The 142,857-nt window shown below is 48.4% G+C and overlaps 1 protein-coding gene across 1 annotated transcript; it reads left to right on the top strand.

The window, feature by feature from the left end:
• The first annotated feature begins 64,985 nt into the window (after positions 1-64,985).
• CMKLR1 (chemerin chemokine-like receptor 1) lies at positions 64,986-99,089 on the top strand. Its single transcript, XM_054996584.1, has 3 exons — positions 64,986-65,252; positions 73,091-73,283; positions 97,681-99,089. Exons 2-3 carry the CDS (start codon positions 73,251-73,253, stop codon positions 98,779-98,781), a joined length of 1,134 nt encoding a protein of 377 aa, XP_054852559.1. The 5' UTR covers positions 64,986-65,252; positions 73,091-73,250; the 3' UTR covers positions 98,782-99,089.
• Positions 99,090-142,857: the final 43,768 nt, after the last annotated feature.

The raw sequence follows: 142,857 nt of genomic DNA, 5'->3' as shown, positions 1-142,857 counted from the left end.
CCCTGGCAAAGGAAGCCTGCCTCTTCATTTTTTCCCCATAGGAAATAATGAAGAAAGATGAGCAGCAGCATGCTAACAATATGCTGCTCCTTCGCTTTCTTATGGGAGGATGGGGGGACCTGCTTTGGGGGGCCATAACATGGCCCCCCAAAGTCCAATCTGTCTGAAACTTGGGTGGTTGTTAGAGAAGGGTTAGAGGAAGGTCCCCACCAATTTTGGGCTTATTCGGTGGGAAAATGCCTCCCCCAGACGTCCGGGAAGACGGAGGCATTTTCCCATTGAAAAGCCGAAAGAAAGCCGAAAGAATCCCGAAACGTTTCGGCTTTTTTCTTTCGGCTACCCGAAACGTTTCGGCATTCCCCGAAACGTTTCGGCATTCCCCGAAAGAAGCCGAAACACTTTTGTTTCGGCATTCTTTCGGCATTCTGAATGCCGAAACGCACATCCCTACTCAAGACGTCACACAACAGAAACTGAGAAGGGAAGCTGCAAAGAGCACATAGTTTAATTTCAAACCACTTGGATTTACCCAGGCCTGCTACGCCCATACCTGAAACTGCTCATTCATTTTTAAATTTTTTTTGAAAAGATTATCAAACAGGACACAAAACCTTGAGAAGCATTTCTACCCTGTGCACTTTGGGTGAAAATCCACTCCTCTGGGCCTATCATTATAAGGCCCTGTTAGCTTGCTTAAATTCTATTCATCGATTTTTAAAGTTTTCAGTAGCGCTCTGTCTATAACTATGGAACTGGGATTGCCAGTTCCCTCATAGTCCAAACTAGAGGACAGGGGGTGTCTGGGTGGGGGTGCTCTTGGGGGGGGGGAATACTTACTCTGGAGCCTTCATTGTCATGCTGGGAATGACGTCATTCTTTTTTTTTAAATTAATATTTAATAAATTTTATTTCACCAAAAGACATACATATTAACAAAGTTATAAAATCTAACATACAACTCTAACATTCCGAGTGAATAGCGTATACATTATCCCATAACAGGGAACTATGACCTTGTCCAATTACCAAATATAAATGCAGGGTCCATCTATCGCAATTCAAATTGTGTTTACAATCAAAGTCACAATCAAAGGTTCATTCATATAAATATAACAATTTCCTATAGATTGTATTGAGAGGGATAATATTTTGTTCAGCCATGTATTTCAAAACAGGAAGCGAGGTGGGTTTTAAATCCGATTGATAATCTTCGTAGTCTGATCGTTTCAGATTATCATTTATATTTTCCATAACAATCTGATCCCAAATTTTCCCGTGCCAATCATCTAAAGCAGCGATGGCGAACCTATGGCATGTGTGCCACAGCTGGCACGCAGAGTTCTCTCTGTGGGCATGCGAGCCAAGTCACCGATCGCTAGGTCCAGGGCTCATTTGGAGGGGGAACGCCTGGAACGGCATTCCAGTAACTCTGAGCAGAGATTACATGGGTTTTTTGGCCCTGCCCACGTGATTTCTTTTCCTCAAGGCTGCCTCCCTGCTGCCCATCTCTTTAGCAGCAGGAAGCGGAGTCAACAGCGAGGCTGCTGGGGCTGGCTTTCTAAAGAAGAGTAAACTGCTTTGATTTAACTTGCTTTACTTTCAGTCGTGGCTCTTGAGCGAGAGTGAGAGAGAGAGAAAGAGGAGTGCTTGCAAGCAGGGCTGCTGGTCTAAAGAAGGGCAAACTGCTTTGATTTAACTTGCTTTACTTTCATTTGTGGCTCCTGAGTGAGTGAGTGAGAGAGGGGGGGGAGAGAGAGAGAGAGAGAGAGATGTTAATTAGTTCGGACAACTGAATGAGTTGTTTTTTCTTAACTAAAACCTCAGTATTCAGGTTTAATTGCAGTGTTGGCACTTTGAAATAAATAAGTTGGTTTTGTGTTGCAGTTTGGGCACTTGGGCTCAAAAAGGTTCGCCATCACTGATCTAAAGTTAGCGGGCGGTTAGATTTCCACTGAGAAAAAATAGTTAACTGGACAGCTCCCAGCAGAATAGCAATAAGGTTCCTTTTTTGTTTCATTATTTTAAAATTTTGCTAGCAATGAAGTAGCATTGATTCTACTTCAATGATGTCATTCCTGGTGCGACAATGAATAGAAGCCCCCCCCCAGTGGGGGTGTTACCGGAATGGGTCTCCTTGCACTAAAGGAATTGGGGGGGGGATTAGCAAGCAAGGAAGACAGCTATGCGAGAGACCGGTAACCGTGGGGTTTTTATGGGGTCCCTTTCTTTATAACAAACGAGGCTGGTGCTTAGAGTCAAACAATGATTTTTATTAAAGAAAAAGACTTCATGCATATACACACAGAATTGCCGGGTAAGATAGTTACACACACACAGAGTCCTAGGAAGCTAGCCAGAAGTTGGGAATAGAGCGAGGGAAGCAAGTATATCTTCCTATCCAAAGAGTAGTCCAGTCTGCGGGAGGAGAGAGTAGCTTCAAATGTCCAGCGTTCTCGGCCAGAGGGGGGGGCAAGAGGCTTAGGGCAAACCTCCAGGGAACAGCGCTTTGGATCTGGTAAGCATGTACGAAGAGAGAGAGGCTTATGGAAGCAACCCTAAGGGAGCAGCCAGGAAGTGTACACGATAGGTAAAACGTGCCCTGAGGTGGGGGAACCCAACCTAGCCATTAGAACAAAGACTCCAATGGTCAGTTCCTGGGATTGACAAAAGGTTTGATTACCTTGATTGGTAGCTGCCGAGATGTGTGAAAGTAAATGCAAAATTTGTTCTAGCGCTGCACAAAGGGATAGTTTGTTAATGAAGTTCACCGGAGCTAAGTTGATGAATTTAGTTGGAGGAATGTACCTTCCCAGGAACACTGTAAATACTTATGAATGTCATTTGATTAGCTCCTCAATGAAGGACATGAGATCTCATCACGGAAGGAAGGAAAGGAATGTGTTGAGTAGGGATGACTCTGCGAAACCTTTGTTGCACTGGATTCCTTAGGGGCTAGGGAGATTGCAAATCCAATCACCTCTAATCACTCCGTATTCCTTGGCGGCATTCCATTCATGCCGGGGTCTCCCAGGCGGGACTCAGCAACTGTTAGCTGGAGGCCCTCTGGTGGCTATACCAGCTGCCATTTTAAATCCAGAGCCCTGGTGACTTTTAATATCACAAGCAGCCATGTTAAAGTGGCTATTAAAGATGGCGGAGGCCGGGCTGACTGCTTACAGGGGTATTTTCTTTAAAATCGGCTGATTTGGGCTGATTTTAAGGAAAATGCCCCTGCATGGGGCCTTCCCTTCATTGTTGCATCAGGAATTATGTCGTTCCTGGTGTGACAGCGAAAGTTTTGGAGTGCCAAGGAGCATGCTCCAGAGCTCCCAGGCCCATTCCCTGCGCTCCCCCTCCACCTGCCAGGTAAGAGGCAGCGGGGGGCAGAGACTGGGGGTCTACTCCCACTGGGGGAGTGGGAACCCTGGAACATAGATTGAACAGGCATGGCTCACCTAGTGGAGGGAAACATCTGGCAGGTATAGGCAGCTTTTGAAAATAAGTTTTGGGGGTGTCAGAGGAAGAAACCCTGGCTGCAGTGCCAATCTGGAATGATAGTTTATGGATCTTGGTAGCTAATCGTCTATCTTTGCTGCAGTCCCCGACTGGAGAACAAGAACTCATGTTTGGAGTAGTTAATTGTGACTCAAATCTGACTGGATGAGCGTCTCTATAATAGCATTCTAGGATCAGACCAACATTTTACTGGACCTCGTAGAGTGAAAAGATGTAGAGGACAGAAATGACTCATTCTGCCCTATTTTGTTGCCAAGATCATTCCTACCACATTTTTTAATACACAAATTCTCGTCAAGGGAAATCAAGGTAGGGAAGTCTAATTTGTTCCCTGCATTAGTCTATACAATGATTAATAAACTGAGCTGCTTGCTGTTCATCTTTGCTGTCTCCAAACTTGGCCTTTTCTTGTGATGGCTGAGAATTTGCTTCCTGCCAGAGGTGGCCGGGGGAACTGTATTGTAGAACATTTTGTTGCCCTGAACAAGTCTAGCCCCCCTCCTCCAGTTTCCTGGCTCAACAGACTTACAGCCTGTGCATTTTGAAAACTCTTCCTGATATTTATTTACTAAATTTATGCCACATTTTTCTTCCCAGAGGGGACCCAAAGTGGCTTATATAATTCACCCTCCCTTATCCTCACAAAACAACCCTTTGAGGTAGGTTAGGCTTAAGGTTGCCAATCTGCAAATAGGGTCTGGAGATTTCTCAGGATTTCAACTGATCTTCAGACAACAGAGATCAGTTCCCTTGGAGAAAATGGATGCTTTGGATGCTGGACTGTATGGCATTATACCCCAGGCCTCCCCCTTCCCCCCAATTCCAGGAATTTCCCAACCTGGAGTCGGCAACCCTAGTTAGGCTAAAAATGAGTGACTGACTGGCCCAAGCTCACCCAGCAAGCTTCCATGGCAAAGCAAGAATTGGAACTTGGGTCTCCAATGCTCTAGCCACTAGAAAACACTGCTCTCAAAGGTTCTCGAGCCAGGCAGGTGTCGAACGTATAATCTTCTGATTCGTAGCCAGATGTGTTATCTGAAAGAACAGCCCCAACCAGCCTTCGTAAGCCAGACAATGTCCGCTAAAAGCAACACATCCCGTCCAGTTGCATCTTCCTGGCTGCTCCTCTGGTGCAGTACATTTGTTGTAATGCCGCATGGTTATTTCCACCAGGACAGCTCTGCAAATATCTGGCCACAGCCATTTTCCCCTTGCATGGAGGAGAAGTATATAAGTAATTATTGGATTTGGTTCCTGTGTGCTAAAAGAAAGATGATGCTTCTGTGCGACATGTGGCAGAACCAAGAGTTGGAAATCTGCTTTCTATTCCATAATGAGGAGTTGCTTTGGGTGCTGATTGTACGAAGGCAAGCAGATTACAGGAGTTCTACATCCTGTATTTTACCAGCTAACGCTAAGCTTTGCAGCAAGGGCTTGTTCATCTCCCCTGAGACAAATGGAAGCCCATTCTTTTGCTGTCGGGGGCAGTGGGTGCCATGTCAGACCTATACTTGCATGCATAAATCCAGGAAGTAGGAAGTCATCATGCCGAATAACTGACACCAGAAGACAGCCCAGTCCTGCTGAGCTGCCCAGCAAAGAAGCCCTCCTAGATTCTGAGCTGCATTTTGGGAGGTCTGCCCCCACCAGGGGCTCAGATTTCCTGCTTGTCATGCTCTGGAGGTGTCCTGAGCTGATAGATGGCTGCACCCTTCAGTAACCTGGCTATCCACGTGGGTGCAGCAACTCTCCGAGCACCACTCCATGTCACTCAGGAATTATAGATCTGCTTGGTAGCAACCCCTAGAAAATAATTGGATTGTTTGGTCCTGGGGCCTGAGAAATTCAAAACGGAATTAAGGTTTTTCTCCCTTTGTTTGCTTTAGACTGACTTGTCAGGTAAAAGAAAAGAACAGGTTTTGATTTCCAGCGGCTAGGCCAATAGGCTGGGAGACTCCATCTCTTTCTCTCCGGATCTCTGATTAGGGTGAGGCCCACAATGCATGGGATCTTGCCACCTGGTCTACCCACACAGAGTGCACAGAGTGGAGGGGGACTGTTGCTTGAGGGGGGCCATAAAATCTGTTTTGTGTTGATTGTGTGAGACGACCTTTCCTGGCCTTGACGGCTCCAGCTTTGTGGAGGTCTGGGACCTGTCCTGGGCTGGCTGTTGATCCTCTGCTCTTATCCTTTCAAACGTCTATGATTATGAAACATCTTTGAAGGTCTCAGGAGCTTCTACTAGTAGTGCCTGTCTTCACTGAAGGAAATCAGCCTTACAAAGGCTACTGCAACCTCCTCACTAATCGGCAAAGGATGTGTGTCTTGGTGTCAGTCTATGGAAGACAGGAGTCGTTGAAGGTGACTCTCAACCCTTGCAGTAAGAAATCCAAGCTCTCTTGAGTAAATGGGTCTTTATTGAGATATCATAGGCTTCTCCATACATACGTCCATGGGTTACACAGAAGCAATCAAAGCCGTCTGGCTGTACACAGGTCTCTTGTTAAGAATGACGCATTGAGGACACGATACATTATATCAGCCCTTCCCCATGTCCCCCACCCCTCCAGTTCTCCCAGCCGAACACAATCAGTAGCGGAACGGGAAGGAGTCGTCCCAAGGCCACTGCAGCGAGCCATCCGAGATAAAGGATCGCCAGTCCTGGAATCTGGAAAGCAACAGGGGGACAGGTGCTGGAGGCTATTGCAACATATTATGAGCTGGATAACAATATGGAGGGACAGTGAGCAACAGACATAACACTTGGTCTGTTGTGCTTCCTTCTGATTTCCTGTCCATTTATGGTGTTTTCAGAGTGCTTCATTCATAAGAAGAACCTCCCCTTCTGAATCAGACCCGGTCAATCTAGCTCAGCATCCTGTCTCACACGATAGCCAACAGTAGGGCACAGAAGCGGAGGCCTTCCCCTGAGGTTGCCTCCTGGCCCCGGGATTCAGAGGCTGACTGAATGCGGAGGTTCCCTTGAGTCGCCGTGGACAAGCATTTCTAGAGATGGGGCACCCCTTCACCTCCCCAAGGAGCCTATTCCATAAAGCGGGAGCAACCATGGAAAAAGCAGGGGCGGTGGCCAATGCCAGTCAGGCTTCCCTGAGCCGGGAAATGACCGGTAGGTGGCAACTGATGACTGTAGCTGGCACACAGGGACAAGTGGGAAGGGGCGCTCCTTTAGCTATGGGGCCATGGAGGGCTTTAAAGGCCATAATCCGTACCTTGCTTTGAAGTAGGAAAGAGAATGGCAGCCCACGTGGCTATTTTAAAATAGGTGAGATGTGTTCCCGTTGTGTATCCCTTGACAACTGGGCTGCGACATACTGAACTAACTGCCATTTCCAGATCATCTTCAAGGGAAGCCCCATGTCGAATGAGTTAGGGTTATCCAGCTGTGAGGGTACAAAGGCATGGATTAGCAGGACCAGATTGGCTGAGTCAAAGGAAGGGGAAACTGGGTGGACCAGATGCACTGGATCGAAAACTTTCCGTAGTGCTACCACACCAACCCGCTTCTCAAACAGCAAGGCTGGGCCCATGAGTGCTCCCAAGCTCTTAACCTCTTCTGCCAAAGCCAGCTCCACTCCGTCCAGGACAAATCAGTTAAATCCCTCCAAAGCGTCAGCCTTCCCTACCAGTATTACATTTGGATATAGCTGTAGCTTGTTCTGTCTTAGCTGCCTCAAAGCGCTGGCTCAGAACCAAGAGGGATGCCTCTGGAAAATGAAATATAGAGCGGGCCACCGACTGCATTTTAATCACACCCAACCCCAGAGGATCTCATTCAGTGACTTCATACAGATATTGAAGAGCGAAATGGACTGCTTTGCCCACTGATTCTGCTCCCCTGGGGAAACTCTCTGGGTCCACCCAGACCCCAAAGACCAAAACCACCAAAAGGCTATTCTTCCAATAGCCTCCCCGTATTCCACCAATGAATAAGGATCAAGTGGTCTCAGAGGCTGCTGATAAATCTAATTGTATCAACCGGGATGGCTGACATCTGTCCAGCTTTAAGGCACGATTGCCCTCCAATGCAACCAAAGCTGTCTTAGTTCCAAATCTGGGCCAGATACAAGATTTCAGTGGGACCTTCCTATTATTTGGTACATTGAGTGTCATGATCGTCTTTCTTCTTTCTTTGTGGACATTTTATTAAAAGGAAAACCTGTTTACCTGCCAGGATTACAGATCAGGATATAACCCAGGAGCTTGTGGAAGAAGTCATTTACATGCTTCTAATATCACCAGAAGCCTCAAGTCAGGCCAATCTTTCTAGGCCAAACCTTGCCAAGGGGTATCAGCACCTTGGACAGGGGATCTTGGTAACACAGCCTGTGCGATTGGTGTGATGCGTCTAATGGACTACGGTGTGTTCGAAAGGAGCATTGTGGAGCACGTGGATTTAATTTCTATATCTCGAAAACCTCCCACTCTGGTCCCTTTGGGAGTCTGCTACACTGAAGGCTCTAAAACACCACAATTTATGGAAAGAGCAGGCAATTCCTTGCTCTAGGTGTGTAGAACTTTATGCCCAGTAAAATTTGATGTGTTATCATAAATTACCTTTTGGCTGTGGATGCGGCTGGATATAAAGAGAGAGTAATTGTTCTTCCTACCCCTTTCAAATCAACAATGGCTTTCCCTCCAGATGTCAGCTCTGGCAAGGCACAAGTATGTGGCTTCTACCTGTTTATGGTTATTTTTATAGTACTATTGTTATTTCACAACATTGGGTATATACAGAAAGCACACACCAAGACTGAGAGATACAGTCACCCTTAAACGGAGTCTTTGACTCAGTGCTAGAACCCCTGCTTTGCAAGCAGATCCTGGATTCAGTTGGGTATGACCTTTCTCTGCCTGATGCTCTTGAGAGCCAGTATGAGCTAATCCTGTTGGCACTTATAGAATTTTGAAAGGGCATAGCCCTGGGGGCCAATCACAACGTGTCGAGAGGTTCCAAGCCAATGAGAGCAGCTATTTCCAAATAGGCACTCCCTACAGCCCCAAAGGGGATGCTTCCTGAAGTCTAGATTTGAAATCGGGGAAAGGGCAAGTAGGAAGCTGCGCTGCCAGCAGGCCATATGGATTCATAAACTGAAATCCTGCCAGAGAAGAGACTCAGTCTTACTGGCATTTGGAAAGGAAGGATCTTTTTATTACATGAAAGGGCAGACTTCCATCAGGATGGCAGCACATTATGCACTAATGCTACTCACAAGTTGCTCAAAATGCAGGCTTGATTTGGTTCCTGCAGTTCCAATAAAATTAAGAGGAGTTAGCCATGTTAGTCAGCAGTAGCAAAATAGCAAAGAGTCCAGTAGCACCTTTAAGACTAACCAACTTTATTATAGCATAAGCTTTCAAGAACCACAGCGCTCTTCATCAGATGCATCGTCAGCTTTGGAGAACCACAGCTGTCTTTGTCAGATGCATCATCAGCTTTCGAGAACCACAGCTCTCTTTATCAGATGCATTGTCAGCTTTCAAGAACCACTGGCGAAGAGAGCTGCGGTTCTTGAAAGCTGATGATGCATCTGACAAAGACAGCTGTGGCTCTCCAAAGCTTATTCTACAATAAAGCTGGTTAGTCTTGAAGGTGCTACTGGACTCTTTGCTATTTTGCCAATAAAATTAAGAGGGAGATTCAATTAGCCTGCAATTAGAATGTCAAGTGGAAGTCTTGGACCCTCCCTTGTCCTAAAGAAATGACACTCCTGTAGCTGATAAGTTGAGAGTAGGCACTAAGTTGTCCTGACGGGCAGTATGCTGTTATTATTATGTTATTATTGCCAGGGCTGCCAGTTGTCTCTTACCAAGACCACTCACCCCTCATTTAGTCAGTTTCTTGCCCACACCCAGGGTGGGGCCCGGTGAACTGGAACTACAGTTGATCTCCAGAGATCATTTCCCCTAGAGAAGGTGGCTGGTTTGGAAGGCTTGATTCCCCACTCTGCCTCTTGAAGCCAGCTGAGTGACCTTGGGTCTTTTGCAGCTCTCTCAGAGCTCTCTCAGCCCCACCTACCTCACAGGTTGATTGTCGTGAGGATAATAATAACACACTTTGTAAACTGCTTTTAGTGGGCACTAAGTATATAAATCGAATGTCATTGTTATTATTGTAGCAAAGAGTCCAGTAGCACCTCTAAGACTAACCAACTTTACTATAGCATAAGCTTTCGAGAGCCACAACTCTCTTTGTCAGATGCTACAATAAAGAAAAAGACCCCTGTATCTACTTTCTCCACTCCTTGCATAATTTTATAAACTTATGTCTCTCCTTAGCTACCCTTTTTATAGACTGACTCTTCAGCTTTTCCCCATAGGAAAGGTGCTCCAACTCCTTAGTTATCTTGGTTGCCATCTTTTGTACTTTTTTCCAGCTCTGCAATATTCTTTTTGAGACACAGCAACCAGAACTGCACACTGTACTCTGAATAAGGCCGCCTCATGCCTCTGTCCAACAGGATTACAATATTGGTTGCTTTATTTTCCTAATAATTCCTTGCACCGAGTTTGCCTTCTTCACCACTGCCTCACACTGAGTTGACATTTTAACCGAGCTTTCCACTACAACCCCAAGATCTCTATCTGTCTCAGCCAGTTCAGCCCCTGTCAACATATATTTAAAATTAGGGATTTTCAAAATTCCAGTATGCATCACCTTACCCTTACCCATGTTGAACTTTTATTTGCCACACAGTTGCTCATTCTCCCAATTTAAAGCGATCCTCCTATAGCTCTTCCACCTGGGTTCTCACCATCTTGAATAGTTTGGTATTGTCAGCAAACTTGGTTAATACACTTCCCATCCCCAATTCCCAACCATTCACAAATTAAAGAAGTCCCAATACCAATAAATAAATTCCAGTGTGGGACCCTACTGCTTGCATCCCTCCATTGCGAGAACTGTCCAGTCATTGGTTGTTGTGGGTTTTCCGGGCTGTATTGCCATGGTCTTGGCATTGTAGTTCCTGACGTTTCGCCAGCAGCTGTGGCTGGCATCTTCAGAGGTGTAGCACCAAAAGACAGAGATCTCTCAGTGTCACAGTGTGGAAAAGATGTAGGTATATCCTTACACTGCAAGCATGCAGTGTACATCTTTTCCACACTGTGACACTGAGAGATCTCTGTCTTTTGGTGCTACACCTCTGAAGATGCCAGCCACAGCTGCTGGCAAAACGTCAGGAACTACAATGCCAAGACCACGGCAATACAGCCCGGAAAACCCACAACAACCATCGTTCTCCGGCTGTGAAAGCCTTCGACAATACATTGTCCAGTCATTCCTTATCTCTGCTTCCTGGAATGTTAGAAGTGGATGTTTTCCTGGGGCTGGCAGGTTTAATTCGGGCCAGTTTTTGCCTCTGTTGACCCGTGCTGCCCAGACACTCATGTTTTTAGGGTTTGTGTTCCTATCTGTGGTTCTGTAGCCTGCTGTCTCTCACAGGTCCACAGGGAGTCAGTGCTGTATGTAAAGTGCAGGGAGAAGCACTGGACAGTTTGTTTGGGGAAGGTGGGGGTATACCTAGGGCCAGATGGCTTTACAAGGCTTACTGTGAAAAGGTCTGTGATTCCATGGCCACATGGTGCAGCAGGGAGCCCGGCTCACAGGGTCAGCTCACACTCAGCCTGAAGATGCCAGCTGCTAATGCGACCGCAAGCCCCTGCAGAAACTGGTTTTGGGCAACAGGGCCTTTGAAATATGACCTTCCTAGATAGCTGCCTGCCAGTTTCCTGCCTGCAAGATCCCTCCAGCAATTGGTTAAACGGGCCTGATGTCAGGGATTGTTTACAAGCATGCTTGCAGTGTAAGGATATACTAGCTGGAGGAATAAAGACCCCAGGGAGAGTAGCCCCCTCCCTCCCATGACGAACTTCATGCCAAGGAGAAGGCCAGCTTGACCCCTGCCGTTGTCCAGAGAAGAAGTAGAGGCAGAGAGCTTGCATCCCCTTCCTTTCCAGATAGGGTTGAGCTCTGACTTCCCACAAGACCATTGTGCTACTACTTCTGTTATGCACAAACTTGTGCCTTAGGTGTCCCTCTCACCAATCACAATAAGAGACACACACACCATGGAGTCCTGTAGAATGAAGCAATATATGATTGTTTAATTTAAACAATGGAGGAGCCCATTTTCACAGGAGTAGGTGGTCTCCTTGTGTCCAGAGCTCATCAAAATTACAATAGAAACACAGGCAATTAATACTTTCAGATAATCATAACAATATTACAGTATTCTAATATTTGATATCTTACTGGCTCGTAACATATCTAGGGTCAGTTCTGATTTGAAGATGCAATTCTGGGCTGGCCCCTCTATTTGGGGGAATTCCAGTCTTCACAGTTTTTTTCCCTCTGCCCTCATTTTGGAAGGACACTGTCTAACCTTTTATCTACTTTCTTCTGGGCATAATACTTTCAAGGGCGCCAATGAGTCTCAATCTGGTGCCTTGATATCTTCTGATAACTGAAATCTGTGGATAGGAAGGGATGTTTTCCTATTCGTGCCCTTTTCCCCAGTTTCTTCTCTGCTTTAAGGAAGATAATACCACAGGTGGCCAAAACCAGCTTGCTGCATCAAATCAGTTTTCTACAAAAGGCTCTCTGTTACTGATTTCTATTGGAATCTATAGAACAATATAACATATAAGTGCAGCCCTAAAAGCAGTATATCAGTTCTTACAGAGTTTCAAGTCTTCTTGTTTCAAGTGTCAAATTCTTACAGGTTACATTACAAGTACTACTTTGGCTCCTGAGCATAGAAAAAGTGCAAAGCATGTAATACTGAAAAAGCATAGGTTTAGTATATAAAAATAAGTATATAAAAAAACCTCCAAATCTATATCCATCAGCTTGACCCCTGCCATTGTCCAGAGAAGAGGCAGAGGCAGAGGCAGAGAGCTTGCATCCCCTTCCTTTCCAGATAGGGTTGAGCTCTGACTTCCCACAAGACCATTGTGCTACTACTTCCATCCAAGCAAGACCCCCAGGGAGGCTATCCGTTCTGTCGAGCTGTCAATCTCCCCTGTTCCCCCCTCCACTCCCCTTGCCTGCTGGGTCTTTCCCTTTTAGTTTGTAGATTTGCAGTCAGGATCTCTCCCTACTGATGTGAGCCACGTCATGAGACAAGGGTCTGGAAAGTGGGATATAAGTCAAATCAATAAAGGGCGCCCCCCCCACCATTGCAGTTGCGAGCAATAGGATGTAGGTGGGCCCATTTGTCCAGCAAAGTCAGAAGGAACCCCGTGTTGCTGGCTGAAGGTCTAAGAGAGGGGAAAGGAGGTCCAGGGGTCCTGGGGGCAGTGGACGGCAGAACCAAGGGGTAGTGCTGGGCACAGAACACAGGCTGGACTGGAGATATTGGTCAGAAATAAAAATGCAGCTCCAGGTCTCAGGTGTGAATACATTTGCATCAGTGTATCACTTCCGCTCTGCCGGCTTTTTGTTTGGCAGTTGCTCTGTCTGTATATTTTCCCCATGTACTGGAGTGAGTCATAGAAACTAAGTCCTCCATATCATGCATCAGTTAAGGTTTTCTCTGTACATGCAGGGCAGTTAATGGAATCAGGGAAAGTGCCTCTGCCCATGTGCACAGCACCCCCCATACACCTAATCACAGCAGCCAAGCCTCCCGTGCACAGGGAGCTTCCAGAGAGCTAGTTGATGTGCTGGTTGCCTCAACTACTATTGTTAGTGGTGTTTCATGATGAGCATGGCTGGGGTGCAGTGCTGATTCAGATCTTGCACGGCCACCAGCCTTGGGCAGGCTTCAGCCCCGTAGGATAGTGATGGGAAAACTGAAAGCTTGTTCAGGCATCTTTTGATATGGAGAGGACAGGATGCCTCTGCTGGAGAATGTTCTAACTCTCGAGATTCCACAGCACACTAAACCCCAAGGTCAGAGTTATCCTGGGACTCCATGGCAGAGCCAAAGAGGCCCTCCCAGCACCTCCAAATCTCTGGTGGTTTCTTTCTTCTCCAGACGAGAGAACTCGGGACCATTTGTTGCTCGGCTGCTCCCCCAGGCTAGCCCCATCTGTAGGAACTAACAGTGACTTCATAGTAAAGAGTCCAGTAGCACCTTTAAGACTAACCAACTTTACTGTAGCATAAGCTTTCGAGAACCACAGCTCTCTTCATCAGATGCATCTGTAGCATAAGCTTCCAGGAACCACAGCTCTCTTCGTCAGATGCATCTGTAGCATAAGCTTTCGAGAACCACAGCTCTCTTCGTCAGATGCATCTGTAGCATAAGCTTTCGAGAACCACAGCTCTCTTTGTCAGATGCATCTGTAGCATAAGCTTTCGAGAACCACAGCTCTCTTCATCAGATGCATCTGTAGCATAAGCTTTTGAGAACCACAGCTCTCTTCGTCAGATGCATCTGTAGCATAAGCTTTCGAGAACCACAGCTCTCTCCGTCAGATGCATCTGTAGCCTAAGCTTTCGAGAACCACAGCTCTCTTCGTCAGATGCATTTGGACTAGACTCTTTACTATTTTGCGACTACAGACTAACACGGCTGACTCCTCTGGATCAGTGACTTCATAGTTTACCAGCAAGGGGTGGGGGGAATGGCTCTCTCTTTTCTCATTTCAGAGGCCATCTGTTGTTCGCTGCCTTACTGGTGTTTTCTATTGTCAGTATCATTTTCATACAAAGCATCTGACAGCTGCGTTCACAGCAGGCATTAGGGAAACGTCCCAGCATCCATTAGATTACCTGCTTCCCCCGCCAGCAAGGGTGGGGGGTGGGGGATAGAGAACAGAATCCTCCGGGGTTCCATCATTCTCCCCACCCCCCTTTCTGCAGAGTGTTAAGTCAATGCTGAGCTGGAGGAGAATATGAGTTTTCAGGGTGGCTGCTGTTAAAATGTGTTAGCTGGGGAAAATCTCATTAGCGCCGGGGACTGTATCAGGAGACAGAGAATGGAGAATGCAATTTAGCCCTGTAGGTTCTTATTAAAAAGGAGTCCGTGGCATTGAAGGGGGCATGCAGACATTCAAACAGATCACCAACTGCAGCGAGGAATGACGGAGGCTGGAAGGGTGTGGAGTTCCCTGTTTTTGCTCATTCGTATGGGCGGGAGGAAGCAATGGAGGCAGAGATGGAGGAGGAGGAGAAGGTCCTGAGCGAGGGCGAGGAGGAGGCCAAGGGGAAGGAAGGAAGCTCTTCCCTGCTGGAGAGCGACAAAGCTGGGAGACAGCTTTGTGCAGTGGTTAGAAGGGCAGGCAAGGACTCAAGAGACCTGGGTTCAAATCTCCTCTCAGCCATGAAACTTGGACCACTCCTACATTCTCAGCCTACCTGGCCTCACAGAGTTGTAATGAAAATCAAGACAAGGAGGGGGGAGATTTTTGCCATGCCCTGAGCTCTGGGGAGGGAGGCGTAACCATTTAATAGGTAGAATTTTGGAATCTCAGAGCCGGCACCTTTGGAAAACCATTTTCTGCATTATTATTTTTTCATCGACCCCTAACCAGAAAGACTGGATGCACTTATGTTTTTCACTTCCTGGCTGCACTGGTAAATTCACTTACTAGCGAGCAAGTCCCATTGTACTCATTGTGGCAGGACATCTGAGTAAGTGGGCTGAAGCTCACATGGGATGACTGCAATATCAAGTGATGGCTCGAGTGAGTGAATAGCAAGTCTAAGCCCGTGAATGGAACTTTAATATATCCTCAAATGCAATGTTTTTTAATTTCACACATTCAAGTGTCAGGTCACCAAGTGAGGGGCATACACAGGTGAAGATCAACTGTTGGATTCTGGATTCTCTCATCTGTGCAACGCCCCAGAGAGGAGAAACATTCAACACCTGCCTCATCTAGGAGCTATCCATGGTCCTGCATGCTGCCATACTCCCCAAAACACCCCAAACTCCCCAGCCAGCCAGCCCAAGCCCAATCATGTGAGATTCTTCATGCATGGAATAGACTTGCCCTTTCTGTAAATGACCGGGTTCATTCCAGCCGCTGCCCCCCAAATGGCATTCTATTTTTCAGCCAGACGCTTTTGCTGTCTGGCATTCCATGAGGACAGAGAGAGTGAAGAACCCAAGAAGAGCTCTACAGGCTCTACCAAATGGCCCATAGAGCCTGCGCAGGGCTCAGAAGCAAGGCATCTAAGTCAAAGACCCCCGTTGACAGCCCCCAGCAACTGACATTCAAAGATAGACTGCTTGTGCACACAGAAGACCTGCTAGACTTCTGCTCTTCTCTCAAACAATGGAGAAGGGAAATCAGCATACTTTTTGGAACCCAGGGGTTTGTAGGGGGGTCCAGCTTACAGCTGTGGCTGTAAGCCCATTACCATGATATGGTTTATGTTGTGATTTATATAATTTTTGAATTAAAACAGATTTTTCCATGAGACCATACATATGGGATAGCAATGAGGGGGCATGTGGTTCCAGAGCCAGAGAAATTATACCTGGCTCTTCCCAGTACTGAGTACCATGCCCCTTTCCTCTGCTTGGGAAATTTGGTGAATTTAGCACTAAACTTTGTGGTCTCAAATGAAATCCATCTCCTTCCTGTTGGCTGGCAAACCCTTTCATCTTTATCCGCATGATTTTTTAAAAAAAAGCAGAAATAAAAGAACTTGAGTGAATCCCATACCAAAATTTCAAAGGCCCTGGTTTCCATGGCAACTGAAGTGACGCTCCATCTCTTAAGGCAGTATTTGTGGGCGAGAGAAAAAGCTGTGCCTTTAGCAGACCAGCAATCCCGTCTCTGATGGTGTCCCCAGTTTTGATATTGAATTATGCCTAGTCTGGACACAAGTGTGGGTCAGCAAGAATGGCTTTGTTAATGTAGGAACTCCGGCACTCAACCCCTGAGACTTAGTGAATCAGTCATTCTCTGTCTACATAGAGACTTTGTCTTTTATTCTTAGGCTCCTTTGGAAACTGATTTCTAAGTGCATTCACAGCTGTCATGCTGCATCTTCCAGTGGATGAAGTATCACTTTGTCCACGGCCTGTGCTGCTGCAACAGTGACTTGCAAGTGCAGAATTTGATACTGGGTGTTATCCAAATAGGAGGGTCTCCTTTCAAGTTGGGAGAATCAGCTTTCAAGGAGAGGCTGCAAGAGGTGGATAACTTAGCAAGGCCTCCACTGTGTATACAAGGATTGCCCCTACTAGAGAACTCTTTTAATAACAAAGCAGATGCTCAATCAAAAGGGGATTTTATTGAAAATAATAACGGTCAATAGCAGACCGTTAACTAGAGTTAACTAGAAAGCAGTGGGGAAAATTGGACAGAGTTGAGGTGTTGGGTGATATTTACCATCCAGAAGAGAGCATCTGGGAGAGAGAACATTGAGCGAGCAACGTGTCAATGCAGGAAGAGCTCAGACGGAAGTTTGATGTATCTGAGGGCGTGCATACAACTATAGTGGAGGGGTAGTTCAATTATACCATGGAACGTACCCTGGGGCAAGATTACATCCTCTGCCCCCAAAACAATGATCATTGTCTCCACGGTGAGAAAATAAGCTGGTGAGCTTCTCTAGGGTGAGACAATAAACTGGGGAAGTTTGATAAAGCCTTCCTGGGTGAAACTATGATTGACAACCCACGATGGATGGGTGCATAAGGCTAACAGAGCCCTGAATTACCTGAAAATGAGAGATTGGATAAGAGAAGATCGGAAGGGTGTGTCAAGGTGATTCATTCAGGAATTCTGGGAAGACCCCATTGTCTTAAGATCCTTGGACATCCCCAGGGTATGGGGGCTGAAAGCTGGTCTCGCCTGACATTTCACATGCTAGTAATTTTCTTTCTCTCAGCTGGGATCGGACTTCCATTTTCTGCCTTGCTTAGGTAGCATATCTGTGTTTAAACACATATAGAGGGGGGCTTATAATGTTGCCATATTCATAAGCCTTCTTTAATATCATGAAGGCAAGTCTGACCACTAACGTGGACATCTCAAAGAATCTCAGCATATTTTTTAAAAATCGAGTTTCTAGGTAAATTGGCTGCAAAGATACAGGTGAGAATGTTGGTGGCAGTGACTGGAAAGTCTCAAGAGCCACATGGGGGCTGAACAGAACTTCTAATTGCCGAGGCAACGTACAGGAGCAGGAAACAAATTATGCAAAATAAACAAAGATTCGCCATTTTGCATAATGGGCACAATTTATTCAAGGTACAGAATTTAGATTGTCTTGGCCAAGGTTCAGATTTTTTTAAGTGTGGGACGTGCTTAGTTGATTTGCTAGGAAATTGAACCAGGATTTCCCAACAGGAATTTGGATCCCCCACCCTCTATAATTAAAATTGCATTATTCATTTTTAGCAAATGCTTAGCAGGCAGCTATGTGTGTTATTGACAGATCTCCTGTGGCCTCTATTATCTTCCTTGTTTTAATTCAGCATCCTGCACAAATTCTGTCTAGCTACAAGCCTGGGGGTTTTAATAGCACCCCAAGCTGATATTAAGGTGCACATCCTTTCCCACCTAACAATAAAAAATGCTCAAAGGCCATCTGCATTTCTCCAGAGGAGATGCCCACAGCGTGTGTGCTTGCACACAGGTGCCCATTCCCTTGCTGGCCAGTTGCCTCCCCTATTTCAAACCACAAAGCTTCCTCTTCCAGGGAGGGGGAGTAACAGGCCGCTGGGAATAGCTCTTTAGACAATCCCCAGCTTTCCTGCAAGTCTCTCTCTTCATACTTCCCTGGCGTGACTTGCTGCTGATGGGAGTTAGTTTTCTGGGCTTCCAAACAGATCTGGAAAGCCGTGGAGAACTTCAGTTCTTATCAACCTCTGTAAGAAGTCGGGTTGGGGAATTTTGGAAAGAACATTTGGTAGAAAAGATAATGAGCTGTCTCTCATGGGCAAATCCTCTCCCCCTCCCCTTCAGAAAGAAAGTTGGCATCTTGGGAGAGGACTAGGGACCATGCCCCAACTCAGCAAGGATGCAGACTTTAACTCTGAAGCCTTCCTGCCTGAAATGTGTTGGCATCCCTAACCTGGAGGCTGCTAAGTGATGCCAGGCTTTGAGCTGAGGCCCTGTCCTTTTAAATCCATGTTGGCTCTCAGCGAAGAGGTGGGGGCTTGGCCACCCAGCTGGTCTGCTTTAGAGGCTCTGTCAAAGCAACGTCTGCCCTGTCTGGGAGCTCTCCAGGGTCCTGCAGTCCCTGCCCTCTGGCTCTTTCTTGCTCCGTCTTGCCAGAACCTGAGATTGGTTGTCAGACACCTGCTGATGGTTGCTGGATAACTTCAGCGCCAGCTGAGCCCCATTTAAGCCTTGCCCCACATTGCATTTCTTTAATCTCTGCAGTTGGGCAGGGAGGCTGGAGGTTTGAGCAAGGGCTTCATAGGAAACGGGTGGGGGGGGAGGTTGACAGAAAAGAGAGGGGTAGATCAGGAAAATCTTCCAGGAAGGATTTTCAAGCAAAGAGGGCACTGAGGGGGAATAGTCAGAGCCATTTGAGAGAGCAGGAATTGTCTGTCTAGTTTTTCCTCCATGCCAAAGAATCCCTCCCCCCCCCCCCACACACACTCACATTGGAGGGGGCTATGCTGCTTTTCTGCAGTTGCCCCTCGCATCCTTTTAGACTGCATCCATTTGTCGATTATTCCCTGGATCTTTTGAGGGTGGGTTGCACATGGTGTCAAGAGAGGCATGGCTCTGGGAACTGCGCTTGGGTCTCGGTGGACTCAGGGCCTCTTGAGTGGCAGACATCTGGATGCTCTCGCACTGGAAAGTCAGCCCAGCCTGCCAGATGCTGTCCAATATCACCATGATAAATCTTTGGAGCAGGACGGGGCCGTTGGTCTCTGCTGTAGTGGTTGTTGACCTTATGTAATCCAGTTAACTGTGCTTGCTTCTCCCCCTGGCCCCTGTAGCTCAACTAGAACTAATTCATTCAATAGCAAAAATTGATTTTGTCTCACAAGCCTGCTCAGCAGCTACTGCGGCTTGCTGAAAGAGCCAGCGAAGCACGTGCTCACCTACATCATGCAGCCATTAACTGTGGGACACAGGAATGTGCAAATGTGTAGAATGCTAGGCGAGAGCTGGACTGGACACATCTAGTGGAATTGCTTTTTAAAGAAAAGGTTCAATTGACAATTGTGCGTTATTTGTTATATTATAGTTCAGGGGTGGCCAAACTTGCTTAATGTAAGAGCCACACAGAATAAACGTCAGATGTTTGAGAGCCGCAAGACATGATGCACTGAAGTGACTTCAGAGGAAGAGGTGGGTTTGGGGGGAGTGTCCTGAATGTGACATCACAGGAACGGGTGGGGTTTTGGTGCAGTATGCTGGAAGTGACATCATCGGAAGTGGTGGAGCTTGGGGAGAGCCATCACCTGACCTCTGACTTGGAAGTGACATCACAAAAGTGATGTCACATCCTTGCTAGGCTTCACTCCCAAAGTCCCCAGGTATTTTCTGACTCAGACCTGGCAACCCCAACATTTTCAATGAAAATATGAAAGACAAAGAAAGAAAGAAGGAAGGAAGGAAAAAAGGAAAAAGGAGGGAAAGACATGGAAAGAAAGAAGGAAAAAAGGAAAAGGAGGGAGGAAAAGACATGGAAAGAAAGGAAGAAAGGGAGGGAAGGGAGAGAGGGAAATAAACTAAACTATACTAAAATTTATGGCCATGGCGATACTCAGGAACCTCTGGGAGCCGCACAATATGTCTAGAAGAGTCACATGTGGCTCCTGAGCCGCAGTTTGGCCACCCCGTTATAGTTATTTGCAGGGCTTTTTTTTCTGGGGAAAGAGGTGGTGGAACTCAGTGGGTTGTCCTTGGAGAAAATGGTCATATGGCTGGTGGCCCTGCCCCCTGATCTCCAGACAGAGGAGAGTTGAGATTGCCCTCCACGAGGACAATCTCAACTCCCCTCTGTCTGGAGATCAGGGGGCGGGGTCACCAGCCATGTGACCATTTTCAAGATGTTCCAGAACTCCGTTCCCCCGCGTTCCTGCTGGAAAAAAGCCCTGGTTATTTGTTTTGTACCCCCCCCTTTCTTCTGACCTAAACTTCACAGGAGGCACTGTCCGTGATCCGGAGCCTGCTCCGCTTTCGCAAGCTTGCTGCACCCAGGAGCCTTCCTCGCCATACCATGGTGTTCACCAGCCGTACGGCTGCTTCCTTGCCTCTAGAAAGAAGCGCACCCCGTCCATGCAAATAAAGAATTTCCATTCCATCCCATCCCACCTTCTTCAGCCCTGCTCTATCCTTCTTCAGAATGGAGGGACAGATACTGGGCAGGACGCTGTTGTTGCATGGGCTGCTCGTAGGAGCGGCGCTCCCCAGCTGAGAAACAGACCTGGTGGCATTCTGGAGCAGCTGACTTCTCTGCAAGATGAAAAGAGTTGGAGTTTAATAGAACAAGAACGCTGCAAGCTTCCCATTAATTAACAAATTAGTTCATTAACAGCACCCCTAATTTATCGATGATAAAACAGCTCCATTAATTAAAGAAGAAGGCAAGGGATAATTTGCCAGTGTAGTGGCACACCAAATTGATAAACGACTTCTTGAAAACAATGTCCCCCCCCCCCCCCGCAACTGTTCTGAAATGAGAGGAATTTCTGCTCTATATATCTAGGGATTAGGGTGCCCTGGGCTCCAGTGTCTCCTTCCCTGGACAGGGCAACGTCTGAGCACACTTGTGCAATTGTGCGCGTTGGTGCCTTGGGAGCTGTGTTGGTCCTGCAGAATGAGAAGACAATGGCAGGCACGAGGCAGCTAAGATTCCAAGGTGCCAATCATATAGCCTCTGGTCGAGACACCCCTTCTGCTGTGAGCTCCCTTTGTGGCCCCAGAGAAGCTGGCCTCGTGGTCTGCCCCTCCCTTCATTCGCCATCCGGGGCTAATAATCACCCATCAGAACAGCCCAGGAACAAGCTGGCCCTTGGGAGGTGTTAGCATCTCTAAGGCGCCTGGACTATGGGCTCACGGTCAGCACTGTTGCCCCTGCCCATCAGGGGCCTGCTGGGAACTCTCCCAGTCAGAGTAAAGGGCCAGTCCACACCTGATAATCTGGCCTACTTTGTAGGGCTGCTGAATTCAAGATGAATGTGACGACCGTATTTTCTTTCTCCAGTGCTCACGGTATTTACTGTTCCTCTTTCCAGGGTCGAATCCACATTCACCCATTACCCGCATGTTTATCGGATATCTTCCGTTTGCCTCCAATCCGCGATTTTTTCCTCTTCGTTCACTTTCCTGCTTCCAATCCGTCTTTCTCGCACGTCCCTCCAGTCACACGGCCCCTCGAAAACCGCTTTTTAGGGCGGGACCTTTTTTTCCCGCCCATTTTTTTTAAAAAAAATTTAGCGCACTTTTTCGTTATTTCGATCTTGCCTTATAAAGAAACATCATTGAAGATAATGATGCCTCTCTTTCCCTCACTGACAGCACTGATGGCTCTCTCCCGTTTCTTTTTTGGACATTTGGAAGCATGTGGGAAGCTTTCGTGGGCATTTCCTATGCAGGACAGTTCAGTGCCTGAATTTTACTGAAGTTTCACTTCCTTGGAGTGTCATTATTTCGATATTTCGTAATTTCGATATTACAGTAATATAAAATAAAAAAAAATAAAAAACAGTTAAAAAGGAAGTTTCGCGAGTCCGTTCTGAGGATGGATTCACCCCAAAATTGTAGGAATGACACGACACAGGGTTGCGATTCTGAGCATCAGTCTGCGAAGGCTAGTCTTCCCTAGCCAGGCAGTGGCTCCTTTATTTAAACACAGCATGCATACACCAGGACTGATGACCAAGGAAATAATGTTTATCTGTGCTGGCATCCAGTTAACCAGTTACTGACCTGGACGGCTGAAACCGCACGTTGCCTTGTTAAGCATTTACGAGGAGAGGGGATCAGAGTGCCCTTTCGATCAGGGTAGGCTTTCCTATCCGCTGACCTAAGGACCCACACAAAATGATTTTTCAAACTGCCAGATTTGATTCAGAAACAGCATAATCAATAAATCCAATGCTATGAAGTCAAAAACAGTCTTTTGCAGACTATGGAGCACTTGCAAGTTGAATCAGCCAATAGGAACTCTCGGAACGGCCGGAGAGACAGGAAGGGGGGTGGTTTTTTAAAAAACCGCGTAAATTGCGCATTGGCCCGTTCACGGCCACCGTGAAACTCCCGTTGAAAACCTGTGACCACATATTCGGGAGAAATGCAAATGAAATGCGTTTGTTTAATGAGGTAATGTGACCGGCACTCGTGATTGCGTGGGGAATGCGGGGAACATGCGACTTAGAATGAGTAATGTGGATTTGACCCAGATGTCCGGAGGGGTTAGCCATGTTAGTCTGTAGTAGCAAAATAGTAGAGTCCAGCAGCACCTTTAAGACTAATCAACTTTATTGTAGCATAAGCTTTTGAGAGCCACAGCTCTCTTTGTCAGATGCATCGTCAGCTTTCGAGAACCACAGCTCTCTTGGTCAGATGCATCTGATGAAGAGGGCTGTGGTACTCGAAAGCTGACGATGTATCTGACAGAGAGCTGTGACTCTCAAAAGTTTATGCTACAATAAAGTTGGTTAGTCTTAAAGGTGCTACTGGACTCTTTACTATTTTAAAATAATGTTTTCAGGGGCACTGTGTTTTTTATATTGTTGCTGTATAGCTGATCCTAAATAATTTCCTTGTTTTATTGTCTTATTCATAGTGGGGGCTTTCATTCTGTATCTTTGGAGGCTGCTTTGAAATGCTAAGAAAAGGCTTAGCAGCTTTGCAAATAAATATACCAGTGAATTTTCCTTGCTGATGGCATTTTCTTTATTTCTTGGCCCTCTTTTCTTTTTTATGAAATTCTGTGCTTGTGCTTTTACGGTACAAAATGCTGCTTTATTATCTGCTTTAATTGGAAATTTTGCTTCCTGCTGCAGGCAATTGATTTTTTTTTCTTATGCTGGTTTTTAATCGGTTTTATTGGTATGTGTTTTTAAAGATTATGTATCCATTTTAAAAGATCGTTCTGAGCCATTTAGGGTGGTTTTTTTTTCCCTTTAGCCAAGAGTATGACTTATAAAGATTTTAAATAAATCAGTGTTAAAATAAAATAATGTGCATGAAGCTCTCTGAAACTGCAAAAGGACGCTGCAAAAACGAAGGAGCAAAATGCCTGGCAAAGGTGTGTGTTTGGCCCGGGGGGGGGGGGGGAGGCAGTGTGATAGAACAGTTAAGATTGTCTGCTGAGGGCTCTGGAGAGCAGGGTCCAATCCCCATTCTGCCACCAAGGTCTCCCGAGGATGGGGTAATTCCCCAGAAAGACAGAAGAGCCTTTTCAGGTTCCTGTGGGCCTCCCTATAGAAGGCCTTGCAGGCTGAGCAGGGTGTGTCCTCAACCGCCTTCCCAAGTGCAAACTGAATTCACCAGGGGTGCACTTGGGGGTGCTCAACACCTCCTACCCGATTACCTCCTATGTGACCCCTTCAACGGGAGATGCTGCCGGAGACTGAACATCGCACATTCAGCTCTATCACTGAGCATCCCCACTCTCATTGCCCCCCTCGGAACCTTTTTCCGCTTGTCTAGCTCCTTTTAAAAGTATTTATTTATTATTTATTTTATTTATGTTATTTATAGTTTGCCTTTCTTAGTGAGACTCGAGGCAGATGACGCAGTGTGAGATTAGTGCAGTCAGTATCAAGAACATTTCCATAAACAATGCCATAGGGTAAAGAAATACAAGTTTACAAAGACAGAGCATTAGCAAGGATCCAACACAGAGCTGAAGAAATGCTGGAACAGAGCAGGAGCAATTCGAGGACTGATGTTAGACAACATAGAACTACCCAGTAGAATCATACTTGAAGCACAGGTAGCACATAGGGGTGTCAGTCCGTGGCAGTTAGGTCCCCAAGTTCTCCACGCTTAACACACAGGTGTTCCAGTTGAAGTAACTTTATTAGAGATCCATCCAGTACAAGGTGCATAGTCAGTGAAATTGGCATAAGTGATGTAGGTAAGGCTAGCAGTGTTAATTATAGGGCATATTCCCTATAATTCGATTTTGAATTGTTTGTGGAAAGCCAGGAGGGTAGACCAACCAGATACTCAGAATAGGCTGGTAGCTACATTATATATATTATTAGCAAACTTGGAAGTCAAAAGTACAGGGTATAAAGGTAGATGGGAGAGACATCTCTCGTGAAATATCCCAGAAGGTCAGTTTGAAGGAGGATCAGTTTACACAAGGGGGTCACAAAGACATCAGCTAACATTGGCATTAGAGACAATGTCCAACCTCCAGCACTTGAAGAACTATACCTGACCTGCTGGGTCTCACACACAGATTAAGCTTGGGTTGACACCCCCCCCCATTCAATCCAAACTGAAAAATATGGAGTGAAAAATGTTTACTTGAGCTCCCACTAAATCCACAGCAAAGCAAAATAGTAAAGAGTCCAGTAGCGCCTTTAAGACTAACCGACTTTATTGTAGCATAAGCTTTTGAGAACCACAGCTCTCTTCGTCAGATGCATCGTTAGCTTTTGAGAACCACAGCGCTCTTTGTCAGATGCATCTGATGAAGAGAGCTGTGGTTCTCGAAAGCTTATGCTACAATAAAGTTGGTTAGTTTTAAAGGTGCTACTGGATGCTTTACTATTTTGCAACTACAGACTAACATGGCTAGCTCCTCTGGATCTATGATAGCAAAGCAAGAGATTGATCTTGATTCTCCCACATTCTACCTAATGGAGGAGTGGAAAGAAAAAAACATACAATAGCTTTGTTGATTTTTCTCCCAAAGCCCCTGATTTGGGGCTTTCCAATGAACAGTTTGTTTGTTTGTTGTTCATACTTACTTCATTTATACACCACCTTTCTCTCCAATGGGGAGATTTCACCACCATTTTGCCTTATGTCCTATCTGTTGCTTTAAGTCATCTTCATATCAAATTCAAATTTATTATTATTACAGTCAAATGACCAGCAAGAAAAATATCACACAAACAAACCACAGTTCCTATCTACATAAGAAGAAAGGGAGAACACATTTAGTTAAAACTATTATCATACTCTGCAGATAATAAATCCTGAAAGGTAAAACTATCTTCAATCTCTCCTTTTGTTAAAAACTTCCGCTTGTTTATGACCAAAAAACAATATTTTGCTACTGTTGAGGATACAGTTTTCTTAGTATCTTCCAGCAAATATTTCAGTAGCACAGTATCTGCAGATTCCAAATGATTGTCCAAAGATTTAAACTTGGAGAGTAATGGATTTACTAACTGCTGCCTCTCTTCGGAATACAACTTACAATGTAAGAGAATATGAGCAACGGTTTCAACTTTCTTCTCTGGGCACATGCAACATCTTTGATGGACAGGTCTGAGAAGAAACCTTCCCTGAAACACATTAGAAGGGAAGGCATCGAAACGTGCTCTAGAAAAGCCCCATCTGTACTTTTGGTGCATCATGTTGGAGAGAGATGGGGCTGCTGCAAATCCAGACCGTGATTTAAGACTGCCGTACATACTAGGTAAGAGCGCTCCATCTGTTTGGGCCTCTGTCAACCAAGTGTTGTTGCTTTAAGTATGATCCTACTGCATAGTTCTATGTTGTCTAATGCCAATCCTAGAACTGCTTTTGCTCTCTTTCAGCATTTCTTCAACTCTGTATTGGATTTCTGCCAATGATATGCCTTTGTAAACTTGCATTTACTTACTCTATGGCATTATTTATGGAAATGTCCTTTATATGTACCCCGGAGAGTGCTTAGATCAGCAGGTAAGCACCTACTGGTGATCCCTGGCCCCTCGAGCAGAGCCAGGGCATTTTCGGTCCTGGCCCCGACCTGGTGGAACTCTCTGTCAGAGGATACCTGGACCCACCAAGATCTTGTACCCTTTTGGTGGAACTGTAAGACAGAGATGTTCCGCCAGGCATATGGCTGAGGCCGGCATTAGATCCATCAAATAAGCCTCCCTCCTGATCTTCTACTAGCAGGGGGGAGCCACACAGACATCTGCCCCCCACACGTGTGTAGTTACATAATACCAAGTCGCACCTCCACCCTTTTTTATGTATGGTGGGCAAGGAAGAATGAAGGGAGGCCCATCTTGGGATACTGAAACGTCTGACTGAAATGGATGTTTTTGAGATGGTGATTATTTCTTGTATTTTTATCTATTGCTGTTATCCACCCTGAGCCCGCTTGCAGGGAGCATGGGCTATAAATTAAATAATAATAGCAATAATAATAGTAATAATAGTAATATTGATTGTACTAATCTCACACTATGTAATCCCCCTTGAGTCTCAGTGAGAAAGATGGACTATAAATGACATAAATAATAACAATAAATAATTGTTCTCTGCGCACACTTTTTATCCTCATAACAACCCTGTGAGGTAGGTTGTCTGAGAGAGCTTTCACGGGAGAGTTGGGATTTGAACCTGGGGCTCCTGTATCCTAGTCTGACACTCTCATCTTTACACCACGCTTTAGAAAACAGTGAAAAGTCCAAGCCTTCCTTCGAACTTCTCCACCTTCCCACCCACAAAAGCAATGCGGAATCTGAATGGCGAATTTATGGGGGCTTCTGTCTGGGCTTTTCAATTTCGCTCTATTGATTTATAAGGTCTTTTCAATTACTGGAGTCTTCTTGGTGGTGGCGGTGGCAGAGTCCTGCTACGTGAGTGTCATGCTTTATGGAGTCCCACAGGCTTCTGACGAGGGTTGCTCTGCTCAGGAAGGGAGCCTGAGATTGATGAAGACCCAAATAATGAAGACTGTGCATACAACATTTATTAAAATGAATATCAGGAACTCGTTAAGAGGAAGAGCCGGTCTGGGAAGAAAGGAGGCAGATGAGAAAAGGGGGAGAAGAGCTGCAGTTACCATCACAAGCATAATAGAAGAAGCCATCTGGCCCACAGGAATGGCAATGTGGACCTTAACAGTAAAGAGTCCAGTAGCACCTTTAAGACCAAGCAACTTTATTGTAGCAGAAGCTTTCGAGAACCACAGCTCTCTTTGTCAGATGCCTCTGACGAAGAGGGCTGCAGTTCTCTAAAGCTGACGATGCATCTGACAAAGAGAGCTGTGGTTCTCGAAAGCTTCTGCTACAATAAAGTTGCTTAGTCTTAAAGGTGCTACTGGACTCTTTAGTATTTTACAACTACAGACTAATATGGCTAACTCCTCTGGACCTTCTCGCTGCAGAATCTTGCCCCCTTGCAATGAGTCCCCGGAGGGAGAAGGGACAAAAAAGGAAGAAGCTGCAAAAATGCTTTCTACAACCTCACTCTAGCCTGGAAGAGGGCTTCTCACCTTGACACGGCCAACCTGGCCACCTGGATCCATGCTATGGTAGCATCAAGACTTGACTGTTGTAATGCACTATACATTGATCTCCCATCTAAGTTAACTAGAAGACTCCAATTGGTGCAAAACATTGCAGTGCGACTGTTATCAGAAGCAAGTAGGAGCATGAACATCACTCCCATCCTGTAGTCACTTTATTGGCTACCCATTAGTTACTGTGCTCAGTTCAAGATATTGGTTATCACTTACAAAGCTCTTCATGGCCTTGGTCCAGCATCCCTACAGGACTGCCTCCCTTCTTATGCTCCTCCATGGCAGCTTGGCTCTTCCGAACAGGGTCTCCTGCAGGTGCCACCCTGCACATGGGTAAAATCGACAGCAACCCGTACACGGGCTTTCTCTGTGGTGGCCCCTGCCCTGTGGAATGGCCTTCTGGAGGAGGTCAGGAAGTGGCCTCTGGCTCATGAAAGCCCCTACTGGAGTCAACAGTGTTTCAGGTGTCTCTGAGCATCGGCTGTATTTTGCTGCAATAGAGTAATAGGTCTCCTGCAGGTGCCAGGCTGCACATGGGCAAACTCAACAGCAGCCCGTACACGGGCTTTCCTTGTGGTGGCCCCTACCCTGTGCAACGGCCTGCCTGAGGAGGTCAGGAGAACCCCCACTCTCCTGGCTTTCCACAAATAATGCAAAACCGAATTCAAAAAGATTTTTTACTCAGATGGGAGGGCTGTATTGTAGGGAGGGGATCTCAGATGTTTTGAGATAGGGAGATAGGGACCATAGACTTCTCCGCTATGTTGTACTCAGATGTTTTGAGATAGGGAGATAGGGACCATAGACTTCTCCGCTATGTTGTACTGGATTCCTGCTAATGCAATGTCTTTGTGAACTTGTATCTATTTACCCTACGGCATGATTTACAGAAATGTTCTTGATATTAACTATACTAATCTCACAGTGTGTGATCCTCCTTGAGTCTCAGTGAGAAAGGCAGACTATAAATAAATGTAGTTGAGGTCAAATTGAAGGAAGCCTTCAGTGTCCGTGTTATGTTTGCCTCTTCTTTTTAGCATCGCCCTCTAAGTTTGTAATCTAGCTTGATTACTCTGGGGGTTGCATGGAGTACTTCATGGCTAGGGTTGCCAACTCCAGTTGGAGAAACTCCTGGAGATTTTGAGAGTGGAGCCTGGAGAGGCCCGGGTTTGGGGAGGGGAGAGACCTCAGTGGGGTATAATACCTAGTCTTGTCAGCAGGAGAAGGCAGGCTGGCGAAAGGGGAGGGGAGACCCTTGTCTACACAGGATGGTGGCACTTCCAGGTTGCACCAGAAGTGACGTCATCTCACCGGGCCCAGTGCTGGTCTCATCTTGGTGCTTCTGCCAGAAACGGGAGCTCTCCTCAGAAGCCTCCCCCATTTGTTGCTGGCAGTGGCACAGAGACAAGGGTGCCGCCTCAAGCCCACTGGCTCGGACAGGGCTTCGGAGTGCCAAAGGGTCCTGCTCTGCCGCTCCCTCCTCCAGAAAGGTCTCTGTGCAAGAGGGAGAAGCACGCTTTATAGCTGGGCTGCCAGGGGCATCTTCTTCAGGGCCCTCCAAACCTGGAGCCAGATGCATAGGAACAGGTGGTCTCTGGTTCAACAGTCGCCTCCGTGAGGGTCTCACGTGGTGGAGTTAGGCCAGCCACCCTTCTTCTAGCCTCAAGTCATTGCTGACCTATGGCGACCTCCCCTGCAAGAGAGTAACAGAGGTGGCTTGCCCTTGCCTGCCTCTGCAACCCTCGTCTTCGCTGGAGGTCTCCCATCCAATTACTAACCAAGGCTGACCCTGCTTAGCTTCTGAGATCTGACAAGATCAGGATTGCCTGGGCTATCCAGGTCAGGGCTCATCTGCAGTAAGGGGATAATAATAACACTGCCCAATCTTGTAGAGTTGTTATGAGATTACTGGGGTAATGTATATGCAACCCAAAGCCTTTTGAAAGTAAAATGAAATGTATGGTTTTTACCTCTGGCATCCTTACTAATTGCGCGGAAGTGTCTTCTGGCAGGTTCCATTGGCTGCTAATGTCCCCTTTATGCTGGGCTTCACCCTCTGCCCACAGCAGTGCCCTCTTGCCTGCCAGACCTGGGGTCTTTTTAACTTTGATCCCAGGAGCTGCTTGAGCAGGGTCATTTCTCAAGCTGAGCCCACCCCCATGCCTGCTTGGGGGGGCACAAAGAGGAAGGTGCTGTGCCAATGCTCAAAGCCACCAGTGGTACATATAGAGATTGGCATCCCCTCTTGGGCCCACACTCCTGCCAGACGGGTGCAAGATGAACTCCTGGAGGGTGATCACATCTGCTGAACTGGCTCTGCTCTTGAGATGTGTTCCCTGCGGAAGATGAGAAGAGGAAGGGGAGAGCGGGCAATATTGCGCATGGCATCTTCCGCTGCAGAAACCATCTCTCAGGACCGTAATAATAGCAATCATCACCCGCCCTGTGCAGGAGAGAATAAATCCCATGTAACAAACCTCCAGGGGAGGAGGTGGGAGCTACAAAGTGCCTGCAAACCAGGTAATTTTACATTCTGTTGCTAGCTACCCTGTTGCAGTATTAATAATCTTTGGGTGTAAAATGACTGCATTTTAAAATTTCATTACATCTTTATGTCACGGGACATAAAGCAGAAGAAAACCTAATTAAATTACCAAAAATTATTGCCAAGGCTTCTTGCCAGCAGAGACAGGAAAACACAATAGGGAGTGGAGAGGAGGGGGGGTGAGTTTTGCAGCGCAGGTGCTGCCTCCCCTGGCCCCCGATCCGGCTCCTGCGTGGATCCCGGTGCTGCATCTCACTGATCTCTTTGATTCCTTGCTGGGATTCAGGCCATAGAGGCCCATCTCCCAGGCCAATGAGATGCGCTTCGGCCCAACCACAGTTTGATTGGCAGTTGTGTAGGAGGGCCCCGGGAGCTTTTCAGGCTGCAGGCTGTGGTTAGCTGCAAGCCAGAGTGAAGTGTGTGTGTGTATTGAAAAGCCACAGAGGGGGCAAAGGCATGTGAGGGAGTGGAGGCTGTGAAGGGATTCAAGTGCAGGATAAGTTTATGGCTGCCTCAAGATTTGAACCCCTGCCTTGCTGCCCTCCCATGATCCCTGCTGTGCTCCGTTGTTGATTTGCTGCTGCAAAAAATATCTGCCCTGAAAATGCCTCCTGGCCAGCTGGGATTTCAGGACTTACAGCCACACAGAACAATGCTTTGTAGTTCTTGGCTGCTGTTGCGCAGCCTGGAACTCGTTGCTCTCCAGAAGTCCTCCCGGGGAGTCTTCCTCCCTCCTCCAGCCCTGGAGCAGCAGGAACAGTGTGTGCTCTCCCCGCCCCCCCCCCCCGCCCGCCGCTGTGCCTTGGTAGGAACTGCTGTTCCAACCTGGCAGAATGCTGCGGCGGGAGATGGGGGGCTCCAGCGACACGTTTGCTGTGGTCATCAGGAGGGCTGATTCCATTTTTGGTCCCTGACCCGCTCTCAGGTCTTTGCTTTCATGCAGCCGGTAAGAGTTAGGACAGCTGACGGAGAACCTCACATTTCTCTTCTCCGCTTTCTTGACTTGTAAAGCCGCACTTCAATTTCAGTTCTGCAAACTGGAGCTGGGACCCATTCTTTTTGTGCCATTTTTGCAGGGAGGGTCGTTGCGCCACATTTTCCCTGTTAGATTTTTCCAGTTCTTTATGTGATTGCATATAAATGATTGAAATCAATGAGAGCTGTACCACGCAAAATGGCATCCGGAATCAAAAAGAAATGAACAAGGGCTGATGTGTAAATACCTTGGTGGACTCCTCCTTACCATCAAGTGGGCACCACCTCTCGTTGGGTTGCTGAGTTCTTCATTTCATACACACAGGCCGCTGTTGCTAGAAATGGTACTGAGGGAAGTGGGATTCTGTAACCATTCCTACAATGAACAAATTAATCCCCGAAGCCCCCACTTTATTGGCTGCCAGTCTTTTCATTCTTGGCTAACTGCCCCTAATCTGGATCTGTATAGAGGTATTCCCCCTTCCTTCACAGGAGCTGCACAGTTTGTCAGCATTCCATTGCTGATACTTTCATCACAAATAATCGAAACATTTGCAGTACTTGTTATAGCAATGGAAGCAAAAGCTGCTTTATTTATTTATCTATTTATAGTCCACTTTTCTCACTGAAACTCAAGGTGGATCACACAGTGTGAGATTAGTACAGTCAGTATCAAGGATCCAGAGGAGTTAGCCGTGTTAGTCTGTAGTAGCAAAATCAAAAAGAGTCCAGTAGCACCTTTAAGACTAACCAATAAAATTGGTTAGTCTTAAAGGTGCTACTGGACTCTTTTTGAGTATCAAGGATGTTTCCATAAACAATGCCAAAGGGTAAATAAATACAATTTTACAAAGACACAGCATTAATAAGAATCCAACACAGAATTGAAGAAATGCTGAAACAGAGCATAAGAAATTCTAGGGCTGACATTAGACCACATGAAGCACAGGCTAGAGGGCCTCGTAAGCGACAGGCCGGTAACAGTTGGTTTTTAGCCCATAAGGTTGCTTGTGGGTAAATCCCTGCCCCCCCCCCCGTCAAAATAAAAACGGCCCTCTGCTTCTGTTCTTTTCAAAGGGGTTTTCTGACCTGCTGTCCCTGCAGTGACAACCTTGACCCACTGCTGAGGGAAATGAGTTGTCAAGGGACCAAGCTGCTGAGGCGCCCGGTGTGGCGTGCCACCCATCGGCTACCTCACCCCTGCCAGGTGATATACGGCTGCAGGGGACATTCTGCTCTGTCTTTTTTGGGAGCTGATTCAACAGCCATTACAGAGAACACACAGCTCACAAGGAGGAGCTCCTCAACACCAAGGAATAAATTGATGGCTTAGGCACCCTGCTGTAGGGTTGCCAACTCCAAGTTGGGAAATTCCTGGAGATCTGGGGAGTGAAACCTGGAGAAAGCGAGGTTTGGGGAGGGAAAGGACTTTGGCATGGCATAATTCCATAGACTCCACCCCCCCAAAATAGCCATTTTCTCCTGGGCCGTTTCCACATGGCTTACCTTATTCTGCAAAATAGCGAAATCTCACGTGAAGATGCTGTTATTGCGTCTTCTCGCGGGATAACAGCGTCTTCTTGCGAGATTTCTCTATTTTGCAGAATAAGGTAAGCCGTGTGGAAACGGCCCAGGTGAACTGACCTCTGTGGCCTGGAGACCAGTTGTAATTCCGGGGGGTCTCCAGCCACTACCTGGAGGCTGGCAACCCTACCCTGCTGGTCCCCAAATGTCCATGGCGTGCCACGTCCTCTCACTTCAAGTTCCTAAAGCCCTCTTTCTTTCCCCACAAGGTTTTTTGCTTAAACCCTCATCCGCACTGGAAATAAACCTCCACTTCCCTCCCCCCGACACACACACACCTCACATCCCACCTTTTACTGTTGTCTTCTTTGCTCTCACGATTTTGTTTGTAATTTCCTCGTGGCAGAGACCAGCGTGGGGCAGTTTTAGTGATTCTGGGACCCCAGGCAAGACTTGAAGTTGGGGCCCCGGAATCACTGTGGGGAAGTATCCCCTGTCTTCCAAAGGAGGGAAGGAAGGAGGAAGAAAAAGCCACCCTCCTGCCTGTCCAGTCCTCCACTGCGCCCTGCCCTGGCACCTTCCTTGTGGTACAGCTTGGGACTTGGCAGGGCTAGGGGCACCGCTCCCTCCCCACATAGCTTGGGCAGCACCCTGCACACTCGGGCTGGTGGTGGGACATTGTCCCCTGCACCATCCTATGTTGATTGCCTCTCCCCTCCATGCTTCCTAAGTTTCAGGCAGCATGTGGGACCGCCACCTTCCTCTTGACCCAGCTACCACCACTGCGACTCCCCAGGGGGGGGGCGGGTCTTCAAGGTTGCTCGCTGCAGCATGCGGGTGTAGCAATGAGAGGCCCAGGGCAGTTGTTTGGATGCCCCATGCTTAAGACCACCCCTGAGCAGAGCGTGGTATAGTGGTTAGAATCATAGGGTCGGAAGGGACCTTCAGGGTCGTAGTTCAACCCCCTGCACAATGCAGGAAATTCACAACCATCTCCACACCCCACACCCCCAGTGACCCCTACTCCATGCCCAGAAAAAGGCAAAACACCGTCAGGCTCCCTAGCCAGGCTCCCTGACCCCAAGGTCGCGATCGGCCATACCCTGGGCATGTTAAGAAGGGGCCACGAGAACTAAGCACTGAATTAGGTTAGTGTCGGCCTAGGAGGGACACTCAGTGGGTAACCTTGGATCAGTCTCTCTTACTCTTAGCCTCACCTGCCTACTTCAGGGCATTGCTGTTGGGATAAAAAAGAGGGAAGAACTACATAGACCTCTCTGTGCCTTCCCCTATGCCCACCCCTTCTGCCGTGCCAGCTGGGCTTGACATTTCTTCAACTGAGTTTATAAAACAAATGTAAAACCACAATGCTCATTTGTATTACAAATGTCTCTCCACAGTCTCTCTGGCTTCCCCTGGTTCTGCTTCCTGAGCTCCTAGAATCAGAGGCCCTCAAGGCTGCGCCGGAGGATTCCTGCGTGCAAAATGTCTGCTGACCATTTAGCTCTGTGTCTTCATAACTTAGCCAACTACCAGGCAACCATCAAGGGTATCAAAATGATCCGGGGAGGGTGAAGGGAATGCCTGCTTCAGTTCGACAAGCCTCTTGGGGAGAGAGCAGCTGCCTGCCCCACTGGAAGGGAGGGAACATCAAATACCTCCCAGGGCACAGCTGAGAGCCTTTCTGATCTCTGCTGGCTGCCTGAGAGAGACGCAGCTGTAAAGAGGGGAAGCGAAGCAGCAGCAGATATTAAACACGAAAACACGGAAAGAGCCTCTGGGTCAACACTTGATCTCTTAATATGCTATTGCTTTACTGCTCAGCATGCAATAAGACCCAAATGGTAGCAGGCATGTAGGCAGGCAGCAGGGCGAAGCACAATTCTAACTAGCTCAGGGCCGTGAAACCCCTTCAGCCGGCTGTCAGGATCCTTCCTGTGAATGCTTTTGCTGTTGTGTGAGCAGTTCACACTCCAGTCCCCTAGAGAGACACGGTGGCCTGGAAATGACCCAGGATAGAGAGCGGAGAGCCCAGCCCGGAAGATGCTACGCTGCCCCAGACATCTGAGCATCGCTGCCTCTGTGTCTTGATTGGAGGAACAAGCCCCTAAAACCTCTCCCTGGGGGACTTGAGTGCTTTCTCACCTTGCTGTCAGCGGGAAGCCATCCGTCTCTTTCCAATGAGGACAGGTCCCCCCACCTTGTAGATTCCCCTTTAGATTGCCAGGCTCACATGAGGTGTGGGGGGGGGGGCCCTTAATCATAGGCACCTGGGCGAGGAACAGAACATGCTGTGACATTGCTGAATTACTTTTCTGTTGTCTCTTGATGGCGAGCCATAAATCACACCACTGAGTTTATAGAGACTTTATGTTTCCCAGTTTAGACAGAATAGAAAAAATATTCTGAAGGCTGGTGACAGATTAATCATAGAGTGCCCCGTGGGATTGAATTAGCAGAGGGTGCATGCCAGGAGATAGGTGGGTGGGTGCCTCGGGGTCTGGCAATCACTGTTTGGGAGCCAGGGGGACCACGGCATCCTAAACCTGCAAGCTTTGTGTGGAGGAAGGGATGGGGGGGGCACAGTTTTCCCCACCTGGCCACAAGACAAACACTGCCTTCCGGCTGGGAGGCAAACGCACCTGCCAGCATGACTTTTGCACGGATGCCTAACCAGCACAAAGCATTGCTCTGTGTGGGATGTGCATCCCTGCACAATATCCACAAGGGCTATGGATCTGTGGCATGCAAACTAGGCTAGGATTGGGTGGGCCTGGAGGTGGCATTAGGTGGGATCTGGGATTCCAACCGATCTCCAGACTACAGAGATCAGTTCCTCTGCAGAAAATGGCACCTCCAGAGGGCAGACTGTATATGACAGCACATCCTTGCTGAGCTGCCTCCCATCCCCAAAGCCTGCCTTTCCCAGCCTCCACCCCCAAATCTCCAGGAATTTCCCAACCCAGAGTTGGTAACCCTAAACTAAGCCCATGCAACTGCTTAGCACAGGTTGCAGTGCAGTTTCAGCCATGGCTTGTTGGACAGGGAGACTCTTCACATGTACACCCGATTTTACACAGGAAATGCCATGCTAGAACAGACGGCACCTCAACAGACTGCGGGGAGGGGGTGGCAGTTTTGAAGGTGCCTTTGCAGAGCAGCAAAACTAGCACCGCTGGGAAAAAGCTTCACCCCTGCTCCCACACACACACCTTTGCTTGCTGTGTTGATGTCCATTTGCAGGGAGGTTTTTGGTTTTTTTGCAGAACTGTGCATTCCACAGTGAATCCTCGGACACGAGACAGCCCTTCCTGTCCGCCTGTCACCAGTTGAGTCTCCTGCTGTATGTAGGAATCAGGCCTCTGGATTAAAGAGGCTTTGCCTCACTGAGCCTTTGCGTTACTTCGGCGGCCTTGTAAAGACTCCATCAGAGCATTTGCCGGTTAATTGATCTCATGAGACAGTGTGGGATATGATACAGTTGTATTGTACAGCCTTTGGGGTAGGTAAACAGAAAAACATTTCATCAGCAAAGCACAATCATTATTATTTAAAACACTGCAAAACGTCAGTTAGGAATTTTTTGAACTTCACAGTGAACAAGTTTGGAAGGCAAACATTCAACAGCCATGATTGTGCACGAGGCCAGCCTCAGATCTGTTCACCTTGTTACCATATAGTGACCCCCCCCCCTGGGATTTTCATTGCAAGAGACTAACAGAGGTGGTTTGCCATTGCCTGCCTCTGCAACCCTGGTCTTCATTGGAGGTCTCCCATCCAATTACTAACCAAGGCTGGCCCTGTTTAGCTTCTGAGAGCTGATGAAATCAGGCTCACCTGGGCTATCCACCAGGTCAGGGCCTTGAATTTGGTAGCTGCACCATAAGTGTTTCAGTTGCATTTCCTTCTGCCTTACAAGTCGTTATTGTAGATGAAATGGGTTCTCCTCCAGGATCATGGGTGGTTGGCTCAGGCAATTCAGTGACCTGTCTACAGCTCCCGTAAGACTGTGCAAAAACACACCTACATCCACGAAATAACTTCAACATGGTCTTCAACAAATGCTAAACATTAAGACTTTTTAAAAAAATGTATTCTTCTAATCATTGGGTGAATAATGAATTTAATATATTGTCGAAGGCTTTCACGGCTGGAGAATGATGGTTGTTGTGGATTTTCCGGAAAAAAACAACCAATAATGAATTTGTTCTCTATTTATTTATATGATGGACAGCAGCCACTACAGGTCCGAGTGGACTCTCATCCGCTTATGGTAACATGTGTACATGAAACGCGAAAGTAACCTGCCAAACAGGATTCAACTGCTGGTGAATAGCCTAACAGCCTGCTGAAAAACCAACTCCTTGCTCGCGATCAATGATCAGCACATGAGCTGAATGAACGGATGTTTGAGCAACCTTTAATTCTTGTTACATGTTTATGCTTTTAATTATTGTGTGTGTGTGTGTGTTTGTGTGTAGTTTTAAAAGTTAGTTTTAAAATGTTTTAAATTGTTCGCCACTTTGAGAGCCTGAATTGCATAGAAAGGCGGGGGGGGGGGAGTTTTAAATAATAAATATGTAAATATGGCTACTCTGTCATATAGGAAGTATGGGGAAGAGATGAGATCCTGCCCACTTGGAAGCACGAGGCAGAGGCTGGTGAGAACCAACCAGGTTATTCTCTTGGCCATGTTCAGCAATTTCATCTTTCGGCTGCCTCCTCTTGTGGCAACATTAACAGAGAAATGTAGTAGGTGAATCTTTCCCTTCACTTTATCTGTTCTCCGTTTCTGTGTTGTGATGCCAAGGATCACTGCCATTTATTTGTTCAGGTAGTGGTAATTTCTTGATAGAGGAAAATATTCTCTATCAATTAGTTTTTTATCTTGCTTTTCATCCTAGGGGCTCAAGGCAGTAGAAATGCTTCTCCACTGCTCTGTTGGAGCCTTCCCCAAACCCCGTGAGGCAGGCTACGAGGAAATGGCTGACCTGCCATCTAGTGAATTTTCCTGGCCACACAAGAATGTGAACCCAGGACTTGCCATTCCATGGCCTGCATTCTGACTCCATACACATCTGGCCCCGAGCTCAGTTCCGTAGCCTCTCCACTGCACCACTTTCACACACTGTCCATGGCTTCTCTCCTGTGAATACTGAGATAGTTTGATAATATTTGAAAAGAGTTCCCAAAGCCGCCCCCCCACACACACACTCTGGAAAGAAGATTGTCACATTTCTGTGGGGTGCCGTCAGCTGTGGAAGAAGTGCTGGAGGGAAGGAACTACTGCTAATAAATTCCTGTAACCAAGGATGGGGTGATATATTAAAAATCTCTGAATATTTATGGGAAGCTGTTTTTCTCCACGTTTCTGTTGCTGTCCCAAGGTGAAGACGGCATTAGTTATTCACCGTTAATCACGCGCAAGTGAACCCACGGAGTGGAGCCCATCTGGGGAGGCACATTAATTGATTGTGGCATTAGGAACGAGCATGTGTAGCTCATTAGGGAGAAAGCGGGATTGTTTTATGCGAGAAAGAGTGGTTGGGCTTTGTTTTATGACAAGATAAAGCCAACCGTGTGACTTCCAAGCGCCCGAGGCATTGCCTGGCATTGCCTTCTCAAGGTCATCCATCCGGAGGAGTTAGCCGTAGTAGCAAAATAGTAAAGAGTCCAGTAGCACCTTAAAGACTAACCAACTTTATTGTAGCATAAGCTTTCAAGATTCACAGTTCTCTTTGTCAGCATCTGACTATTTTGCTTCTCAAGGTCGTGTCTGTAATCATGAGGACTAGTAAGAACAGGCAGAAACTGTGAAGCTACCAGATTCCGCCATGCTATGCTATGCCCATGGACGGCGGCTTTGCAGAACGTGCCACATTCAGATGGAGCAACCTAACCTGTGGCACCAATGGCCACGGTGTCAAGATCTGTGGTACAGTATATGCTTCCTGCTGCTAAGATGATTGAACCGAGGGACTGTTTATCCCCTTCTCATAGCACTGGAACTTGAGGTTACTCGAGGGCAACAGGCTCAGGAAAGATCAAGGAAGGACTTAGACATGAAGTGTATATTTTGTTCATGAGACTTCTGGCTTAGACTATGGCAAAGGCTTTTAAAATGGCTGATCACAAACATACACGGAAAAGAGCAGGGCATTTGCTGGTTTTGATTTTCAGGTAAAAAATACCACATTTACATGGGAAGGGGTTCTAACTGCTCACCTTCCTCTCAACTATGTTTGTTGTTATTATTTCTCTTTTTCATGGAAACTTTGGTGGCATTTTTATTATTCAGATGACTAAGTGTTGCCAACTTGGAGATCTCTAGGAATTCCAACTGATCTCTAGACCATAGAGATCACCTGGACAAAATAGCTGTTTTGGAGGTTGGGCCATATGGCAATATACCACACTGAGATCCCTCCCCTCCCCAAACACAGCCATTCCCAGGCTCCGACCCAAAATCTCCAGGAATTTCCCAACCTGGAGTTGGTAACTCTAACATGACTGTATCCTCTTATTCCTGACCTAATTGTGTAAGCAATCCCAGCCTGTTAAGGATCACAAACCAATCAGATTTGACTGACAACGTTATTGAAGGCAAAGATCCAGAGGAGTTAGCCGTGTTAGTCTGTAGTAGCAAAATAATAAAGAGCCTGGTAGCACCTTTAACCAACTTTATTGTAGCATAAGCTTTCAAGAGCCACAGCTCTCTTCATCAGATGCATTGTCACCTTTAGAGAACCACAGCTCTCTTTGTCAGATTCATCTTCAGCTTTCGAGAACCAAAGGTCTCTTCATCAGCATCTGATGAAGAGAGCTGCGGTTCTCGAAAACTGACGATGCATCTGATGAACAGAGTTGTGGTTCTCAAAAGCTGACGATGCATCTGACAAAGAGAGCTGTGGTTCTCGAAAGCCTATGATACAGTAAAGTTGGTTAGTCTTAAAGGTGCTACTGGACTCTTTACTATTGAAGGCAAATGAAGTCTTTTGAGAGTGAGGGCAATATTTCTCGCACCAGTCACATGCTTGCAACGCCTTTCAAAGGAATCCTTGAACAATTGCTGAAGAAGCAAGGGGTCCTTTTCAAAACTGCTGATGTTAGCCCAAAGTGGTCTCCTTTTGGCTTAGGCTAGAAGAAAATCCTACCAGTTTCTATTCCTGTGCTATCTAAATGGAACTTCTGTGTTCAGAGGCAGTATACCTGTGAAAACTCCATTTGCAAGATCTTTTAAAGTGGTATAGCAGTAGGCTTTATTGTAGGGGGGAGGCGTTATGTAGGGTTATATACATTATTTTTAACATAGGAATTTGTAAGCTGCTTTGAGCTATGAGAAAGATCGCATATAAATATTTTAATAAAATAAATAAAAATAAAACACAATGGTTATGTTCTAGTAAACCATTATTTATTTAGAACATTTATATACTGCCTGTCCAGTGACTTGCTCAAGGTAGTTCACAAAGGAAACAGAATAAAAAATCACAAAACAGCATTCAATACTTAAAATTAGCAAACTATTAAAAATCCAGCCATTAACAACCGAGACAGAACACAAAAGGCATCAAGTGTCTAGCAAGCTGAAGTGATGTTTGTAAAAGATTCTTCAGGCTAGAAGCAGACTGTAAAAGCAATTTTGAAAAATCAAACCCCTTAGTTAAAAGCCTGGGTAGAAAGCAACATTTTGGCATGGCATCTAAAAGATAGTAAGACAGAGATCAGGCAAGTCTCAAGGGGAAAGGCATTCCGCAAGTGAGGTGCCACTATTGAAAAGGCCACGTCTCTGGTTGCCAGTGCCACCTGCCTCCCTTTGGCGCTTGGGGGTAGGGTTGCCAGCCTCCAGGTGGTGGCTGGAGATCTCCCAGAATTACAACTGATCTCCAGGTGACAGAGATCAGTTCCCCTGGAGAAAATGGCTGCCTTGGAAGGTGGACTCTGTAGCATTATACCATTCTGAAGCCCCTCTCCTCCCCAAACCCTGCCCTCTTGAGGATCCACCCCCCCTCCCAAAATCTCCAGGAATTTCCCAACCTGGACCTGGCAACCCTAATTGGGGAGCACATAGAGCATGGTTTGTGGGAAGATCTTAACTGGCAGATTGAACAATACAGAAGAAGGAGGTCCCTGTAAGCCCTTGGCTATCCACCCCTGGGCGCATTGCAGGGGTGGGGTCTGTGGGAATTGGCATTGTGTGATGCTCTAGGAAAGCCCCAAATTTCTATCGTTTTAACTCCTATTTCATTCCTGGTGCCCTACTGAGCAGCAGTGGAAGCCCAGAGGTTGGGCGAGGAGCCATCCATAGCAGGCAGCCTAACAACGCTATCCTTTAAATATCCTGATCCCAAGCTGTTTAGATCAATTCATGGAGGGCAGGGCTATCAGCTCTTATTAGCCATAATGGCTTTGAGTTGCCAGCCTCCAGGTGGTGTCTGGAGGTTCCCTGGAATCACAGCTGAACTCCAGGCCATAGATATCAGTTCCCCTGGAGAAAATGGCTGTGGACTTTATGGCATTACACCCTACTGAGGTCCCTCCCTCCCCAAACCCTGCCTTCTCCAGGCTCCACATCCCAAACCTCCAGGAATTTCCCCACTTGGAGCTGGCAACCCACAGGCACCAAACCCAGAGGGAGATTATGATGACCCATGTGCCTAGCTTGTGGGTTCTCAGAGGCCTCTGGCTGCCCGATGTACAAAACAGGATGCTGGACGAGATGGACCTTTGTTCTGATCCAGCAAACCCATCTGTATGTTCCATGGGCGGAAAAGAGGCCTTTGCATTTCACCAGCATGGCCTTTAGAGGGAGGCTGCCCTTTGCTTAGATTTACGATCTGCACTGCACTTGAACTTTCCGGCCTGCCCCGTGCTTCTCATTGACTGTTGTAACACAGCAAGTTCACCGTTATCTGTCTTGATCTGGAAGTGCTTTACAAATGGCAAGTGAGTCTCTTCCCTCATGATAAGGGAAATAATTTATTCTGGAGTATCTCCTGGAAATATTGAGGGAGTGGCGTCTTTTCGATTTATCCGTGATGGATCGTCTTTGTTTTTAATACAGTTCACGGCTGTGCTGTGAAAATCCTAGGAATTAAATTTGCTCATCTGAAAACCTTAGAAATTAAATTCGTTCATCTGAACAGGGTCTTCTGCAGATATCCCCCTGCGCATGGGCAAAAGCAACAGCCACCTGTACAGGTGCCTTCTCTGTGTTGGCCCCCACCCTATGGAATGGCCTGCCTAAAGAAGTCAGGAAAACTCCCACTCTTTTGGCTTTCCGCAAACTACGAAAAACGGAATTATTCAGGAGGGATTTTTCACTCAGATAACAGGGCTGTGCTGTATGAAATGGTGCAGAGAGATCCTTGGGTAAAAGGGCAGGGGTGGGTAGTGATTGTTGGTGTAGATGAGCTCCTACTGGTAGTTTCCGCGTCATTTAATATGTTACGTCAAATTACTTATGTTTTGTTTCACCATGCTTTGAATTTATGCTTCTTTTTAAATTTCTGCAATGCGCATCCTATTGTTTATGTAATCCACCTTGAATCTCAGTGAGAAAGGGAGAAAACTCTCTCTCTCTCTCTCTCTCTCTCTCTCTCTCTGGGGAATAGAGCCAAAGACACTGAAACAAACCCCTCTGCTTTCAAAGGCGCTGACTTCTGAGTCAACGCATCTGGGACAAATGTTTTATTCTATAAAACTGATCCCAAGTAAAACCAGAAGTGATTTGTGAAAAGGTGTACCTATGTATGCTTTCTCAGAAGTACAACCCCCAGTTTTCCACAGAATAGTAAAGAGTCCAGTAGCACCTTTAAAAATAACCAACTTTATTGTAGCATAAGCTTTCGAGAACCACAGCTCTCTTTATCAGATGCATGGCGTTTTCCACAGGGCTTCTTCACAATTAAATGTGCATAGGACTACAGCCTGCACAGGTAGAGGAATCAAACACCTTTTGATCTACTAAAAAGGTGACCTGAATCAATCAGGCAGGTTTTTTTTAAAAAAAATACTGCTTTTTATACAAGTATTTAGTAAAAACTATAGTGGAACCTCTGATGTTAGAAGCGACATCAGTGTTTGCCCTTCTTTTTCACACAGGACAGAATAATTGTTGTAAAAGGATGGTTGCTGGGACAAAAACATCACATAAAGGCCAGAAAAGAAGCCTTTTGCTAAAGAGGTATTCTTTACTCACATGCAAATGTAATTGATTGATTAACTAGCTAACATGTTGGCACTAAATATTCTTGTGTGAGAGAGCTGCTAGCTGTGTATTATATCTGCTTGTAATTTTATGGTATCTGCAGGGTTTCACAGTCTGGAGTTGGGACTAGAGGGTTTTTAAAGTATTTGTACTGTGTTATTTTATTGCAATTTTATTTAATATATTGTGTTTTGTATTGGTTTTCAACTGATGTAAGTATTTATGATGTGAACTGCTTTGAGCTATTAATTGAAGTGAAGTAGTATAAAAATCCAATAAATAAACAAAATAAATAACTGAGAAGCAGACCTGGAAAAAAGCACCAGGCTTCGGAGCAAGGAACGCCTCGCCCCTGAGCAGTTATTGAAAGAGGCAGCTCAGGAAAATCCAAAGAGAGTAGAATAGGCAGGACTTTGTTCTGAATAGGCAGGACTTTGTTCTGAATAGGCAGGGCTTTATTTGGGCAAATGAACCCCCAACAATTTCAGCTGTTGAGTTCTGTTGGATTTCCCCACCTAGTGAGAAGCGAGAAACACTGCGCTTCCCGCCTGCGTCTCATAGGCACTCCTGTCTGCCTTGTTTGCATAGCTCCTCCTCTCATTTGGGCACAGTATTTCTTGGCATTTATAATAGCCAGGAGATGAAATCTTGGCAAAGCCTCCATTTCAAAGGTGGTCTGAGGAGGGATGGGAAGGAAAACAAGAGGTGACACTGGGAAACATTCAGGGAAATGTCTGAAGATATGAGGGGCAGCAGGCCAGGGGAGAGTGGGTGGAGCCCTTTGGGGGGGGGCTTGTTGGAATTTCCTAGTTTCAAGAGTCAGGCCCTTTGTGCATGCTTTAAGGTATTTGCTTTATTATTTCACTTTCGTAGTTGGAAATGAGCTCTAAAAATAATTCTGGAGCTAAATTTAGACACACTGCGAAGGAGCTGTAATTTTTTCTGTGGGGCAAATCTGGGGTTGCGCCTCTGCTTTTCTATTTCTGTGCGTGTGTGTGTGTGGGGGGGGTGCATTTGTCAGTCCAAGCCACCATCAAAGAAGGATTATGGTTTCCCACCCTCTGGTGAGATTCCTTGCTTAAATCAACAAAGGAGGCCAAGCTGCAGGACGATTCAGCTGTGGGACAAAGCACACAGACAGCACCCTCCATGCCTTGGCCCAAATCCTCTTTCTGTGCTAGCTGACCCAGCTACACTCCGAAGAGACGGGTCATTAGAATCTTCCTGGGGGGATCACTCAAGTGGACACACTTGCTCTGGACACGGGTCACGCTTTGCTGGCTCTCCGGTTTTTTTGGGTGCATCCCAAAAGCTGCTGACTCCACAAAGTGCTCGGCTGCATCTGAGATGAACTTGGCTCGTTTTTGAAGAAGCAGAAACTGACACCGCTGCTGAAGGGAGAACTTTCCCCCGAAGCCCCAGACGTTGCTCAACGGGACCCTCTCGGATAGAATCTGAAGCTGTGAAAAGTAAGGAGGGTTCAGGGCCTGTGTTGGCCTCAGCATCTCACGTGGCAGATCCTTGGAAAGGCCTGGCTGTGACTGAGACCCTGGCGGGGCCGTGGCTGCCAGTCAGAGGAGACACTTGGGGGCTAGCAGTTCCATTCCCCTGACTCTGCAGAAAGCAGGTTCGAGTCCTTCTATTGCATTTAGTCTTCAAAGCACAATGTTCCTGCTGTCGATGCAAGAGAAGAGTTTCTGCTCCACGCTTCCCTTCCGAGGCGCCCTTTCTTCCGTTGCCTACATTTGGCCATCTCTAGCATTTGACCTTCCCGGGAAAGCAACCGTGCTGCCTGCTGAGGAAAAAGGCAGTGTCCCTCGACACTCGGTGAAGACTTGGGGCAGCTGTGAGGTTTCCTGACGTGCGGGCCACCTCAAAGGAATGGGGGGTGGGGGGGTTGCCAGTCCGTTCCTTCATACATCCTCTGATGTCATGCTCAGGTCAAAGGTTAGCTCCTCCCGCTCCTCCCATGTCTGTGAGCTCCTGTGAGATCACTTCCCCCATCAAAAATGAAAAATTGAAATTTCTGCCTTGGATCACTTCCCCCTCCTTTTAGTCCTGTCTTACGTCACTTGTATACAAAACCAAACTAAGAGAATCACGGAAGAACAAGGCCAGAAAAGCTCATAGAGCACCGTGATATGCTAACTAGTCACAATGAAACACAAATAAAGACATTGAATGTCATTAGTGGAAGCAAAACATCATAATACAGCTACAGCTGCCAATACAAATAAGGCACGGAAAACAGTCAATTGAATGACAATAAAGTGCAAAGCGCAAAAATACAATAAATGCAATTCAAAGTGACCGTGCCAGGTACAAATATATGAAAATCTAACAGTCAGACTGGAGATGTTCACAAATGGAGATATTCACAAGGTCCACTCAGGGTACAAATGAAGGTAAGTAAAAGAACATTGAGGCAATGCAAAGAACAATGATTGCAGTAACCACGACGAAGGTACCGGTGCGTCCACCCGTTTCCTGTTCTCTTTTTCCTGGCAGTTACCACCATGTAGCAGTTCTATTCAAAGTACACAGCATAACACATCATCTCCAAATGGTAAAGAATGAAGAGGCAGCACTGTTATGCTATGTACTTTGAATAGAACTGCTACATGGTGGTAACTGCCAGGAAGAAGAGAACAGGAAACGGGTGGACGCACCGGTACCTTCGTCTTGGTTACTGCAATCATTGTTCTTTGCATTGCCTCAATGTTCTTTTACTTACCTTCATTTGTACCCTGAGTGGACCTTGTGAATATCTCCATTTGTGAACATCTCCAGTCTGACTGTTACATTTTCATATATTTGTACCTGGCACGGTCACTTTGAATTGCATTTATTGTATTTTTGCGCTTTGCACTTTATTGTCATTCAATTGACTGTTTTTCCGTGCCTTATTTGTATTGGCAGCTGTAGCTGTATTATGATGCTTTGTTTGCACTAATGACAGTCAATGTCTTTATTTGTGTTTCATTGTGACTAGTTAGCATATCACCGTGCTCTATGAGCTTTTCTTGCCTTACATCACTTGTAGGCTTATGTGTTCTGCATGTCATACTAACCCTTTGATCCTAAATACTTTCACTGGTATCAAAGTCCTAGAGAACTCATGCTCTGTGGCCATTTGAGGGATTCTGCCATCTGAAGCTGCATTCCCTCTAGGGGAATTGGTTTCTGTAATCTGGAGATGAGTTGTCATTCTGGTAGGGTTCCAGAACCCAACGTGAGGTTGGTAATCCCAGGAACAAAATGTACTCTGAGTAAAGAGAAATGGAGCTGGTCAGGAAAATAACATTTTAAAGACATGTTTTTGCAAGAAATCCTAACTGGTTTAATTATCGTGGATTCTTCCTAAGGAATCCTGGGATTTATAATTGGGGGAGGGGATTATGAAGACCTGTAACAAGGAATTGTCTGTGTCCTCCCCACATTACCGTTCCAAGAGTTCCTCCGTGGGAAATGCTTGGAAGCTGAGTCAGTGTTGGCCGACTGCGGCTGGTTTCTCCCAAGAGATGAAAGCGCTTTGAAGAAAGGGCAGGTGCTTATGGGACCCTGTCCCCATCCCTTGGGGAACCGGTGTGTGGCAGGTTTGTGCGCTGTTGCAAAAACGTGCAAACCATTTTGGCTAGACAAAACTCTCTCTCTCTCTCTCTCTCTCTCTCTCTGAATATGAATGGGAAGCCCAGCCCCACCGAAGACCTTTTCAGCTCGCTTAAAAACAGTTGTCTGCCTCCAGCCAAATGTGGCCTTAGAAAGCTGCAGCCACCCTCTGGGTTCCAGATGTACTGACATGTTTTATAATCCTCTGTTTTTATGCAGCTGCATCCACCTACTAGGCTATAGAAAGGCAAGTTCTGGAACTGGTTTTTGGCAACGTCATCAGGATTGCAGACGTGCGTCTACTTGATTTCCGAGTCGTTTTGCTTGCTGAGCTGCTTTTTATAGGTTGCCGATTGCAACAGGGTTGGACAGTGATGCTCCACTGCCCCCCCCCTCACCCCAGCTGTGTGAAGTCAGCAAAACTGCCTCTTTCCTCCTGGCATGTGGACGTGTTTTCCTAATATGCTGATTTGGTGCTTAAGGCAATAGGGCCAATCCACAGGGCTGTTTTCATAAGGCGGCCTTGGGGGTGACGCTTTTTTGCAGAGATCTGTATGGAAGCTGTTTGGTTCCAGAGACAAGAACGGTCTTCTTGGATCAGAGAAATGGGTCCATCTAGTCCAGAGAGTCCTGTTGCCAAAAGCAGCTCAGAAGAAACCTGTGGGGGGGGGGCAGTTCCTCAGCCAAGGGGCTCCTTGGGGAAGGGGCTGAGGAATGCACTGCAGAGACTCTTTTCATTCCCCGGCATCGATGGTGCGGGAGGGGAGAGTGACTGGCGTTCCTCCCTGGGCCGGTGCTGTCTTGGGCCAGGTCCAAACCCAGCCTTTGTGCCATGGGACCTGTGTGGGGCAACAAAATAGTGTGAACCAGTCCTCCCTCTGGGCAGCTCAGCCAGAATCTGCTGCTGAGGTGCGTCTCCAACCTCTGCCCTCCTGTGCTATCCCGCCGCTGTGTGTTTAGCTACTTAGTAGGGCAGAACTCTTCCCTTTCCCCCTGCTTCCAAACTGATGCTGTCTCTGACCACCTTTCACCCATCTTGAGGACCCCTCCCCAACTCCCATCCCTCCCTACACTTTGACCAATTTGACCAGACAGAGGATACAGTTTGTGTTGTAGGTATGGGAGAAATTCTGTGCCCCGTGACCTGCCCTCCACCCATTCAGGCAGAGGGCAAACCTCTCTGGACGATGAACTTGCCAATGGTTATGAATGTTCCAGAAGGGAAACCGCAGCTGAGACCACACCCCTGGCCCCGATTGGCTGGCCTTGCCTGCAGGCCGATTTATTCCTTTATATATAGGAGTTGTGCAAGCAGGATCTACTAATCTGACTGCCAGCCATCTTATCTCCTCCTCCCGTTAATAGGAGAGGCGTAGGGCCAGGGTGTTAAAGTTAGCGTAGGGCAGTGTTAACTGTATCTAAGCCGCCAAGGGTCACTGGAAAAAATGCACTTGAGTGGGCTTGGTGCCCCCTAGGCATTTCAGGGGGCATGAGATGAGCTTGCGAAGGGGCACAGCCTGCTCTATATGTAGCTCCAATCCCTGCAAGCTCCATTTTAAGCAATGCCGTTTGCCAGATCTAGGAAAAAGCAGCTGAACGCCAGGACTGAGAGACTGCGGGCTGGGCTGACAGTCTGGCTCAGCAGGAAGCAATTCCAAGAATAAAAATCACCCTGTGACAGTTGGTCTCTGTTAAAGTTGCGGGCATTCTCTTTCTTGCAACAAAGCTGCCTGTACACCCACTCTTTTTCTGGAATTCTTTTCAGGATCGTTACCAAAGTTAACATTTGGGAGGATACAGTCCATCACCCAAACGAGAACAACGTGTGAAGCGTTGGAACGACATCAATCCCTGTTCCATCACTGTTGATATTCAATATTTTGACGTTTTCTGCAGAGCTGGAAAAAATAATGATTGTCAGTTTTGAAAACAGGGTGTTTTTCTTCCTTGGGAGAAAGAAGAGAGGAAACATCAACGCCACTGATGTGGTTGTTTCTGACCTCACGGGAATGAAGCACCTCTCCATGTGCTGTGTGTAGACCACAGTCTAAATAATTGCAGGGCATCGTTTGGTGTGGGAGTTCGATGTTTTCCGTCTGGTTCCATGGTTACCAAGATATTTTAGGGAGAAATGGGACTCATAGTTTCCCACTGGCCTCACCTCCCTTGTTACAGAGTCAGGGGTGGACTGCTAGATGCTGGCTCCTTATTAAGATGTCGTGGAGCCAGAATGGGCGCTTTGGATGGGCAGAATCTAAGCAGATGTGGTGGAGGCTGCAAGTATCCAAGGTACATCTGATGGGACTCTTTGTGACTTTCTGATTTCACTGAAGAGCTAGCAGGAGAAGGTTCACCGGCCTCATGGAAAACAGGAGGGCTCCCCCACTGCCTCCTCCCAATTTGGAAACCGGGGGGCTTTATGCTGCGCATCTGGCCTGCTGCCGCCCTGCTTTCCGGATGAACCGTATCACTAGAATGCTCTTTACGATTGTATCTGGAATCTGTCTGAAGCTTTCACTGGAACGTGTTGTTCTAGTTGCGCTGTTCATGGGCCTCACAGCTGTTTGGATTCCTCGTGGGACAAAAGATATGTATTCATTTCCAAATGAATGGGAGGGAGGGGGGACAAAAACAAAGAAACCCTAGTCATTATATTTGTTAGGGTAACAAAAATGAATGGGAATAGGAGAGAATGAACAAATACCGTGCATTCCATTCATTTCACTTGTGTGTGGAAGTTGGGTAAGAGAGTGCCAGGATGTCAGAAGGAAAGGAGAGAGGGAACTGACAAGGAAGTTTTCCAGTTGCCACAGGCAAACAGACTTTGCCACAGAAGAGAACTGAGCTGATAGGTCTTTCCCCACAGTTTTCACCAATCAGTGCTGGTGGGGGAGGGGATCTTAATTATTCAGCAACGGGAGTGGCTATATAGTTAGAGTAAGTTTATTTTAAAAGGTGAGCTTTTCTAGTTTTGTTGTGCTATTGATGTGACAATGCAAAGTCTTTTCCATTAGTGGTAGATGGTGCCTCAATGGGACCTAATTGTCAGGAGATGGTCCCCACTTGTAGATAGTGCCTCAATGGGACCTAATTGTCAGGAGATGGTCCCCACTTGTAGATAGTGCCTCAATGGGACCTAATTGTCAGGAGATGGTCCCCACTTGTAGATGGTGCCTCAATGGGACCTAATTGTCAGGAGATGGTCCCCACTTGTAGATAGTGCCTCAATGGGACCTAATTGTCAGGAGATGGTCCCCGCTGGTAGATGGTGCCTCAATGGGACCTAATTGTCAGGAGATGGTCCCCACTTGTAGATAGTGCCTCAATGGGACCTAATTGTCAGGAGATGGTCCCCGCTGGTAGATGGTGCCTCAATGGGACCTAATTGTCAGGAGATGGTCCCCGTTGGTAGATGGTGCCTCAATGGGACCTAATTGTCAGGAGATGGTCCCCACTTGTAGATGGTGCCTCAATGGGACCTAATTGTCAGGAGATGGTCCCCACTTGTAGATGGTGCCTCAATGGGACCTAATTGTCAGGAGATGGTCCCCACTTGTAGATGGTGCCTCAATGGGACCTAATTGTCAGGAGATGGTCCCCACTTGTAGATAGTGCCTCAATGGGACCTAATTGTCAGGAGATGGTCCCCGCTGGTAGATGGTGCCTCAATGGGACCTAATTGTCAGGAGATGGTCCCCACTGGTAGATGGTGCCTCAATGGGACCTAATTGTCAGGAGATGGTCCCCACTTGTAGATAGTGCCTCAATGGGACCTAATTGTCAGGAGATGGTCCCCACTTGTAGATAGTGCCTCAATGGGACCTAATTGTCAGGAGATGGTCCCCACTGGTAAATGGTGCCTCAATGGGACCTAAATGTCAGGAGATGGTCCCCACTGGTAGATGGTGCCTCAATGGGACCTAATTGTCAGGAGATGTTCCCCACTGGTAGATGGTGCCTCAATGGGACCTAATTGTCAGGATATGGTCCCCACTTGTAGATAGTGCCTCAATGGGACCTAATTGTCAGGAGATGGTCCCCACTTGTAGATAGTGCCTCAATGGGACCTAATTGTCAGGAGATGGTCCCCACTGGTAGATGGTGCCTCAATGGGACCTAAATGTCAGGAGATGGTCCCCACTGGTAGATGGTGCCTCAATGGGACCTAATTGTCAGGAGATGGTCCCCACTTGTAGATAGTGCCTCAATGGGACCTAATTGTCAGGAGATGGTCCCCACTTGTAGATGGTTCCTCAATGGGACCTAATTGTCAGGAGATGGTCCCCACTTGTAGATGGTGCCTCAATGGGACCTAATTGTCAGGAGATGGTCCCCACTTGTAGATGGTGCCTCAATGGGACCTAATTATCAGGAGATGGTCCCCGCTGGTAGATGGTGCCTCAATGGGACTTAATTGTCAGGAGATGGTCCCCACTTGTAGATGGTGCCTCAATGGGACCTAATTGTCAGGAGATGGTCCCCACTTGTAGATAGTGCCTCAATGGGACCTAATTGTCAGGAGATGGTCCCCGCTGGTAGATGGTGCCTCAATGGGACCTAATTGTCAGGAGATGGTCCCCACTTGTAGATAGTGCCTCAATGGGACCTAATTGTCAGGAGATGGTCCCCGCTGGTAGATGGTGCCTCAATGGGACCTAATTGTCAGGAGATGGTCCCCACTGGTAGATGGTGCCTCAATGGGACCTAATTGTCAGGAGATGGTCCCCACTTGTAGATAGTGCCTCAATGGGACCTAATTGTCAGGAGAAGGTCCCCACTTGTAGATGGTTCCTCAATGGGACCTAATTGTCAGGAGATGGTCCCCACTTGTAGATAGTGCCTCAATGGGACCTAATTGTCAGGAGATGGTCCCCACTTGTAGATGGTGCCTCAATGGGACCTAATTGTCAGGAGATGGTCCCCACTTGTAGATGGTGCCTCAATGGGACCTAATTGTCAGGAGATGGTCTCCACTGGTGACGGTGCCTCAATGGGACCTAATTGTCAGGAGATGGTCCCCACTGGTTCTTCAATGGGAGATAATTATTAGGAGATTGGGGATTTATTGGAGAAGATGCTACCCCTCCAGTTGAGAGGCAGGAGACAAAGGTGTGTGATTTTAAAGAAAACAGCAGTTTTGCAAGAGATGCGGAACTGACTGAAGAGGAGTCCCTTGGGTTGCAGAGTTCATCTGTATTGGGGATCTGCAGTGCTGCAAGAAACCTCTTAGCCTTTTCCTGCCTGCTGCTTGTATATTTGTACATAAAGCAAATGCCGCAGAGCTGCCACAAAACCAGGGACCTCGGCCCTGGGACCTCTTGTTTCTCAGGGACTGGAGAGCATGTGACAGCACCCCTGCCCTGCCGTCCCCTGGCCATGGTGCTCAGCCCTCTGCTCCCAATCGTTCAAACACGCTAAGCCAAGACTTGTCATGCAACTGAGGTCCTGCCCACCCTAATGTGATGTGATGGAAGCAACAGACCTTTAAATGTCAAAGCCGGGGTGATGCGGTTCTCAAAACAACAGAGTTTCTTGGAGGAAAAAAACGACTGAGAATTGTCCTTCTGCAAACAAGGGAAACGCTTCTCTTGTGCTTTGAGCTTGAGTGTTCTTCTCAAAGTGGAGTTTGAAGACTTTTATACTCCGAGACATTTTTCTACCTGTTTCTCTGCCTCTGTTTTGAGCCCCAAAGTACAGGGCTGAGCCATGAGCTATTCATGCACAGAAAGGCTTCTGCATTCCCTTGGCCCTGATGCAGCCCTTGTGGGGCTCAATGAGCCATTCTTGGAAAGTCCTAACTGAAGCTTCCTGCAGAAGAATAATCAGGGATGCCCTTAGCACAGGCTCTAGAATCATAGAATAACATCAAAGAATAACATCAAAGGTCTTCTTGGAGTGAGTTCTCCTTTTCTTTGATGTTATTCAACTGAAGACCATTCCCTCTTGATACAGCGACTCTAGAATCATAGAATCATAGGGTTGGAAGGTACCCCCAGGGTCATCTAGTCCAACCCCCTGCACAGTGCAGGAAATTCACAACTACTTCCCCCCCAACACACACACACAGACCCAGTGAACCCTGCTCCGTGCCCAGAAGATGGCAAAATAACATCAGGGTCCCTTGCCAAACTGGCCTGGGGGAAATTGCTACCTGACCCCCAAGGTGGTGATTGGCCTTACCCTGGGCATGTAAGAAGAGGCCACAAGAACCAAGCCCTGATGCAACCCTTCCTGTCCTCCCTCTCATGATCTGCCCAGGTTCACAGAATCAGCATTGCTGTTAGAAGGCCATCTAGCCTCTGCTTAAAAACCTCCAAAGAAGGTGAGCCCACCACCTCCCGAGCCCACCTCTTGCCCTCCAGCATCATAGTTGAGTCATGTACCTGAGGCTTTTTGCAACCTGTCAGGACTCCTGCTTGGGAGTGCATCAGACTGGGATGTTCTTAGCCCTTTGCTATACCCTTTGCGCCACAATAACTTGCCACCACCTGTGAGCATCTCTTTATGACCTCTGAACTGTGGCCACAGGTCAGCTTGCAACAGAGATGGGGTGTTGCAACAGAGAAGGAGGGAAGAAAGCAAATGGACTGATAGAAAGCAAAACCACGTTTCTGACTAAGCAGAACCCGCAGACAGGATATGACCTGCAAGCCCCCGACACAGCACTTTCTGCAGAGGTAGCCCTCCTGTGGTGTGCAGAAAGAGCCTTCTAAGAGAAGGTGAACCAATGGGTCCTACTAGCCGGTGGGCATAATCACAGCTAGGACACTTCCATTCCACATTCTCGGTCAATTAACCCCTGAATTGGCTAACAAGAAACAGGCAATCCTGTAATAACACTAAAGAGTCACAAAACAGTAAATATCCAGGGCTTTTAAAAAGGTACGACGAGATACAAACTGTGCCATTCTGGGTGGAAAACATGCTGTTCCTCCAAAGTCTGTGCAGTTCAAAAATTCAAGTCATGCAAAAGTTTGACTGTTGTCAAAAGTGACAATGAGAAATGTAAAGTGAGCTTTCTGGCCTTCTCTGGAGCCCCAGATCTGATCACTGCACCGTCCCCTCCAACATTCCGTGCAGACTCCACAGGTGTCTTGTAGAAGCACATTCTATGCGTACCAATGACAATAACTCACAGCACTGTGCAGTTACCAATGTTTCTTTTTAACAGCCCCAAATCTTAAACCACAACAGCAAAAAACATCAGCAATAGAACGATGAATCAGGCAGACAGTACGACGTTGTTGAAACCCATTTGCGGCATAAAACCAAAGTGAAATCAGAATAAAGCCCAGGCAGAAGAGCCGGAACAGGGCCAGTGTGAAAAACCAAAACAAAAGTCAGCCGGCACCTGTGGAGAGGGCATTCCAGAAGGAGGCACTGTGTCAGAGAAAGGCACTTCGCAAGCTGTCCCCCTCCCAGATGCTGTGAAGGGAGGGGCAGGCCCCTATGAGAGGAGGCAGCCCCATAAGGACCCAGCCCCTAGGCCAGCACCCTGAATGAACCACTAGGGAGTTGTTGTTGTTGTTGTTGTTGTTGTTTATTACATTTCTAACTCGCCCTTCCTGCAAGCGGGCTCAGGGCGAGGTACAGCAGTTATAAAAATATAATACAAATATTAAAACAATTTATAAAACAACAGTTCATCATAAAATCAACAAACGGATAATAACTGTCCCAAGATGGGGTCAATTCCAGATTCCTGTCCATCAGCATACAGGGGGAGGGAAGCGGACAGATAATGTACTGCAACCCATATGTGGGTCAGCTAACGAATGGGTACTACATAGCCCCGTGCTGTACCCATATGTTGGACAGCCGGCTGGTGGACACTGTATAACCCCACACTTAGTGGGGGACTGGTGGGAGGGTCAGTGAGGATCACATGCTGGCCTCAACCACACGCCTGGTGGAACATCTCCGCCTTACAGGCCCGCTGAAATGATAGAAGATCCTGACAGGCCCGGGTGTCCTCAGACAGAGCCACCAGGCTCAGCTTTTCCAGGGCTGGTGGGAAGAGTTCCCCATAGCTTGGAATGGGCAGTAGCCTTTCTTGCTCCCTTTTGCAACAATTGCTTCTCCAGAATTGTTTCTCCTTCAAAGGCAGCTCCAGGTAAAGCATTTTGCGATAGTTTATCTTGTCGATGTGATGGAGGCGTCATGATACCCCTCTGGGCAGGGCAGAAAGAAGCCCCCTTTTAAGGCAATGGGGATGGTGGATTCGGCTGGGGGAAAGTCTGGCAAGGTTAGCTGGCTGAGTTGGCCCTGCCAGGAAGCGCCTGCTCAGCTGGCCTCTCTTCCTGCTTGCTTCCCACTTTCAGCCTCGACATTTGTAAACACGAAGATCTTAGCAAAGATCTCTAGAGCTAATTTGCTTGGGCCAGCCTAGAAGCCACAGAAAGTGCTGCAGATTAACTGGGAATGAAAAGTCTGGCTGTCTCTAGAAATACAAAGGTTATGAAAATATCATGCACCACCAAATTATTGCCCGACACAACAGGATCTCATATCACATAACCACCAAAACAAGAGGCCACAGTCCATTGACGGTATGTGCTTCTAGCTTGGTATGCTGCTAGAGCAATTAATGGTGTCTTGTCTGTGGTATGCTTGTTCCAGTCAAATAACAAAAACTCTTTATCTGCCTAAAATCTGATATCCCTGGAGAAGTGCCCCAAACTTTTTTGGGGGAAGCAATGTTTGGAGGGTCAGATAGCAAAGTGGGGACAAAACCAGCAGTGCTCCCTCACCAGAACCTCATAAATGTTGGGTTGTGGAGACTTCTCGGGAGTCAACTCCCCAGTTAAGGAGATGGCATAAACTAGAGCCACAACCACAAGAAAACTTTTGCCAAGGAGTTTGAATGTAGTTGCTGGAGCTGTTTGTGCTGAACAGAACCAGCTTGGTGTATTGTCGAAGGCTTTCACGGCCGGAGAACGATGGTTGTTGTGGGTTTTCTGGGCTGTATTGCCGTGGTCTTGGCATTGTAGTTCCTGACGTTTCGCCAGCAGCTGTGGCTGGCGAAATGCCAAGACCACGGCAATACAGCCCGGAAAACCCACAACAACCATAGAACCAGCTTGATAAGACAAAACCGGAAGGCACGAGGAGTGCTGCGTTGGAGACCATCTCAGTGTCCTCTTTGGAGTTCCTAATGTGAATTTTGGGTGGAAATGAGGGTTTTGTTGTATTGCTATTCCACCTGTCTTCTGTAGCATTCCAGGGGACATCCATGAGGAATCCTTTCCCATCCAGGTACCACCCAGATCCAGACCTGCTCAGCAGCAACCAAGTGGTCTACCCATTTCCAGGGATTCATATCCTCGCTTTAACTTGGTAATATTTTTATACCTTATTTGTTGACTGGGATTGGCTCTCAAAGTGGCTTCTAACAATTAAAACCCCTTGAGCTGGTATAAACTACAGTTTAGTATCAGATTACAAGAGGCTTCTAAATACAGTTTTTAAAAAAAATTAAATTACAAGTTTTACATAACTGGTTAAAAATTAGGGTTGCAAATAGGTCAGGAGAAAAATATCCGGTCCTTTCAGTGGTGGAAAGTGCTGTCAAGTCATAGCTGATTTATGGCAATCCCTGCTGGGTTTTCAAGGCAAGAGACTAAGAGAGGAGGTTTGCTATTGCCTGCCTCTGCACAGTAACCCTGGACTTTCTTGGAGGTCTCCCACCCAATTACTAACCAAGGCTGACCCTATTAGGCTTCCGCAATCTGGCCAGGATCAGCCCTGCCAAGGCTATTCAGGTGAAGGCTAAATTGCAACTGATAACAAAGCTCAAGACGATACATCCCCCTGGACTGAATTGAGACATAGACTTCCTGTCTCATTACCGATGCTAATTTCTCCACACGCACTATGCCTCTGCATACCCCACCCTATACAATCACGCCTGCCATTGTCATTCACCGGCTATTACCATTCAGCTTCTGCAATCATTCCACTCTCCAAGAAATAAGGACAGATGTACTGACATTCTAACTGTATCTGAAGAAGTGAGCTGTGGCTCACGAAAGCTCATACCCTACTATTAATTCTGTTCGTCTTATAGGTGCTGCTGGGCTCTTGCTCTTTTCTGCTGCTACAGACCAACTAACACGGCTACCCATCTTGATCTGTCTTAAAGGGACACGACATTTCCCCCTGCAGACAGTTGTCCGTGCTATTAAAAACACGCACTATGCTATGCAACAACAACAACAACAACATTAGATTTAAATACTGCCCTTTAGGACAAGTTAATGCCCACTCAGAGCGGTTTACAAAGTATGTCATCATTATCCCCACAACAACAATCACCCTGTGAGGTGGGTGGGGCTGAGAGAGCTCTGAGAGAGCTGTGACTTGCCCAAGGTCACCCAGCTGGCTTCAAGTGGAGGAGTGGGGAGTCAAACTCGGCTCTCCAGATTAGAGTCCCACACTCTTAACCACTACACCAAACTGGCTCTCACTCCAAACTGGCTCTCACTGGCTCCCCCACTGCTGTGGGGCTTATTATGCTTCACATAGGTTAGGGCCTCAGTATGTCTTCACCTGGCCCCGTTAACAAAAACCAGGGCTCATTTCAAGGGGGGATGCGCCAGAACACAGTTCCGGCAGTTTCCCAAGAGGTCACGTGTCAGGTGGCCCCACCCACCTGACCCTCGGCCATTTTGGGCCCGTTTCAGCCTGGATTGGGGCCGAAACGGCCTGGATTGGGCCTCTGACAGGTGGTGGATCACTCTCCCACTCAGCAGTGGCCCGATCCTAACTATTTGGGGCCCCTTTTTGGCCATTTTCAGGCCCCTTTTGCCATTTTCGACCCAATTTCAGCCCTGAATGGCCAGGATTGGGTCCCAAACATCCAGAATAGGTGATGTCAGGGGTGTGTTGCATACGCAAATCAGTCATGCTAATGACACACTTCTGGCAATGGCAAGGGGTGTGGTACATGCTAATGAGTCATGCTAATGAGTTCCTCCAGCTCTTTTTCTACAAAATGACCCCTGACAAAAACTATCTGGGAGCTCCATGGCAGAGCTTAGACAGGAGCAATCCAAGAACAAACTCTTAATTTATTACAACATGTTTTGGGGCCTAGCTGCTCCTGTGTTCTGATTGCACCAGCTGAGCCTGCCTGGAAGTAGTACGCATCTTGCTGTAAAACTTCTGCATAATTGCTCCGGAGGAGTTAGTTGTGTTAGTCTGTAATTGCAAAATAGTAAAGAGTCCAGTAGCACCTTTAAGCCAAACCCACTTTATTGTAGCACAAGCTTTCGAGAACCACAGCTCTCTTCGTCAGATGCATCGTCAGCTTTTGAGAACCACAGCTCTCTTCATCAGAGGCATCATCTGATGAAGAGAGCTGTGGTTCTCGAAAGCTTATGCTACAATAAAGTGGGTTCGTCTTAAAGGTGCTGCTGGACTCTTTACTATTGTATAATTGCTGGAGCTCAGCAGCGCAGGCATGAAAGACTCTGCCATCAAGGGTCGTTGCAGCTGAAGAGACATCACAACATTCATGGATTGAAGAACCACCCACAGATTTTTGCATGGCCCTTGCAGCCAACTCTAACATCCTGCTTTGGTTTGAAAGGATGCCTGTTTGTCTGGAGCACCAAAGGTGAAATTCCTACTGTGCCTGCAGCTGAAAGGTTTTAGGCTTTGTCTTAGGAGTTGGGAAATAGCCGGAGATTTGGGGGAAGACCCTGGGGAGGGCAGGGACCTTCGTGGAGGGTAATGCTATCGAGTTCACCCTCCAAAGCAGCTGTTTTCTTCAGGGGAACTAATTTAATTCTGGGAGATCTCCAGGCCCCACTTGAAGGTTGGCAACTCTACCTAGTATTTAAAAATCCAGTGGGCAACATTCATCTTCATATTGGAAAAGATTGGGAATACAAACAAAATAATAACCTGGCCACAAAGGGTGCCCCCTTCCAAGTTTCATCTGACGAAGGGAGCTCTGACTCTCGAAAGCTCATCCCCTGGAAATCTAGTTGGTCTTTAAGGTGCTCTTAATGATGATGATAATTGAAAAATCTGTTGATTTCTGCCTCATGTAAATGTTAGACTCTGGTTCTCGGTTTTGTTTTTACCTTCCGGTTGTTTGCTTCATTTGCGATTTTTACCATTTTATTGTGACCTGTGTTTCCTAATTCTTGGTATAAGTTGGGGGTGCTTTAAAGGTTTCCACAAAGGCAGGAGACAATTTTTTAAAACAATTAAGTAACTACATTGGAGGAAGTAGATCTAGCTGGGCGGAACTGAAGAGACGAAGAAAAGTGAACTCCAGGCAGATATAGCCCTGTCTGCAGTTGTGGCCAGACATGGCGGTGGGGGAGATAGAGGGCTGTGCTTCTAAATGTTGAGAATACCCTATTCCCACTATAGTAAAGAGTCCAGCAGCACTATGGTTGTTGTGGGTTTTCCGGACTGTATTGCCGTGGTCTTGGCATTGTAGTTCCTGACGTTTCGCCAGCAGCTGTGGCTGGCATCTTCAGAGGTGTAGCACCAAAAGACAGAGATCTCTCAGTGTCACAGTGTTGAAAAGATGTTGGCAGGTCATTTGTATCTACTCAGGAAGGTGGGTTTGGGCTGAGTCATCCTGTAAGAGTTTCCCAGGGTGTGGAATGCTAATGCTTCACTGTATCCTGAGGAGGCTCTTTTGCATATGTGACACTGAGAGATCTCTGTCTTTTGGTGCTACATCTCTGAAGATGCCAGCCACAGCTGCTGGCGAAACGTCAGGAACTACAATGCCAAGACCACGGCAATACAGCCCGGAAAACCCCCAACAACCATCGTTCTCCGGCCGTGAAAGCCTTCGACAGTCCAGCAGCACTTTTAAGATGAACCAGTTTTATTGTAGCATAAGTTTTTAAGAACCATAGCTCTCTTCATCAGACTGTAGGTGACGACAGACGAACACAGCTAACTCCGCCGGACCTATTCCAATTAGAAGATTCCAGTTTCTGAGACCCAAGCTACAAGTGACGCCTGACACAGGTTGGACACTTGTCAGCTTCCCTCAAGTTTGGATGGGAAATGTAGGCATCCTGGTCTTGCAGCTGCAATGGAGAGCCAAGCTGTAAAACCAGGACGCCGCCTACATTTCCCATCAGAACTTGAGGGAAGCTGACAAGTGTCCAACCTGTGTCAGGCGTCACTTGTAGCTTGGCTCTAACTTGGCCAGTCCCTGGTGCGGAACTGCAGCCACCCCACTCTCAACCATCATGTCACTTTGGCTGGGAGCCAGCTGAGATTGTGCACCGCCACTTTCCTATTGCGATGCCCTGGCTGTGTCAAGCCGAGCCTTGGAGAGGCAGGGCTGCTGGCAGAGTCAGCAGAACTGAAAGGTCAAGGGAAGGCAAGAGGGGCGGGGCGCCAGAAGGCGGCTGGTGACTCATTTGCCTCGAGGACTGCAGAGGGTTTCCTCTCCGCCCCTGGGCACCTCAGGTGGAGGATGTGGGCTTAGTTGGAGGGGAAGAGTTTTGGCAAGCAGATGGAGTGGTGAGAAGATGGTGACCCCTGGACCATGACTGTGGCCTACGTCATACATGCAAGAGACCCGGGGGTGGGGGGTGGGCAGAGGTGGCACAGCCCTGAGGTTGTCAGACGGTCTGCACCACTGAAGACTGCCATTAGTGGGTAGCAGCTGGGGATAATCCTTTACAAACAGACCTCTGGTATAGCAGGGAGAAACATTCCGCTCCCCTCTCTTTGTTACGTTGGTTTTCTGTATGCAGGGAGTTTTTAGCATAAGGGGGCTTTCCAAACATGACCCCCTGCTTATCATCTGAAGAGGTCTCTCTCTTCCATTCTACTTCCTCATTCTTCTGTGTGTAAGGAATAGATCTAGGGTGAGATGGTAGGAGGTTGCCAGCCTCCAGGTAGTGGCTGGAGATCTCCTGGAATTACAACTGGTCTCCAGGCCACAGAGATCAGTTCACCTGGAGAAAATGGCTACTTTTGGAGGGTGGGCTCTATGGAATTATGCCATGCTGAGGTCCTTTCCCTCCCCAAACCCCACTTTCTTCAGGTTTCACGCCCCCCCCCCGCCCCGATCTCCAGGAATTTCTCGACTTGGAGCTGGCAAACCTATGAGATGGTGGGATGCTGATGGGCAGAATGGAAAGCGCTACAGGCTACAGATGGAGGATCACAATTCTTATGTTAAAAATGTCCAGTCAGTTTTTAAAAAGTCTCTCCAGAGTAGGCAGTGGGCTGAGCCTGCCTTTCCTCCCAGATGTGCTAACTTTCTATCTGCAGGGAGGGAGTCTTTACATGAGGGAACATTCAAAAGAGACACCACCTCCCCCGTAGATTCAAGCAGTACACCCCATTCTACCATCTCCTTTAGCTACGTGTGTAGTCCAGGCCTTAGTTTAGCTTTATCGGGGCCCGTATGCCACAGGAGCAAATCTATAGATGCCTGGTAACCAGAGCTGTATATTTCACAGTAAAAATAAAATCAAAGTTCTGAGCCTATTAACCCAAATTTTTCATCAGGAAGTAATGGAAATTTTGCAGACTGCATTATTATTTCTAGTGTTCTAAGCAAAGAGCCACCAAATGATGGAGACGGATCTGGCGTGGCTAAGCTGGCTGCCATTTGCCACCTGTAACCAACATCCATTTTTGACCCTTTGCGTCTAGGTCTGTCTAGGGTGGCAGTCTTTGCCCCTTTCCACAGCTTGAGGAGCTCTTGGCCTTTGTGGCATGCAAATAGGGCTGAGGTGAGAGTGGAGGTCGGGGTAAAGGTGGTGGATTTCAGCAAGGCACTGACGGACCCCTGACTCTGAGGCAGGGGGGAAACAGTGGGAATTGGGCTTGGAAGAAGGGGGAAATGTTGGACGTGAAGTGCTCCGTAATTTTTCTTTCTTTTAACTTTCTGGTGGAACCTGTCCCTCCCAAGTTGCTGCAAAAGAGGTGATGGCAGATGCAACAGATACATCAATGATAGTTATGGAAGTTATTTTAATGTGCCCCCTGCCCCTTTTTGGGTTCAGAAAGGATCTCCACGATTCTCTGTCTGTAACGCAGATCACAGCAGAGATCCAGAGGAGCTAGCTGTGTTAGTCTGTAGTTGCAAAATTGTAAAGAGTCCAGTAGCACCTTTAAGGCTAACCAACTTTGTTGTAGCATAAGCTTTCGAGAACCACATCTGCATCTGACGAAGAGAGCTGTGGTTCTTGAAAGCTTACGCGACAATAAAGTTGGTTAGTCTTAAAGATCAAATCAGTTCGCTCCTAGGCACTTATCTTGCAAAGAGGCCAGGTGGTTAGTGAGGAGGCAAGGGCCACCCTGCCAGGTGCAGAAGTTTCATTCCCTTATTGTTGGAGACGACAGCAGCTGTGTCACCCACACACTTTCTGGGATTGTGGAATGCCAACAGCCTGGAACATGACTTCATTCGGTGCCTGCTCAAGTCACAAAAGCCCAAGGAATTGTGAAACAGCAGCTTAATAGTCGAAGTGTTGTTGCTGTGGCCTGTGTGTGTGTGTGAGAGAGAGAGAGAGAGAGAGAGAGCGAGGCCCAGTTAGTTGACCCCAACTGCCAGGTTCTGGATTTTCTTTTCTGAGAATTAAAAACCTCTCTGTTACAAGTACCAGATGCCTTCAGCCAACAAAGCGTGCTAATGTAAGGGCCAGCCAACAAAGACGTATCTAGCTCTCAGCAATCCCAAAAGGTGCCGCTGATCATATGAGCTGATCACAGAGTCTGTTTGGTGTAGTGGTTACGAGCGTGGGACTCTAATCTGGAGAGCTGGGTTTGATTCCCCACTCCTCCGCTTGAAGCCAGCTGGGTGACCTTGGGCCAGTCACAGCTCTTTTGGAGCTCTCTCAGCCCCACCCACCGCACAGCATGTTTTGTTGTGGGGATAATAATGACATACTTTGTAAACCACTGAGTGGGCATTAAGTTGTCCTGAAGGGCGGTATATAAATCGAATATTATTATTATATTATTATGTGGCTAGTCCTCATGAACACCAATTGTTCTACACACAGAATGGCGGTAGTTAGAAACAGTCCAGCTGCTCCTCTGCATGCCAAAGACATACAACCCTTTGCTTTGTCCCCCAAGGCGATTGTTTGACTTCCTTGGTAGTGTCGACTACTGAACATGACAATTCCAGCGGCTGACAGCGTGGTCTGTGGCTCACAAGACTTCTGCCTCGATGAACATCATTAAAGCCACGCAACAGACCATGCAGCAGAGGGAGACGGTGGGGCCTCTGTGAGTGGCTCCGGGTGGTATGACTGGCCTAGCAGGACTGGTGAGTGTAAGGAAAGCCACTCTGCAGATTTTAAGGACTGCTACAAACACCCCACCCCAAATAAATATTGATAGGCAAATGCAGATGAAAGAGAGTTTCACAAGCCCTTGTTTCCCCGGCCAGCGCTCATCAGTTTCCTGGGGCTGCTCCCACGCTGCACACCCCAGCCCTGTGCTTTAGGTTGCCAACTTTGGCTTGGGAAATTCCTGGAAATTTGGGGGCGGTGCCTGGGGAGGGTGGAGTTTGGGAAAGGGAGGGAGCTCAGTGGGAAAAGGATGCCATAGAGTCCGCCTATGGTTGCCATCCTCCAGGTGGGTCCTGGAGATCTTCCTGAATTGCAACTAATCTCCAAATAGTAGAGTCCAGTAGCATCTTTAAGACTAACCAACTTTATTGTAGACTAACTAGCTTTCAAGAACCACAGCTCTCTTTGTCAGATGCATCTGTAGCATAAGCTTTCGAGAACCGCAGCTCTTTATCAGACTATGGAATCCCAGTTATCTAGAGTTCATCTCCCCCCTTCTGCAAGAAGCACAAAGTTTCTTGATTCCAAAAGGTTTATTGAAAGACAATGCTCGGGATACAGGTACCCATATTCCAAGGACTAGGAAAGCCTTGGCTGAACAAAAGCTTTGTTGAGAATGACACACAAAATGAAAGTAACAACACTTCAAACACCCCTTCCCAGCCTCCCCCCTTAGTCCTGTCTAGAAGGCCTGGGAAGGCGAGGACGTCAAGGTCGGCCGGAATGGGCTGATAAGAATTCTTCGGTCCCATGGATATAGGCGGCCTGGGCAGCACCTGGGCCTGGAGGGAGAGAACTAAACAACTATAGATTATAACACGAGAACATGGTGTAGTTTTGGCTTGAGAACTGACTAGCAAACTGACACTCTGACACTCTTTTAGTCAGATGCATCTGTAGCATAAGCTTTCGAGAACCACAGCGCTCTTCATCAGATGCATCTGACAATGCATCTGACGAAGAGAGCTGTGGTTCTTGAAAGCTTATGCTACAATAAAGTTGGTTAGTCTTAAAGGTGCTGCTGGACTCTTTACTATTTTGCAACCACAAACTAATATGGCTAACTACTCTGGAACTAATCTCCAGACTGCAGAGATCTGTTCCCCTAGAGAAAATGGCAGCTTCAGAAGGGAGACTCTGTCTATGGCATCACGTCTGTGCTCAGCTCCCTTCCCTCCCCCAACCCTCAGGCATCGTTCCCCAAAGCTCCAGGAATTTCCCGGCCGAGATTTAGAAACCCCAAGTCCATCCTCTGAAGCTGCCGTTGATTTGGTGATGCGATGGCCTTTCTGTCCAGTTGTGGGCCTTGGCTGATGTCCCACCATGCAGCTGTAATGGAGAGCCAAGCTGCAAGACTGGGACGCCTACATTTCCCATCAAAACTTGAGGGAAGCTGACAAGTGTCCAACCTGTGTAAGGCGTCACTTGTAGCTTGGCCTTGATACCAGCCCTACTCTGGGGGTCCAGTCTGACCCGAGCATCTACTCTGCGGCCCTCTGTAGACCCCAAAGCTCGCTGTTGGAGGTGGCCAGACGAAGCTCCCCGGAAAGCTTAATTCTGTGAGACCTGGGATCTTATTGCACCCAGAGCCACTTTTCACAGCCCTCTCCCTTTCCTACTGCTTCTTCCGTGGCGCTGAAGGGGAGAGACTGCCATTCTCTCAGGGAAAAAGGGGCAGAGCTCTTTGCAAAGTTCCTCCGTTGCTGTGATTTTCCGAAGGTAGCCTCCAGCGCAATTCCCAGCGCTGCGTTCCAAGGCCTGGCCTCCGCTCCCCTTTTCCCTTCATGAAGCAACCGCTGATCACCGTGCCTGGCGTTTGAGCGCCAAAGCCAGATTGCCTAGGTCACCAGGTTACACCCTTTCTCCCAGCTGTTGATTTACAAGGCGGGAGCTCTGCCAAAGTTCTCAGCCTGAGATTCTGGTGTGGCTTGTTTTTTTTCTCTCTCTTTGCCTTCTCCTCCTCCGTCTTGCAAAGTACATGAAATACACATGCTGTCTCTGCGTGCACATGTCAGGAGAGCTTCTTCTCGCCCAGAAGGAAGGGAATGGGAGAAGGAGAGGCGACCCACAGGGCTTTTGACGGTGTCGGCTGGGCTTGGGTTATAATGCAAGATCTTTAAAACCACCTGAAGCTATTCCCTCCATCCTCTGGGCTGCAGGCACTCGGGGAGTCCTACACAGCTGCTTCTTATGGAAAAGGAGGAGTCACCAGGCAGAAAAGGCAAAGAGAAAAGCTGCACAGTGAACGTCCAGGTAATTTCTCCCCCGTGCAAACCTCTGCTGTTGCAGAACCTGAGGTGTGGCAGCAGACCTTAGCTACTCTGACTCAAGCGTCGCTGAGTCTAACCTGCCATGGCCACTTCGTTAGGTGATTGGGAGCAAGTTTTCAAATGTCGCAGTTTGATCTCAGAAGTTAATTTCAGAATTTGAGGTTTAAAGCATCGGAAGCCAAAAGGGGCACCACAATCCGAGCTTGGTTTTTGTTCTGGGCTGGTTGAATGAACGAACAGACGAATGAATGAAGTTATTGCTAACATTCCGTAACTGCTCTTGCTAGCCAGCTCTCTGACACGAGTGCTAATTGCAGCTGAAAAGATCCAAGTGCAGAGGTTGGATATCAACTATATGCACCTCCAGAGAGTCAGGGCGGGCATCAGGGACTGGCATGGTGGGGCATTTCCCGAGGCCTGTATCTCGGCAGAGGGCCCACTGCTGACCAGAGACCTTTGCATTGTGGGGAAGGGGGGATTGTCCCAGAAGCCTTCATAACCTGAGAAGGGTCAAGATGACAAAGCTGAGCGAACTTGGGGAGATCTGCATTCAGATCTTCATTGTGCCATGAAGTGGGTCTTTGGACAATCCTGGGCCGTTCACTCTCTTTCAGCGTAACTTAAGAGGGTAAAATGGAGGAGAGGTGTAGCGGCCTTGAACTCCTTGGTGAAAGGGTTGGATTACAAAGCGGTGGGTGGCTCGCTCCCTTCCTGTAGGATTAGCCAGCGCCAAACCTCCAAAGGGAGGCCTCCGGGGCAGGCACTGGAGGGCATCTAGCCCAGCCCCCTTCCCCCAATTGCATCTCTCCCACAGAGCATACCTGCCCTGGAGTTTGCAGAGAAGAATTTGGGGAGAGGTGTGAGAGAGAAATCTACTTGCTGCTCAAATGTAGCCTCTTCCTACTAAACTGATGGGTCAGCATTCTTGCACTCACATCTGTTTGCGCCGGCTGAAGATGTGGGTCTCCTTTCCCTCGAACTGCGCTTCAAATTCTTAGCCACGCTAGCACCTTTTTCATTGGTGCTCAACTTCTGGGTCTTTGTGCACTGCAAGAGACGCTTGGCAGGGGTGTGCCCTCCTCAGCTGCCAGTGCAGATACCAGCCTGGCAGCAGTTCCCCCCCCCCCCCCCTTTATGAGCTCAACTGGATTTTCAAAAGGTCGTTGCAGTTACCTGATTCTTGAGCTGGGCTGAATTGTAGGACAGGACCAAACTAGAGGATCTCAGAGTCCAATCCAGCCGACATTGGGCGTACTATGTTATATAATTTATTCCAAACATTATAGGAAGGATGAAAGGGAAAGCTCCACCCCTTTTTTCACTCAGCCACCCTTCCAGCTACCGGGGAATTGCCTGCACGCTGTCAAACGTTTCTTCATAACCACGAGGGATAGAAACGTGCCTTTCAACAATAGGGCAGCTCAGATTCTTGGCAAGTTGCCTTCTGTGCCTGCTGCCACACTCTGCTTTCTGAGGGCTCATGGCACTCATCCAGCCCTGCTTGGTGGACTGGCCCTGGCTGGGCACCCACCGCTAACACTCGGACCATCTTCCAGTCATGAGAACACCTGGTAGCAGCCAAGGAAGGAGGGTGCAAGAGGGCTTCCCTCTCCCACATCCCTCTGAAAAAGGGGAATTGCCCCCAAGGCCTCTTCATCATCACTGCCCAAGAGGGGGTATCACATTTCCCGGTGTGGAGAGCAGGGCAGCAGATATTTTGCCCCTTTTAATCCCAGAGGTGTTGATAGAGCTAAATGCAATGCAAGAAAAGAGAAGCACAAAGGAGCTTCAGAACCGGATGCAAGCAGAGGAAGGGAGGTGAGATAGGGGCCACTGCCCCGCAAAGCCACAGATGTCTGCAGCCGTTCCTGTCGCTGGGGGCACAGCCTTCCCTTGTGGAGCATAAAATGCCTGTTGCTAGGGCCCGCCGGTGTGAATCTTCCCTGTTTTCATCTCCCCAACTGCCGGTCCCTGCCAAGAAAGCCATTATCTTTCCCCTCTCCTGCAGGCTGCTTGGCTTTGCGTTTCCGGTTTTCTGGCTGTGCATCACGCTAAGGCCGCACTTCTCCCTGGGCAGCTTTAATCACACTTTAGGTTCCCTCCTCCTTCACATTCCTGCTCTGGCAGATGATGGAAATCGGGTGTAATGACTTAAGAGTTGTCCCTGACACAGCTCAGCGAGAAGGGAAGGACACTCGGCCTGCAGCAGAGAGTCCAGAGGGGAGGATTCTGCTCTGGTTACTAATTCAGCCACTGTGATGAAGAGGACTCAGGCCCTGTTAAGAAGACTGCATGCCCCTGGGGATGCATACGGGGGCTCGGCCTTCATTAGAGAGGGGCTTGCAAGGAGAGGCAAAGGTTGTCTACTGCTAGCATTGACCCACCTGGGACCAGCAGGAAAAGCCTCAGGGCGGTGCATTTCCTTCCCGGTCTTGGCAGGCTAATCTTTTCAGCCAGTCCAGACATACCCGTTTCACAACAGGATGTCCAGTCAAGGGGAATCTTGGATACGTGAAGTTGCATCATGCAAGGTTCACAAAGGCCATATTTCCACCAAGCAGGTGCTTTGCCCTCCCCTAGCGATTGGCTCAGGCACAGCAGTTAAGATCTAGCTGGTCCTTTCATATGGACAGCCCGAAAGGGGTTGTTTGCTTGCATGGAGTTTGCATCTTTTCTTCCTCCTCCTTAAAAACAGTTTAGGAATTAGATCCAGATGCGTAGCCGTGTTGGTCTGTCTGTAGCTGTAGAAAAGAACAAGAGCCCAGTAGCACCTAGAAGACTAACACAATTTGTGGTGGGTTATGAGCTTTCGTGAGCCACAGCTCACTTCAGATACCTATGAGCTGTGGCTTATGAAAGCTCATACCCTACCACAAATTTTGTTAGTCTTACAGATTAGAAATTGTAGGAGTTTAGATTATGAAATGGAGAACTGTGTCATAAATGCGGCCCCCATGTTTTCCTGTGATACCACCACGTCCAGGAGAGAGAGATCACATTACAGAGTGGTCAACAGCTTTCTCAATTATGATTGCCAACCTCCAGCTGGGACCTGGAGATCTCCCAGAATTACAACTGATCTCTGGACTACAGAGATAAGTTGCCCTGAAAAAATGGCTGCTTTGGAGGGTATAATAATACCCCACTGAGATTCCTCCTTCCCCAAACCCTCCTGCCCAAATATTCAGGAATTTCCCAACCTGGAGCTGACAATTCTATCAGGATATGGAAAGAGAAAATAGTTGGGGAGGGGAAAATAAGATCCCCCCCCGAGAGTCAGTTGGTGTAGTGGTTAAGAGTGGTGGGACTCTAATCTGGAGAACTGGGTTTGATTCCCCACACCTCTACTTGAAGCCAACTGGGTGACCTTGGGTCAGTCCCAGCTCTCTCAGAGCTCTCCCCGCCCCACCCACCTCACAGGGTGATTGTTGTTGTGGGGATAATAATGACATGCTTTGTAAACCGCTATGAGTGGGCATTAAGTTGTCCTGAAGGGCGGTATGTAAATCGAATGTCGTTGTTATGTTTTAAAGACCTTGTGGATTCCCCGCATGTGCCAGAATAAAATACACAGCAAACATCTCCCACCAGTCTTTGGCATTTCCTCTCCCCTTTGACCAAAGATACAGAAGTTGTGTTGTCCTCTGGCCATGAAAGGTGGAATTGTGCCCTGAATGTATGTACCAAATTCCATTCTGGTGTCTCAGCACTCAAACAAAGGCTGAATGATGGAGGCGAACGAAGGGCCTCACTTTGCTGAGCCAAACGTTGCCCCCTTAATTTGTTGTCCTAGAGGGAGTTGTTTTTGTCTTTGTGCACATTCTTAACTGAACTCAGCTGATTTCCTTTGGGTCTTTAAGGATGTACACTTTTGCTGACAGTAAATAAAAGGGAGGGGGCATTGCCCGTATCACAGTCATAATCTGCTCTTGCCACATCTGAGTTATACATGCACACAATGCAGATAAAAGGGGAAGGAGAACAACAACTGATGGGGAACTTTTTAGAAAGATGTCAGCAAAGCTTCCAACGCCTTCATTCTCTAGAAGAGATTTTTCCCATCATATTTTCCTAGAAACCTTCATAAACCTCTTGCAGTCTCAGTGAGAAAAGCAGTAATCCTTCCACCCTTTTAGAACAGAAAAACAGCAGCCCTCGGGCATATTCTCCTCCGTGGTGCTTTTTTTGAAACAGTTCTGTCCCACACTGTCTCTATAAATACATCTGAAGCAGCTTACAGCAACGATACAAAAATGCTAAAATAATAGAAAAACTTCACATTATATAACTATATATAGTACACAGACACACGCGCACACTTAGAACGGCATCATAAAAGCAAAGACGTTTGAAATGAGCGGATGGAACAATTAAAACAACATCAGATTTTTTTTAAAAATCACACACTCCCCCCCAAAACATCCAGGAGCATAAATACTGAAAAACTTCCCCAGAGGGAAGGGAACAGGTTACTTAAAAGCTTGTGAAAATACAGCGTCTTTGCCTGACATCCCAAGAGGAGCGGATTTGGTGCCAAGCGAACATGAAGGAAGCCCATGCCGCTTCTTGGCCGAGGATCTGGGAGGTTATCGCTGCAATCCTACGGACTCTTTCTTGGGAGTAATCCCCACTGAATAACACGGGACTAACGTATGAGCATACCTGCTTAGGCTCACTCCCTTACATTATATTCCTAAGTAGAGCTACACCCTTGTGAGTCCCTTCAAGTTAATGGGCTTAGGAGGTTGTCATTGTTGGGCCTGAATCCCTGCTGTGTCCTGATGAAGCTCACTGGATGGCCTTGGGCCAGTCACCCTTCCCCAGCCTAACCTACCTTACAGGGTTACTGGGGATAAAATGGGGAAGAGCTGGGTCTATTGTCCTGGGCTGCTTGGAGGAAGAGCAGGATCCCAACTTGAACACCTCCTCGGTGCCACCCCCCAGCACAGGCCCTGTTTCTGGTGCTCCCCCACGTGCTTCTGTCAAAGTAGGGCCTGAGAGGGCAGCATGAGCCAGTGGGCAGATCCACACAGGCAAAGGTTCGCTGTCCTCCACGGCCATGTAGAGTTTTAGAGGAAAAAACAGCAGTTAGAATTGTGCCCAGAAACAAGCTTGGCAGCCAGGGCAGACCTTTGAATGAAAACCAGGAGGTATCTGGGCTTGCTAGAGTTGCCAGCTCCTGGTTGGGAAATTCCTGGAGATTTGGGGAGGCAGAGCCTGGAGACGGCAGGGTTTGGGGAAGGGAGGGACTTCAGTTGGCTGTAATGCCGTAGAGTCCACCTTCCAAGGCAGCCATTTTCTCCAGGGGAACTGATCCCTGTAGTCTGGAGATCAGCTGTAATTCCAGGAAATCTCCAGATCTCACCAGGTGTGTGGCCACTGTATTGGACCTCCTCACCAGCGATTGATTCCTGCTTTTCCCTCCAGTTCCCCTAGTCCAATCCCGAGGCTTGGAAGATGCCTGGGAAATGTAGCCGGGAGGAAAACTAGGAGCAAGCAAGGCCTGAAGTTTTCCCTGGAAGTGATGTTAGTCCTCTCTAGGAATTGCTGAGAATTCTATGGCAATGTTTTTATTTAATTCTCTTGCCAGTCACTGGGGTGCTAGAGGGAAATACCTGCTAGGGGTGGGAGAATGCATATAAAAAGCATATCTAGTATATGACGGATCCCATTGGTCTGTTCCACTAACAATTATGCTTTCCCTCAATGCAACACTCTTGTATAGCAGGGAGGCGATTTCAGATGCTTTGCTAATGAGTTAAGGACCATAGACTTCACCACTATTTATTTATTTATTTTTATTGAATGTAAGGCACTATGTTGCCTTACATATTATCTGTTGCTTTAAATATACAGTACTCCTATATACTACCTGTGCTTCATGTTGTCTAATGTCATTCCTAGACTTTCTTATGCTCTGTTTCAGCATTTCTTCAGCTCTGTATTGGATCCTTGCTAATGCTGTGTCTTGCATTTATTTACCCTATGGCATTGCTTATGGAAATGTCCTTGACACTGACTGTAATAATCCCAGTGTGAGGCAGCTTTGAGTCTCAGTGAGAAGGGCGGACTATAAATGACATAAATAAAAATAATAAACAAACAAACAAACACTAACCACTAGTCAATGCTGCTTGGGGAGGGTCTGTGGCTCAGTGGTAAAGAATCTGTTTGATATGCAGAAGGTTCCAAATTCAATCCCCGTCATCTCCAGATAAAAGAACAGGTATTAGATGAAGTTAAAGATCGCCTTACGTGAGACCCCGTAGAGCCGCTGAGTAGACAATAGTGGTGCAGATGGACCGATGGTTGATTAAGTATGAGCAAGACTGATGTGTGTTCACTGGTCACCAGATAGAGAAGAGATTCTGAAAAAGCCATATCCGTCTGCTTGACTGAGCAATACCACCACACGTGAATGTGGGTGGCAAATATCTATTCCTGGAGGACTCTTACATGCTAAGTTCTCCACAGCAGCTCCTCCTTTCTGGGAAGCAGAGAATGAAGAATGCCCTTGGTTCCTGCCTGTAGGTGTAGATGGGACAACCTGTGTGTGGGACGCATAGGCAGAAGCTTATGAGCGCTCTGAGTTGATATAGTCACAGTTATGCAGGGAGGTGGCTCTATAGTTCTTGATCTCCTTCGCATCTGTTCCTTCTTTATGTATTAAAGAGACCGTTGCCTCTGTCCATGATTCAGGTACGGATAGCACTGTAGCAATCATCTTTTTGTATGGTACAGTAAGAACATCTTCTAGAGCTTTATAGTATTCTGCTGGAAGTCCATCTGGGCCAGGGGTTTTTCCACTGTTTTGTTTCTGTCTTGCCTCTACTATTTCCATCACTGTGAACGGATCATTCAACCATTTTCTTTTCTCTTCTGATAAGTGCAGGAGTTTCAGTAGATGTATTAATTGATTTAAAACTGTACACAACTGAATATTAATATAATGGGGGAAAACATACTTTGCACTTCAGTGATAGCCATACATGTGTCCTGTTCCCTGCTGTGTGCGAGAGACGGGCAGGCCTCTCCCAAGAAGTTGGACACACTTGTTTTGAAAGTGAAATGTAAAGGGAAAAGGTCTGCCAGCCCATTCGTTAGGTGGCGTATAGTCGATTGCAAGATTTTTAATCAGTTAATATCACTAAGTCGTTGATGAAACATTGAGGCTGTACAAAAAGCACAGGCTATGTAATATGAGTGATATCTGGATCCTGTTAGGGATCTGGCAGCTGGGCTGGATCTACAGGGTCCGTGATCAGTTTTAGGGAGGATTCAGCAGGTTTGGTAGGTGGGGAAAGAGAGGAAGCTGGGCTAACATCTCTGTAAGCCATGGGCAATGAATGGGTAAGGGAAGAAGCCCAAGAATTGTTGGCCAACAGAATGTACCCAACCAGGGCTCACATAACCTGGCCAAGTTAATGCCATGCCCGTCTCTCACCAGCCAATCAGAAGACGAGACTACATAGCCAGTTGGGAGAGCATGGGAAAGCTGGACAACGCACAGGAATGGCTGGTACATCTGAGGCAGCCACGGGGTTGAGGCTTTGGCTCTCGAGCACTCTGGCAGCAGAAATGCCTACTAGCACCACCTCTTTGCTGGTGTCATGGTTTGAACATGCAAGAGCCCTTCATTGTGATGATGGGGCTGAACTTGCAAGACAAGCTTTTGTATGTTAATGACAGAAAGAGCCAACCACGACTTCCTATCTCTTGAGAATCACTTCCTCACCCTGATAATAGCGGAACGGGCTTTTTATCAGACTCTCTGAAATCATCAAGAGAAGTCCTTCCATTCTTCATTTCTCTCTCTTTCAGAAGGGACTACTTGATCAGCCACCAAGATAACCACCAAAGCCTCTGGACTCCAGACTATGCACGCCAACTTCACGTGCCATTTTATGAACTTCTGATTTTTTAAAAAGCTGCATTGGCTCTGAATGGTTATTAATTTTCACAGAATCAACTTCTTTAAGGGATGGATTCAGAACCTGGAACATCCACGCAGCAGGTAAATGGGTTTTCCCTCTCTCTTCCACGCAACTCGGGGGCAGACGGACTTTGCTATTGGCAGCCACGTAAGAGCTGGGTGAGAGTCTGAGCAGAAGCATCCTGGCTCTCCACACGTGGACCACAAATATCAAGGCAACGCTTGGACTAACTAGGCACATCCCACTCCAGAGAGTGGCACGTGCCAGAGCGAAGGCTCTTAGCCCCAATCAGGGCTTTTTTTCTAGGAAAAGAGGTGGTGGAACTCAGTGGGTTGCCAGCACAGGGGGCAACTCTTGGTGGGACGTGGTGCTTTCAGGACCAGTGACGTCACTTTGGGTCAGCTGGAACAAGGGGGGAGTTTTTAAAACTTCAAATCACCCTCGGCGAAAATGGTCACATGGCTGGTGGCCCTGCCCCCTGATCTCCAGACAGAGGGGAGTTTAGATCGCCTTCCGCGCCATTCCACCGTTTTCCAGCTGAAAGAAAGCCCTGGCCCCAATGATCCCACTCATCTCGTTCTGCACATTGCAACAAGAGAGCCCAAAAGATCAGAGGGCAACAAGAGATTCCTCTCTGTTTGCACTCGCTGTATCTTCTGGCTTAAGGGGAGGGTGCTGGCAGTGCCTTGCGTGAAGACCTCCTTAGGCCACAACAACCCTTAGAGCAACAATGGGGAGGACTGTAGATTAGGAGCGTTGAGTGCAGAAGATCTTAGATTCACTCCTTGACATCTCTAGTTACAAGGCAGCTGAGGGGACAGAGAAATGTCTCTGTGCTGCTACACCAAGAGAAACTGCTGTTAGTAGGCAAAGTGGACCTCTGGTCTGACTTCGTCCCTTCGATGCTTGATATTCTCATAGGTACTACTGAGCCTGAGCAGCAGATAGCAAGTCCATTTGGCATGGAGCGCTCTCCTGGCTGAAGCTTTTGTCTGATTTGGGGGGAGGGTATTTTGGGGAGGGCTGGAACTGGATGGCCCACATCAGCCCGATCTCATCAGATCTCAGAAGCTAAGCAGGGTTGGCCATGGTTAGTACTTGGATGGGAGACCCCCAAGGAACTCCAGGGTTGCTACACAGAGGCAGGGGAATGGCAAACTAGCTCTGAACATTTCTTGCCTAGAAGATCCTGCAGGGTCACCGTAAGTCGGATGTGACTTGACAGCACTTTTCTCCACTATTTCTGGGAGCGGCAGTCTGTAACCAGATGCCTTTGGGGAAGCTGGATGGTTTTCAGTACCGTAGATGTTGCTTCTGTTGACCCCTTCTGTTGTCCGAAGATTAACTCTATCCTGTGCACATCTGCATCTGTTAGTGCCAGGTCTGCCTCTGAGCACTTGTGTCCCAAGAAAAGAGCCACAGAACTCAGAGCTTTGTGCTCACATTCCTTTGAAACTAGGGCTGTGCCAAATGTTTGACATGTTCACCTATTTCAGTTTTTGGATTAGACACTGTTAATCTTTTCTCTGTCTTATTTATAGCCACTGTTTCTAAAATGTGCTGCTCCTTATGTGCCATTTTTTCTTGCAATTTTTCTCTTGCCTTCTTCCTGGGAAGAGTCACATGGGGGATCCTAAGCAATCACTGATCAGATAATGAAGAGCAGGGTGTCATAGCGCTATGTAGCCCATCGTATTTGGCCGTGTGATGATGTCACTGGCACTGATGGAGAGTGATGGCAAAGCTTCTTGCGTGGGTGGAACCCTTTTGAGCCCTTCTATGGTAATCACTGAAATGCTGAAAAAGGGGAGGAGGGGGCTTTTGGATAATGCTGCAGATGCCTGTGATAAGCAGCCCACCCGTCCCGTCAGCCCCATTTGGAACAAGAAGTACCATGTGTTTTAAATACATTCTCAACAGAGAAAACCACTGCAACAAAGATTTGGCTACAGGTGATCTGGGTTCAAGTCTAACCTTTGCCATGGGCTCGGTGCACGGCCGTGGCAAGTAATTTTTTCCCTCATCTTCAGTTCTCCCTTTTTAAAATGGCAATAATTCCATCACTCAGGTAATACGTTTGGCTGATTAATACGGAGGAGCTAAAGAACTAATTTTGCAATTTCACTCAAAAATATTCTTTTTCTGTTGGGACGGATACTTTCTTTATGAGGGCTATTGAGATATGTTTCCCTGGTTCTTGCATAAGAATGTAAAAGTGTCTACTTAGATTAATGTTTGCGCTTGTGGCTGCCATTTTCTTCAGACAGATAATTTAGAGATCAAGCCTGGGTCCCCAACTGTATTGCTCTGGCCTGCAGGTGGGCGGTTGCTGTTACCAGAACTGCTATTTTATGGGGAAATTAGCACGCAGTCCGGCTTAAATTAGTGCGGATCTTAACTAATGTATATCAGAGTCCGTACTTCCAGATTACTCAAGCAATAAAGAGGCAAGGACTAATCAGTACAAAACGTGTTTACTAAAGTGTTGCATAAGCCTACAAGCAAGAAACATACAAGAGCTAAGAAATAAAGAGTGGAAAAATCAGGCCGTTTGCATGAGCAGGGAACCCACAAGATCGAAGAAGCGGGGCAATACGTTACCTGATCACAGCGAGAAGCAACAGTGACATGGGGCAATATCTAATGCCTGCACTAGATATGCGGAGTGATGGGGGTCGGGAGAGGAATGGCGCGCACCTCATGGCAGGGAGAGCCTGCTTAAGTACCCCAAAACGTACCCTGAGGCAAGTGCCCTCCATGTGGTTCTCAGGAGGGGAAACAAAAGCTTGATGGTTCTGTAACTATCGCTAATGGGCCACTTTAGGGTCTGAATATATGATTGTGACACCTCGGGAAGAGGGGACAAAGGAGGGAAGGGGAGTGCCGGGCGGGTTGATTGAATCTGCCAGGAGGCTGGAGTTGTCTTGATGGCATCTGCTCTGGAATGTGGTGGTGGTAATGTGTCCATTAGGTTTTCTGGACAGCCAGCACGTAGCTTCCATCTCAGGGAGGCTTCCAGCGATATGCATATCAGGGTGAGGCTAGGCTCCGTGAACGTGACAGGAGCCTGGTCTCGAAATGGCAGCCTCAGAGCAAACTGTCCATGGTGGTTCTATGCTGCCTGGGAACATGGCTTCTTCCTTGGCACGTCTCGAGGGCCAGCTAGTAGGCTGCCTAGTGGTGAGGGAAGACCCAGTGACCGTCCTGCAAGGGGCTCCCTGTGGGAACTGACCAGGGGGTGCCTGGCCAGGCTTGCAGAGGGTCCCTCCGGCTGGCACTGAGCTGCTAGTGGTATGGCTCTGGGCCCAGGTGAGGTAGGCGTCCAAGGAGGCAGGAAACAGGCATAGGTAACACGGTCCGTAACAGCAGAGAGGCAGGAGGCAGGCATGGGCAATGTTGCCCCTAACAGAGTCTTTGGTAGAGCCTCAAACGGCGAAGCAGGAAGTTGGCATAGTCCAGAGTGGGCTCCATAACGGGAGGGGGGGCCCCTGGCAACATTGCCTGCTGTATAAAAAATCTTTTTATGTTTAAAAAAAGAGAGTGTCAGGGAAAAGGCTAGGCTGAATCTCCCTGTCTCCTCAGTTAGCTCTGATGGGCACATACTGTACAGGCGCATTCTGTCTGCAGCCTCACGTCTTCCGTACTTCATGTTGGATTTTCTGTGTATTGACTTTATTCCTTTCAATGTCAGCTCTGGGAATGACACCCTTAATAATATTCCCATTCTACAAACAGGGAAACTGAGGAACGAGAACACTTTAGCCTGGAAGTTCATGGTTGAACTCAGAGGAGTTAGCCGTGTTAGTCTATAGTTGCAAAATGGTAAAGAGTCCAGTCGCACCTTTAAGACTAACCCACTTTATCGTAGCATAAGCTTTCGAGAACCACAGCTCTCTTTGTCAGATGCACAGATGCATCTGTTTCTTGCTGCACAGATGCCTCTGACGAAGAGAGCTGTGGTTCTCAAAAGCTTATGCTACAATAAAGTGGATTAGTCTTAAAGGTGCTCCTGGACTCTTTACTACATGGTTGAACTGTGATTGGAGTGTGGGGATCCCCTGGTTCCAGTCCTGTGCTGCAGCTTTGGATCTTTTGTGCGATCTGTAATATCACTGGAGAGGAAAGGGAGGTTGAAAAGGGAGAACCACAATTTTGTTGCAGGGGATTTTTCTCTGCAGAAGTAAAAAAAAAAAATTGTAATGCCGGGAAGCTAGAAAATGACAGCCGGAGAACAGAGGGTGAAAAAGAAGGAAGGACTGACATTTGCTGGCTTCTGCTGTGGGTTTTCTTCACCTCCTTTTTGTCATTAAAATGACATCTGTTCCTTGTTCCTATTTACGGATTCCTCGGGGTGACTTTCCATCATCACTTTGGTATTGCGGAAACAAGAGTTTTCTTGTTCAACACAAACATGTTGTACTTGCTTTAATGTGACGGCGTTGGGGGATTTGGACATGCATGAAGGGAAAGATTCTGGGCAACATCCTGCCTCCCTCCAGCTGGGTGTTTTTGAGGACTTCCTTTTGCAGATTAACGTCCCTGCAAAGTGTGTGTGTTTGGGGGGGGGGGGGAATCTGTTTCTTGCTGGCCAAAGACCAAGCGGAACTGCCTTATGCCGAGTCACACCATTGGTCCATTTAGCTCAGTATTGGCCACTTGGATTGGCTGAGGTGGTCTGGTGGGAAAGGCCTTTCTCAGGCGTGCTCTCCGAGGGCTGAAATACGCAAAACGCCCAACACACACCAGGTCGACTCAACTCATGGTCATACATCAGAGCAACTCATCTTGAACATAGATCCAGAGGAGTTAGCCATGGTCGTCTGTAGCTGCAAAATAGTAAAGAGTCCAGTAGCACCTTTAAGACGAACCCCCTTTACTGTAGCATAAGCTTTCGAGAGTCACAGCTCCCTGGTGGTCTTTGATCCCTCCGCTGCTTCCAGGGAATGGGGAATGGGGAATGGATCCGCCATCCCTTTCTCTTTGAAACCCTTTTGGCGAAAAGTGCAGATTAGGTCACTGGGAGTGGGAAGGAGCTGAAGAGCAGCCTGTCCGGAGCAGCTGCGTGCAGCCCAAAGGCAGCTGCTTGGGCCTCAGAAGCTGTGAGCCGCTCCAGGGAACTCTTCCCAGGATGGAGTCCAACACACATCTTGTTCTTGGAAGGCTAGACATGGAAAACAAGAGAATAGCGAACGGCAACATGAAGCTCCCCATGTTGTTCTTCTGCTCCTGCCTGCCTACTCAAAATGTGCGTGCCGTTTATGCTCGACTGCCAATGCACAAAGATCATCTAGAGCAGACTGTGGCTCAGTGGATGAGAATCTGTTTTCATATGCAAAACCTCCAAAGTTCACTCCCAGGCTCTCCAATTAAAAGGATCAAGATGAAGGAGATGGGAAAGACCTCTTGTTGAGACCCTGGAGAGTCGCTGCAGTCAGATGCATCTGTCAAAGAGAGCTGTGGTTCTCAAAAGCTGACGATGCATCTGACAAAGAGAGCTGTGGTTCTCGAAAGCTTATGCTACAATAAAGTTGGTTAGTCTTAAAGATATTACTGGACTCTTTACTATTTAGCAACTACAGACTAACATGGCTAACTCCTCTGGAGTTAGCTTCGTGTATATGTGAAGAGTTGAGTAGTTTGGGGCATAATTTATCCTTTCTCTTCTAATCATGGGAAGCAGCAAAATCTTCCCAGGGAATGTCTGTTAATGTCCACCAAACATTAACCCATCACACCCTGTGTGTATGGGTGTGTGTGTGTGAGAGAAACTGCTGTCACCCACCCTGGGCTGTGAGAGACAACAGCAGGGCCTGGGCAGCTGCGTAGAGCTCCCGCCTTCAGAGCCGGATCTAGCCCATCTTAGCTGTGTGTGGAACTGGAAAACATTCTTTCAAATGAGACCCCCTTTCTCCTCCATTTCCTCCTCTTTCAAGCCTATTATTCATATCTTCTATTCACAAGGGCTAGAAACTTGATTTTTTTTTTAAGTATGAAAAGTGAGGTTCTTGGGATGTTCCATTATTCACATAATGCCAAATCCCATACTTTTATAGGGGGCATAGAATGCCCACATGACTTCTCTGGGGAGGCAAGCAAACATTGTGCCATCTGCTGCCCAGTGGCAAGGAGTTCTCCAGTGTACCTCAGCCTGCATGCACTTGTGGGAGAAGAGGCCTGCAAAGAAGGATCCTTGGCAAAAACCTTGATTCAAAGACACTTAAGACTTCACCACGGAGCACTAGAGACGATGCTCTTCCTTCTGCCTCTGTGAGCTGAAAGTCTTTATGCTTCCATTCAGCCACCAAGGGTCCCTGCCCTTAACAAGCAGACGTGCTGCAGCAGATGAAGGAATGGAGGATCAGGGGAGCTCACACATGCCCACTGTGCAAAAAACAGGGCCGTTCATTGCCCCCTTTTCAATCTGCAGAAACCCAAGAGAGGCTCAGATTAAGAGCAGCGGAGAGAACACAAGAATCAAAGAAGAAACGATCTTGAGCATTCTCAGGAAAATCTTTTCTCTGGGCTGGCATTTCCCATCACCTGAAATGTATGCGAAAAAGAAATTGCCACGTGAGGGCTCAGCAAAGCCTTCCTTTCCATTTCGCTTAGAGTTAAGCTGAGCATTTATCTGATGAAAAGCGTCCCAAAGAGCAGCGCAATTACCAAGAAATAGCAATCCTCACAAAGCCCTTTGCTCAGGAAACGGAGCTGCGCACACTGAGGGCCTTCCCAGGGCAGCGTATTTGGTCCCGTCTTTCCTTTGGTGAGGAAAGCATCTCTGTCTAATTGCCTCCGTGGGCGGCAGTGCAGACGGCTCCACTTTCCTGCTGCTCTAAGCCCTGGAGGCTGGTGCGCCACGAAACGCTTGGAGACGCTTCTGTGGCTGAAGTCCCTGGATGGCTGACGGGCAGGTGTTCCTCAACTCCAGATACAGGCAGTGGTTTCGTTAGATGGCCAACACATGTTACCTTCTATCTAAACACACACACATAACACATAATATGTGTGATAGGCAGGGATTGTGGTCTGAGCACATCACCAAATACGGAATGAAAGCATGCTATGGATCTGCTGCGTGCTGCAGTGGGAGGCAATGAGCAAGCCGGTGGCTGTCGCTGCTCGCCAGTGGAGCCCTGCAAGGTTGCCCTCATTTGGGGGGCTCGGCTTAAGTCTGGGCTGTTTCAGGTTCTGGTCTGCCCCTAAAGGGAGGCCTAGAGTTTGACTTCCATGTGACTTAAGGTTCAAAGCAGAACTTCTCCCTGCTAGTCTGAAATGCTTCCAAGAGAGAAAGGTACCTTTTCTCCACCTGGCTGGGGTTTATCAACGAAAGCGGGAACTCCAGCCTGCAGGCAAAAGCGTGGGAGGCGTTCAGGCCATACCGGCAATTTCCAAATACGTCAAGGACCTCAGCGAGTGTCCTGGGGCCATGGAATGTGTGGGAAGTCAAGGCATTGCCAAACAAGCGGCTGGTGTTGCATCAAGGGCGGCCTCGGCCCAGCTAAGAGTGGGAAGAGGCCTCTTTAGATGCCCCCCAGGTTTTTTTGCATTTTTGAGCCACTGCCATGGTCCTAGGTCTTTTCTGCCTCTCCTGACTGGGCTTGTCAGTAGTCCCTTGCCTGGCCCTTTATGGTGCAGGCAACCGGGGAAGGTTGTTTTTGTATATCAGAAGAAAGTGGCTTCTTTAGTTTCGAAGCATTTTGATGTAACAAAGGAAGGAGGTATGAGAGACCCGGGTATCTTTTGGGGGGGGGGGAGCTAGTCAAACTTGGCCAGACTCTCACCAGCCCCTTTCATCTCCCATTTCCTCTGTCATTCCCCTTTCCCATCTGCTGCTGCTGCTACAGCCAGTTTGGTGTAGTGGTTAAGAGTGGCAGGACTCTAATCTGGAGAGCCGGGTTTGATTCCCCACTCCTCTTCTTGAAGCCAGCTGGGTGACCTTGAGTCAGTCACAGCTCTCTGGAGCTCTCTCAGTCCCTCCCATCTCACAGGGTGGTTGTTGTTGTGGGAATAATAACAACACATTTTATAAACTGCTCTGAGTGGGTGTTAAGTTGTCCTGAAGGGCAGTATATAAACCGAATGTTGTTGTTGTTGTTAATTAATTAATTCATTCATTCCTTGCAGACCTCATCTTTCTCTCCCGATCTGCCAAGGGTGCCCATTGTTAGCCAGGGTGGAGGGCATTATATGGAGGAGAGGGTTTTCTGAACAGTATAGAGACTGTTCTATGCTTTTGTGATCACCTCTTGGGGATGAAGGGGCAGGACTTCCACTTCAGAGACCTGGCAGACATGAGCTGAAAAGGTTCAGGCCCATCCGGGAGCCCCAGTGCTGGCTTCCTGTGGTCCTTTAGCAAGGGAAGATCGTTCTTGCTTGTTGAGATTTGAACACTTTTTAGCCCCAGATGGACGTGTGTGCTTCGCTGCCCCTCTTCATTCTCCTTTCAGGGGTGGATGGGAACCTTACAATGACTCAGGAGCGAGACGAGACGAGTCCCAGGGACTCCCTAAGTGCCGTTTGGCTCAGACTTCGTGCTGCTGAAGGTAACAAGTGGGCAAATCTATCCCCATTTGTCCTGCTGTTGATTGAGTCAGAGCATCCTTTGCACGGCTGCCAGTGCTCAGGGCCTTGATCAGGCATAGCTCCCTGGGAATTTGGCCACGACTCTGTTGATGGCATTCGTTTTTGCTCAGGTTCCAAAAGCAGACCCTCCCACCCCAAGGCACCTCTTGAAAAGAACCGACCCGTGGGTCAATGCTGCCACTACATCATCAGGGCAGACTGGCCCTTTAGCCTCCTGGGACAAGTCCTGGTGGGCCCTGAAAGGCTAGGAGCGGCATTCACAATGCTGCTAGGGCTGTTCAGCTTGGAGCCTGACGGCAGGGAGAGGCATAAGCTCACCTGCCACCTCCTCCCAGACCTCCGCCAGCCAGGCCCAAGTTAAGTGGCCTGAGCGAGGCTGTCAGGACTGCAGGGCATGCCCAGGTCAGCTTGCTGTGGGCCACGGCAGTGTCCCAATCTGCTGCTGTACATCATTCAGCAGAAGTACACTGCAAGACGTGCCCCTCTTCTCTTCTGTGCTTTGCAGTCCGAGAATCTTTGGGGGGATGCAGGCAGCCTCCTTGAATGAAGACGGCACGGCTCGCACCACCCATTAAAATGCATAAGCAGTTGGCACGGAGCGCTGAGCCGGACTGATGAAATCAGCGTCGGAGGGTTTTAATTAACGGTCGGCTCAGATATTTATTGGAAAGGAAATTGCTACTTCCAGTCAGTTACTTGCTGCTGACTGCTGCTGAATCGGGGATGGGGGACCAGTTAGGAATTCAGCACAGGTAGAGAGCCCTGCGTGTCTGGCTTTGGCCAGGCGGCAACAGAAACTGGCTGTCTTTGCACAAGCAAAATGGTTGCTGAGGCCTCCTGAAAATCTATTGCCACGTGCTTGGGATGTGAGCAGACAAGACCTTAGTGAATTGAAGCGTATCGGAGCCAGAGTTAGAGGGCAGCTGGAGCGGATTCACAGGAAGGCACGGGGGGGGGGCAGAGTCATGGCAGGCTGGGCGCTGAGCTGGAAAGCCTGTCCAGAGTGGGGCAAGAGCAAGGAAGCCAACAGAGCTTAGGCAAGTATGGGGGGATATGCAGGCGGGGATGGGGGGTGAGTAAAGTGCTGGAGACCTGGGTTCAAATCCCCACTCTGCCAAGGTCCTAGACCCAGAGGAGTTAGCCGTGTTCGTCTGTAGTTGCAAAATAGTAAAGATTCCCGTAGCACCTTTAAAACTAACCAACTTTATTGTAGCACAAGCTTTCGAGAACCACAGCTCTCTTCATCAGATGCATCATCAGCTGTGGTTCTCGAAAGCTGACGATGCATCTGATGAAGAGAGCTGTGGTTCTTGAAAGCTGATGATGCATCTGACAAAGAGAGCTGTGGTTCTTGAAAGCTTATGCTACAATAAAGTTGGTTAGCCTTAAAGGTGTTACTACTCTGCCAAGGGGAACCTTGGACCAGTCACCCCGCTCATCCTCAACTGCCTCACAGGATTGTTCCAAGGATCAAATGGAGGAGGGGAGAACTTTGTATGGTGGATTCCCTGGCATTTAGGGGGTGGTGCGAGGGGAGGCCAGCATTTGGGGAGGGAAGGAAGCTCGATGGGGATGCAATGCCACAAAGTTCACCCCCCTTTCCTCCAAGGTCATAGATCCAGAGGAGTTAGCCGTGTTAGTCTGTAGTAGCAAAATCAAAAAGAGTCCAGTAGCACCTTTAAGACTAACCAATTTTATTTTATTGTAGCATAAGCTTTCGAGAATCAAGTTCTCTTCATCAGATGCCTGATCCGAACTGGTCAAATACAGAAGAGGAGGGGAGGGGAAAGAACAGGACATATATCACAAGAAGACAGAATGCAATTAGTGTGAAGGCAATCAAAACATTCCTTTGCTTGTAAATGTAAACATCTCCTTTTGGTGTGGAGTCAGTTTGCCGCAGTGAAGGTATACAATTCCTATGTAGTATAAGCCCTCGATAACCACAGCTCTCCCTGCCAGCTGCATCTGACAAAGAGAACTGTGGTCCCCGAAAGCCCACAGGCACTCAGGCTGAGATAATTGACAAACAAAGCCCACACCAGGCGTCTCTGGGCTCCCCCAGACCACGCCTCTGTAAAGGAAATCTGTTACCTGTGATAATGTGATAACCATTCATAGTCTCTATTCAGTCCCAGCTTGACAGAGTCAAATTTGCATATGAATTCCAATTCAGCAGCCTCCCGTTGGATTTTGTTTTTGAAGGGTTTCTGTTGAACCACAGCGACTTTTAAGTCTTTGGTGGAATGTCCTGGTAGATTGAAGTGTTCTCCCACTGGTTTTTGGACGTTTCCATTTCTAATGTCAGATTTGTGTCCATTTATTCTTTTGCGTAGAGGTTGGCTGGTTTGTCCAATGTACAGAGCAGAAGGACATTGTTGGCACATGAGGGCATATATCAGATTGGAGGATGAGCAGCTGTAAGAGCCAGAGACAGTGTAGTTGATGCCATTGGGTCCTGTAATTGTATTCCCTGGGTAGATATAGGGGCAGAGCTGGCATCTGGGTCTGTTGCAGGGCCTGGTACCTGTGCTGGTGGCCCTGCTGGCCAATTCATGATTGTAAGTGAGAAGTCGTTTAAGATTGGGGGGCTGTCTGTAGGCAAGGAAAGGTCTTCCACCCAGGACTTCTGAGAGAGAGGTATCATTTTCCAGGATGGGTTGTAGCTCCCTGATGATACGTTGGATGGGTTTGAGCTGGGAGCTATAGGTGACAACCAGTGGTGTTCTGTTGTTAGTTCCTTTAGGTATGTCCTGGAGCAGACTGTTTCTGGGTACTAGTCTGGCCCTGTTGATTTGTTTCTTCACTTCATTTGGTGGGTACTGTAGTCTCAAAAATGCTTGTTGTAAATCTCTTAAGTGTGAGTCTCGGTCGAGAGCATCGGAGCAGATACGGTTGTAACGTAAGGCTTGGCTGTAGACAATAGACCGAGTGGTATGTTTAGGGTGGAAGCTGGAGGCATGTAGATATGAGTATCGGTCTGTTGGTTTCCGATATAAGGTGGTATTTATTCGTCCATTATGTAGTTGTACAGTGGTGTCCAGGAAGTGTACCTGTTGTGTAGAGTGGTCCAGGCTTAGGTTGATAGTAGGGTGAAAGTTATTGAAGTCCTGATGAAATCTCTCAAGGGCTTCCTTCCCATGGGTCCAAATGATGAAGATGTCATCCAGGAATCTTAAGTATAGTAGTGGTTCCAGTGGATGGGAGCTGAGGAAGCGTTGCTCCAAGTCCGCCATGAATATGTTAGCATATTGTGGTGCCATGCGTGTGCCCATGGCTGTGCCATTCACCTGTAGATATAAGTTGTCACCAAATTCGAAGTAATTGTGAGTGAGTACGAAGTGACAAAGTTCAGTGGCGAGGTGTGCTGTGGTTTTGTCCGTGATAATATTCCGTATGGCTTGCAGTCCATCTGCATGTGGGATATTGGTGTACAGGGCCTCCACATCCATGGTTGCTAGGATGGTGTCATCTGGTAGGTTGTCAATGGACTGTATTTTCCTGAGGAAGTCAGTGGTGTCCCGTAAGTAGCTGCGTGTGCTTGTGGCATAGGGCCTGAGGATAGAGTCCATGTATCCCGAGACTCCTACTGTGATGGTGCATTTTCCTGAAACAATTGGGCGTCCTGGGTTACCTGGTTTGTGGATTTTGGGTAGTAGGTAGAATCTTCCTGGTCGTGGTTCCTGGGGTGTGTCCATATGGATGCATTCTTGTATGTCCGTGGGGAGTGTTTTTAATATTTTATTGAGTTCCCTTTTGTATTGCTCCGTGGGGTCAGAAGGTAGTATTTTATAGAATGTTGTGTTGGAGAGTTGTCTTTCTGCTTCTTGTATATAATTTTGTTTGTCCATGATGACAACTGCTCCGCCTTTGTCAGCTTCCTTGATTACGATGCCAGAATTATTTTGGAGGCTGTTTATGGCCTCTCTTTCTCCACGGCTGAGATTCTGCTTTAGGTGTTGTTGTTTGTCAATTATCTCAGCCTGAGCACGTCTACGGAAGCATTCAATGTAAAAGTCCAATGAGGAGTTACGGCCCTCGGGGGGTGTCCATGTGGAATTCTTTTTCCTGGAGTTTTGTAACGGTGGTTGTGTATTGCTGGGTTGGGGGGGTGGGGGCTGCTGAGGCTGCTGTGATGGTGTCTGTTCAGTGCTTTGTTCATCGTTTTGTTCAGCAGAGTAGTTGAAGAATTCTTTCAGTCTTAGGCGTCTAAAATAGGCCTCCAGGTCTCCACAAAGTTGTATGGTTTGTGTGGGTCTGTCTGGGCAAAAAGATAGTCCACGTGAGAGGACTGATTCCTCTGCTGGGCTCAGCTTGTAACTGGAAAGATTGATGATGTTGCTTGGTGGATCCAAAGTGTTTTTGCTCTCTGTTGCAGGCAGGAGTTTTGAGAATTTCTTCTCCTTCTTGTTCTGTAATTCAGTGAATAGATTGCAATAAATAGTTTCTCTGGTTGTGGTAAACATCTGCCAGTTCCCGGTCTGTGCAGAAGGGGTGTACTTCATGGAAGAGTCTAGTTCAGAGATCTTCATCATTTGGACCCATGGGAAGGAAGCCCTTGAGAGATTTCATCAGGACTTCAATAACTTTCACCCTACTATCAACCTAAGCCTGGACCACTCTACACAACAGGTACACTTCCTGGACACCACTGTACAACTACATAATGGACGAATAAATACCACCTTATATCGGAAACCAACAGACCGATACTCATATCTACATGCCTCCAGCTTCCACCCTAAACATACCACTCGGTCTATTGTCTACAGCCAAGCCTTACGTTACAACCGTATCTGCTCCGATGCTCTCGACCGAGACTCACACTTAAGAGATTTACAACAAGCATTTTTGAGACTACAGTACCCACCAAATGAAGTGAAGAAACAAATCAACAGGGCCAGACTAGTACCCAGAAACAGTCTGCTCCAGGACATACCTAAAGGAACTAACAACAGAACACCACTGGTTGTCACCTATAGCTCCCAGCTCAAACCCATCCAACGTATCATCAGGGAGCTACAACCCATCCTGGAAAATGATACCTCTCTCTCAGAAGTCCTGGGTGGAAGACCTTTCCTTGCCTACAGACAGCCCCCCAATCTTAAACGACTTCTCACTTACAATCATGAATCGGCCAGCAGGGCCACCAGCACAGGTACCAGGCCCTGCAACAGACCCAGATGCCAGCTCTGCCCCTATATCTACCCAGGGAATACAATTACAGGACCCAATGGCATCAACTACACTGTCTCTGGCTCTTACAGCTGCTCATCCTCCAATCTGATATATGCCCTCATGTGCCAACAATGTCCTTCTGCTCTGTACATTGGACAAACCAGCCAACCTCTACGCAAAAGAATAAATGGACACAAATCTGACATTAGAAATGGAAACGTCCAAAAACCAGTGGGAGAACACTTCAATCTACCAGGACATTCCACCAAAGACTTAAAAGTCGCTGTGGTTCAACAGAAACCCTTCAAAAACAAAATCCAACGGGAGGCTGCTGAATTGGAATTCATATGCAAATTTGACTCTGTCAAGCTGGGACTGAACAGAGACTATGAATGGTTATCACATTATCACAGGTAACAGATTTCCTTTACAGAGGCGTGGTCTGGGGGAGCCCAGAGACGCCTGGTGTGGGCTTTGTTTGTCAATTATCTCAGCCTGAGTGCCTGTGGGCTTTCGGGGACCACAGTTCTCTTTGTCAGATGCAGCTGGCAGGGAGAGCTTTGGTTATCGAGGGCTTATACTACATAGGAATTGTATACCTTCACTGCGGCAAACTGACTCCACACCAAAAGGAGATGTTTACATTTACAAGCAAAGGAATGTTTTGATTGCCTTCACACTAATTGCATTCTGTCTTCTTGTGATATATGTCCTGTTCTTTCCCCTCCCCTCCTCTTCTGTATTTGACCAGTTCGGATCAGGCATCTGATGAAGAGAACTTGATTCTCGAAAGCTTATGCTACAATAAAATAAAATTGGTTAGTCTTAAAGGTGCTACTGGACTCTTTTTGACTTTCCTCCAAGGGAACTGATCTTTGTAGTCTGGAGAAGACTTGAAATTCTGGGAGAAATCCAAGCCCCACCTGGATGTTGGTAACCCTACTTGGGCCCCATCTGCAGCCGGAGTGGGCAAGCCACAAGACAGACAGCCTGGCACGAAACAACAAGCTGTCAATGGTTCTGCCTGGGTCTCCCTGGGAAGGGAAGGACATTCCCGCCAGACCTCTGAGCGGCGGGAGGCTTTGCAGGGACACTTCTTGTGCCGCCCATCCCCTCACCTCCTCTTCCTCAACACCCACATTTGTTCCCGGCCTGTTTTCTAAGTCCAAATACCTTTCATGCCGAGCAGCTGATGGTGCGTACACAAAGCAGGCCCTGGAAACTCCGCACACATCCTTATCTCCCTTCTGGAAAGTAATGACTTGAGAAAACAAACAGAGAGAAGAACATCATGCATCTGCACAGATAAGGAAGATTTCTCTTTGGGAGCTGCCAGATTGCAGGTCCCTGGTGAGTAGGGAAATAAAGAACAGGCCGCAGCTCCTATACGTCCTATGCCTAGGCTTCCTTCCTCCTCTCCGCATGCCCAGGGGAGGGGCCGCTCACCATCTTTCCTTGCTCGCCAGGGACCAGCTCTCTGGCAGCTCCCGAAGACTGCGAGAGGCCTCTCCACTGGGCACACGGAGAGGAGGGAGGAAGCATATGTATAGGATAGATAGGAGCTGTGGCCTGTTCTTTTTTTTCTTGATTTTATTTTACTTCATTTATACCCTGCCTTTCTCCCCAGCGGGGACCTAAAGTGGCTTACATCATTCGTCACTCCTCCATTCTGGCCTCACAACAACCCTGTGAGGTAGGTTAAGCTGAGAATATATGACTGGCCCAAGTTCACCCAGCAAGCTTCCATGGCTGAGCAGGAATTCAAACCTGGGCTGCCCAGATTCTAGTCCATCATTCTAGCCACTGCACCACACTGGCTTCCTTGGGGTGACCTCAGATGCATTGTCAGCTTTCGAGAACCACAGCTCTCTTTGTCAGATGCATCATCAGCTTTCGAGAACCACAGCTCTCTCTGTCAGATGCATCTGACGAAGAGAGCTGTGGTTCTCAAAAGCTTATGCTACAATAAAGTTGGTTAGTCTTAAAGGTGCTACTGGACTCTTTACTATTTTGCTACTACAGACTAACACGGCTAACTCCTCTGGATCTCAAACACAACATGTTTGACTCGTCCACAGAACACACAGTGACACATGCTCCATTTTACAGATAGGGGAAAAGGAGGCCTGATGAGAGAGCATTTGCTTAGGACTACAGGTCTGTTGTCAGCATCCTTTTGTTGATGGCACTCAGTTGGCCATGGGGGAGTTTCTTGGTTGCCCTTGTCCTGAGACTTGGGACTGAATGGCTCTTTGGCTGCAGGCCTGGGTCTCCTCCACTGCACAGCGGGAAAATGGTGGGGCAAATTTCCAGCACAGAGGGGACAGTGGGAGAGGAAGCTCAGCCCTTCCCTTCCCCTGCCCTGGAATCTTGGCCCCTTTAGCCAGAGTAGTTCCAGAGACTTGTTCAGGCGCGTGAGAGGGGGGCTGTAAGCAGGCCTGCCAAGTCAGAGGTGCCAGACCTGGGACTGGTGCTAAACGTCCCTTGGAGCCTTCGACAGCGGTCCGAGTTGGGCTGATTTCAGTCTCGCGTTGTCTGCTGCAGCTGTCCGTCTAGTCAGGACGCCACTTACGTGTGCTAAATTTACACCACAAAACGGCAGGCTCAGGCTCTCTGGACAGATGTGGCCGAGCTAATCAGCGTTGGGAGAAACCATGACGTGCTCTGTGGCATCAGACCAGATCCATCTCGTCCGGCATTCCCTGTGAGAGTGCCCAGAACCATAAAAGCTGGCAGGGAGTGACCCACCTTTTGTCGCCCCTGATGGAAATAATCCCCCCGCCGTGGGGACGGCACAGACCCTTTCCATTGAGCCCACGTAGGCATGGCCTGTGCAACCGTCACAGCGCAGTGCGCTTCTGAGATGCATTTGCAACGATGTTGGAGCCTGGAGCCCTTGACGGAGGCAGGAGGGACAGAGACAATTCGCCAGGCTGCGAAGGAGTGCGTGCCAGGAGAGACAGATGGAAGGAAGTGAGCAGGCCCTGGACGTCCCCTCTTCTCCTCCCATCCCGGGAACGTGTCATGCTGGCGGCCCCAGTCCTTGTGTTCCTCCCGTCTCCGACCAGCTTGTGCGATTTGACTTTATCGCTTTGTCCTGCCTCCTGTTTCTGTCCGTGCATCTGTTGCTCTCCCTGGGGGAGGGTCTGGCCCTCACACTTCATTTATTGGGACCGAGAGAAATTTCTGGATGGCAAGAGCAAGGAAGGAACGGAGGGGAGAGGCAACGGGCCCTTGAAGTCAAATCAGGACTAGCGACGTGATGAAAGAGGGGGGAGGATTTTGGTTGCGAGCTTTGCTGTAGTTCCAGCCAAGCAAAGATTGCATCTCTTTCCACTTTGGGAAAATTGCTGAAGTGGGGTGGGAGATTTGCAGCACAGCTGAGGGTCACCAGTCTCGAGGTGGGGCTCTGGGTCCTCCTGGAACTGCAGTGATGGGCAGGACCGCTTCTGAAGGCAGACGCAGCCTCCCAAACTCCACCCACTGGGCTGCCCCCATTGTTCCCCACTAGGGCCAAACTACAAGTGACGAATGACACTTGGACGGCAAGTGTATTCCTTCCTGTTCACTTGCCCTCCACTTGCTCTCCACTCGATCCACTTGCCATTCAAGTGTCATTCGTCACTTGTAGCTTGACCCCTAGTTCCAGACCTCGTGTCCCGCTCCCCTTGTGCCCCTGCATTCACAAGCTCTCAGATTTGCCGCTCTGGGGGTGGGTCACTACCAATGAAGCTCACAGCTCCGAAAGGCCTTCAGCAACAATGAGTCTTCCTCAGCAATCGCAGACAAAGAATGCCGCAACTCTTACTTTCAAGGATTTTCCGTCTTCAAAGGTCCGTTCTGTTCCGCTAGGCAGAATTAAAGGATTTGAACAGGGACCAAAGAGGCCATGGGAGTCATAGACCCTCTCCTGTCGTCACTGCTTAGTTCCTGGTACTCAAAGGCGTACTGCCTCTGTACATGGAAGTTCCATTCAGCTAGCTACAGTTTTCCTTGCTCAGTGGAGCTGCCACATGCCCAGATGGGCCTTCAGAGACTAACAGAAATCCCGAGATCTCCTGTTCACATGGAAAATAGTAAGGAGTCCAGTAGCACCTTTCAGACTAACCAGCTTTACTGTAGCATAAACTTTCGAGAACCACAGCTTTCTTCCTCAGATGCATCGTCAGCTTTCGAGAACCACAGCACTCTTTGTCAGATGCATCTGATGAAGAGAGCTGTGGTTCTCGAAAGCGGATGATGCATCTGACAAAGAGAGCTGTGGTTCTCGAAAGTTGACACTGCATCTGACTAAGAGAGCTGTGATTCTTGAAAGCATCTGATGATGTTTCTGATGAAGATATCTGTGGTTCTTGAAAGCTTATGCTACAGTAAAGTTGGTTAGTCTTAAAGGTGCTACTGGACTGTCTACTATTTTGCTACTATAGACTAACTCAGCTAACTCCTCTGGATCTATGTTCACATGGAAAAAGTCACATCCTGCTACCAGGCACACCCAAGCTCTTTGGCACATCTAACGCAGCTCATGGGATCCCTGGTGTTATTTCTTCTCTCCTTAAAAAGGGACCATCATAACAACAAAGTCTTTTAGTGACTAAATGTGTGTATCCATTTTCCAGGAATGGACTTTTCTGAGATGGCCAGTATAAACAGTACCTTGGGAGGGAAAAACCTTGCCCAGAAAAGACTCACTCATTAGGAAGGTAGATGTAACCAGAGGAGGCCTGGTACCTTGATCTAAATTGGGAACATTGATGGGCAGAAGGTTTGGCTGCAAGCAAAGGAGCCACCAGGTCCAGCCATAGGGAGGAACCAGACGCTTTGCCGCCCCATCGGACACTCTGTTTCCTGATCACCGCCAGGAATGCAGCACCAGCCAGATGTTCCTTCCACAGCTGCGTAGGAGTGCCATTAATCACATGCCCGGACTGCCTCGGAGCCAAAATCCAAAAAAAGCTGGTGATAGCCACCACTTGACTCACTTTGAAGTTCTGACATGGTGGGGGAGGCTTTTCTCCCTTCCCACCCACCCCTGCTTTGGGACCTTTGATTGTTTCTAGGTGCAGACTTCGGAGGGAGGGTTTATTCGGGACTACGTAACTGCTAAGCAAAAGAAAGGCAAGCCCTTCATGAACAGATGCAAAAGCCCAGCTCAGAGGGAGGGAAAGACTGGCAGAAGCAGAAGGCAGCTGGGTTTATTTTTTATTTGTTTCTGTCATTTATAGTCCACGAAGCAGATTACACAGTGTGAGATCGGTCAGTATCAAGAGCATTTCTGTAAACAATGCCATAGGGTAATTAGATGCAAGTTCACAAAGACAGCAGTAGCAGGAATCCAATGCAACGTAGTGGTGAGGTCTCTGGTTCCTAACTCATTAGCGGATCATCTGAGATCCCCTCCTATAATACAGCCCTCCTGAGTAAAAAGCCTTTTGGAATAATTCGGTTTTGCATTGTTTGGGGAAAGCCAGGAGAGTGGGGGCTCTCCTCCTCAGGCAGGCCGTTCCACAGGGTAGGGGCCACCACAGAGAAAGCTCGTGTGCGGGCTGCTGTTGATTTCGCCCATGTGCAGCCTGGCACCTGCAGGAGACCTATTACTCTATTGCAGCAAAATACAGCCGATGTTCAGAGACACCTGAAACACTGTTGACTCCAGTAGGGGCTTTCATGAGCCAGAGGTCACTTCTTCAGATAACTTATCGGAAGGAAATCATTTTGGAGATTTTTTTAAATAACCCAAAGTTGGAGCAGAGAGTGTGTGAATCCAGTTATATATAAAGGGCTGGGATGGATTTGTTTGTTACTCAGGGCTTTTTTTCTAGGGAAAGAGGTGGTGGAACTCAGTGGTTTGCTAGCACAGGGGGCAACTCTTGGTGGGAAGTGGTGCCCCTGGTACCACATGCACATGTGCAAAATGTGCACACACTTCCGGGACCGCACAATGACATCACTTTGGGTCAGCTGGAACAAGGGGGGAGTTTTTAAAAGTTTAAATCGCCCTCTGCAAAAATGGTCACATGGCCGGTGGCCCCGCCCCCCTGATCTCCAGACAGAGGGAAGTTTAGATTGTCCTCTGCACCGCTCCAGTGGCGTGGAGGGCAATCTAAACTCCCCTCTGTCTGGAGATCAAGGGGCGGGGCCACCGGCCATGTGACCATTTTCAAGAGGTGCTGGAACTCCGTTCCACTGCGTTCCCTCTGAAAAAAAGCCCTGCTCATAACGGGTACTGCCAGAGGTCCCAGCCTCTCTTGGGGCACAGGTAATCAAAGGATAAGGAAGTAGGATCAATTCAACTAATCAGAAGAGGCAGTCTGAAACGTAAGAAAAATTTCCTGACGTCAGAAAAAGCATTACAGTCTGATGCAACATTTAAAGACAAGCCATTTAAAGCCTCTAAAAAGTAGATCTGGTTGAGCTATGAGCAATTACAGTGAGTAAGGAAATCCAAGTCTTTCTTTAGGCCAGAATGAGGGGGAGAGTGCAATTTCCTGATGCATTTCATGTTTTATATTCCCTTTGAAGTTTTTTATTTGGGGGATAGAACAGCAATTTTCGGGTCAGTAATGGTATGCTCAAGAATATTTAAATGATCTTCCACTAGCTTCTGGATGTTATGATCTCTTATGCCCAGTTTATGTTAATTGATTCTCTCACATAGCTGTTTGTCCAATGTATTTCGTAGAAGGGCACTGCTGGCCCCTGATGCAGAAGTCCAGGAAGGCGTAGTGGCTGTTATTAAGCCCCGTAGCAGTATTGTCTGAGCGCATGTGGGGGACAGAGCTGGCATCTAGGAGTGTAATAGGGTTTAGTCCCTGGTTTGTGTCTCTGTTGGGTGGTCCATGGTTGTTGTAGGTGAGAAACTGTTTTAAGTTGGGCGGCTGGCTACCTGTAGGAAAGGAAAGCCCTGCCCCACAAGGCCTGTGAAAGAGAAAAAGCCTTATCCGAGAGAGATTGTGGGTTACTTATGACACACTATAGTGGTTTGTGAGCTGTAGGTGACAACCAGTGGCATTCTGTTATTACTTCCTGTGGGTCTCTTGTAGCAGGCTGGCTCTGGTTTTGCTGATCTTCTTTACTTGACTTGGGAGGAGGGGGCTTGTAATCTAAAAAATGCTTTTGGTAACTCCTTCAGGTTAGAGTCCCTGTCTGAGGGATTGGAGCCAGTGTGATTGACTGTATACAGTGGATTGTTGTATATGTCCCAGGCGGCAGCTGCAAGCATGCACCTATGTGCAAGCAATTGTCAGAGACTGCTTAGCCTTCATACAACACTTGGCTGGATTCAAAGAGTTTTGCATACATTCGTGGTGTTGTATTGCACTCAGGCAGGCTGAGCGGGTGCATCATCATAGAATGTTCCAATGCGTAGGGAACGAGGACAAAAAGGGGCTGATGGGAAGGGGGACTCTGGAACAACCTCACAGCACCAAAGAGCAGGAGGGACTGGATGCTCTGGGGGGAAAGGATGTGGAACAGGCAGCTGGCAGCCTGGAAAGCAGGGCCCAGCCTGGCAACATTACACCAAGAGAAGGCCACTGGAAGGGCTGTGAACCACTGGCAAGCTAGGGAGGGCTGGGATCTGTGAGGCTGGGGCATTGTGCCTGGAAACTGAGAGCCAGGCTACAAGTGACGAATGACACTTGCCTGGCAAGTGAACAGACTCACGTGTATTCCTCCCTGTTCACTTGCCGTTCACTTGCGCTCCACTTGATCAAGTGGAGCGCAAGTGAACAGCAAGTGAACAGGGAGGAATACACGCGAGTCTGTTCGCTTGCCAGGCAAGTGTCATTCGTCACTTGTAGCTTGGCTCTGAGAGGGGAATTCTGCCAGTTGTGTCTTTGCTGTTGCTGTAGCCAGGTGAGCTAAGCAGGCTCCAAGGGCCAGCTTGCAGTGGGGTGGTGCCATGGCAGCGGCTGAATTGCACATGTTGGCTCTAAGTTCTGTGCTGCCCTTCAGTGAGTATTGGTGCCCACATATTGGGGGCAAGGATGCAGCTGAGAGAGAAAGTGGCTTGTCTAAGGACACATGGTGAGTCTGTGGCAGAGGCAAGATTTGCACTCAGGACTTCCTGGCTCACAGCAGAGTCTAACAGTGAAGCGGCTCCGTTTCACCAGCCCTGAATATTGCAGCAATAAGGAGGAAATTTTGCTTGTCGGGGGTGAAGCCAGACTTTATATCTCTTTGTGAGGAAAATCTACATTAATGGGCAAAATTAATCCAAATTATGCAACAGTAAAAACCAGATTCTGAAATCTGTTGGGCTCATTTGCTCTCTTTATTCTCTTCTTGCTGTTTGAGAGAATTTATTCTGGTTTTGCCAGGTGGCTTGAGATGGCACAACAGGAAGAAGGGACTGGGGTGGGAGAGAAGTAATCAAGCGCATTCAGGTAAATTGAAGTTTCATAATGACCGCTGATGGGGTGGCAATTTGGCAGGCAGGCGAGCGAACGGAGAGGCAGGTGTGTGGACGGTGGATCCGTTCTGTGACCTCTAGGCAGGATTCCAGAAGTCCTGACTGCAGGGAAATCCATCCCAGAATCTCTACCTGGATTAGTAAATGAGAGATTTTAAATTTTTTTTGCTGCCCTGCCTTTTAAATCCCAGATCTGACTTTGTTTTGCCCTTTGATGAATTCATTCCTTGAGCCTTTATTACTTGCCATTTGCTCCTGCTTCAAAAATGATTGTTTCCCATTAACATTAAAGTTTTCCAATATAATTTTTGCATGATTTTACATATACTACACAGTTTGTAGCACTGAAACGTCAGAGTAGGAACAAACAAATTGCAAGAATCAGCAACCAAACTTGGAGAAATGAAGCATCCAGTGAAAACATCACTAGCTAGAGGAACTCTAGGGAAAAAGGAGTATTTTAGCTATATGGATCTGGACTTGAGAATCAAACTGTCCAGTATTTCAGGTGGGTAGCTGTGTTGGTCTGCTGTAGAAGAGCAAGATCCAGGCCCAGCAGCACCTTAAAGACCAACTCAATAGTGTCTGGTATTTGTTTGCAGTTTATAATAGCTACTATTTCTGAATAGCCTTGTGCACAGAAACCTGGTTGCCAACTCCTGCCTGGGAAATTCCTGGAGATTTCAGGATGAAGCCTGAGGAGGACAGGGTTTGTGGAGGGGCAGGACCTCAGTGGGGATAAATCCCATAGAGTCCACCCTCCAAAGCAGCTATTTTCTCCAGGGGAACTGATCTCTGTCACCTGGAAGTCTGTTGTAATTCCAGAAGAGCTTTAGGCTCCACCTGGAGGTTGGTAACCCTAACAGAAACACAGCCCTTCCTCTCTCTCCTCCTAAGGCCTGCCAGGGGGGGGGGCAGTGCTTGCAGTGCCCACCATGCTCTGGTCTTTTCGAGTCAATCTGTGTGGAGTTGGGGGGGGCACTTCAGGCAGGCAATTGTAGGGTTTCAGCTTCTCGGTTCTTGTTCCCTCTTGCCACAGGTATTTTATTTTTAATTTGGCGTTTTAATTTGGGGGACAAGAGTAGTCAGTTACATGTGGACCTTCTCTGCACCATCTGTGATGCTGTTTCAGGAGAATTCCGTTGGCACACAAAGGAACCCTCCATTACAAAGCCGCTTTGGGATTATTTGGGGACACCACAACGTGGGCCCACTGCCAACCCCACTTATTCCAAGTTGTTCTGTCCAGCTGTGCAGCCAAGGGGTGGCATAGGGGGACTGAGCCAAGCGCCTACTTTAAAAATAGAAGGCTTCTGCTTGCTTGGTGGCCAACCACTCCAGGTGGCCAGATGTTGGCAGAGGCTTACTCAGGAAGTTAGAGGCCTTCTAAATCAGGACTTCCTGTCTCATATAGTTCAGCAAATGTGCTGACATTGTTAAGTGTGAGTTTGAGGGGGAAGGGGACTGGGAAGCTGGAGAAGTAAGTCCGGTAGCGGCCTGCTTTGCTCTGCAGAATAGCCGGGTCTCCTTGGATTTCGTCATAACGCTTTGCAACATTTCCAGCTGCTGGCCTTATGGATGGTGGAAATGAGTATGATGGGCCCAGTGTTGCTTATTAATTGGCAGAATGCAGAATATTTGCAATGGACATAGTTAAGTACACACTCCCATGTTTAGCTCTATAAAATACTTTACTAGATAATGGGGGGGAAGGTTAAATTGGTAAAAAATAAAGAATAGCTATCTGGCTACAACTTGGACATTAGACTTAAGCACTGACTAAAGCACACTGTTACATCTTAGACTGAACAAAGAGCAATAAAACTTCAGTATATCTTTCTAGCTAATTGCCTCCCCCCCCCCCAATAAACTGGTTGCCCAATAGAGAATCCCAGATCTTAAATAAGCATAAAGACTCCTCTTTCTATGGTGGGAAACTTAACTCAATAGCTAAATGGTTACATGCAAATAAGTTTACTAAGTAACACAACAACAGTTTAACTCTTTCACGACTGAACGAAGAACACTTGCTAACTCCCAACACCCAGGTTCTTTGCTTTTAGCATTTTCACTTTTTAGCACCCTGAAGCACTTGCTTCTACTAGAAAACTGATTACCATCTAGGTAATTAAAATCCAAACTATAATATATTTAAATTTGTATTTTACATATGTCGAACATTTCTTTGATCGCTTGTAGAGAAGCAAGTAAGAAAGGCAGCTCATATCTGGTTAAGTTTATCTTTGTGCACTGTTGTGCATTGACACAGAGTTCTTGCTCACTATCCTTTGCTCTCTTTGCAGGTCATAGATGTATTCTTCACTACAATGATAAGCCCAAATAATTTTTCCGAGGATGACTATTATGGCTCTGATCATGAATACACCTTCACTGAAGAGGTCTATAAAAAAGATTCAATGCATGACTTAAAGACTATCGCTCGAATTCTCACCGTTTCCATATACAGCATCACTTGCCTCCTGGGCTTAGTGGGAAATGGACTGGTCATCGGAATCATCACGTTCAAGATGAAGAAGTCAGTCAATGCAATCTGGTTCCTCAACTTGGCGGCGGCTGACTTCCTCTTCAACATCTTCCTGCCGCTGACGATCAGCTACACGGCCTTGGGCTTCCACTGGGTGTTTGGCAGAGGCATGTGCAAAGTCAACTCCTTCCTCCTCATTCTCAACATGTACACCAGTGTGTTCTTGTTAACTACCATCAGCATTGACCGCTGCATCTCGGTGGTTTTCCCAGTCTGGTCCCAAAACCACCGAAATCCTAAAAGCGCCTGCTTGTTGTCTCCCCTGATCTGGCTGCTTGGCTGTTTAATGAGTTCCCCCTCCCTTGTTTTTCGGGACACCACACAACTCTACACAGGCAACACCATTTGTTTTAACAATTACTATTTGCCCAACTCTCCAAACGATCGCCCTTTACATGACATGAGACTGACAACAGTGAACGTCACCAGGTTCCTGGCTGGGTTCGTCATGCCAATGACAATTATCACATCTTGTTATGTTATCATTATTTTCCGGCTAAGAAGGAACCGCCTTGCTAAGTCCAAAAGACCTTTAAGGATAATTGTTGCTATTATAATGACTTTCTTCTTATGCTGGTGCCCCTACCACGTCTTCAACCTGCTGGAAACGCAACACAGCTCGGCCTTAAGGCCCGCACTAGAGATCGGCACCCCTATTGTTACAGCGATTGCTGTTGCTAACAGTTGCATGAACCCCATTCTTTATGTTTTCATGGGCCAGGATTTCAAGAAGTTTAAGATGACTGTGCTGTCCAGGCTGGCCAATGCCCTGAGCGAGGACACCGTTCATTCCTCTCTCCCCCGAAGGAGCTTCACGAAAGCATCTTCCATGACAGAAAAGGAGACAATTTTACTCTGAGCTCTGGACGGTTTGCACAGATTTGTTAATCTAACTTCTGTTGGTCTTCCATCATCTTTTGCTCTGCCCATGGAGACAAAGAAGAGGTTTACTTGGGATTCATAACATTTTTTAACCAGGATCCCTCTGGATTTATTGTTCTGTTATTTTCCACTGGTTCCAGAAGGGACATGGATTTGTATTAACAAAATCTGTGTATTTGCAATCCGTTGTGACCACAAGAGGCGACGTATTGAATTAGTTATTATTATGTATCATATCTACAGGGCTTTTTTTCAGCTGGAACGTGGTGGAACGGAGTTCCGGAACTGCTTGAAAATGGTCTCATGGCTGGTGGCCCCGCCCCCTGATCTCTAGACAGAGGGGAGTTTAGATCGCCCTCCACACATGGCACGGAGGGCGATCTAAACACCCCTCTGTGTGGAGATCAGGGGGCGGGGCCACCAGCCATGTGACCATTTTCTCCAAGGGCAACCCACTGAGTTCCACAAGCTCTTTTTCCAGAAAAAAGCCCTGCATATCTATAACACTTTCCAGTCTCCCTCAAGCTTTGTTAAGGTTATAGGATAAGCTGTCATGATAAGCCAGCCTTCAAAGATCTCCCAGAATTACAACTGATCTTCCCCTGGAGAAAATGGCTGTTTTGGAGTATGGACTCTATGGCACTATACTCCACAGAGGTCCCTCCCCTCTCCAAACCCCACCCTCTCTGGGCTCCACCCCCAAATCTCCAGGTATTTCCCAAGCATGAGTTGGCGACCCTAATCCTGGGTCTGTAGGCCTCAAGGAAGCCTGAGTACCCTCAAATCAAGTCTACGATCTCTTCATGCCAAGTTTGAATATTGGGCAACAGCAGGGCAGGTGTGTGTGTGTGTGTGTGTGTCTATGATTACTTACATCAATGATTGTTAGCAAGAATGTGTAGCCATAAGATGCACAGCACATCTGTCCTACCCATATGGATATTTATGGTGGACATAATCTGCATGTTTTCAAATGTATTTAGCTATCCACAAGGGCTTAGAAACCTTTTTTAACAATTAACTGCACCCCGCATGCTTGAAGCTACAGTTCTCACGATTTTGAGCCAGTTATTAAATTCCTCTGCATTCCACACAGGCAGCCATTAAGAAGATGACAGTCCCTGAATCCTGTTGCATATTTAGGGTGATGCAGTTCCCCCAACAATTTGACTTTTTCATGCTATAAATCATGCCTCAGGAATTCATTATTTCATATGACCCGTCAAGCAACTTTCTTCCTCTTCTTGTTGTCTTTTCTGTGAGATTTCATAGCCCATTAATAAATCTTTCCCACAAAAGGTGGGCTGAGCTATTCTGTCTATCCAATTTCATGCACAGTTAATTTGGGAGATAATTCATGGGTTTTTTTCCTCAGTCTGGACAGAGACAGTGAGCAGAAACTAGCACTGGGCATATATAGATGTTTATTTCACCGGGTGCAACTTTCAGAAAGCCTTAGAGAGATGAACAGGCTGCACACAAGAGCACCTTGAGTTGTGCTTATGGAAGAACAAGAGGAAAGAAGGGAGATAAACAAGTGGAAAATCAACTCCCAATCCAAATCTTCCTCTCCAGGATATTAGAAACTCATATTGGCGTGAGGCAGCCAATCTCCCCCTCTGTTTTCTTGTCCCCCCGCCCTTTAACTCAGAGCCAAGCTACAAGTGACGCCTGACACAAGTTGGACACTTGTCAGCTTCCCTCAAGGTTTGATGGGAAATGTAGGCATCCTGATTTTACAGCTTGGGTCTCCATTACAGCTGCAAGACCAGGATGCCTACATTTTCCATCAAAAGTTGAGGGAAGCTGACTAGTGTCCAACCTGTGTCAGGCATCACTTGTAGCTTGGCTCTGACTTTATCTCAGCTCTCAGCATTCCCATTTCTTCCTAGAGTAGGCTCAATCCTCATTATGTCTTTTTCGGTTTTCGTTTTCTTTGGGTTAATTTACAAACACATTTTTCAGCATTCGGGGTGATGGCGTTCCCCTAAGTAGGTAGAAATTCTGACCTTTGGTCCTTTGCATCATGAGACACCCACTTTGCTATGAGAAGTTGTCAAACGCCATTTCAGTGCATTTGATGAAATTATGGCAGAGTTGGAGGCCCAGAACATCTTGTGAAGTGCTTCTGGTCTCCCATTCCCATTAGATAGACTGCTATAATCTTTACCGGTTCTAACTTCCAAAGAGTTATCCAGATCAACCCCACACCACCTTCTTTCTGTTTTTTCTTCACTTGATTTCCTGTCAGAAACCAAGATTTTAAACCCCGTATACCTGATATATTTCCTTAGGTAGAATTTCAGTGGAGCCCACTAGCTCTCCTTTTTCGCCACCCCTTGCAAGATAAAAGCTTCTCCTTTAAGTTGCTTTTGGGGTAATTGAGAGAAAGACCGCTAAAGGGTTTTTTTCCCCTGAAACAAACCGTTTCCTCCTAGGGAAAAGATAGAATTATCAATAACAATAATATTTATTATTTATACAATGCTTCAAAAAGCAAAGCACTTATCAAAAAGAGTCCACTAGCACCTTTAAGACTAACCAACTTTATTGTAGCATAAGCTTTCGAGAATCACAGTTCTCTTCGTCAGATGCATGGAGGGCAAGAAGAAACTGGTCAGATATAGAGGAGGAGAGAGGAGGGAGGAGTTTATGCAAACAGTAGCTTCTGAAATGGAGATCAGTTTGCTTCTGTTAAGGAAGTCAGTTACTTCTGATAATGAGATAACCATTCATAGTCTCTATTCAATCAAGTCAAGCTGGGATTGAATAGAGACTATGAATGGTTATCTCATTATCAGAAGTAACTGACTTCCTTAACAGAAGCAAACTGATCTCCATATCAGAAGCTACTGTTTGCATCTACTCCGCCCTCCCCTCTCCACCTATATATCTGACCAGTTTCTTCTTGCCCTCCATGCATCTGACGAAGAGAACTGTGGTTCTCGAAAGCTTATGCTACAAAAAAGTTGGTTAGTCTTAAAGGTGCTACTGGACTCTTTTTGATTTTGCTACTACAGACTAACATGGCTAACTCCGCTGCATCAAAGCACTTATATAATCTAAAATGAAGCACAGGCCTTGCGTATAGTCCCACAATCTAAAAAGCCTAACTTCTGAGGTAAAACTTCTCCTCAGATGAAAATATTTTTTGTCAGTCTTTTCTGAGGTTGAAAAAAGATTGTTTTTTCTTCTCCTCTCGTTGGTTTGCATTTTTGTATTTTAAGTCACTCTCCATGCCATCCTATACAAGTCTCCTCAGAATCATACTCAGGTCTGTTCCATGGAGTTTAATCCCAGGAAAAAGTTCGTAGGATTGCACTGTTTGTGTCCCAGTTAGGGGGAAGAACAGCATATAAATGCTTAAATAAAATGTTAAAAATCTTCTTCAGTTCCCCTTTGTGGACAAAATTCCTTTCAGAAGGGAAAGAAGAAATGTTTATCTGAAGTAAAACTTCCCCACTGAGGGCAAAGGTATTTAAAAGCAGGGCGTTTTTTCAGCTGGAACGCAGTGGAACGGAGTTCCGACACCTCTTGAAAATGGTCACATGGCCGGTGGCCCCACCCCCTGATCTCCTGACAGAGGGGAGTTGAGATTGCCCTCCGTGCTGGTGCGGAGGGCAATCTAAACTCCCCTCTGTCTGGCAATCAGGAGGCAGAGCCACCGGCCATGTGATCATTTTCACCAAGGGCAATTTAAACTTTTAAAAACTCCCCCCTTGTTCCAGCTGACCCAAAGTGACGTCATTGTGCAGTCCTGGGAGCGTGTGCGCACTTTGCACATGAGCATGTGGTACCAGGGGCACCACCTCGCGCCAGTGCTGACAATTCACTGAGTTCCACCACCTCTTTTCCCAGAAAAAAAGCCCTGTTTAAAATCTTTCCCAAAGTTAAAGTTCCTCCCTAAAGGCAAACAGGGACATTTAAAGATAATAAGGAAGATTTGGTTTGTCACATCTTCTCCTTTAGTGACATGATCCTTGATTTTGACTCTCTGGCCTTTTTTTTTTTGGTGGAGTGGCCATTTTGAAAAAGCTACTCGGTGATCTCTGTTTCTGACAGCAGCCATGGAACATTCCGGGCCTCCGTGGAGTGCGGCCACGTGATTCTCTGCAGCACTGAGAGTGCACAGCAGGCATTGAGTCCAGGGATGGTGCAAATAGCAACACCACTTAGTGCCTCTACGCTTTCAGTCTGCAGAATGTTTAGCATGTTTCAGCTAATTAATCAAAGTGTCATAGAACCAGGGCAATTCTTCCTGAAGGCTTATTCCCGGTAGGGAAGATGAACAAGCAACAACAAAAAAATCTGTTATTCTCTGAGCTGAAACTCCATTCGGGAAAGAAGGTTGACTCGTGTCTGGAGATCTCCCAGAACTACAACTAGTCTCCAGTCTACAGAGATCAATTCCCTTGGAGAAAATGGTCAGTTTGGAGGGTGGACGCTCAGTAGGGAATAATGTCATGAAGTCCACCTTCCAGAATGCACGTTTTTCTCCTGTGGAGTTGATCTCCGAGGTGTAATTCTGGGAGATCTCCAGGCCCCACTTGGAGGTTGGAAACCCTACCACTGAAGCCCATGCGGAATCTTTGTTGGGTTCATCCATAAAGGAGAGCTGTAAAGAAAGAGAATAATTTAGGCCCTGCAAAAGGGCTCACTCCTGGTGCGCCACCATCATCTCAAAGTGCCTTTTTAAACGCTGTGTTTGTTGACTGTGGTTTTTACAGCCCTCAACACCAGCCACCAAAGCTCCAATTGCAACATATAACCAGCTAAGTTAATAGGCGGATTGACTGCCGTGCCGAGGTTGGATCGAGGGGATTTTTAAACACACGAAACTCATTGCCATCCATCCGGGGTGCTGTAAAGTAAGTGGCGTCAAAGAGCTGTGCTTGCCAAATGGCAGCTGAAAGCCACAGAAAGCGATGTTGTAAGAAAGACATGGGAGGAATATTATTATGTCAGAAGACCATTGGGATCACGGTTTCACTCTCAGTTCTTCTTCTTCTTTTAAAAAAATGTGCACTTGGTGTTTGCTTACCTAAGGTTGTATTTGGATTTAAATCCAGAAGACTTAGCCGTGTTAGTCTGTAGTTGCAAAATAGTAAAGAGTCCAGTAGCACCTTTAAGACTAACCAACTTTAGGACTATTGTAATGCATTATACATTCGTCTCCCGTCTAAGTTAACTAGGAGGCTCCAATTAGTGCAAAATGCTGCAGCTCAGCTGTTATCAGGAGCGAGCAGGAGCATGAACACCACTCCCATCCTACAGTCACTCCATTGGTTAGTCTTAAATGTGCTACTGGACTCTTTACTATTTTGCAACTACAGACTAACACGGCTAAGTCTTCTGGATTTAAATCCACATACAACCTTAGGTAAGCAAACACTCCTATCAGTTACCATGCTCAATTCAAGGTATTGGCTATCACATACAAAGCTCTTCATGGCCTTGGCCCTGCACATGGGCGAAATCATCATCAGCCCGTACATGGGCTTTCTCTGTGGTGGCCTTTTCCTTTTATGACTGAAGAATGAGATCTTGATTTTAGACCAGGAAATGTCTGGGGCTTGGTTTTGCATCCTCCCCATCCTAATCCCATTTCAAATTTTTTCCATCCCTCAACAAAAACCTTCCCTCCACCCACCCGAGATTCACCTAGTGCAGCATGGATTCTTCCCCAAATCCCTCTCTGTCTGATCTACTTTTTAAAGAAAAATCCTTGTTATGACTGTAAGCACTGTGGGAAAAGCAACTGAACTTGAACATAATTCTTATTCAGCTTGCACATTTCTGACTCACACAGTTCATAGATAATAAAGCACACATAACTTGGACTGCTGACAAAAGTTCATGTCGGCATAAGGAGTTCATATTTTTTGCATGAACGGCTTTCTACCTCCACCAAGAAACCTGTCAGCCCTCCCCTAACAACCAGGGCTGCCCATGTCCCCCTCTCAGTGGCACCCCACTTTGGGAATCCCTCCCCCAAAGTTGGCTTCAATAGCTTTATGGAGTTTGGAGTGGGGGGACAGCCAAACTGGGACAGAATTAATTTCTGATGCGGCAGCTGGGTTCTTTACCAGGTAACTAATTCCTGCCTGGGCAAAAAAAAAAAAAAAAGGACTTGGTACTAGATGACTAGATCTTCAAATACCCTAACCACAAATTTTGTTAGTCTTATAGGTGCTACTGGACTCTTGCTCTTTTCTAGATCTTCACAGGGGTTTTAGAAAACTATTTTTATAAAGCTATGTCATAAATAACAAAGCCTCTTCTTCAGAAGAGGAGCAAGCCAGCACTCCCGGGGCCCAGGTGACAGCCTTGCCCAAGAATCCTGGCGACTGGAGGTGTTCGAGGCAATGAGGATTCTGATCCCTAGCTACCCGGAAAGAATTGCAATTCCCAGGTGTCCTGAGGACAGTGAATGACTGCTAAGCTAGTTCATAATATAGATATGATCTTCGGGATATACGAAGCTACCCTTGTGTCTACTTAGATCACCACCAGTCCTTCTGGCTCGGTATTGACTGGCAGCTGCTCTCCATGATCTCCGGCAGAGAAATGTCTTTGTGCCATGGGCTGAACCTGGGACTGTCTTCTCTCCATGCAAAGACCTTCCCTACTGAGCTATCACCCTGCCCTCGGAGGTATCGATTAACAAAAGAAGGCCCATAACAGATCTCCTGCACGTTTGCAACAGCCAGTGGCAGCCGCTGCCACCCTTTGGTTTGGGGCTGTGCTCCAGGGGTGGAAGTTTTAGCCTCTTCCTTCTGCACAGCTCTTGCAATCTCAGTAGCCTCCCTGGGTGCTCTTTGCTCTTGCAGGGAAATTCATACATTGCAGACACCAGAGAGCGCCACCATGCGGTCAGCAGGCATTGGAGAGGGGAGTTAGATCACAAAAATGGCACAGGGGGAGGGCAACTGCCCCTGCCTTTACATTGTGGACCCAGTACCAGTTGGAAACTCCTTGGTAGGATCCATTCAGAGATTTCCCATCATGTTTAATTTGTCCCCCTCCCCCCACCCAATTAACATCCTTGACTTGATGGATGTAGTGTTTCTCCCACATTCTTTAGAATTTATTGTTGCATTTTTTTCCAGCATACCCTCTATGATCCAATTCTTCTTTGCCCGGGGCACAGCGAAATTGAAAACCCCTAGCACACCACCCAAGCACAACTGCAGGCCACGGCTGACATTCTTGAATATACGGGCATGCCCAGGGAGGCCACTTCAAAGCAAGCTCTCAGTGACAGATGTCAAGAAAAGTTGCCACTGACTCCCTGGAGAAATGAAGGGAAAGAGGTTGTTACTAATGGGAATTCTGCAGCTAGAGACAAATCTGCTTATCTGATATCTCCACCTTGTACTGATGCTTCTTGGCACAACTTTGTGTGTGTGTAGGGGGGGGGGACACTGTCAACAGTTGCGGAGCATGAAGGAGCCAGGCAGCAATCTCAAGGGGAGGGTTGAAGCCTTGGCAAAGCATCATTGCTGGGAAGTGCCCAGGTGACTCTCTGCCACAGGGATGCAGTGCCCGGGGGAGGGGGGGGGTCAAAGGCTGGAACTGGTTCTGGAACAAGCACCTCTCTTGTCTTGCAAGACAAGCTTCTATGGGGAACTATCAGGGGTTACTAGGAGAGTCACCTTCTTGAATATGGCAAAAGGCAGAGAACCAGTACCGCTGAAGGGCAGCCGAAGAGATTTTTTTTCATCCCAAGGTCATACCACAGCAAGTTGACGTGCCATTGCCTCCATCCCCCCCCACCCCAGCTGCCATTTTCACCAGGGGAACTGATCTCTGTCCTCTGGAGAACAGCTGTAATTCTGGGAGAACTCCAGACCCCACCTGAAGGTTGGTAGACCTACCTCATATGCTGCTGGTGGCTGGGAGCCAGTCAAGCCCCTGTGATGCATTGGCACCTCTCATTGTGCCACCCCAATCATTTACAGTCTCTCTATACTAGATGCCTCAGCGCATGTTCGTCAAGTATAAGGAGACGCAGTGATAGCTGGGAAGCGTAGTTTAAAAAGACAGAGAAAGTGGAGATCTTTCCTCAGGGTGTTTGTCAATTTCATCTTCGCCTCCCCAAGGCTCTGTCAATTTCACCTCTACAGCATAAACCTGTGTGAGATGGCAACCAGTGGGCAGTGAGGAACAGAAATGGGCTGGAGCTGCCTTCCAGAACTGGGCTTGGGCCTGGAGAGGTTATAATGGCCTGAAGTTCCCTTCTGGCATTTCACAGCCCCTTCACACAGCTCCAGTATATAGCAAAGTGTTTGCCCTGCTGCCGGCTCTGTCTTTTTAAACTACCTTTCCCAACTACCATGGCATCTCCCAACAGGTGTTCTTCACGTGTCAGATGTCTCCTGTAGAGAGACTCTCATTGGACGGCTTGCTCTGAAAATTGGCACTGTCCTTGCCCACTGCAGAACTGTGGCCGGCACATGGCTGAGAAGCGCCTCTTCTGTCTGGCACATCCCAGGCGCATCTCTGTGGGGGATGCCGAAGTTCCCACACCTAAACACTCCTTGTGCCAGAGACAGTTGGGCACCTGCATGCAGGCCCGTCGAGGCTTGGTGCGACTGGGAGGCTAAACGCCTCTCTTGTGTCTGGAGTAAAACAGGCCATTCTGTGCTAAATGCAAACTGTTGATCTCCCTGCACGACCAGGGGAACCTTTTGAGCACAGTAGTAAAGAGTCCAGTAGCACCTTTAAGACTAACCAATTTATTGTAGCATAAGCTTTCAAGAACCACAGCTCTCTTCGTCAGATGCATCTGACAAAGAGAGCTGTGGTTCTCAAAAGCTGATAATGTATCTGACGAAGAGCGCGGTGGTTCTCAAAAGCTGAGGATGCATCTGACGGCTGCCGCTCGGGCCTTTGATGCGAACCGGTTCTCTCGCGGCCTGGAGGGCGCCGGGCGCAAAGCCACCGGCTGGGACGCGCCTCCCGCCTCGGCCGCAGCTCCGCCAAGCGGGCCTGTCCTCCCGACGGGGCTGCTGCGGAGGGAGGCCGAGTCGGGCCGGCTCCTGCACGCGGCCCCCGGCGTTGCAGGCGCGGAGCCCGGGGCGCCTTGGAGACCCACGGCAGTTGCAGGGCCGGAGCTCGGCGAGCCGCTCCGAAGCCCGCAGCCGGGAGACCCGGCGGGGCTCGCAGGGCCGCTGCGCTCCCCCCCGCTGCGCCGCCGCCGCCTGGCGCAGGTGCCGCTGCCCGGCCTTGCAGCCGAGGAATGCTGGGCACTGTAGTTCCCTCGTCCCCCGCAGGACCCTCCGCCCTCCCGCTCCTGGGCTTCTCTGGGAAGGGCAGGGGCGCTGCTGGGCCGCGGAATTCGCTGCGGGACGGAACCGGGTTCGGCCCCGAGCTGCCGGGGAGCCGCGAGGGCTGCAAGTGCGCCGCGGAGCGCGCTGCTCCCCCTGTTGGACGCGGCGCCTTGGAGAAGGAAGGCCCAAGGCCCGGCCGCGCTCAGAGCCAGCGGGGCTGCCAACCTCCAGCCGGGGCCTGGAGTTCTCCCGCATGCAACAGCTCTTGTTGGGATTTTTAGCAAGCGTCTTGCCTTCAGTCAGGAAAGAGTTAAATTGTTGTTCTGTTTGTTTAGTCAGATGGTTAGCATAGGGCCACTTAGGCCTCCAGTGAAATTGAAAAGGAAAGTATTCTACATAATGAAGAGATCTAGGATTCGCCATTGGCTAACTGGCTTATTGGAGGGGGGGAATTCACTTTCAACATATACTAGGGCTTTGTTGCTCTTTGTTCAGATTAGAGTTCAGGATGTGAGAGTCTAGCCATCAAGACATAGCAATGAGCTGTTATTCTTTATTTTCTCCAAGTATATCCTTACCTTATGTGTAGTAAAGTATTTTTCTAGAGCTAAGACACTGGTGTCTGTCTTCTTATAACAACAACAACATTCGATTTATTTAGTGCCCTTCAGGACAACTTAATGCCCATGGTTTTACAAAGTATGTCATTATTATCCCCACAACATATACCCTGTGAGATGGGTGGGGCTGAGAGAGCTCTGAGAGAGCTGTGACTGAGCCAAGTTCACCCAGCTGGTTTCAAGTGGAGGAGTGGGGAATCAAACCCGGCTCTCCAGATTAGAGTCCTGCACTCTTAACCACTACACCAAACTAACTCTCTTATATTCTACTGCGTATTAATTAATCTTTTTATTAAGTCTAACATCTCCAGACCCTTGGATAGAATGGCAGCTTCTCGGGGGTATCACAAATTCTAGATGAAACCCCTTCCCAAATACTGCCCTTCACAAGCACCACCGCCATATCTCCAGGAATTTCCCAGGGCAGAGTTGGCAACCCCAGCCACAGTCAGTCATGGAGCACATGAGTGAATCCAAGAAGATTCCCATGGTGGGATCTCGGCTGGGGGAGAAAGGCCTCTTGGCATAAGGCAACCTTGTTTTATCTTTTTACCAGGTTGCCATTTTTCACGTATTGTTTGGATATTATATGCTGTGTATTTTGTGATAGTTACATGGAAATGCTTTTAAGCAATGAAATACATAAACAGGCTCAGCAGCAACGGCGGGTAAGGAGAGCCTCTAAGCCCTCTTCTCACTTGCTCCCCACGCACACTGAAGGACCCCAAGAGGTTGGCCCGTCTTTCACACACTGATCAGAGCTCTTCCTTTGCAACCCAGACTCCCCGCTCCCCCCAATGCCGAGCGGCTGTCATTGTTTGTTCTCTTTCTGCTGTACATAATATTTAATTAAGTGCTAAAAGGGTGCGGGCCCAGAATCCTATTAACTCAACACAAGTAGAGGTCAACCGCTTGTCTAAATCACACGAAGGGAACAGAAGGTTTTTAGAGCTGGAAGGAGGGAGGCGTCCTCTATCAGCGGCTGAAAAACGTCAAGCGCCGCCGATATGCCTGTCCCCTTGGAGAAATGATGGCTGCCGTGGAAAGCATAAACAAAAAACGCCCCTGTCGTTTGCCCTGGAAAAACCTAATCTAGATTTTCCCCACTGAGGTCCGGCCTTGTGAGCAAAATCAGCAATTCCAGCTAAGCGGAAGGCCTCTGCTGCCTTCCTTACAACTTGCTTCTTTAGCCTTAACTTGTCAAAGAGTTTAGAACTGCACAGCAGAGGCAAATGGAGTGAAGGGGGGGGGGTGGAGGCGGGCAGTGGCTGAACCCTCCTCCGCAGGCTTGCGCCAGTCCCGAGTCCTGAGCGAGACAGATTGACCGTCCGACTCGGAAGTAGGCAGCTTCATAGGTAATGGTAGGAGTTCACTATGGGGTTCAAACCGGAGGATTAGTAATAGGGACAGCGGGTTGTGCTGTGCACAGAAGTCATTGTGTAGTCTTGTCCCCAAAGCTGCAGTGGTTTCATTGAGCGCTGCCTGTCCTACAGTTAGGGATTCAAACTCAGATGCCAGAGCCCAGGGCCACACCCCATACACCAGCCATTTCCCTTGGAGGTGGCATTGGCCGTTTTCACACTACTTACTGGCCGTGGAACATCGCGCCAAGCTCCTAGAGGGACAGCATCTTCCTGGTGCAATTTCACGCAAGAACTGCTCGTGCAAAATCGCACCAGGAAGACACTGTCGTTCCGGGAGCTTGGTGCGATGTTCCACGGCCAGTAAGCAGTGTGAAAATGGTCGTTGACTTTCTAACACAGCTATATGACAGACTGACTGACTGACGGACTGACTGACTGATGGATTCAATGGATTCGATTTACAGCCCGCCTTCCCCGTGGGCTCAGGGCAGGTTACAGCAGCATATTACAAAAATAAACATTTAGATAACATTAAAGCCATGGTCATCAGTATGTATGTACAACCAAACATTAAAATAGCATCAAGATGGCAGCACCTTCCACGCTTTCCCAGTCAGAGTGGGGGGAGAGGGGGTATGAGCTAATATCACCACAGTAACTCCACATATGAGGGGGCAGTTGGTTGCTACAAGCTTTATGTCTGGACTTACACATTCTTAAGCATTACTCCATTGCCACGAGGGCTAGAAACTTGGGCACAATGGGTTTTCAGTGACAGGTACCCAATTCCACGCCTGCATGGCAAAATAGCAGAGGCACACAATATGCAAAGTCTGCACTTGGTGAGCAAGGACTTTTAGAGAGACTCTTTGGCATTTTCCAGTGGGATGTTAATTCAAGGACGGGAATCCCGTTACCAATGTTAAAGGGCCAAGTAGTGGCCCTCTAAGAACATCGTGCCCACTGAGAGTAGCCGTTAGTGGAGGTTTGCAAGCAAAACATGACACTTGTCGCGAGTGTTGCAGAGGATGAGGTATGTGCAGGTCCTAATTAGCCTGGGCTCCCCTGTATTCTTCTGCAGGTCAATCACGGCACCTGCCCATCATTTCTCGGGTGCAGTTCCTGGCATTCCTGGTGGGAGCGGAGGTCTGCCTGAGACCCCAGAGAGAGCTTCTGAGAGTCAGAGGAGACTACCCTGAACAAGATGTACCAGTAGTCTGGCTTGGAGCAAGGCAGCTTCATATGCCCCTTGGGCCCTTTGTTAGCATTACCTGTCGTGCCTTACGACTGCCGAGAGCCGTGTCTTGGGGCAGAGATGCCAGAGCCCCTGCAGCCGTGCAAGGAAGCCTGGGAGTGGGGTATCAGGAGGGATGCCCCTGCAGGAAGAAGAAAGGGTGTAGCCTGCTTGGTGGTGGCACCCATGGACTCTGCTCCATACTGGGAGTCAGAAGTGCCCCCATCACCACCAACTAGGGTCCCAGGAGACCAGGGCACTTCCACAGCCCCTCATCTTCTCCAATCCATCGTCCCTGCAAAGAGCTTTCCCACATTGATGAGAGGCACGTAACTCTTGGGCTAACCCATCAGCATAAAGACCGTTTTGGAAAGCTAATATTTATTTCTCTCTTCCCAGCTTGTTTGCCTATTTAATAGAATGCAAACCTCTTCCACATACAAATATGCCCCTCTCTGCTGCACTGAAGAGTTTCTGCTCATGCACAGGCCCTGGACCGCCAGCTCTTTCCTCCTTCACCCTGCGGTGGTTGAGAGAGCAGAACTGGTTTCTTAAGTCATCATAGGCAAGCAGGTGTGTTAGGGCTTCTTTGTACGATTATCTAATGCGCAGAGTCTGTCTGCAAATTCTGTCTGTCCTGGTTAAGAACGGACATCCTGTTGGACCGGGCCAGAGGTTCGTCTAGTCCAGCATTCCGTTTCATACAGAGGCCAAACAATTGCCTTGAAGGGCCAACAAGCGGCATCGAGGCCAAAGCATTCCCCTCTTGCTTCCAAGCGCTGGTATTCTTGCTGCCTCTGTATAGGCAGGTTTCTCCCTATAATACAAGAGCCTTTTTGAATAATTTGGTTTTGCACCGTTTGCAGAAAGCCAGGAGGGTGGGGGCTCTCCTGACCTCCTCAGGCAGGCCATCCCACAGGGTGGGGGCCACCACAGAGAAAGCCCGTGTAGGGCTGCTGTTGATTTCGCCCATGTGCAGCCTGGCACCTGCAGGAGACCCTGTTCAGATGAGCAACATAGAGAGGAAGGCAGTCCTGTAGGCTGGGCCAAGGCCATGAAGAGCTTTGTATGTAATAACCAATATCTTGAACTGAGCTGGGTAACTGATAGGTAGCCAATGGAGGGACTGTAGGATGGGAGCGATGTTCATGATCCTGCTCGCTTCTGATAACAGTCACACTGCAACATTTTGCACCAACTGGAGTCTTCTAGTTAACTTAGATGGGAGACCTGTGTATAATGCATTACAATAGTCAAGTCTTGATGTTACCGTAGCATGGATCCAGTTGGCCAGGTCGGCCACATCGAGGTAAGAAGCCATCTTCCAAGCTAGAGTTGAGGTTGTAGAAAGCATTTCTTGTGGCTGCCTTAACTTGTTTTTCTGGTAGTAGCACTGGATCCAGTATAACCCCATGGCTCTTAACTGAATCTGTAAGGGTCAAACAAACTCCATCGAAAGTGGGGAGTACAATGTCCTTCAAGATCTCTGCCTTCCCAACAAGCATCACTTCCATCTTGTTTGGGTTCAATTTCAGTTTGTTCGTTTTCAGCCATTTCCCCACAGCTGTCAGGCAGCGACCCAAGATTTCTACTGCATCCTGTGGGGACCTGGGTAGAGAGGTATAGAGCGTCATCTGCATATTGTGGGCACCTCTAGCAGGGAATCCAACAATTTAATAACTCATTGAGTTAAGAAAGATTTCCTCAGTCTTGAAAATATTTCCCAGCAATGTCATTGAGTTCTGGAATTCTGGAAAGGGAGATAAAGCACTCTCTAGCTACTTTCTCCACCCCATTCATAATTTTATAAGCCTCTATCATGTCCTTCCTTAGCCATCTTTTATCTAAACTAAAAAAACCTCGTACTGTCCACCCTTTCCACACAGGAAAGGTCTTCCAACACCCTGATCATTTTGGTTGCCCTCTTCTGTACTTTTTTTCCAGCTCTGCAATATTCTTTTTGAGACATGGTGGGCAGAATAGTGCACAGTATTCCAAACGAGGCTGCGCCAGGGCTCCGTACACGGGCATTACAATATTGGCTGTTTCAGGGCTTTTTTTCTAGGAAAAGAGGTGGTGGAACTCAGTGGGTTGCCAGCACATGGGGCAGGAGGTGGTGCCCCGGTACCACATGTGAGCGCGCAAAGTGCACACATGCTCCCAGGGTCAATGACGTCATTTTGGGTCAGCTGGAACAAGGGGGGAGTTTTTAAAAGTTTAAATCGCTCTTGGCAAAAATGGTCACATGGCCGGTGGCCCCACCCCCTGATCTCCAGACAGAGGGGAGTTTAGATCGCCCTCCGTGCCACGGCGTGGAGGGCAATCTCAACTCCCCTCTGTCTGGAGATCAGGGGGCGGGGCCAACGGCCATGTGACCATTTTCAAGAGGTTCCGGAACTCCGTTCCACCGCGTTCCAGCTGAAAAAAAGCCCTGCTCTTTTGCATATTCTGCAGACTGATAGAAGAACGAGAGCCATCCTGACCTTCCCATGCAGGCCATTCTACAAGCTGGGAGCCACCACTTAGAATGGGCAGCTGCCTTATCTTACCCATTTGCAAGGAGAACCACAGTTCTCTTCGTCAGATGCATGTGATGAAGAGAGCTGTGGTTCTCGAAAGCTTATTCTACAATAAAGTTGGTTAGTCTTGGTGCTACAGGACTGTTTACTATTTTGAGACAACAGACTAACATGGCTAACTCCTCTGGATCTATGACCGTTTGCAAGGAGGCGCCTTCAGAAAGCTTAGTTCAGATGTTAAGGTGGGGCATAGCAGAAGAGGGGTGGTCCTGCAGGTACACGGTTCCAAGGCCATTCACAGACATAACTGATCAGCAACCAGTAGAGTGTCTACAGAATGAATATAACATACATGTCCCATCTGGTGCCTAATAGGAACAAGGCTGTTGTGTCCTTCACCAACTGGAGGTTTTTAAGTTGTCTTTAAGGGCAGACCCACGTATACTGCATTACGACAATTGGGTCTCACAGGGCCAAGCTACAAGTGACGAATGACACTTGAATGGCAAGTGGATTGAGTGGAGGGCAAGTGAACAGGGAGAAATACACTTGCCGTTCAAGTGTCATTCGTCACTTGTAGCTTGGCCCACAGTCACCATGGCATGGATTCAAGTGGCCAAATCAGCCAAGCAGGAGGCCATCTTCTGGGCTAAATGATGCTGGTAGGATGTTTTTTTCTATTAACTGCATTAACGGGCTAGTTTTCTATTTGCAAGGAAGTTTTTTTAAAAGTGTGAAGGAATTATTTAAAGCTAGGGTCTATCCCCTGCAGTCTCAGATGATGTCACCCACGTTGCCACTCCTTACTCTCTTGCGCCTGCCTGCTGGTGCCTAGGCCGCTGGGCTCTCTAGCTGGCCCTGGCGTTCCCCAGGTGCCTCCGACTGGAATGCTGGGGGAGGGACGGCTCCTCCCAGCTGTTCTCTTCCACCCAGCCCATTTATTCCCTCAGCAAGCGGCCGACGGTATCTCTTTCTGTATTTGTGTCAACATGATGTGTTCACCCTCAGATAAAATCTAGCAAATATTCTGTTATGCTTATTGGAGAGAGAATTATTAACGACAGTGACAAGATCACTATCTGGTTTGGAGCAATTTACATACTGCCTGTCTTCGTGCAGCTGAGGACGACAGTCCTTTCTCTGCTCCATGGCTCGGCAAGTGTAACGTTTTCTGAGAGGGATCCCCAAATCCCCGTCAAGGGGTGCCCCTATGAAAGAGATTTCTTTGCAGCCCTGCTCTGAATGCCACGAGGAATTGCTTCTCTGCCCGGAGAAGAAGGGACTTGGGGAACTGAACGGGGCACTTCAGATGTGACACAAAACGGGCAGTTCTAAAAGGCCATTTTTGCTGTTCAGAAATTCATGTCACGCAACAGTTGCAGTATGTTTTCATATTCCTGATAACCATGTGAAATATAAAATGTGCCACCGAGCAATCCTAGAACCCCAGACCACATCAAGTGCCCCCCCCCTCCAAGCCCTACGGATTCCACTGCTGGTCTCCAAAAGAGGATTCTCCAGTATTTCACAGCTGAAGGAACTAATTCTAGAATGTGGAGGCCCCTTGCCTGACAGGTCATGTGACGTCAATGGGCTGAGAAGGGCCATGCTAGTCTGGCATGCTTAACAGAAACTCTCTTCTCTCTGTTTCCATGTATGGAAAAATGTGTTAGATGAAGTACGATTTCTACAAAATCTGGCCTCAACCTGAGGTACACTGTGTCCTAAGAAAGATGTGAGCTGAGCCCTATATAAAAAATAAAATAGTAAAGAGTCCAGTAGCACCTTTAAGACTAACGAACTTTATTGTAGCATAAGCTTTTGAGGACCACAGCTCTCTTCGTCAGATGCATCATCAGCTTTCGAGAACCACAGCTCTCTTTGTCAGATGCATCTGATTAGTGTAGATCTGCTATAATTGCACATTATTTCATCTAGTGTGTTTGAACTGCGAATAAAAAATAACTTTGGAGCTTGTGGTCCTGGTTACGTCTGCCGGACTGCTCACACAATTCGACACTAGTGTGCATTACTCTTTGAATGGTTCCAATTCTCCTCTTACCAGCATGGCTGGTCCCGGCAAGGAGCAGCAGTCAAGGCAGGACTGCTAAAGGAACAGGGAGCTGTCTTGCCGAAATGGGAAACAGGTTTACGGCAAGATTGTTGAGGCAGCAGAGGAGCTGTCCGCCAGCAAGTGTATGCTGATAGCCCACCAAGAGGAGAGTCTACAGTCAGAGATGCTACAGCCAGTGAAGGGCTGAATCCACCTGCTGCCTTGAGAGAGCCAATCCTGGTCCATAGTTCTTCCTTGCGAGTAGGACTATGGGAAAAGAAGGCTGTGTGCTGCTGAGCGCGTGTTCCGCCTTCTGCTAGGAGCTTCCGTCCAGGCTCACCTTGTTGGGATGATTGCAAGATGGGTCCTGATCCCGAAATGTGGCACTGGAACCAGCCACTTTGGTTGCTCGGATTCAGACAGGTACTTTGGCTGAGGAGTTTCTCATGCAGGGTGTAACGAAATGGTTGCCAAGGGTGAGATGAGTGCTGGTTGCAGTTAATCTGTCTTAAAGAAAAAGGAAATGTTCCCCATGAAGTTTGATGGGCTGTAGGGCCAGGGAGGGGCCTGCTGGAGTCTTGGTAGGGGACGCCCTTCTTCCTGGACTACAACTCCCAGCTGCCCCGGGCCAAGAAAGGGCGGGAAAAATAAGTGGTGGAGCCTGAATAGAAATACCCAGCCCATCCTGAGGAAGAAAAGAGGCGCCTTCTTGGCTGAAGGAGGAGAGGCTCCTGCTGCTGGGTGAAACCCGGGTGCCTGGGCCCTAAATGTGGAGGGCCTGGGAGGCAGCAGGGAGGAAAGAAAGGGGGAACCTTCCCTGAGACCCCTCCCCCCCCACCCCTTAAGGTAGAGTAGGGGACAGTGTGGTGGGGAAAGCAGACGGCGGTTCTCCTCAGTTTGATTTTCTGCCCTAGGGGTTCTGAACAGTGTGTGGGGGGGGGGTCTACCCCTATGTGTTCTGCCTTTACCTGCTTTGTATATAGTGCTTGGTATATAGTTATTAAATTATACTTTTTTGGAATATAAAGGACCTTGTGGTGCTCTGACTACGTAAGCCCCACCACTTGGCACGCTACAAGAAGGGAGCCCGGGAGAAACTGATAAGGCTAGACCTTGGTGGGTTGCCAGTTCTCCAGGGCCCAACCAAAGATTGGGTAATTCACTTCCCAGTATGGAAATTCAGCCGGAGGGGTCTCACTGCCCCTCAGTCAGGCGGTGTACAAACCAGTGAGTGGTGGCAGCGATGGAGAGTGTGAGCCACGCCCACCAGGGACGGTGGGAGGTGGATAGCGGGGCTAGCAGGCCATTGACGGCGGCTCAGTTGCCCGGACTGCGAGCCAGCGCCCGTTCCGCCACACAGGGTATAGACTCCTCTTAGCCCCTCCCAGTACCGGGTGTGCAGGGGGAATCTTTGGGGGATATGTTTATTTATGTCATTTATAGTCTGCCTTTCTCACTGAGACTCAAGGCGGATTACACAGAGAAATTAGCACAACCAGTATCAATTGCAAGGAAACATCTTGTCATGGTGAGCCCCCAAGTCCATGAGAACTTTTGGGTCAGGCAGGAACTGTGATATGAAATTGCACCTGACTGTGGATGCTGCAGGCGACCCCTGTCTGCACACGGACTTCAACGATCTCTAAAAACCAGTCCAGTGTGTTTCTTTCCTCTTCCTCGATGCATTCGTTACTTTGCTCAAGCTTGGGGAGTCGGCCACCAAGGCTGAAGAACCAACCCAGCTGGCAACGTGAGACTTAAAAGAGCTGCTGCAGAACAGAAGGTCTCAGACGTTCGCAGCATTAATCCTGCAGCCACCAAGCTGACCTCGAATCAGCCAGCCCCATTTATCTGATAATCACAAAGAAGGTCCAAATTTAAGTTCCAAGGTGGCCGGTTCTGGGAATTAATCCTGGGCTGTGAATAAATCGTGTCACGCAGGTTAATGAAACTGGAGCAGGACCTGAAAGCAGAAAATGTAATCAGCATTTTAGGCAGACTCTTCTTTTCCAATCATAACAGGACATAAAAAGAGATTTAGTGCTTTTGGAGGCCAAACAGACCATTCTTCGCTCATCTCAATTTGGAATAAGCCAAGAAAATTCTGCATTTACCCATGGCTGCATATCCATGAAAGATGCCCGGCTTATTGTCTGAGCAGGGCTCCATCTGGTGCAGAGAACTGATGCCACATTCATTTCAGAGAATACATCAGAAGGGCTCTGCTGGAACAGTCCAAAGGTCCCTGTTTCCTGCAGATGCTCCTGGAAGGCTCACAACCAGGGCATGGAGGCCCAAGCCTCCTCCTACCCTCAGAAGCTGGTAGCCAGATACACTGCCTCTGAACATGGCGTTTCAATTCAATCACCAACGCTGATAGCTATTGATCGACCTTTCCTCCATGAATTTGTCCAGTCTACTTTTAAAGACATCTAAGCAAGTAGCTATCTCTAGACCTTGCGGCAGTTAGTTCCATAAGCTAATTATACACTGGGAGAAGTACTCCGTTTTGCGTGGCCTCCTGAATCTACCCTGCCCACCCGCTTTCCTTCCTGTCTGCTCATGCTTTGGCTTGCACATGGAAAGAGAATGAGAGGTACAAGACTAGACCTCTGGCTGCTGTGGTTTGCACCTAAAAGAAAATAAGCCATAAAAACAGGGCATACGAACAGCATAGAAAATCAGTCCCAAAGGATGTTCATGAAACAGTCAACAAAAGAAAACAAAAAGTTTTAAGAAAAATCATAAAATTATCATGTCTTCTAAATCTGCATCCACTAAAGTTTAATGAGCAGGAATCTTTCAGAATATATCACACAGAATACATTAATTAAACATCTACAGGGCAATCCAATATTTAGTATAACATAAAAATTATGAAAGACTCATTAAAACCTTGCCTAGCTTGGAGTCCATCGGAAATTTAAAAAGATGGCAAAGAAGGAAGCCCCAAAAGAAACGTTTTGGCCTGGCACCTAATGGAAAGTAAGGCAAGTACCACTTGAACCCCAAGGGAAAAGGCATTGTGAAGGCTTGGTGCCACCACTGGAAAGGCCTTGTATGCACACATTTATATTAGCTGAATCGGAGCTTCTCTTGGCTTCCTGTTCTCCAATTCTGGGATCATAATCTGGTGACCTTTCTGAGAATTTTCTGCTGGCAGCCAAGCGCTCTCTCAAGAGGAACAACTTCCAGCACTGGCAAAGACAAAGGAGTGATCAATAAGAAGCAGGCTGAAAACTGTCATTCAAATATTTCTTCTGAGGCAGAACGTACGCCCTGCAATGCGTTTCTGCTGCCTGCTTTTTCGTGGCGCTGACCTTTCCTTCTGAATGTAATTAGACTGGAGGTCTACAAAAGTCACTTTGTAGTCTCACAACCCAAACTCAATCTTGAGCGGGTTCAGACATAATGCGAAAATCGTGATTTAGTCAAACTAACATAGCATTGCCACCTCCACGATGGAAAATTCCTGGAGATTTGGGATGTGGATTATTATTATTATTATTATTATTATTATTATTATTATTATTATTATTAACAACAACAACAACAACAACAACAACAACAACAACAACAACCTGTCCTTTCTCAGGGCGAGGTACAGCAGTTATAAAAATATAATACAAATATTAAAAATAATTCATAAAACAACAGTTCATCATAAAATCAACAAACGGATAATAACTGTCCCAAGATGGGGTCAATCCCAGATTCCTGCCCATCAGCATACAGGGGGAGGGAAGCGGACAGATAATGTACTGCAACCCATACGTGGGTCAGCTAACGAATGGGCACTACATAGCCCTGTGCTGTATCCATATGTTGGGCAGCCAGCCAGTGAATACTGTATAGCCCCACACTTAGCGGGAGGCTGGTGGGAGGGTCAGTGAGGATCTCATGCTGGCCTCAACTATACGCCTGGTGGAACATCTCCGTCTTACAGGCCTGCCGAAATGATAGAAGATCCTGATCCTCAGACAGAGAGTTCCACCAGGTTGGGGCTGTGACCAAAAAGGCCCTGGCCCTGGTTGAGGCCAACTAAACCTCCCTGGGGCCAGAGACCACCAGCAGATGTTTTCCAGCTGATCGGAGCGTTCTCTGGGGCACATACGGGGAGAGGCAGTCCCTTAGGTATGCTGGTCCCTAGGTATATCATGGAGCCCACCCTCCAAAGCAGCCGTTTTCTGCAGGGGAAGTGATCTCTGTAACCAGTTGTAATTCCCAGAGATCTCTAGCCACCACCAGGAGGTTGACAGTCCTAGCCCCCCATGCTAACTCAGGTATACTTGTGAATCAAAACCAGGATGTGAAAGCTGCTCTTATCCACTGCCCTGTGTTACAGAACAGTGGCAAAGTCCTGGCTTTCTGCTTGCTGGTACTCCATGCCTGCAGTCTTTTGGTCAGAGGAACTCCAACTGAACCACTCTTGCCTTCAGCAAGCTCTTGCCAGCAGGCTGCTGCCTAGTCCGACTGTCCGGAGACTCTTTCCTCCGCCCCCCCCCCCCGTCTCTGCCCAGCAACCAGGCATGCTCCATCCTCATGTCCTTATGTGAAGGAAATGTCACCAGTAGGGCCTGGCCTTTCTTTAGTGCCTGAGCTCCAGGAACAAAGCGATGGACACAAGCCCCTTGCGGCACTGAGATGGAACATTTGCCACAGTGAAACAGCCATTTGCCACAACTGGGGTACTCATGGGAAGTGAAACATGATCTCTCAGTTGTGTGCTTTTTAGTCCTGTGTGGGGCTGCTGGGCGTACCTTCCTTTGGCCTCCTTCCCAAGCATCGATTGGGCATCAGGCGACTGAACCTTTTTGTTTTAAAAAGTCCTTTATGGAACCAGACAGTTTTAGCCTCCCCATTCCAATATTCTGTAGCTAGTTTGTTGTGGTTGCCTCGCACAGTGCAATCACGAACCATTCTCCAAATGCCTTTGCAACGTCTGGGCTTGATTCAATTCCACTTTATTGTAAACACTGGAGAAGATTATGCCCGATGACACAAACACCGTTTCGGTCTCGAGTATTGCTTTCCATAATTACTGTATGTAAGTGGCCTCCCTCCCCTCCAGTTAGCTGTCAGGCTGCTGAAATAAAGCTGTGCATAAGTCCCTGGATAAATCACCTCCCCTTTGTTTGGGAATCGGACACGAGCGGACAGCAAGACAAAAGGAGAGAGGGGTTTAATCGCAGCTCTTTTCCTTGGCACTGCAATTCCTTGGTTGGAGCCCTATTTAAATTATCGCTCCTGCATTCCAGCAGATTGTCAATTGTAAATTTTACGGAAAATAGTAAAAGTGATAAATAAACATGTTTCCTTTGTTGGGGGATGAATGTTATTGCTTCTCAGATTTATACCTCTCATCTCCCCATACGTTTTATTGCTTTTATGGAAGTAAGAGTGGAGGGCTCTCTGGATTACATTGTTAACTCTTCCCACCCCCCACCCCCCCTCTCATTTAAACAGCAGCAAGCACTAGATCTAGAAATGGCTTTTTTTGAGGGAAGGGGGATATCTCCCTCTCTCTCTGCTAATTGCAATTGCCTTGCCTCTAGAACTGAGGCTGTATGATTGTCTTCGATGTGTTATCTTCCCTGCAGTTTGGGCATTCGGGGATTTCAAAACATCATTTCAAAAGGGGGACACGTTGCTCGTCGGTGCAGCAGCTACCTGGGAGACCCTGGTGAACAAGCAGATCAGACACCATTGAGCCAAATGGATGAATGGTGCAGGTGGATAGAAGGCAACTGGCTCTGTTTTCAGGCAGCTTAAAATAAGACCACCTAAAGGCCGGGACCCAAGGTGTGTGCGCCCAGGGCATGCCCAGCAGGACTTTCAACTTTCTTTTAAGAGTAGCGCCCCCCCCCCCATCTCCACCATCTCATAGCACAACCTGTTTTTGGAAGCTTCTTCCATCTCCACAGTGGCTTGTCAGGCTCCTGCTTGTATTCAAGGCGGAGAGGGGATCCACGCTGCAGAAAAGGTGGGGACTTCCTTGTCTTTTCCAGCGTCTCCTTGTAATGGGAGGCTTCTTTACATGGGAGAGTAGTTTAGCTCATAAAAGGGGCTTCCCATTGCAACTCAGAGCCAAGCTACAAGTGACGCCTGACACAGGTTGGACACTTGTCAGCTTCCCTCAAGTTTTGATGGGAAATGTAGGCGCCCTGGTTTTACAGCTTGGCTCTCCATTACAGCTGCAAGACCAGGATGCCTACATTTCCCATCAGAACTTGAGGGAAGCTGACCAGTGTCCAGCCGTAGCTTGGCTCTCAGCCTTATTCTGCTAGCAACTGTTTTTGAACATGCTTGAGTTGCTGTCGGTCTAGGATGCCCAGCCAGAGCCTTTCTACCAAACCACTGCAAGCCGTTCTACTTTGGAAGCAAGTGCAGGGAAGGAAGGACTAGCGGGCGCAGAAATGATTGCCTTCTGTATACGGGCAGTGGCTTTAGGAGGGTTACTTGCATCTCCCGACTTTCCAGCATGAATGGTTAGAGGGTATGGTCCGGGTCCAGGAGCATCTTAAAGACCAACTACATTTCCAGTGCATGAGCTTTGAGAGTCAAAGCCTCCGGAGGGTATGTCATGTTGACCTTAGGTAGTCATGCTTTAAAAAAGAGATGATTCTAAATCATTTCCCTCCCTCTCCAGAAACAGTCGCCCACTAAAAGTATTTTTAAAATTTGCAGGGAGATACAGCAAGTGTTTGAATTTGGAGATAGCGGTTGCTATGGCAACTGCTTGGTAACTGGCTTGGCCTGATTTGGTTGATGTCTCCCGGGGAGGGGAACATTCCCAAAAAAACAACAAAACTTAAAAGATAACGTAAAATAAATAGAGAAGCCTGGTTTTTGTAAGAATAAGAAAGAAAACCACAAAACCAGCCAGGGGGAAGAGAAGGGAGGCAGGCAGAGAAAATCCAAGCAAGATGAACAACCTTGAAAGCAGGGCTTTTTTCTGGGAAAAGAGGTGGTGGAACTCAGTGGGTTGCCCTTGGAGAAAATGGTCACATGGCCAGTGGTCCCGCCCCCTGATCTCCAGACAGAGGGGAGTTTAGATTGCCCTCCACTCCAGCAGCACAGAGGGCAGTCTAAACTCCCCTCTGTCTGGAGATCAGGGGGTGGGGCCACCGGCCATGTGACCATTTTCAAGAGGTGCCGGAACTCCATTCCACCGCATTCCAGCTGAAAAAAAGCCCTGCTAGAAAGTTAGGATGGCATTGGGATGGAGATCTTGAGCTGATCAGTTCTTGAATGATTCATCTTCAAATCAAGTTGTACTGTTGCTAAGTCCATAAAAATCTATTTTGGATGTCGAGCTGGCTCACAACGAAGCAGCACAGAATTGTAGCTGTGGGCTGCTGCTGCACATGCCAGTGGAAATGTCCTTTTTTCCATCTCCTGTTTTTGCCACTATGAATTATTTAAAGAAATGTGTCCTAGAGCATCACTGCAACTTCTTGCAACTCCTTCTTTACCAAAAGAGTGTTTCTCTAGGTCAAGTTTAGGAGAAGGCAGGCTGGGGTTTGCAGTTGGGCCAGAAGTGCCAGAAGAAGTCTGAAGGTGTTTTTTTTTAATGCCAAGAATCTTAGTTTTCATTTTTAAAATGCAAGATTAAGTATCTAGCCCTTGAGAGGGGCTTGGGCACATGACTTTGTGTGTATTCTGGGAGAAAGTGCTGTCAAGCCATAGCTGACTTATGGCAACCCCTGCTGGGGTTTTCAAGGCACGAGACTAACAGAGGTGGTTAGTCAGTTAGGAGCCAGTTTGGTGTAGTGGTTAAGAGCAGCAGGACTCTAATCTAGAGAGCCGGGTTTGATTCCCCACTCCTCCACTTGAAGCCAGCTGGGTGACCTTGGGTCAGTCACAGTTCTCTGGAGCTCTCTCAGCCCCACCCACCTCACAAGGTGTTTTGTTGAGGGGATAATAATGACATACTTTGTAAACCACTCTGAGTGGGTATTAAGTTGTCCTGAAGGGCGGTATATAAATCAAATGTTGTTGTTGTTGTGTTGTTGTTGCCTGCATCTGCAACTTTTGTCATCTTTGGCGGTCTCCCATCCAATTACTAGCCAAGTTTGACCTTGCTTAATGTCTCAGATCTGACCAGATTGGGCTTGCCCAGGCTAGCCAGATGAAGGTATCGGTATTTTAGAGGCACACAAATTATATACCTTATCTAGAGAACACAATAATCTCCATTTTCATAATTTTGAACATTTGGGAATGTGAGGGGAATTTATTTTGTGGTGAGAAGAGGACTTGGTCACCACAAAATGCTTAGCTTCTAAACTGACAGGTGCAGCTACAAAAACCTGCAAGAAAGTCATTGTCAAGAACTGGGGAAAGTGGTACACAAACCTCAGGTGGTCCCTCTTTAACCTCAGATGGTGTGTGTGTGTGTGTGTGTGTGTGTGTGTGTGTGTGTGTGTGTGTGTGTGTGTGTGTGTGTGTGTGTGTGTGTGTGTGTTGATATTCTGAAACTCCTGTTCCTGCCTTGGCATTGGCAGCTTAAACTGGAGGCTGGAGTATGGCAAGGTGCTGTTGTTTCAACCAGGCAAGGAAAAAATGCTGTGCATTTATTTATTTATTCCAGAGCTGGCCAATCCAGAGGGTTCATACTGGCTGCTATTTGGGTGTGTGTGGGTGCTTTACACCCCTGTTCCTTGCTATATGTGAAGAGGATGTGGGCAGGTAAGCCTCTACAGTCAGTAAATAAGGTTGCTTTCTGCTTTCAGGCATGAGGTTCCTAGTTCAAGCCCCCAATTCCCATGCGAAATTCCCTCTGGAACCTCTTACTCCAGATTTCTGTGAGTGTTTCTGCAGAGCTCCTCTTCCCAATGAAGTTTGCCTTTCTCTGTGACAGGAGACAGGCGTGCTGTGCTGAGCTGCAAAGGTAATTTTAAGGAAGCTCAGCCAGAGGCAGCTGAACTGTGCACAGCGGGCGGTGCCTTCCTGCCGGTAGCCTTTAGCCAGGATGGCTTTCGCACAGCTCAGCAGATAGTCAAGGAGGAATTCTCCAATTAAGAATGCCTCTATCATCCAAATGTGCTTCTTCTGGCATTTCCTTCAGGGCAAGAAGGCTAAAAAGAGGAACAACCAATACTAATATAACTCAAAGTTTGGGAAAGCTTCACTTATTAAAAGGGGCACCTTACAGAGGCAAATAAGTGATAGCAATAATAATAATACCAAATGATGGAGTTTCAATGTATTTTAAAGCGTGTATCCCCAGAACAGTCTTCAGTACCAGCCAGCTGATAGGGGAGCCCATAAGAAGGGTCCGACATCTACGATGAAAGCCACCAAACAGATTCTCACATTGCTCTTAATTTTACAGTGACTCCTCATGATGGATCTTGCGCATCATGTCTCACAGTGGGGGCTCCTACCAAGGCCCCCCCAGAAGCAAACAGGCACATGCATCTGAGCCATCCATAGAGCTATGCTTTCTGAGATACATGAGTTGCATGGAGGAAGGTGGAGCAGAATAAAAATATTTTAATAATCAGTTCCCTGTTTATGCAGCATTTTCAAAGTCAGCGTCAGCACCCAGAAATAACCTTATTTTTCTATGTTTTTATGCCAACTGATGCCAATAAAGGCTGACTGACTGACTGACACATACAATAAAAAAAATGTTTGCAGCATGCACTAAATTCCCCAGTGACCTTGAAGCAAAGGTGTTCTTTCGCTAACCAACATTCAGAGGTGGGATTCTCAAGCATTAATGCCAAACCAGAATGGTGGAAAGAGGACCCACGAAATGTCAAATTTAGTTGAAAATCTCTGGCTCGAGATGTACAAAACTGGGGGACAACCTGTACCCCTAAATTTTGAGGATGGGCAGTCCTGCAATTCCTGGACACCAGTTAGACTTTGGCTCTGGTCATTCTCATATTGTGTCAGAAGTATCCTGCACTACAGTAATGCAGCGGTGTGACTAAATGAATCATCAGTCACAAGGAAGCATTCGAGGCAGAGACGTCTTTCTACAGAACGTTGCCCAGGCAGGATGGATCGGCTCTCCTGATTGCTTTTCCATCTCCTTCCCCCACCACACCAGCACCCCCCTCTGACTCTTCATCATAGACTTATATTTGCACTAGTACAACATTCCATCCTAGGCAGGGTTCCAGTCCAACCAGGTCTCATATCTTCTGGTTGTCATCTGCTTGCTTAAATTCTGACCCAGAAAGACACATACACCCAGCCTTCAGTTCATCTTTTCCCATCTCCAGTCCTGGGGCCATTGTCCCCTGTTGTGAGCACTCTCTCTCTTTCTTTCTCTGTCTCACTCTTTCCGGCTGTCTCATCCGCACTCCCTCCCCTTCCCCTAATGTTGGAGATGTTCAGCTTCACTAATTTAATGACAGTATTGGATAATATGGTCCTATAAATCTGCTGGATATACACTTCATGATCTTAATGAAATTACTTCAGATAAAAGATTGGCTAAATATGCTTCCAGTGTGGTTTTTGGAATGCAGCACCAAATAACCTACGGGAAGCAAACAGATAATTTGCTGGCTGCTCCTGCCAAGAGTCGGCTGGTGGTGTCTCTGGCCGCAGCCTCCCCTGCTCTCCTCTTAGAGCTTTCCTTCACCCACCCCCTTTGCCTCCTGGGTCTGATAAACAGCCTGCCTGATAGCAATCCAGTTTACAACAAGATGGGGTAATGCACAGTGGTGGATGCCTGGCACAGACTTCCTCTTCACGTGCCACGTAAGCGATTGACGAAATTCATTGCTGCCTTAGGCAGCAGTAGATGGCTTGAAGGCAGTATTGGCTCTCCTTGGGGAGCACAACAAGAAGGGCACTTGTGACAGCATGGCCGGGACTTGGCTTGGTTTGGACCCAGCCAGTCGCAGGCAGCAAGGGCCCTGGAGGAGATGCTAGGGCAACAGACTAGTTTGAACTCGAAAATACAAACTGAGCAAATTTATGGAGGATGAATATCCACACAAGAACTGAATAGACCCTCCATGTCTGGAAGCAGCATGTGCCAGATGCTAGAGTCTGTGTGAATCATCGGGCAGGGCTGTTGCCTTCCAGCTTAAGCATTTCCTGGAAACCTCTGGCTAGATGCCCTCAGAGAAAAGATGCAGGAGTATTTATTTATTTAAGTCATTTCTATGCCACTCTTCTCCTGAGGAACCCAAAGCAGAGTGCAGAAATTTCTGGACCAAATTTAACCATTTAAAGTTAAATAATCAGAACAAACTAAAGTACACAAACAAAGACATCCTGGCCCTGCTCCAGCAGACTGGCTATCACAGGCCCCCAAACTGTGATCCAAGAGTCCTTAAGCTCCTGCCCAAGGGGTGGTGCCTCTGGCTGTGTTTGGCCCTTATATCGGCAGGCAGGAAGGAGACAGAAGCACAGCTCAGATGCTGCACAGTTGGCAAGATGTCCCCAAACAATTCAACACCTTATTCCAGGGAGTAGATGGGCCCTTGGCCTATTCCAGCAGGGAGGGTATCTTGTATTCTTGATTTGCTGTAGCTTGGAGGGTCCGGGGGCTTCACTGCAGAATCACAGCCTCTGCTACTCAAGAGGAAAAGTGGGTAGAACTTCTTGAGTCAAATCATAGCAGGGGGTGTCTGTGGAGCTCAGTAGTCAAGAGAGGTCAATTTGAGAAAAGGGTATGGGAGGCAGGAGGGGAGGGGAGGGGAGGGGTCTGTCGCAGAACAGAGAGGCCTTGGCTGGTACAAGCAAAGCTCAGGGAGAGCTCTGGGAAATTTAGGGGGGAGGAAAATAGCATTTGGAATTGGCATCAACCCCCCCTGGAATCCTCTGGCTATAGGGTGGCAAGAGAAACGGGATTTCCTCCTCCACTTCCTTGCTCCCCACCCCCATCTCCACGGCTGCAAACAGCCCCTGGGTGAGTTATTTCCCTACCCCCGTGTCTAGCACAGACATCCGAGTCCTTTTTATTTCTCCCTTAATAGCTCTCGAAATTACATTCCACCACATCGCTAATATTTCACGAGGCGTTCCTATTATGAACTCCCTTTTCTCCATAAATACCGGATAAAGGCAGGGAAAGGGCCACCGCCGGAACACCCGAACCGCAGGCCTGGGGGAGCTTCCCGGCGGCAGCAGAAGGGACGTGGCTGGCCAGGGCTGCTTCCTCCCCCTCCTCCTCCTCCTCCCTCCCTCCAAAGGGACCGCAGATGCTCGCATGCCCGGCGCCTCGCCAGCGCAGCCCACGGAGGAAGGGAGGGCGAAGCCGGGCGGGAGCGGCCTGCGTTGGCATTCAGCACCACGGACAGCGCTCGGGAGGGAGCCAAGCGGCTGGAAGGCCGCGCGAGAGAAAAGGCGAGGGAGGCGGCGGCGAAGGGTCTTTTCCGCCCCGAAAGGTTCCTGTCCTTCCCGCAGTTTCAGGCGAGACTGGAGTCCGGTAGCACCTTAAAGACTAACCAGATCTCCACGGCCATAGCTCCAGAGGAGTTAGCCGAGTTAGCAAAATAGTCCAGGAGCACCTTCAAGACTAACCGACTTTATTGTAGCATAAATGGGGTCCGGTTCAAGGTTTTGGTGCTGACCTATAAAGCCCTATGCAGACTGGGTCCAGCATATCTGCGGGACCACCTCTCCCTATATATACCCCAGAGGACACTTTGTTCTACACACAAAAAACTTTTGGTGGTCCCCAGTCCAGTCCTAGGGCGGCTCAACCAGAGCCAGGACCTTTTCGGTCCTGGCACCGGCCTGGTGGAACTCTCTGTCTGATGAAACCAGGGCCTGGCAAGATTTAGTATCCTTCCGCCAGGCCTGTAAGACAGAGATGTTCCGCCAGGCATATGGCGGAGGCTAGGTTGGGCCCCCGCCAGCCATACTTGACTTGACTTGAAAAGATCTGTCCACCACCCTATATATATCTATAGATACGGATATATGGGCCATGTCTGAAATGAAGTAACTCTTCCATCGCCATCTGAGGAGAAGTTTTTATTGTATGTAGTGTTTTAAATTTTATTGTAATGTTTTATCTGCTTTTATGTGTTTTTATGTAAATTAAAATGTTGTGCTCTGCCCTGAGCCCGCTCGGCTGGGAGGGCGGACTCATAATATAATATATTATATAATATAAAACAAACAAACAAACAAATAAGCTTTCGAGAACCACAGCTTTCTTCGTCAGATGCAGGAAAGCCTGGTGAAATCTCTCGGGGGCTTCTTTGCCATGGGGGGCAAGATAAGACTGTACTCGAGAGCTTGATCAACAACTCTGATCAGAATGAACGGAGCAACCTTGCAAGCCTTTGGCTGTTTTGCTTCCAATTTATGCATTTCTGCAGAATTTGGAGAGAGAACATATGAAAGAGGGAAAGAGAGGACTGGGAATATAGAAACTGGCTCAGCAGTACAAATTGTCAGTGGAGGCCTTGCTCCATGCAGCCCCACCCTCAGAGGTGGTTGATTGCTCAAAGTAAGGCCTTTTCTGTGGAGGCCCCTGGTTTCTAGAACCCCTTCCTCAAACAAAGTTGTTCACCTCGCATCTAGCCTGTCTACTTTTAACTGCCAGGAGAGACCCCCCCCCCCGCCCTCCGGCGTTTGGATGAGTTTGGTGCCACAGGGCCTGTGTGTCTTCAGTGTTGGCTTCTAATGGGTTTTTTGTTGCTGCTGTTGCTGCTGGTTGAACTTTATCGGAGAGAAGCGGCCTCAGAAACCTCTGGGCTGAGAGTTTTGCAGGATACAATTTTTTAAGAAAATAAATATCTTCACAATCATAAGCTTGGTTACTTTGGGTTTTTTTTTTAAATGAAAGCTGACATTTCAAAAAAAAGCTTTAATTTGTTGATCCTTAGGGACATTTTGTTCATTTTCCTGGATCCACAGCTGTGTTTTCCCAATCCGCTTCAGTGACTACTGTCCAGTACCTGAAATATAGTTTTACACAACAGCCCCCCCTCCCGCCCCACTGTAAACTTCCTGCATTGTGCAGGGAATTAGACGAGATGACCCTTCCAGCTCTATCTTTCTACATTTCTATCTACCCTTGAAGGGGTTGATAAGCCACAAGGTTGTCATGGCTTTGAGATGCTTCTTCCACCATGGTTCAAACAGAGCCATGGCTGTGAGTCACAGGCTATGCCCCAAAGGACTGGTGCCCTTTGGCTCTCTTTCGCCTGTAGAAGGGGAGGGACAAATGCTCAGCCCAAATGCACAGATTTTGCCTCTTGTGCTGCGATCATAGGAAGATGGCAGATATGTAGACCTGGCACAGTCTTATGTGCTCTGACCGGTAACAGCACTCTCTGGAACAGAAAATCCTTCCCTAATACTTATCAGCTGTGATCCTTTCAGTGAGAGGTACTGGGAACTGAACTGGCGACCTTCCACATGCAAAGCAGAGCCTCTATCACTGAGCTGCAGCCCCTCCTTTATAGGGACTCATTGTGAACGGAAAGTTCCAGCGGGTTTATTTATGAGCCTTCAAACGTAAAGAAGTTGCAACACAAATAACAGCTGGCGGTGGTGATGGGGGTGTTGCCTGAAGGCAGGCCAGCGGATCACTCACAGCCAAGGCCGGGTGTCTGCAGACCTCTGGCAGCCTGGTCAACGCTGATCTTCTGTTAATTCAGACTAGGGGAGCAGTGTGGTGGCTGACAAGGGCCTGGAGTCCACAATGACCTCTCAGCCCTCGGATCCAGCTGGGGCGCTTGATACGAAGAAGATGGTTTCTATGGGCCAAGCTACAAGTGATGAATGACACTTGAACGGCAAGTGAACAGACTCACGTGTATTCCTCCCTGTTCACTTGCACTCCACTTGCCCTCCACTCGATCACGTGGTCGAGTGGAGGGCAAGTGGTGCGCAGGTGAACAGGGAGGAATACATGTGAGTCTGTTCACTTGCCGTTCAAGTGTCATTCATCACTTGTAGCTTGGCCCTGAGTGTACATCTCCAGGTGGATGGGGAACCATGTCTACAAATGGCTCCAGCACAGGCAGTTGTCTCTATGGTTCAGTGGCTGGGATTGCACAGAGAGAAGCTATTCGAAAGTGTTAACATCCCATGATTCAATGCAGCCCTCCTTCGTTCTATCTATCTAGTACATTTTAATCTGACGCTTCTGCTAAGAAATTCAGGATGGCTTACATGGTTTTCGGATGGGCTTGCCAACTCCAGGTTGGGAAATTCCTGGAGATTTTAAGGGTAGTGCCTTAAATGGATCTTAGTGGGATGGACTACCCTCCAAAGAAGTCATTTTCACCAGGGGGATTGATCTCTGTATTCTGGAGATCAGTTGTAATTCCGTGAGATGTCCAGGCTGCACCTGGAGGTTGGCAAACCTATTCTTGGAGGGCAGGTGGCATGGTAAGCAGGGTTGGTGGATCACTGATGAAGACTATGCAGAGGAAGGCAATGGCAAACCACCTCTGCTTCTCACTTGCCTTGAAAGCCCCTTGGGGCTTATGGGGGTCACCATAAGTCAGTTGTGGCTTGATAGCACAAATTTACATACATACACAATTCCTTCCCTGCATTTTAACCTCACAATAACTCTGTGACAGATTAGACTGACTCATCCAAGGTCTCCCAGTGAACGTCATGGCAAAGCGGGGATTTCAACCTGGGTTTTCCTTCCCAGCTGACTAACCACGATACCAAATCTGAAGAAGTGAGCTGTGACTCTTGAAAGCTCATACCTTGCCACAAATGTTGTTAGTCTTATAGGTGCTATTGGACTCTTGATCTTTTCTACTGCTACAGACAGACTAACAGGGCTACAGATCTTGATCTATAACCACTACACTACGCTCCCTCCCACTCCAAAGAGCTGATCAACAAGACTGGAGTTGCACAGGCCTGGCTGCTTCATACTCCCCACCTTCAGAGCTGGGCAAGGAAGGGCCACTTCTCAGCTGGTGCTTGGAGAAGAAAACACCAGTTTTTCCAGATCTTGACAGCAGTTTTAAAGAACGTTGGTCCTAACCTTGTCATCTTTTTGCCAAGAAATATTAAGAAAGAAACAGTCTTCTTAGAACAGGAGGAGTTTGTGCAAAATGTACTTGGCAAGGTAGAAATTTTCTGATATTTTATAGTAAAGCAACTATTGTATCAATGATTTGTAAAGGAAAATGATCAGTTTAACATAATAAAATAATAATAATAATAGTATCCAATAAAGTTCGAAAGTTGTGTATCATTTCTGATATTGATAGAGTTCAATAGAGAAGCAGAGGCATAGGAAGGTGAAGTCCCCTCTTTTGCATGCATTTATATATTCCAGATTAAACTGTGCCTCAAAAGATTTTTTAAGAGCTTTTGATGTAGTTAATCTTGTATAACAAATGGTGTATCCCTCACAACACACATCAGCCCTCCCTTTGGCCCTAATAGCTTTTTAAGAAGAAGGGTGGAGTATAAATCTTAGAAAGATGCCCATATATTAGACCTTCTTTGGACCACATCTGGTCCCCAAGGCATTTCACCAAGCAAGATAAAACCAAATTACATAAAATCAGAAATCATAAAAATAATAAATAAATGAGAACACCTCCCCGCAGGGGCCAGTGCCATGGAGAAGCCACTTCCACAAGACAGTAAAGAGTCCAGTAGCACCTTTAAGACTAGCCAACTTTATTGTAGCATAACCTTTTGAGAGCCACAGCTCTCTCCGTCAGATGCATCATCAGCTTTCGAGAACCACAGTTCTCTTTGTCAGATGCATCGTCAGCTTTCGAGAACCACAGCTCTCTTTGTCAAATGCATCATCAGAGAGCTGTGCTTCTTGAAAGTGTATGCTACGATGAAGTTGCTTATGTCAGGGCTTGCCGCGGCTGCCGCTGGGCATGGCACTGGGCGGTCTGCTCCTGACATCACAGGGGGGCCAGGGACTCTGCAGGACCCTGCTCTGTGGAAGGAGGGGCGGTATACCTCACCCAGACTCCCTCTCAGTCCACTCGCTGGCCTGCTCAACCTGGCCTGCTTACCCTCTGCGTCCTCCTTCATCTCCTCCTTCCAGAACTCTCCTCCAAGCCTCCACCCTTGCATTCTACTGCTCTCACTCCACATCATCACTCCTCACTCACACCCACCACCCCAGAGCTCTTCCCAGCCACCCTTTATAGGGTTTCCTCTCTCTGCCCCGCCCTCCTTCTAGGCTTGTTCCTTCTCCTGACCGGGCCCAGCTGTGCGTCCCTCCAGGTGTTTCCCTCCAACCACTAATCCCTCCTGGGCTCCTTTGCTTTGCTGGTAGGGTGGGGTTGAGTGCAAGCCATCCCCAGCTGAGGGCTCCTTGGCCTTGCTCACGAGGAGCTGCCCCAGCCAGCCTCTGTGCTATTGAGCTTGCCTGGCCTTGCTCACGAGGAGCTGCCCCAGCCAGCCTCCGTGCTATTGGGCTTGCCTGGCCTTGCTCATGAGGTGCTGCCTTAGCCAGCTTCTGCGCTGCCAGCTCAGCAATGCTGGGCGGGGCTACCCATCTCCTCCCCCAGAATGCCTGTGGCAGCCCCCCCTGGAGAGGCTTGGCTTCTAGCAACTCCTGAACCAGGCTGCTGTCTTCTAGCCATGGTGTGGCTCTGGGCTGTAGAGGCTGCTTCCTCTCCCTTCCAGGTAAGGGCTGTGCTTGGGTTGCTGCTGCTGCTGCTGCTGCTGGTCCCACATTCCCCCTGCTGTGGCCCTTTCCCTCTGGCCTGCTTAGCCCCCTTTCTTCCCCCTGGAAGGTGGGACTGGCTGGTCTCTCCTTGCCCCCTCCACCCCTCTGAGGTTCTGGCCTTTTACCCCTTCCCCCTGGAGTAGGTAGGTTCTGGCCCTGGTTGCCGGCTTGGGGGGTGGGGTTGCTGCCACCCTTTTGTCCCCTGCTGTTCCCTCTTGTCAAGTCTGGGGGCTGGGGCTCAGACCCCGGACACACACCCCCTCTTAGCCTGGACGTTGGCTCGGAGGGGCCCGGCTCGAAGAGGCGGGACATGAAATCCGCATCCAGGTGGTTGGCCCCCCGGCGGTACACTACGGAGAATTGGAATGGCAGAAGGGAAAGGTACCACCGCAGGATGCGGGGGTTGTGCTCCTTCATCCTGTGCATCCACTGGAGTGGCGCGTGATCTGTCATTAGTGTGAACGGGTTGTTGGCTAGGTAATACCGTAGTGCTCCTATGGCCCATTTGATGGCGAGGGCTTCCCGTTCTACGGTGGCATACTTCTGCTCCGCGGGCTGGAGCTTGCGGCTTATGAACAGGATGGGTACCTTTATTCCTTCTTGCTCCTGCATTAGGACTGCCCCAAGGCCTGAGGCCGACGCATCGGTTGCCAATATGAAAGGCCGCTCAAAGTCTGGGTTCCACAGCTTTGTTGTGTCGGACAGGGCGGTGCGCAGGTCAGTGAAGGCAGCCACCTGTTCCGGGGTCCAGCTGAGACGATTGGGGCTGCCCTTCTTCAGACAGTCAGTCAGGGGGGCTGAGCGGGCCGCAAAATGTGGGATGAAGCGCCCATAATACCCCATGAGCCCCAGAAACCGCCTGAGCTGCCGCTTGGTTTGTGGTTGGGGCACGTCTGCGATGGAGGCCACCTTTTCAGGTGGTGGCCGGACCTGCCCTCCCCCTATCACAAAGCCCAGGTACCTGAGTTCCTGGAACCCCAAGTGGCTTTTCTTGGGATTGGCCTTCAGACCCGCTTTCTGTAGTGCCTTGAGGACCCTTTCCAGGTGCCGTAGGTGGGTGGGCCAGTCAGGGCTGAAGATGACGATGTCATCGATATAGGCCATTGCGAAGTCCCGACAGTCCCCCAGGACTTGGTCCACCAACCGCTGGAAGGTAGCTGCCGCCCCGTGGAGGCCGAAGGGCATGCGGCGGAACTGGAAGAGGCCCCGGGGGGTGGCAAAGGCGGTTTTCTCCCTATCCTCAGGGCGCACTGGTACCTGCCAATACCCCTTCGTCAGGTCGAGGGCCGACAGGTACCGGGCTGGCCCCAGCTGCCCGACCAGGACGTCCGCCCTGGGCATGGGGTAGGCATCGAACTTGGCCACTTTGTTCAGTTCCCGGTAGTCGATGCAGAAGCGGGTCGTCCCATCTGGCTTCGGCACCAACACTATAGGGCTGCGCCACTCACTCTGGGAGGGTTCAATGACCCCCATGCGCAGCATCTCCTCCGTCTCCTGGTTCACTGCCTCCCACTGCTTCCGGGGAATGGGGCGCCAGGTCGACCGGGCAGACTGCCCCGGCTGGGTTGGGATGGCATGGTGCACTAATTTTGTAACCCCGGGGCGTCTTGAAAAGACCCCGGGCACTCGCTTCCACAGGTCCTGCAGCTGGGCCTTTTGGGCAGGGTCGAGCTGAGGGTCCACCTGTGGTTCCTCGAACTCTGGGGCCTCGGCAGTCCATGGCAGCTCACTGTCAGGAAGCTCCAGGGGGTCCTCAGCCAGCCGGCACTCCTGGCTGTCCCGCTCATACCACCTCTTCAGCAGGTTCACGTGGAGCGTCTTCCTCTGACGTCGACGAGGCCCACACTGGACCTCATAGGTTGTGGGCCCTAATACTTTTGTCACCACATAGGGGCCTCGCCAGGGGTCCCCCTCCTCCCTGGGGAAAACTGTGCGGTGGACGAGGACCTTCTCCCCTAGCTGGAAGGTTCTCTGTCGCGTACCCCGTTCGTACGCAGCCTTCTGTTGTGTCTGGGCGTGGGCCAGCTGTCGGCCTGCTTCCGCTTGAAACTGCTGCACCCGCTCGCGGAGTTGGCTCACATACTCCTGGACTGGGGGAGCTGGGGGGCTGGCTTGGGGACCCCATTGCTCCACCAGGCGGGAGAGCATTCCCCGTGGCTTCCGCCCGTACAGCAGTTCAAATGGGCTAAAGCCAGTGGAGGCCTGGGGGGTCTCTCGGAGGGCAAACATCAGGGGATCGATATACAGGTCCCACTGGTGAGGTTTGTCATGCGTCATCTTTTTCAGGGCCTCCTTAACCGTCTGATTCAGGCGCTCTGCCAATCCATCTGTTTGGGGGTGGTAGGCAGAGGTGAACACCTGCCGGATCCCCAAGTTCTGACAGAGCTGACGCATGGCCTTTGCTCGGAAGGGCCCTCCCCGGTCCGTCAAGATTTCGCTGGGCAGCCCCACCATCGCGAACAGCTTGGACAGCGCCCGGACCACCCCCGGGGTCTGCATAGTTTTTAAAGGAATGACCTCTGGGAAACGTGTGGCATAGTCCACGATCACCAGGGCAAAACGGTATCCCCGGGGTGTGCGCGGCAGTGGGCCGATGAAGTCCATCGCTATCCGCTGGAAGGGCACCCCCATCACTGGCAGCGGGGAAAGAGGGGCCTTTGGCGGGCGTCTCGCTGCCACCCTCTGGCAGGTGGGGCAGGAGCGGCAGTGTGCCTTCACGTCTGCGTTCACTGAGGGCCAGAAGAAACGCTCGAGGATCTTCCTCAGGGTCTTGTGGTGCCCCAGATGCCCGGCCCATGCATGCTCATGGGCCGTGCGGAGGACTTCGGCCCGGTAGGCTGCTGGCACCAATAGCTGGCGGACCTCCCCCTGGCCATTTGGGGCGCGAGCTATGCGAACCCAAACCCCTCCTTGCTTCTCGATGCGAGGGAGCCGTTGGGCCCTCCGCTCATCCCGCACCTGCTCCTCCTCCCGAGCTGCTGTCTCTCGTAAGTGCTGCAAGGACTCATCTGCCCCTTGGGCATCGCGGAATGGGCGGTCTGCCGGGGGTCCAGCTGGATCTTCAGCCCGTGGTTCTGCCCCGGGTCTGACAGAGGGACCCTCGTCTGGGTCGGCAGCCTCCTCCACTTGCAGAACTGGGGCGACTCGTGGGCCTGCCAACCCCCCTGCTGCCTCTCTGAGCAGCCTGTAGAACTCCGGGGCATCTCTTCCCAGCAGCATTGGGTGGGGTAAGTGGGCTACCTTGACGACCTCTATGCGACGGATCGCCCCCAGGTATTCCACCATCACCCAGACCGCAGGATACGGCAGGGTGCGGCCCATCACATCCGTCACCGGGATCCAGCGGTGCACTGGGGTGGCAGCTGGGACGAGTTGGGTGTGGATCGCCGAGACTGCACTCCCTGAGTCCAACAGGGCCTGCAGGCTCTGCCGGCCTATCCTCACGGTGGCGCACAGACTCTGTACCCTCTTGCCAGCTGGCGGGTTAATTTCCCAAGCCAACGCACATACCACGGGCGAGGAGGCTGTGGGGGCGCAGGCTTGCATCCGCTGCTCTACGGCTTGCATTAGCTCTGCCTGAGCTGTTTGGAAGGCCGCCTCCAGCTTCCCCCGTATCCTGTCCAAGCGTTCCTCCAGCCCCAGTCTGAGGTCTGCTGGGGCTGCGGCGTCGGGATACATCCCTTCGACTGGCGCCTACGTCGGAACGACTTTCCCCGTACGGGCCACCAACTTGTCAGGGCTTGCCGCGGCTGCCGCTGGGCGTGGCACTGGGCGGTCTGCTCCTGACATCACAGGGGGGCCAGGGACTCTGCAGGACCCTGCTCTGTGGAAGGAGGGGCGGTATACCTCACCCAGACTCCCTCTCAGTCCACTCGCTGGCCTGCTCAACCTGGCCTGCTTACCCTCTGCGTCCTCCTTCATCTCCTCCTTCCAGAACTCTCCTCCAAGCCTCCACCCTTGCATTCTACTGCTCTCACTCCACATCATCACTCCTCACTCACACCCACCACCCCAGAGCTCTTCCCAGCCACCCTTTATAGGGTTTCCTCTCTCTGCCCCGCCCTCCTTCTAGGCTTGTTCCTTCTCCTGACCGGGCCCAGCTGTGCGTCCCTCCAGGTGTTTCCCTCCAACCACTAATCCCTCCTGGGCTCCTTTGCTTTGCTGGTAGGGTGGGGTTGAGTGCAAGCCATCCCCAGCTGAGGGCTCCTTGGCCTTGCTCACGAGGAGCTGCCCCAGCCAGCCTCTGTGCTATTGAGCTTGCCTGGCCTTGCTCACGAGGAGCTGCCCCAGCCAGCCTCCGTGCTATTGGGCTTGCCTGGCCTTGCTCATGAGGTGCTGCCTTAGCCAGCTTCTGCGCTGCCAGCTCAGCAATGCTGGGCGGGGCTACCCATCTCCTCCCCCAGAATGCCTGTGGCAGCCCCCCCTGGAGAGGCTTGGCTTCTAGCAACTCCTGAACCAGGCTGCTGTCTTCTAGCCATGGTGTGGCTCTGGGCTGTAGAGGCTGCTTCCTCTCCCTGCCAGGTAAGGGCTCTGCTTGGGTTGCTGCTGCTGCTGCTGCTGCTGGTCCCACATTCCCCCTGCTGTGGCCCTTTCCCTCTGGCCTGCTTAGCCCCCTTTCTTCCCCCTGGAAGGTGGGACTGGCTGGTCTCTCCTTGCCCCCTCCACCCCTCTGAGGTTCTGGCCTTTTACCCCTTCCCCCTGGAGTAGGTAGGTTCTGGCCCTGGTTGCCGGCTTGGGGGGTGGGGTTGCTGCCACCCTTTTGTCCCCTGCTGTTCCCTCTTGTCAAGTCTGGGGGCTGGGGCTCAGACCCCGGACAGCTTAGTCTTAAAGGTGCTACTGGACTCGACTGTTTTGCTACTACAGACTAACATGGCTAACTCCTCTGGATCTATTCCACATGACAGTATTTGAAGGGGGGGGCACAGAGAACAAAGTTTTGCTCTGTCCTCGGTCATCTTGCCAACAATGACAATGAGGACGGAGTGATTCTGCGGAGGAGGCTTGGCTCCTCTCCCTCCATTGCCTCCCCACACAACCATGTGGAAGTGGATTTTCGGTGGTGCTACTCTGTGTAGCTGTGTTGGGGGTGGGGGGGGGATACCACAACCAGGTCTGTCCCTAAGCGAATGTACCCGGCACCCTGGGAGGATACCAGTGCTGCTTGGCTCCCATCTCCTTGAGGCTTGCAGGGGTGGTGCCAGGCTCTTTCGAGCTCCTGGGAAGACACTTGAGCACCCAGCACCAGAGGAACATGTTTTGCAGTGGATGACAGCCTCCACACACAGGAAGCAGTGCTGCAGAAATATGGCTCAGGGTCCAAGCCGATGAGCTGGCACTTACAGCCTGCCCCAGGGGAAGGTTGCAATAAGAGCTGGGCTGAAAGAGCCAGCTGCAGGAGCCAGGCCAGGCAGGCGCATGTCTCAGGGGGAGATCTGGAGGAGGCCTGTTGCACCAGCTGCCCTTGCGCAGCAAGGACCCAGGAGCCTGTGGCAGGCTGGAACTGTTGTCTAAAAAGCTGGAACTGTTGTCTACAAGCCCCAGACAATTGTCAACGACGAGGGCCTGCTGCTAACACAGTCTAACATTATGGACAACCAGCACCGCTGAATGGCTGGACTGTGCTGAGCAGCATCAAACCAGACCAAAGTCCTCTGGAGCACTTCCTCCAATGGCGGGGTTCTAAAAGTGGGGCGGGGGGGGGGGGGGCTGCCGAGTGGCTGCTGGCTCTGCAATGCCTGGCCCACTCTCTCATCCACCTGCCTCCGTTTCTAGTCGGAGGGGACTGGCCAGTTTCCTCAGAAAGGCAAGATGGAAGCCATTTTGCGCATTCCTCACTGGCTCTCGGGTCTCTTATCTCCAAGCTTTACTCTTCTCCACTGTCTTGATTATTTTTAGGGGGGCTTATCTGAGATTCAGTGCATTCGCTTATGAAAGATAGCACAGCCAGTTTGTTTTCACTTCCAGCGATATCAAGTGAGGTCTGTAGTACAGAGCGCATCTGATGTTTGGTGTTTGTGCATTAATGTCGCCTCCCCACCCGCTTCATGAATTTGGGGGATGTCCAAAACCTCAGAGGCATGTCAGTGAAGGTTGGCAGTTGCCTAACTGTGGTATCAGCATTTGCTGCTGGGGGGCTGCAAATTTATTTTCAGACAGTCAGGAAATTTATGTCATCCCAGCATCCTTTCATGGGGCTCTGCCCTTTCCAGCTCCAAATTCCATCCCTCACGCTCTTCTGGTGCAATATAAAGCCTGACTGTCGTCTGGACGAAGCACGTTGTTGAGGTTGCTTTTTCTTCCCGGCAGCCTACAAAAGTCTTGTGTCTCTAACGGGAGGTTGTGGGATTCCCTCCCCCACCACCCAGAAACTTTTTTAGACTCTGACAGAGCTGTGGGGATCTCCCAGGGTGTGCAGTCTAGACAGCATAACGGAGCCCACTGAAGGCATTTGTTTATTTGAATCAATACTTTGACATTGGAGCATTTCTCCAGAAACCCATGGCTCTGTTTATCCCTCCGCTTGCCACAATTACAAGATGGGTTTGGGCAAGGGGCTGCTCTTCCCAGGAGGCTCCAGAAAGTCTGTTTCTTGCTCCAAACACCAGAGTGAATTCATTCATGCAAATCGGAGCAGGCCTCCTTGGGACAGCGACCGCCTTTGAAAGGTCGGATCCTATGGAAATTTCCACAGCTATATCCCGCCCCCCCCCCCCGTTTTTGAGGAATTTCCTCCCACATAAGCATTTGTAGAAAAGAGCGTGAGCCCAGTAGCACCTATAAGACTAAGAAAATTTGGGGTAGAGTCTGAGCTTTCGTGAGCCACAGCTCACTTCTTCAGATACCAAATCTGAAGAAGTGAGCTGTGGCTCACGAAAGCTCCTACCCTACCACAAATTGTCTTAGTCTTATAGGTGCTGCTGGACTCCTGCACTTTTCTACTGCTACAGACAAACACGGCTCCCCATCTGGATCTATAAGCATTTGTAGCATTGTGTTTTTGTGCTGTATTCAAATGACCCGAAATAAAACCTGTGAGGGGTACCTATACAGGAAATCAGGAGGGGTGTGGGCGGCGGTACAGTAGTTATCCTCGTCATACACAGGATGTACTTTGCTTTATTTTTTTCTGGGTTGGAGGAGCATGTCCAGCTTAGTCAGGAAAAAGCATTCCTCACCTGTGCCTTCTAGCCAGGAATTCACTTTGTTTTCTTTGTGAACATTGCTAATTCAGTTGGAGCAGCACGCACCCCATTGGCACATGGATGCCTGCCCTTGCTTTGCTCCTTTGTTGGCCTCATTCACACATCCATCCAGTGGCATTCTCGCCATCAGGATTCCAAGCCCTGCAAGTGACAAACCAGGTGGCTGATGGGTGTAAAGCAAGCAGCACGCCTGGGGCCGATTCCAAGATGGGAAGTCCCTGAAGCGGATGACGGTCTCTTTCAACAAGGACAGGAGAGTCTGTTGGAAGTGGGGGACAGGTAGATATATGGGAGATAATTTTTAGGATGAAAAAGAGACAGGGGGGAGGCAATGCTCAGAAGGAGAGCTGTGAAATGCTTGTTTTAGTACCTGTTTTATGGGGTACCAACTTCCATGCCCAGAGGCAGAATACTAATCAGGACAAGGTTGTATCTGCAGTATTTTCTTGCTACAACAGGCACACAAGCACAAATCCTGTGTGTGAACATATCTCAAGCAGCTTAGGCTGTACAAATGAGCATGCCTGCCCACTCCCCAAGAACAGCTTTGGGGCACAAGCCCACCCACCCACCCCCGTCCCACTCACCGATGCCACAAAACACAGCAGAGAAGCTCACCAACCACAACAAAACCCACTGGACTACACTGTAGAAATATTAACAAAATGTTGGTTTAATGGGCGGCATTTGACCTGAGGATTATTTAGACAGAGTCCGGCAGCTTTGGGGCCACCCCACAAATGAAGGGAAAGGGGGAAGTCAGATCACTTTGATGAAGATGGCTTGGCCTCCAAGGAACCAAACCACCACCTAAACCACCAGAAGCGTCTGGGCTGAACAGAGGTTTGGCTCCTCTGAATCCATCTGGCTAACCATGGCTCTCCCCCAATCAAGAGGCCTCTTGCAACGGAGGTGGAGGGAGTGCCAACGTTAGTGGAATGGACCCGCAAGACTCACACCCCCAACAAAAAAAATGGAAACAAACCAATGTAGCCATTCGTTAAAAAGTACATTCAGGCGCAAAAAAGCCCCAGTTGGAGGCTCCTTGGGGAAAGCATGAAAATAGAAAAGGGAAAAAAAAAACCTTCAGAAATAAGAAGCCAAGACAGTGCCAGCAACCCCGAAGAACCCCAGAGGTCCAATCCACTACTGTTTGGTTCCTTCCCTCCAAGAAGGCAGATAAAAAAATAGATCTCTTTTGCAATTTTTTCCCCTCACGACAGAAGCATCTTTGCTTTCCTTCAAGAGCAAATTGTGCATCCAAGTCTTAGAAGCCGAGTTAATTGGAGGCAGAAAATAGGCCAAGTGCAATATATGGCTTGGGGGTTTGCATCCAATGGGAATGTGAGAACGAGGGCAAAAATATACTACCTGCGGGCGGGGAAAGGAGCTTCTGTTCTTCCGCAATATCACCTGGGCCAAGAATGCTAGGAAATGCTGCGTTTGAACATGGGTGGGGCCCACTCTCCAACACCCACTCAGCCATGACGCCCTCAGGGTTCCCCTGAGCACGGCAGTTTCTGTCAACCCATCAGCTCATTTTGAGAAGCACGACAGGAAGTGGGAGTGACAGAAGCCTCTAAAAGGGGTCTGCAAGCAAGTTACACAGTTCAGCCTCCTGAAGGGCTTTGCTGGTGTGAAAGCTGAGAGGGACGGGGAAAGGACAGGCGCGCCGCCCAGAGAAGACGGAAGGGACTTGCGAGTGTGGTTTTCGGCTACCCAAAGGGCTGACCCGTGGAGAAGGGTGAGGCCTGGTTCTCTGCTGCTCCAGGGGGAAAGATTAAATCTTCTGAGCTCAGTTCCAGAAGGGGAGCCAGTTACCTAAGAGCCAAACTACAAGTGACGCCTGACAGTAGTTGGACACTTGTCGGCTTCCCTCAAGTTTTGATGGGAAATGTAGGCAGCTTGGCGGAATGTTGGACAAGTGACCGTTGAAAAGTACGTTGGACAGCAGTCGGAGAGCCAAGCTGCAAGACCAGGACGCCTACATTTCCCATCAAAATCTGAGGGAAGCTGACAAGTGCCCAACCTGTGTCATTTGTAACTTGTAGCTTGGCTCTAAGAAAGTGTTGGATTCTTGTTCGCCAGAGATCTTTAAGCGGAGCCTGGAAAACCATCTCTTGGGTTTCCCAGCTTTGGATGACACGTGGACTACAAGGTGCCTAAGACCCCTTTCAACTCTAG

The sequence above is a fragment of the Eublepharis macularius genome, chromosome 13 (assembly GCF_028583425.1).
Source record: "Eublepharis macularius isolate TG4126 chromosome 13, MPM_Emac_v1.0, whole genome shotgun sequence".
Classification (NCBI taxonomy): domain Eukaryota; kingdom Metazoa; phylum Chordata; class Lepidosauria; order Squamata; family Eublepharidae; genus Eublepharis; species Eublepharis macularius.
Note: the sequence above shows the minus strand (reverse complement) of the source record. Positions and strands in the feature narration are given on the sequence as shown.

Coding starts and splice junctions, on each gene's coding strand:
- CMKLR1 (XM_054996584.1), top strand. CDS start 73,251: ATGGATTCAGAACCTGGAACATCCACGCAGCAG. Junction 73,284..97,680: donor CTGGAACATCCACGCAGCAG/GTAAATGGGTTT, acceptor CTCTCTTTGCAG/GTCATAGATGTATTCTTCAC.